Here is a 131,889-nt window from a genome sequence, read left to right on the forward strand (position 1 = left end):
TGAATTCCTGGCTATAGAGTACACCAGTATCTCCTCTAGAGATTTTAAATGGTATGATTCTAAGGAACTTTTTTATTATTCCATCCACTCTGAATTCCTTCATCCTCTTAGGGTAATAGGGACAAGAAAAGGAAATACATGCTATTAAATGTGGCTGCATTCAGTTTGTAAAAGGAGAATTGCCTAGCTTTGTTCACAGTGTATTTTTGATGGCTTTGAACTGTAAAATAACATTGGCACTACATACCATGAGCCTCTTTTGTCACAGCGTTTACTCATGGTAATCTGTAGGAACACTGCAGATTATATATATTTTTGCAGGTTATATTTTTAAATCAGAATAGAAACAAGACTGGTGTAGACAGCGTAGTTAAGACAATGTGCACCAGGGCTAGAAGTGAGCTGCTCTTGTTTACTCTCCTGTGTTCTCCATCATAGAATATGGCCCAGTACAGCTGAAAGCTCAAGTATTGAGTGATAATACATTTGCAGTTGTACTCCCTGATAAGGACCCTGAGTTGTTTGTTGGGCTGGAGTTAAAATGCCTCTCCATTCTGTTGCTGGTCCTTTCACTGTAAGGTGTAAAGTTGAGATTCTTAATCAAACATGATGTACAAACAATGGTTCTCTGAATTCTTTCTGTTGAGACTAATGGTTTTCAAATGTTAGCTGTATCAGTATCACCTGGAGGCTTCATTTAAACTGCTGTGCCCTGTGCCTAGAATTTCTAATTTGCTAGGTGTAGGATTGGTGTTAATAATTTGCGTTTTCGGAAAGTTACTGATGATGTCAAGGATAGAGGCCAGACTTTGAGAATGATTGGTTTACCTAAAGCTTAAGTGTTTTTGTTAGGCAGTTGTAGTCAGATACCTGGTTTAGATACTCTTGCTTGAAGTACTAGTTTTGCTACTGTTTAAAACCTAAATCCATAGAGGGGAGGGTATAGCTCACCTCGTAGAGCGCACATGCTTAGCATGCATGAGGTCCTGGGTTCAGTTCCCAGTGCCTCCACTGGATAAACAGGCCTAATAACCTTCCCCCCACAAAAAAATAAAAAATAAATCTAAGGGAAATGGAAAATAATTACTCTTTGGGGGCCCACACAAAGCATTTTTTAAAGTTATTAATGAGAGACACCCATTTGAGAGCCCTAGATGTTGCTTTCCCAAGTCAATCCTTTATCTTTTGTTCAGAACAATGAAGTCTCGAGAACAGCTAATTTATGGGTTTCAAGTGAATGGGAAAATAGAAGTGGACAAGTCTGCGGGTATCTTTAACTTGTTGATTGATAAACTTTATAGTTGATACAAGCTAGAGCTCAGTTAAAGTACTAGTTAGATAAAAATGTGAAGCTATAAAAAGATCTTTGAAAAAATTCTGAGAGGACTGTCAGAAGTTGATACATGATGATTCTTAAAAAGCTATATATTAACATACTTATTGAATGCTTTGTCTTAAAGATTTTTAGCTCTGGCCTCTCCCTTGAAATTATAGTTCTGCTGTTAGAAAGGCTTATATAAATTTCCACACAGTTTAAGAATTCTCTAAACCCAAATGTGCAATAGGGAATATGAAAATTAAGTGAAAAAGACAGTGCAGTCTATCACATGTAGTAGCCAAAAACCAATATACATGCCCATCCCAATAGCACACAAACTTGGGGTGAAAATTACTGGCATTAGATACAGATGTAATGATCTTAGAACCATCTTGTTACTGTGCTTCATACATAGAAGATTGATAAGGTATTGGTTGTAAGGACCTGATCCAAGTGGAATATACCAAAAGCAGCAGAAACGTCCTACCTTTGACAGAACGAAGTTTCAGTCATTGTATCTGCCTGTCGAAACAGGGCCAATTCCGGTTTTTAACCTTGCCAGGGTTGTTAAATAACAGCAACTTTCCTGGCAATACCAAGTATATTCTTGGTATGTGGACCCCCCCCTTTTTTTCTCCAGTTATCGAGAACTTATCTAAACCCCAGTTTGTACTCTGATTTGTGTTATCAGGAAAGCCTGTGGAAAAGGATTGCAATTAAATGTTGGTGTAATGGGTGGTGAAACTTCAGTGATGATCACCTAATTCATTCCTGATTAAGGCTACTTCTCACAAGCACCAAGTGTGTCTCTGATCCATCTCGTAAGTAGCTGAGCTGCACAAAACCAGCAGGAAGGGCTTGGCACAGACTGGAGAAGAGGAATTTACTCTGCCTTTTGGGTAATCTGCACATCTGTAGGGCCATACTACCCTTGTGTGAAAATTTTAACCTGTTGTTATATCTACAGCTTATTTTCTACAAATTTGATCCTCAAGTTAGGCCAGTTTTTAATACACAAAACTTACCATCTTAACTTTTTAAATGTTTTATTCCATTATACCATAGTCCATTTTACCAGAACCCTATTGATAGGCTTTTAGGTTTCTTGATTGTTTATAACAGCTATAAATATCGCTATGTGTCTTTACATTTACCCAGTTTCTTTGGGCAAATTCTTACACGTGGAGTGTTTGAGTGAGAAGACCTATCAAAAGATTATTTTCCAACACTTCAGTACAATCAAGTGCCTTGTGTTGCTAAGTAACAAGTTCAGCTTCTAAGAGTGTCAGGGTCAACTGCAATTTAGGTAAACTACCAATTTTTATTTTTCTCCTGCTAATGCCTCTTCCAGTCTCACATTAATAGTTTTTGTTCCAGGTTCCTTGAATCATACTCCACAGACTACTTACTGGTTACCATCTCAGAGCAGCACCATCTTCCCAGAGTAGTTTGGTCAGGCCAAACTCTTCCCAGTTTAGGATACAGATCTGTAAATAGGCCAAAGTGGCTGGAAGGCAGGATAGTTGCCAAACTTTTTTCTTAGGCGCTCTGGACTGGTACCCAAAGCCAACTTGAAATGAATGAAATGGCCCTAAAGAGAAGCCCTCTCTGATTCAAAATTTACCATGGAGGAAACTTCTGTCGTTTCAGCAAGTGTTAAAATATGAGGTTTTTTTTTTAGAGATTCAAGGTTTACAAGATTAAAAAGGTAAATCTCAGACCCTCATTTTACTTCCCCAGGGAGAAGAAATAACTAGTTTGTCCCCTTTCAAATATAATGTATACATATTCAGAAATTTTTTTTACACAACTATACGTTGTACCTTTACTAGCATCATTTAAGAATATGTGTCGGGACTGGACAGTGATGAAGCAAGGAAGAATAGATTATAGTAAGGTTTGGGGGACAACGCATCCAGGATCATGGACGAGGAAATTCTTGGACCCTGAAGTCTCATCCTTCTGTCTTACTCAGGACAGGGTATTTCTTCTCTTAGCCTGGGAACCACATGGTCATAATCTACTATGTGTAAATGTCTAGCTTCAAAAGTGTGTGTGTGCCCGGACGTGTATGAGTGCAGGTGCTTGTAGGTCAGTTAAGTCTCTGAATTTGTCTTATTGTTTCTGTGTCAGGATCTCTGGATACGACTTGGTGCATGTCACTTGTAGTGTGACGCTGTGTATCACGTTTGGTGTGTGTGTCTGGGTGTGTGAGTGCTGTCGGCAGTGTGTCTGAGGTAACCGTTGAGGTCTAAAAAGAGTCCGCGTCTGCATCTTGTCAGAGTCTCCTTCAGTTCCCAGCTCCCGCACTCACTGCACCGCATCATTCTTGAAGGATGGGCGGGTGTGGGGACACTGGTCCAGTCCCACTCCGGTTTTCCTGAGGGAACACGGCAGGACTCCCAGTGTTCCCCGCGGCCATCAGGGTGAGCAGGAAAGGCCGCTGCGCACGCACACATGTGCATCCTGGGAGACCAACTTTGGGGTCGCCTGTTCTCTCGCGCGCTCTCTGGTGGCCTCGGAGGGCAGCGCTGACAGAACGAGAGGCGGGGCCTGCGGCGACGGCGGCGGAAGTGAAGTCACTTCCGGGCTGGGGTGTTTGTTTGGACTGGAGAAGGGAGGCGGCGGGCGAAGCGCGCGTCGAGCGGGGTAGCGGCGCTGCCTGTGGAGATCCGCGGAGGCCGACCGGATTCGTTGGCTGCCGTCCCCGCTGCCGTGCACTGGGTGAGGGGTTCCCTCGGGCGGAGCGGCGAGAAGGGTGCGGCGGCCCGGAGATCGAGGGACAGCACCTCGGCGACGGCTGAGGGGCCTGGAGGGTCCCCCGGGTTGTTAGCCACCAAGCCCTTAAGGCACCCTTTGTTGCTAGCCTGTTACAGCCGAGTCTGAAGGATGAGCTTGGACCGACTTAGTCTCTTTTCTCTGAGAAATGGCCGTCGCTTTTTTTCTTATTGTCATTATTATTTATGATTTGGATCTCGCAGCTCTCTATCCGGGTCCTCGGTGGCGCGCGAGGGTTGCCGGGATAGCACTTTCTCGCTCTCCGCCCCCCCCCCCCCCCCCGCCCAGTCTCTTCACCCCTCTCCGGTACCCTTTTCCCCTGCCCCCCACTGCCGCCTCGGCAACAAAGCTCATTGTTTCTCCCCACTTTACGCCTGCGCGTCGCCACGCGCAGCCCCTACATGCCGCGCGTGCGCGCTCCCGAAGGTTGGGTTGGGGAAGAGAAAGGGGCGGAGGGACTGGCGGGCTGACGAGCGTCTTTGAGGAGCGTTCTGTAACCGTCCTCGGTCTTGTATCTTTCTGATGATCCCCTTTCTCTACTTTCTTCACCTTCCCCTACCCCATATTTTTAGTTACATTGTATTCCATGCTCCAGATAGGAGGGCCTTTGGAGTACTGGGAATTAGTCCAGGACAGTTTTCAGCCAGATGAACTTTAAGGGCCCATCCAATTCACTTTAATTCTGGCTGTTTTACTTTTAATTATTCTCTACTACTCTGCTTACTCTTCTTAATCATCATCAAAAATACATGGCCTGTGGTGAAGTTTTTTGTTGTTGTTCAAAACATTTGTTGAAGCAGCCCGAAGTGGTATTATTTAGTAACTCCAAAAAGGGCTCTTTCTGCTTCCTTTTGTCGTGTTTTCCCTGATTTTGCAGCCCCATCACCTCACGGAAACCACAAACTGAAAAGAACTTGGCTTCCAATATTTCGTCGGAGAAGGTCTAACAGCTGACAGCTTTTGACACTTAGTTCAGTGGAAGACATTCCCATTTTGCATGTGCTGGCTAGTCTTTTAACCTCATGGTATGATTTTATCACAGATTGCATTTGAGCAGTTGAGCGGGTGTTGGTTTGCGTTTTCATTAAATGGCCTTTGAGATTTCATCAGCGGCAGGTTATGTTTGCAAATAAGGATCTCTGTAAGGAGTTTTAATGAGATTCCCAGCGTTTGCTGTTTTGTGCTTGTTTCCAGTTTGTGAGAGGATATTTGGGGCAAAGTAGCGTGTTATTATGCTCTTGATAACTGGGAACTTGAGCAGAACTTTTTCTCACAAATAAGTGTCTATCACAAGAAGATGGGTAATGTTCCAAAAAATAATCTTTCAGGGACGGGAGATAGGCAGTGGAGACTCACTGTAATGGTTAAAGGCTAGGGAGCTTGGGCTTTTTTTGTCTTGTTCTCCAGTTTTATTGAGGTATTGGAATTTTTATTATAGTATCTTGGATATTGCTTCTTAGGGGCTCTGAGGTAGGTAATCTACTCGCTTTCGAACAGAGTAAGTTTATAGTTGGCTTTTCCTTCAATAAGCATTCTGCACATTATTGAGATTTACCCCTTTATGACTCTAGTGAGTGATAACTTCAGTTTTAGTGAAGATAGAAACATTTATAAAATGTCTACTGTTAGCACAGCAAATTCGTGGACATTGTGGGAGATTAAAGAAGGTGGAAAGTCCTGTCACCTTCCTTTTATGCTTTTAAATATTTGTGTAATTCACAAACTGTTTTCATACTTACAACAACCTGTGAAATAGGCAGAGCGAGTTTTATCTTGCCCATTTTGAAATTGGGAAAATAGAAGCTTGAGAGATTATTTTATTAGACACATACTTCTATAGCACTTAGTAATGCCAGGCATTATTGTAAGTGCTTTTACAAGTATTTAATCTTCACCGTCTCTAAGCGGTAAGTACTACTGTAAAGATTATAAAAGAGATGTGAAGTAACTTGCCCAGTGTTACACAGCTAATAGCTGGAATTCAAATCTGAGTACTCCTCTTAACTACTGTAGGGTGCTGCTTGTGATTTAGTGGCATATCCAGAGTCCTGTAGGTGATTAGTGACATATCTGGGATTTGAACCCAGTCCAAGATTATAAAGTTGCTGTCTTTGTGATCTGGATCACCCTGTTACACAGGTACATTAGTGGTTGGTATATGATACAACCTAAAGTTCAGTTCCAGTAGCTCAACCTTTTTCTTGTATTTCTTGTTGTTTAGAGCAGTGCTATCCAAAATAAGATAGCTATTAAAGCATGTGTCTATTAGCAAGTGCAACTGAAGAACTGAAACTTTAATTGTATTGAATTAAAATTAATTTAAATTTAAATAGCCACCTGTGGCTGATGGCTACCAGCTATTGGATGGTGTGGGTTTATTTGAATTGCTTTTAATTCTTTCTTTTTGTATCAGTTTTTATAAATAAGGGTGGCATTTCTGATGTGCTTTGAGCTCTTATCAGCAGTGATAATAGGCAGCGCCAAGCCATCCTTACTCTCCCTGATCACCCTGGTTACACTACAGTTGAGATTAGGATTACAGTCTTTGGGAATTTTCTGTGACATTGTTTCACTCCCAAGTGTTTGAACCTGTTATTTTTACCTTATACCTTGCTGTAACAGCCTTTAATTATTGTTTAATAAGCACCAAGATAGATAATACTATTATGTGCCAGATTCTCTGCCTAGGTACTATTATTATTATCCATTTTACAGATGGAGTACCTGAGACACAGAGAGGTTAAGTAACTTGCCCATGGTCACACAGCTAGAAAGGCAGCCTGGTTCCAGAGCCCATGCTTTTAATCATTACTTTATACTGCTGGACATTAAAACAAAAACTTCAATGCTGCTCACAAACTTCTGAATTGAAAACAAAAGCGGATGCAGAAATTTCTTTATCTTCTCTCACTAACTACTGGAGGGACAACTAGTATACTAAATGTGTGTGTGTGTATACATATATATACACACACTATATGTATACTATATGTGTACAAATAAGGTTAAGGAGTCTACAGTAGTTCAAAGTAGAGTGCAATGGAATAAGAAAAGGTAGTGTATCTATGGAGTCAGTTTAATGAAAGGCATAAGAGAATTCTGTTCAAATTTTAATGAGATGTCTTTTTTTTAAGAGTTAATGTATTTAATTTTTTCTTCCAGTTTTATTGAGATATAATTGACATACAGCACTATAAGTTTAAAGTATACAGCATAATTTGATTTAAATACATCATGAAGTGATTAATAAGAATTCTTAAGAGATGAACAAAGAGAGAGACTTTCTAAAACTAAAAAGATTTTCATATTTTAAAATTTTGTAGAGACCACAAAAGTTTGGACACTGCTGGAAACTATTATGTGTAAGAGGCATTTTAGAAGGGGAAAGAAACAGCTAAAGATGACTTTGTAGATTGAAAGTGCCAGGAAGCATTAATAGGAAAAAAAACTGCTCTCACCTTTTCAGAACCTGGTGAAAGTTCTGAATTTAGGTATTAGGCTCTCAGCTAAACAGCATATTTACAAAGGAAAGAAAATTGATTTTCTACAATAGTGCAAGCTGGAATATTTGTAGGTGATTGACAGAAAGGACAGAAGTCTAAATTGTCCTGCTTGATATGAAAGGAAAAGACATTTTAAGACATTCAGTAACTTAGAAATTTATATCCCACCGTAACCTTTTGAAGAAGTATTAAGCCAAAACAAAGATGTCAAGGGAAGATGATTATTTAAAACTAAACACACTGTAAGGGAAAACCTAATAGTATAGATCTAACAGTGCTAAAGTGTTTCCACAAACTCAGGAGATGGGGTGGGGAGAGAAAGTGGATAAGTAAACTCATTCTAAAGGTCTTGCTTTGGGAGCAGGCATTGTTTTCAGTTTACTGAAGAAGGAAAAGCATTCTAAATGTCTTGAATTGATTGCGGGTGTATGGAGTCTTTTGGGGGTTTTTTTTGGTTTTTTTTTTTTTTTTAAGTATAAACTTTAATTTCACAATAGATGTAAGTTAAATCATTACGCTGTTTATCTTAAACTTACACAGTACTGTATGTCAATTATATCTAAACTGGGGGAAAAAACCAAACAGATTCCACAGTAGTTTGTAAGTTACAGAAAAAGTAAATCAAGTATTTCTTTAAAATCTGCTTAAAATAGGAAAATAAACATTACAGGAATCAAACGTAAAAAGAAACTAAGAAAAGTAAACATGAAATTATGATGAAAGACAAAACTTCAAGCATCACTTACCAAAATTGTTATTTCTCTATGAGACAGATTCTCAGACTGGGTCAAGAAATCTAGCTATTATACTAGAGAACTTGAATACATCACTTTCAAAATTTAACAGATGAAGTAAAAAAAAAAAATCAGATCAAATATACATACATCATTTATGTATGTTAGAAATAGAAATCACATATTTTTCTCTTTAGGCCCAAGGAACATTTTGCAAAAATTAGTAGTTGTCTTCAAACAAAACTGTAATAAATTCTCAAATGAAAAGGTTTTCTGGCTGCATTTTATAACATAATAAAGTAAAACTAGAAATCAGGCATCAATAAGTAACCAAAAGAGCCTTAACCACTTGGAGATTAAAAGAATATTCTTTCAAATAATCTCTGGCTCACTATGAATGAAATAATTTATAATTACCTAAAATTAATAACTATTGTATATTAAAAGTTCTGAGTAAATTTATAGATATGAAATTTTAAGTGAAAGTTAAACACGTTTGTCAACTTGAAAAACAACAACTTGAAATTATGTAGAAAGGAAAGGGAAATAACGTGAGAAGACTAAAATTAATACAATAAAAATAAGTAGAAAAGATCAATAAAACCAAAAGTAGGAGTCTGTTTATGAAAAATGAAGTTGTAAATAAGTAATGCATTCAAAACTCAAAAGACACAAAAAAATCTCTGGCCACCCAGTTCTTTTCCCTGTAGACAACCAGAGTTCTCAGGTTTTTGTTTGTTTTTAGCAGCTCTTACTGAGCTATAATTCATAAACCATGCAGTTTACCCATTTAAATATACATTAGTTTTTAGTATGTTTAAAGTTGTGTATCCATTACCAGAATCAATTTTAGAACATTTTCATTGCCCCAGAAAGAAACCTCCTATCCCTTATCTGCCATGCAGTATGTGTTCCTTTGCGACTGGCTTCTTTCACTTAGCATAGTGTTTTCAGTATTCATTTATCAGCTGGTGGATCTTCGGGTTGTGTCCACTTTTGGGCTATTAAGAATACTGCTATGAATGTTTGTATAAGTTTTTGTGTAGACATATTTTCATTTCTCTTGGGTGTATGTGTTGGAGTGAAATTGCTGGTTATGAGGCAATTCCATGTTTAATCTTTAGAGGAACTGCGAGGCTGTTTTACAAAGCAACTGCACCATTTTAACATTCCCACTTGTAGCAAATGAGGGTTCCAGTTTCTCCACATTTTCACCAATACTTGTTATTATCTTTTTTTATTAGAGCTATTCTAATACAAAGTAGTATCATTGTGGTTTTGATTTGCACTTCCCTGATGGTTAGTGATGTTGAGCATCTTTTCATGTTTATTGGCCTTTAGAGAACTGTCTTTTCAGGTCCTTTGTTCATTTTTAAGTTGGTTATTTGTCCTCTTATTGTTGAGTTGTAATAGTTCTTTATATATTCTAGGTACAAGTCCCTTATCAAATATGATTTGCTTCACAGTTTCTTTTATATCTTTCCAGATAGTCTATGCATTTGCAATATGAACACACAAACACACACACACAGATCTGCCTCTTTTTCATATGTGAAGAGTTTATTACACTCACTGGTCTGCAAATTGCAAAGCTAAAATTTTTTTTTCTACAATAAACATCAGAGTCCTGCTGTGTAGCACAGGGAACTGTATTCAGTACCTTGTAATAGCCTATAATGAAAAAGAATATGAAAAGGAGTATGTGTTTGTGTCTATATGTATTAAAAACTGAGTCACTATGCTGTACACCAGAAACAAATACAGCATTGTAAATCAAGTATACTTCAGTTTAAAAATGGGGGAAAAAAGAAATTAAATTTCCTAAGGACTTTTATCAGTTACATATAAGTAAAATATGTAAAGCACTTAATATCTAAAAGAGGCGAGGGAAGGGCTGTATTTAGAAAAATGTTAGAAGGTTCTGGAGACAGCAGGGCTAAAGATTGTGCAAAAGGGTTTGTAGGTGTATTTGTTACCTGTGGTGGCAGTGAGAAAAAAACAGCAGAGAGGAACTTTACATTCCTGAACAGTAAAACAAATTTGATCAGAGAACTGAGAGTGGAAGGGAGAATGGAACTGAGGAGGAAAATAAACAGCATTTTGAAAGTGAAGAAAAATCGGACTGTTAATATTTTGCAGGGGAACAGCACGACTAGTTCCTAACAACACCAAAGCCTTAAAGAGTTAGTGTCAGTTGACTTCCTGATGCCAGGCTTCTGTCTGGGCTGTACAGTGAGATCTGAATCCAAGGATATCTAGATGTGTTATATACCCCATTCCTTCAAACTCTGGTCCTTTTAGATACAGAGGTCCTGGACAATGAGGATCATGGAAAAATCATCTTTGAGCTTGCCTTTTAATTTGCCATCTTAATTCAACTTTTGTGACACATTCCTGCAAAATGTAAACCCAAATTATGGATAATGAAGTTAAATTATCTTGCTTTAAATATTTTAAAAAGTCTAAAAAATATGACAATAGAAAAAAGGGAAAGAGATATATATGTATATATGCTGTACACTAGAAATGAATGCAACATTATAAATCGACTGTACTTCAATTTTAGAAAAGTACTATCCAGCACTTTTAGTTTTCAATGGAAAGCCTTGTCCACATAATCTAGCCCATGTGTATTGGTTAAAAGAAGTCCTGACTCATTTATGTTTTAAGGAATTAAAACAATTCTAAATAGATGTACCATCTTCCTGGCCAAAAGACTTAATATAAAAACATTGATCCTGATTAAATTGCAAATTTTAATAAAATTCCAGACAGACTATTATGAACAAAATGATTCTAAAGTTCATATAAAGAGTAGAAGTGCAAGATTTCCCCTCCCAAAGAAAGATGGGGAAGTATAAAAGGGCATGATGTCTGCAGCTTATCAGATGGTTAAGCAAAAAAAATTGTATAGTGCAAATAATTGTGGCAAAATATTTTTAACTTTATTTTTTAAACCTTTTTTTTTTTTAAGGGGGGAGTAATTACGTTTATTTATTTTTGATGGAGCAAATGGGAATTGAACCCAGGACCTTGTGCGTGCTGAGCATGCACTCTACCACCCAGCTATACCATCCCCCTGTGGCAAAATGTTAACAGTTGAATCGAGATGAAAGGTACAAGTGTTCATTGTACTATTACAACTTTTCTGTCAGTTTAAAATTCTTCAAAATGAAAAGTTGGGGTAAAACAATATGCAGTACACAATTACTGGACAAAGAATCTAGAAACAGTGTAAGTGGGAATTTGATTATGATAAATACAGGAACAGGCTTTCATTAAATAATGATGAATGATGTATTCATATGGAAAAATATAGATCCTTCACATTATACTCAAAGAAGTACTCAAATGAATTAAAGATTTAGATGTGTGGGATTGCTACCCACATTCTCCACCAAAAAAAAAAAAAAAAAAAAGTAAAAAAAGAAGCTGTTGGGGAGGAGTGTAGCTCAGTGGTAGCGTGCATGCTTAGCATGCACAAGGTCCTGGGTTCAATCTCCAGAATCTCCATCACAATAAATAAATGTAATTACCTCCTCCCCCAAAGACAGAAAAAAAATTAAAAATAAATTATGAAAATATTGAGAGAAGGTATTCCTACCGCAAGGTAGGAAAAGAATTCCTGAGCAAGGTAAGCATATCCCAGGAGTGTAGAGGAAAACAGATTCTTTTTAAGCCTATCTGATTGCATCAGTAAGATACTGTGTTGGTTATATCGAGAACTGTTGAGGACGCAGAGAAATGGGGGCACTCAGTGTACTATAGGAATGTCCATTACCACAATATTTTTGGCAAATAATCTGTCTTAAATTACACATGTATATGGCCTTTGAGCTGGTTATTCCCACTTAATGAGAATGTATCCTACAGAAAGCACAAATAGAAAAGGATGTGTATACAAGGGTGATCAAAGCAGGATTGTTTATAATGAAAAAACTGGAAATGTAAATGTGCATCAGAGGGGGAGTGGTGAGTCATTGGTGCTATATATCCATTAAAAAGTGAAGTATACTTGTACATGTTGAATAGTAAGGATATTTCATTTAATATATTTAGCATGGTCCTGTTAAAATATATAAATACTTTATGAGTGTTTCTGTAAGCAAAGAAATATGAAAGGACACACACTAAGTTGTTAAAATTGATTACCTCTTGGTAGGATTAGAAGTGAAAGGAGAAAACTTGCATATAGTTAAAATCTGTTTTGTATGTCCATTTTGTATTAGCTTTTTTTTTTTTAAAGTAGGGTGTACTTTTTTCATAAATCTCTTTCACTTTAATGCTTTCTTTTCCAATAAAATTTCCCAACTACAAAGACCCACTATCCAAAATTTTTCAAGTGATTATTGAAAACACTGTAAGATGATACATAGGCATTTTACTATTTTGTGGGTTTTGTTCAGGGAAATCTTATTACATGTATTCTGACAACCACTAGATATATTAAATTGCTTGTTCTGAGTTAGTATTACTATATTATTTTTTAAATCCTTTGAGATTAAGGCTGAAAATTTTTTTAATTTGAATTATATTTTCAATAAATTTAGGATTTTCAAGCATAATAAGCATGCTTTGAAGCAAATATGAACATTAAAAGTGTGTAGACTAACATAAATAAATTTCATTAAGTTGGAGGAGTTTGGGGCCATTATTTCTTGAAATATTCTTTCTAACCATTTCTTTCCTCCTTCCGGGACTCCATTATGCATGTGTTGGTACTTGCACAGTGTTCTACTGGTCTCTGAGGTTCTGTTTGTTTTTCTTCATTATTTTCTTTATACCCTTCAGAATGAATAATATCAATTGACTTAACAAGTTTGCTGATTCTTTCCCTGCTCAACTCTCCTGCAAACTCTCAAGTAAATTTTTCAATTATTGTACTTTTCAGCTCTAAAATTTCTATTTAGTTTGATTTCTTTTGCTATTTGATAAGATATGACTTTTATGGTTTCCTTTAGGTTGTGGTACATGGTTTCCTTTGGCTCATTGGACATTTAAAATGCCTGATTTAAAGTCTTTGTCTAGTGTCTGGGATTGTTCAGGGACAGTTTCCATTAATTTCCTTTTTTTCTATTTATTGGCCATACTTTCTTATTTCTTTGCATGCCTCATTATTTTTGCTGAAAACTGGACATTGTGAATGTTACATAGCAGCTCTGCAAATCAGATTCTCCTCTCTCCCCAGGGTTGTTACTCTGCTTGTTGTCGTTTGTTTAGTGACCTTTCTGAACTAATTTTATAAAAGTTGGTATTCTTTTTTGTGTGTGGCCATTGAAGTGTCTGTTCATTAGCTTAGTTGTCAGTTAATTATTTACAAGAAATTTCCTTAAATAATCATAAGCAAAAAACAAAACTCTCCCAGTCTTTGCAGATGGACTTTTGTGTATGCTAAGGCACAGCTTCAGCACTCAGGTAGTTTACAACTCTTTCTTAATATTTGCCTTATGTGCAGAGCCTGCAAGTGAGTGTGTAGGGCCTTCTTGGGTTTGCTCTGAGTGTGCTACCAGCACTGGACACACCCATGGCCTTTTAGGTTTCCAAGAATACGCAGGAGCTTTTCAAAGCCTTTATTCCCAAAGCATCTCCTTCACCAGACTTACCTCTCAGGCTTTTTGCTTTGTCTGTTGTTTGCGCCAACTATTATTCTTTGCTGGCTTTGGCTACTACATTTGCCTTTAACCATTTCTGACAAATGCCAGTCAAACACCTTAAATTGTAAATTTTATGGTATTTGAACAATATACTCAATTTTTTAAAATAGCAAAACATACAAGGACATACTATAAAGAGTGGTCCAAGAAGGATCCAGAACAGGTTATAGAAGAAAGTTAAAAATCTGATACAATACCTTACCTTAGAACATGTTGCACTCAGTAATTATAGATCTTTCAGTGTTTTGAAAGTAAATGATCCTTAACCCCTCTGGCTGTCCACCTGGCTGGCTAACAGAAATCTGATTAGCATTTGTTCCCTCAGCTATGTAAGGTGTAAGATTAGTGCCCAGGCTCCATTTGATTCTTACTGGTTTCAGTTATGATTTGTTTCCCAAATACTGCTTGACAACGAAATTGCATTTACTATATCCTTCATAGACTTTCACTCAGATCTATACCAAAGCCACAGGTTGTTTGATGAGGTGACAATGGGCAAAAAGCTGACTAGAGCCATGTCAGATGCAGGGATTGGGCCTTTTTTGCTAAGCACTGTTTATATTTTATTTATTACTGGTTAGCATCAAGCAAGGAGGGAGGGAGTCCTTTGGGATTCCCAGACTGTAGAATTTGTTGATGCAGATTTTTCGTTTTCTTCATAAGCTTATGCTCGTGAAATGTGTGGGAAGCACTTTTTTCTTTTTAAACAAATGGCATTTATATATAGATAATACTTGAATTACCTCAACCATATTCGCAGACAAGTTAGAAGTATAGAATAGTTATTCTACTACATGTCTCATACGTATGGTTGCTACTTTACTATTCAGTTCTGTTTGAATATTGAATATCCTATACTCTGTACTAAACATGATTTTTATTTGCTGTATTGTGGTCTTTTGAAAGGTAGGATTTAATGAGTTGGTATAGCATACGTAGTGGGGAAATAATAATGAAAGGCTGTTATAAATTAGAGTGTCTTTGAACATAGTTTAATGATACGTTCATATGCAGAGGAAACAAAGTTCCATCCAGTTGCAAAGCAGGATTGACCCCCTGCTTTTCATAATATTTGAGGTTAAGCTAAAATGTAATTTATTTAAAGATGAACATATAAATATTTGGTAGCCAGACATATAAGAATGAGTAATTTTCTTTAGAGGAACTGATTCCTCTTTTAGTCAAAACTTGTTATCAAAATAAGAGAGTTTATTTAATCCAAGATTAATGATAAACAAAAATATCAAAGATATCCATCAAATGTTTTCTCTTTTGTCTGCTTTCAGTGTTTCACTTTCCTAACCAAAATCATGTTTTCTTTCTACCCACATACACCCTAACACATAAGTCTCAGTCTGCCTGAGACAACAATGCTTAAGGCAGAAGTTCTCAGTAATTTTTAATTCAGGGCCTCCTAATAATTAACAGTGTTACCACCATAATGCTGTTGTCATTAGTATTCAGTATTGGGGAAAATGCATAGGACCTCCCTACCCCAGCTTAGAGACTAAGTTTATATTAAACGTAACAGCTATAAATTTTTATTATACCTCTGTCCTATGAATTTAAAGGACTAGGCAACACATATAGGGCAAGTCTCTCCCTGAACCAGAGGAAAAAACCTTTTAGTAGGAGGTTTTAGTTTTAGTGTTTTACTTGATTAGGAAAATTTTGGAGTGAGAAGGCCTGAAATTTTTTTAACTCTATCCTCATATTAGGTATGCTGTTTCCTTCCTTTGGCACAAGTCACACTAATGTTTGAATTTATGTACAGGTTGACACATGGTTTATGTAAACCCTTGTTTAGCAGTTTGAGAGTTAATAAGTTGGTAGACTATTGTATTACATTTTTTAAAATATTTTTTTGAGTGGGACGGTAATTAGGTTTGTTAATGTTTGTTTATTAGAGGAGGTACTGGGGATTGAACCCAGAACCTTATGCGTGTTAAGCATGCAGTCTAACACTTGAGCTATACCTCCCCCTCACCCCCGCCACGGTAGACTATAGTAGCATCTCAAACTTTACACTTCAGACTTTTAGCCTGAAATGTATCAATTAGATATGTTATCACCTATTGAGTAGAGTGTAAAAAAACAGACCTGCTGTATTACATGTTACTGCTACTCACATAAAAAGAGATTAAATGCCTGAAACCCACTGTATAGTGTGGAAATCCAGACATGGAGGAACTGAACATGGACCCAGAGATAAAGCAAATAGATAATGGGCTATGAAATCGAGAGAGCCAGAGCTGTACCTTGCAACAGAGGAGCTAATAGGTGGAACTAAAAGTTTTCACTTTCAGTCTCTGGGCTTTTTAATATCAGGGTTTGGGGGGGGGGTAATTAGATTTGTTTGTTTATTTCTTTTAATGGAGGTACTGGAGATTGAACCCAGGACCTCGTAAATGCTAAGCACACACTCTACTACTGAGCTGTACCCTCCTCGACTTAATATCAGTTTTTAAAAGTATAATTTACTTTTCATAGAGTCACTTGATGACTCAAGTCTTCCAGACAATGCTTGTTTCATAAAGCATGGGATACCTAATTTTAAAAAAAATTGGATGGTTTGGGGATTCCATTTAAGCAATTGCTTGCCCTTGCTTACTGTTACGAGAAAACATTAGATGAATCTAAGCTATTCTTAGCTATTTCTTAAACATTAAAATAATTTAGGAGAAAAATGAAGCTTTCCAGTTGCTCAGTTTATTCATGTGCGTTAGTATGTCATGTGCATCTAATGCCTAACCATGATGTTTGATAATAATGGATGCTCATTAAGAACTGAAAGAATGACTGACTAAATTAACTGTGTTGTTCTTTTAAGGTTAAAAACTACATCTAACGCCAACCATGAAAGATCCAAGTCGCAGCAGTACTAGCCCAAGCATCATCAATGAAGATGTGATTATTAATGGTCATTCTCATGAAGATGACAATCCATTTGCAGAGTACATGTGGATGGAAAATGAAGAGGAATTCAACAGACAAGTTAGTTTTGTATATAAACATCATCTTGTTTTGCAGCCAGTGACATCATGCCCTCCAAATAATATAATAGTACTTGTTCCTGAAATGTGTTTTTTACCTTGTCTGTTACGAAAGATTTATGTGCCACCACTCCTATTTCGTTTTGATGCTGATTACTACCAGGTTTAACTGTTCATTGAAATAACTTCAGGAGGCTATTTTCAGGATCCCACCTCAGAGATTCTAATTCAGGAGGATTAGGGTGGAACCTTGGAAACTTGTTTTTTAAAAGCTCCCAGATGGTTCCAGTGAGCAGGTAGGTTTGGAAACCACTACCTTAACACTAGTTTGTTCTATTACAGTGAAAGTCAAGAGGAATCAGGAGCAGATTGCATTGTTTTTCACCATAGGTTCTCATTTTGATCAGCTTCAACATCTGACACCACTGTTCTCTTTAGAGAACTCTCATACATTGTTAGATGTCTTTTATTCCCATATTTCTGGCACCTGTTCCCATCTTTTATCTAGTTTCTCTCTGATCCTGGCTTTGGTAATCAGTAGACAGTTTCATTTCACCATATCCAGTGACGGATATTCAAGAGTAAAGCAGTTTAGTCTTATTTCAGTGAGAATAAGTTTGGTTGCTTTGCTTTTTTTTTTTTTTCACCCATACCCTGACTACCCTCTAAAGATTTTTTTTTTTTTTGGTAGTCATTTTTAGGTGGGTTTAGGGTTTATATAATTGTAGAAGTATTGTAGGTAATTCTGATATGCATCCTTCCATAAGAACACTTCTTTGTTACTTCTTCCCCACCACCCTCAGTGGAAAAAAAGAATATTCTACTAAGACAAGTAAAGACATAGCAAAACCCAAACAGATCTTCCCAGGTCTTATAGAAAAGTTTGTGGGGTTTTTTAATTTTGTTTTTGTTTTTTTACTTAGCACAGAAGCAGAGGAGGAAGTACAACATTCTGTTTTTAAATGGTTCAGTTCAGGGTTGGGAGGCTATAGCTCAGTGGAAGAATGCATGCTTAGCATTTACAATGTTCAATCCCCATACCTCCATTTAAATGAATGAATGAATAAATAAACAAATCCTAATTGCCTCCTGCCACCACCAAAAATAAAAAAAGGTTTAGTTCAAAGTATTTTAAGCCTTTCCCAGTGATGTTTTACCAGGTATGCTGTAAATTATCCTTTATTTATTATAAATCCAGATAGAAGAGGAGTTATGGGAAGAAGAATTTATTGAACGCTGTTTCCAAGAAATGCTGGAAGAAGAAGAAGAACATGAGTGGTTTATTCCAGCTCGAGATCTCCCACAAACTATGGACCAAATCCAAGACCAATTTAATGACCTTGTTATCAGTGATGGCTCTTCCCTGGAAGATCTTGTGGTAAAGAGTTATTTTTCATCTTTTTAAAACCTAGCTCATCTTTTTCATAAGCGGAAAAGCCAGCAGCTACCTGTTTAAGAAGAGTTCTACATCTCTTCCCCTTTAAAAATTATACTACTTCTTACCATGGAAGCAGGAGGCTCCTGGTCTCAGTTATGACACATAGTGACTTCTGGCAACACTCTTTAACTAGTCTGAGACTATTAATAGACTTCTTGCCACTGCTTTTAGTTTTGATAACTATGTTGCCCTAGGATAGGTAAATGTCTTAAAGCATTAATTCAAAAGGGAGTACACAGTAGGTCCATGTAAATTGTTTATACAAAAGTAGCTCGATGGAAAGGTTTTGCTCTTTAATTTTGTCTTAAGTATTTGGTGAAATTGCAAGTTTTTTTCAGAAAGGTAAAATTTTGGAGGCTTTTTTTCCTGATCCATGATTTTCATTGAGTTATTCTAACTCCATTTGGAACTGTGATTTAATAAGGACTTATACAAGCTCTTGGCAGAAAAGGAACACAAACCTATTTGCATTTTTAGTTATTCTTAGTGTCTCATTGTTGCTGGTATATTTGTAGTAAAAAGTTTTTTCAGGAACTGTGATAACTAAGCATCAGTACTAGAGTAAAACCTGATGAGTCCTTCACTAAAATTAAGGTAAAATAAAGTCAGAATGTTAACCTTTTGTCCACAGTGACCATCTCTAGTTGTTTCTATAAGATGGTTCTGTGGAATTTACCCCTAGACTCAAGTAATTTTTGTAGTTGTCTTCTATTCACTGTGCAGTGATTTCCTAACCTAGCTGTACATCATAACTACCTATGAAGCATTAAAAACAAGTTTCTCAGCAACATCCCAAGCCTTCAGTATCAATCACCTAGGCATGTTAATTTTTAAAAAAGCACTCCTAGAGGATACCACCAGCCTTGCCCTATCAGGCATTTGTAAACCATTTTTCTCAAGGCTGCATAAAGAATGCTGAAATTTACATTGTGCTATATATAGCCTTTGTTGCAGTAAATGACAGTAACCCAGCTAAGTAGGTATGTGATCTGAGTAGTCTGTTGGGATATGCTTGTTTATGTCTACATTAGTCACTCCACAAATAATCCTGGTTGCTCTGATGAGTGAAACCCTTTTCTGGGCATAATGTAGAACTTCAGCTGGACCCAGTATAATTCCATTGTCTAGAAACTGGTTTGTTTCACTTAGTCTGTTTTTAGATTACTTTCATTCCTTCTATTCTTTCATAGCTGCCTAAAGATTGTACATTCAAGAACACTGCTTTTTTAGTTTAAACCTCAGACTTTTAAAAAAATTAGATTTATTTCCCTTTTTTTAAATTTTTTAAAATGTATTTCCGTTGAGAGAAGGGAGAATATGTCCTGTCCAAGGAAGTGATTGTATATAAATTATGAAAGTAAAATTATTGTTCCAACATGTTTTAATATGCTTTGGTCTTGAAGTAAGTGACATAGAGGGTTCAGATTCAATCTAAAAGCCTGCCAGCATGCCTACATTTCAGGCCCTGTAATCCATCCTGGTTTCTTTTTGTCTTTATTAGCTTGCATTCAAAGATGTTGTACAGGAAAATTTCCAGCTATTCCCTTTATGGTGACAAGTCTGCTTAGGAAAGTAAAGATTTGGAAGTATAGAGTAATGGTGGTACAAGTCTCTAAAAGCTCTTAGAGGCTCTGACCCATTCTTTCCTTAACTGATACAAAAACAGAGTACCAGAGAGAGTGACTTATCCAGGCCTACATGGGAAGTTAGTCAGCAGAGCTGGGATGCCAACTTAGGTCTTCTGACTCCCCGTGTAGTTTTCTTTTCCTGTTGTATACCATGCTTCCTGTGGGAATTAGAATACAAAAGCTGTAGGAAGACAATTCTGTATTTTCAAGGAGTATCATAAAGTAAAATTAATCCATAAACAGTTCCCCAACTATTTTAATCATCATTTCAAAAGTTGTTTAATATTTATGCATAGTATGAAAGTGTTTAAAGACAGTCAAGTATCTAGCAAGTTGATAAAATTTGATGTAATATATACATAGCTTATATCTGGTTCCTCCTTTATGTGCTATAGATTTTTTTGATTTAAGTTTGACTTTAACAATCTGAATTCTTGCTTTTGTCTGTACTTTTTGGAAGGTGTTTTTTGCATGTGGATCTGGGTTGAATGCTTCTGAGTATCTGAAGCCATCTCTTAATGAACTTGTTTTTTTATGTACTTATTTTCCAGGTCAAGAGCAATCTGAATCCAAATGCAAAGGAGTTTGTTCCTGGGGTGAAGTACTAAAATATTTGAGTAGATGGGGCCCTCTTTTGGTGGATGTAGCACAATTTCCACACTGTGAAGGCAGTATTAGAAGACTTAATTGTAAAAGCTCTCTCTTGTCACTGTGTTACACTTATGCATTGCCAAAGTTTTGTTAGTCTTGCATGCTTAATAAAAGTGCTGAGACTGTTATTAAGTAAAAAGCTGTCAAACATTTACTGAAAATAGAATTGGCCCCATGGCTTGTTGTGAAGACAGCAAGGAAAGAAGCACCAGTCAAGTCGTGACAAAGCACCAGTTTAATGACTGCTGAATCTTAGTGAATTGTCCTTTTTGAGACTAAACTGGTTCCCTTAGGGTTAACTAATACTTGTTAATGTCTAAACTTTTTTTTTTTAATGAGTAAATTTAAATTAAGTTCTAGTTAAGGGAATTTCTCAGTCAGACTTAAATTTGCATTTGTTCCCTTCAAAAAGAAATGTCCTTTTTCTGAAGAAAGCTTGTTAGTTAATTTGAAATAATTCATTATAGACAAGTATGTCTTTGGTTACTGAGGTTACAAGGTAGTGAACCTAAGTCCTGGCTTTTATGGTGTGTTATCATGTAAGAAATAGTGAATTCTCCTAATGTTACATCTGAGAAACTGTGATCTGAGAATTGCATCCACTTCTAAGGAGTCACTACATCATAACTGTACCTGTGTTAAGTCTAACATTTGACCAACCCATAATCCAGTTGAACAAAGAAATTGTAACATGATTTGAGTGGTGCTTTTCCTTGCTTTGTTAATTAATCATCACTACAATAGTCTGCAGCACAACTTTTCTTTTAACAAAGCTAGAACAGTTTTGGCTTCTTAAACTTCATATTTGGGTAGGTTAAGCTGCCATACGTGTTCAGTGTGAATAGTGTTTAAGTTGAAAATATTGTAAAAAAATTATATTTTTTCAAAAATATTTAAAAAAATAAATAATAGTAGAACTGAGCTGATGGTTGTGTTCCTTGGTGCTGGAATAGAGGCTGTCCAGTGGCGATACTCACTTTAGTATGGGCTCAGTCCCTCAGGACCACCCTGCTGGCAAGATTTGCTGAGAGAGCAGGCTTTATATTTGATTCCATTAGTGTCGAGTAATTTGTTATGCAAGGATCTGCCCAAAATGCAGCAGAAAAATAACCTCATATCCCTTTTTGGAACCCACCTTGATCGCTTCAGGCCACAGTGTCAGGACAGTTGTATATATATACATGTTCAGAAAATTTTCAGCTGGCCAGTATAATGGTAACCTTACTCTGGTATAACCTTTGTTGGCTTCTGCCCTTCACAAGCCATTGCTGGTCTGATTGGACTGGTTTGCTATTTTGATTCACCTGTACCTTCCCCTTTTTCCCCCTCACAAGCTGATTTACATATGTTTGTGGCTAGTCTTTATTTGGGACAGTCTGTCAGCCAACTTACAATTTCCTGGTTACACATACAGTTCTGCCTCACAGCCCTACTCAGTCACTAATAATATCCTCTGCTTTTGTTACGTTTGGTGGGCTCAAGATTATGAAGGCCATGTAGTCAGTTCTGGTTCACATTCTCCCTAACGGGTAGGTTTTTTTTAAGACTCTGAACCAGAGACGATCCTGCTTAGCTCTTGTTCTTTTCAAAGCCATAATACAACCAGTCACCTCTGTTCTCTATAACAGCTCAGTACCACAAGTGGCACAGCAGGCTGCCAAGTGTATGAGGCTTACAGATCTTTCTCTGAGCCTAGACAGGGGCAGATGACTTCATTTCCACATACTGCCAAATTATCATAGTGCAATATAATTGGAGATTATAAACTTGAATTAGAGAGTCATTTACTGTAACCTAATGATTAAGAGCAAAGGCTGACCAGACTTCCTAGGTGTGAATCCAGTGATTGTAGGCAAGTCACTTAACCTTTGTGCCTTAGTTTCCACCTCATTAAAATGGTACTGATAACTATCTCAGGATTGTGTGATTAGTTAATATACATCAAGTACTTAAGACAATTCGTCGCACATAGAAAGTTCTATTTAAGTGACTGTTACTATTATTATTGAGTCATCTAGGCTAAGCTCTCACTTTGTTGAAACTTGTCTGTCTGAGGGAACATGCACATTAAAACCACTTTGATTTTTTTAAGCCCTTCACACACACGATCACCCCATCAGGGCCAATATGGTATAGTTCTAGGGTAAGTATTAAGGCAACTTAATATCCTTAATCCTTAAAGAGAATTTTTCCTATTCTTGTGCTATGTCAGTTATTTCTCAACCTTTTCCATGTCATAAAGTGTAACTGATCATCTGGAGTACAAGGATGAGGCTGCAAGTGGCTGGAGTTTAGGTTCATGGGCTCTAGTTGACCCAGTGTCAGCCCAGATACCCAGAGGCTGAAGGGGTCAATATTTTGGCATACTGGGAACCTCTTACAAGGTTAATGGCCCATACCTGTTGGAAAGTTCTACTCTCACTATAAAATGGCTAAGGAGTTCCATCCCAAATACATATATTAACTTTTTACCCAGCCTGTCTTCCCATTGAAAACATTTAAATAGATCACAAAAAGGAAACGAGTTTTTCTTTAGCTCAAGTGTAAGAATGTTGTGATCTTTCAACCCTCCCACAAAAGCCATAGACTAAACATCCTACCTTTCCTGGGAGTAATTTTTCAGACCTTGGTGCACACAGACCCAGTTTCTGTATTTTCTGGGGAACCTTCTGGAACTGGAAGCTGGTCTTCTGACCTTGAAGAAAATCCTTTGAAGACTGGGCAGATAGGAATGTATTTCAGAAAGGCAGTTCTTTTTACTTTGTTCATCCCAATGGGAAAGTCATAGCTCTTGAGGCTGGTAGAAACCTCACTGTTGGCATGGGCCCCAGCTTTCCACTGTATCAGACCTCGTTCTTCTGGGCTCCCTGGAAGAGGACAGTAGGGTCACTTACCAAGGCCAGCAGTCCCCTGCTACCTCCCCTTCCCATAACCTAGTCTTGAAGTCTGGACTGGCATTGAGTGTCTTATTTTTCTGAGTCTCAAAGTTGAATCCATGATCTCTCAGCTCCTAACTGGGCCAGGCCTCTAAGGAACCTTTTTAAAGGATACTGGTTATACATAAACAGTATTTGTTGTGTGTTTACAGTATGCCAGTCCATGCTAAGTGCTTTAACTTCATTATCTAATATCTTTGAAACACACCTGTGGGAGGTGTATAAGCACTAGTATACAAAATTATATAATGAAGGCAGGCAAAAAGGTTAAGTAATTGTTAACCTACATCTTGAATATGGGATTGTGTGTCCCAAAATATCAGAAGGGAGAGCTGAGGTCCTTGGGGAAGACTATCTGGAGGAGGTACGTTTGAGCTGGGCCTGGCTGCACAGAGAGCATGGGTGGGAATAGTGGAGGGGGAAGATCTGTAGCTTTGGCATGGAACTGAGGTGTCCGATCCCCTTCCCCTTCCCCTACCGGGCACAACAGCCAGTCTAGAGCTCCCTCCCCTATCCTTCACATCCCTACCTGCAGTGCCTTCTCTGCTTCTTCAAGTCCCACTCTCTTAGACCCCATCCAGAATCATCCAGGAAGCCCTCCAGATGACTCCAGCCTAGGCTCATTCACCTTATTGCTCTAAACTGCTTTAAACACAGTTCTACTTCCATTCTTGTTGACTTAGGCTTTTTTTTTTTTTTAACTCAGTATAACTTGGGGCCATGCTGGTAGCCTTCAGTAGTAATTGCTGAACTAAACTGACTGCCCCTCAGGTTGGTCTGTGGGTTGGGAAAAAAGGAAGAGTAAATGCAAAGTGGTCCATCAGCCCAAGTGTGTCCATGCTACACAAGAAAGCTGTGTGATTCCAGGGTTGAGGACTGCATTCTGAGCTGGATTTGAATTCAGGATGTGTGACCTTAGGCAAGTGATTTAACCACTCTTGAGCTTAAAATTCCTTATCAATGCACACTGAAGGACTGTAGAAGATTATGTAGCATAATACATAACAATGATTCTTGGCAGGCATGGTTGCTGATGGGCCGTTAGGTTGAAGGATAGGGATATGAGGAACTCAGGCACTCTGATGATGTTAACAACTCGGTAGCTAAATCCACCTGCCCAAATCACAAACCCCTCTACAGCTGCCCACCCAGATGCCCTCCATCTCCCTGGAGTCCCTAGGCATTGAAGTTGCCACTTCCCTGTCTCCTGTCTACAAGATGGACTGCTCCAGGCCCCACCCCAGCTTCCTCTAGATGGTGAAGGGGGAAGTAACATGATCAGGATACCACCCATCCAAGGGATAGCTGCTAACAAGAACTCCCTCATCTGACGCTAAGATCTTGAAAGTGCCAGGGAGCCCTGTCCCTTCCCTGCCCAAACTTTAACCCACCAGCTGTGCACAGCCAGCCTCTGATTCCTATGCTCTAAATAGACACTTGTGCCTTCAGAGAGAGGGAAGCCAGCGGGGCCTGCAACTATGTTCAAGCTGATAGGTGGCAGAGAACAGAGAGCTACTCCCATCTCATCTTTCTGGATTGATGCCATCTAACCCGTCTCCACAGAGCTCTCCCTGTTACAGTTACCCTGAAACTGTAGCAGAGGCAGTATAGTGGAGGGGATGCAACACAGGCCTTGGAGTAACTGCATCAGATGGACTTTGTTAAAATCCCACGCTTGCAATGTTTTAAATCAGAAAATGATGTGACATTCAGTGAGTCTGTTTCCTTGTATAAAATGGTGGTGTCTCTGCCTCACAAGATAGTTTTTGAAGATGAAATGAGACCTTAGCTTCATGCCTGACCCATAGATGTTTGGTAGATGTTAACTATTCTTGTCACTAGTTAGAGCATCTGGTGACATTTAGTTTTCATACATTTACTGGGCACATATATATGGGCCATGAAGATTCTCAGGGACCCCACAAAGTATCCTTCATGATCCCTGCAAAAAGCCCTGATACCAAAGAGAAATGTTAGGGGTTCTACTAGCCAGCATGACAGGTCACTGGCAAATATGAAGTGGGTTTTGCCAACATTCTGATGCTATATTTGTATCTGTCCTACTTTAACAAAGAAAGGTACCCCTCAAACCAATGGCTGTCAAGAAGTGAAAAGGAAACAGTTCATGGGGCCCTGGCATGACTTTCCTAGCCACACCCTGTTCAAGACCAAGAGGCAAGTATGTGCCTCTGTTTAGCTGGTAGTCTCTCCCTCCAGCCAGCGAGCACTCTACCGCAGAGCCTATGTTGCATCTGACCTGGCCACGGCTCCAGCTTAAGAGACATCTGCTGGAATGCATATGGGTCCAACCTAGTTCTATGCTCCCCTCCCATAGCTGATCCATACCTGGCACTGTGTTGTCCAGTATGAAAGCAAGGCACCCACCCACGAACATCTCCGTGGTTAGCAGCACAGTCAGAATCTGGTCCACTTCAGGAATGCCTGTGGAATAGGCCAAGGACCAATGGATGTCACAGCCCCATCTGGAGAACAGAGCTCAGAGACTTTCTCCCCACTTGTGCAGCCTGCAGACTTCCTTGAGCAGGCATGGAGATGGGACATTACAAAACCTTGACTTTCAGGATTATACACCTCTGCTTCTCCCATCCTTGAGTTCAAATCCCAGTTTTGTTGGGTGCTATTTATTGTCTTGTGACATACCATTTAACATGTCTGAGCCTCGTTTTCCTCATCTGGAATATGGAGATGATTATAGTATATCTCACACAACCACTGTGAAAATTAAATGAGCACGTGTAAAGCTCATTACCTGTCCACAGAAAGTGTCTGAGTAAAGGACAGCTGTTAATTTAGCCTCTCAGATGCTGATTAACATCCAGACTTGGGCAGGATTTGTGGCTCATGCTGTGTAGAGCCTTTGAGGGAGGAGACTATGCTCAGAGTCGAGCCAACCACACCTCCCCCACTGTGAAACATGGAGGCACCTGTGTTGATGGCATCCGGGTTGGACTCCAGGTAATTGGGCAGCATGAGCCCGAAGAACATGGAAAATCCAAGCACGAAGAGGTTGCGGGAGGAATTCATGTCCACGAACTGTAAGTTGGACAGCCCCACAGCCGTAATCATGCCTGAGGGCACAGGAGAACCGCTGGAGGCCACGCGCAGGCCTGTGGGCTCCACCACACCACGACAGCACCACCTCCCCAGGCCCACACACTTCACTCACCGAAGAGGGTGCAGAACATGCCCCCCAGGATGGGGTCAGGGAGAGAGGCGAAGAGGGCCGTGAACTTGCCAATGGTGCCCAGGACCAGCATGATGCCTGCACCATACTGCACCACACGCCGGCTGCCCACCTGCCAGTGAGCCAGGAGGCGGGGCTAGGCTCAGGGGGCGAGGCTGGACAACGTTAGTCGTGGGAGGGGAGGGCCATGGGGTGCGCGGGCGGGGCCTGTTATAAGAGCCGGGCTGGATGCAGCACCGGGCCTTTCAAAGACAGGCTAGGACTAAGCCAAAGCAGGGACAGCTTTGGGGTGGGGCCTGTGGCACAAGGAACGAGGGCGGAGCTTTGTGCTGCTCTGGCTTGCTTCGGTACCTTGGTAATCCCCAGGACACCGATATTGGGGCTGGATGAGGTAGACCCGTTGCCCGTGCCCAACAGCCCTGCGATAATGCAGCAGATGCCTTCGGTAAAGATACCCCTGTAAGGAAAGGGAGAGCGGAAGGGCCTTGGTCCAAGCTCCGTCCTGGCTTGTGTCCTCCCATTGCCCTGTCCAGACTTCTCACCTTCTGTGAGCTATCTGAGCTGGAACTATCTGTCCATAGTACTCCCTACTCCAGGCCAGAGTTGAGTCTGGGAGCCAGAAGCTCAGGTCTGAACACTAGTCCCACTGCCCTAGCACCTAATCCTTAGGAGATTCTGGGCTTCAGTTTCCTTATCTAGAAGATGAGGATATGAGGAGCATCTGTCTTACAGAGTCATTAGTGGATTGCATAAGAGAATGCGCATCAAGGGCTAGGCACATGGAAAGTTGTCAACGACTGTAGTTTCCCTCAGACTTCCTTATCTCCTCAGCTACTCGCAACACAAACTGAGTGATGAGAGCATATCTGCGTTTCATAAGTAAGGAGAATGAGGTCTGAAGTGTCAGTGACGTGCCCAACTCCACACCTCTGGGACTCAACACTGTTCCTACATTTGCTTCCTGAGTGGCCCTTGAGGGTATCAGATATTGGGGACGGCAGTGGGCATACCTGTTGATAGCATGAACTGGAGGGGGTGGTGCACCAGCCAGGCGAGCACAAGCGTAGTAATCTCCGATGGACTCAATGATGCCTGCTAATGTGGCACTAAACATTCCCAGAACAGCAGCTGCAGTCACTGTGGGAAGCCCCCACTGACCTGAGCCAACAGGGAGATAGGAACACTCACTGCATCCACTCTTTTAGGTAGTTCAGGGAGGGGTCTAGGCAGTACTGGGTGGGGGCGGGGAAGAAGTAAAAGGATCTCGGGCTGGAGGAGGAGCCGTACAGTTGTGGGAGCTTATTTGGGATCACTCAGAGTCATGAAGCTGGAATGAGGCTTTATCTGAGTACACCACCACTGCCTGGCACACCATAAATGTGCAGCCAATACGCATTATGTAATCAGCTGGACTGGGGTCACCAGGGGCCTCACAGATGGCCTCAGCTGGAGGCAGAGGGGCCCAGCTGGGGTTGCTCACAGGGGTACGGGATGCGAATCCAGGGTGCGATAGCCATGATGTCCCCTCGGGCATCTGTTCGTGCCTGGAAGCCATAGGCTGTGGGGTCTGAGGGCAGCACGTCCGTCAGAGTCAGGACATAGCAGAGCAGCCACACAGTCATGATGGCCATCACGATCTGAAGCAGGGTGGGATGAGGGGTGCACTGAGGGCCCAGGACATCTTGGTCCAAGCTAACCAGCTCTTACCTCAGCCCTAGCCCCAGCCCCAACTCAGTACCTGGCCCCCATCCCTATCTGGGACCTCATCTCTGCTCTGCCTCGCTCCCCTCCTGCCCTGGCCCTTTCCTCCCACCTTGGCCCTGGACATGGGTTCAGCCTTTGCCCCAGTCCCAGCCCAAGCTGCCTGTCAGCTCCTCACGGGAAACATCTTGAAGATCTGGATGCGGAAGAGAGTGAGGCCCTTGCCCCAGCGGTAGACAGGCAGCAGGAAGGTGAGGTTTCGCAGATATTGGGAGAAGAGGACAATCAGGAGAATGGAGCTGGGGGCAGAAGCACAAAGAGGCAATGGCTGGTAGGCCAGGCTGAGGCAGGGTCCAGGGCTACTGGGGCAGGACAAAAAGGGGTTCTGGGGCTGGGCAAGGATCAGGCCTCAAGCCCACTCACCAAGCTGAAATACCCCAGTGTGAGCCAGCTCGGTCACCAGCAGCTTGGAAAACAGAGAGACCAATAAGGGAGACAGTGGGGGTGACTGTAAGAGGCCCAATGTAACTGAGCAGAGCCCCAGGCAGCCCCATCAGCCCAATCACCACCTCCACCATACTGGACACCATGATTGCACCCTGGACCTGGAAGAGCAAAGATCAACTATAAGTCATTATATAAAGGCCATGACCTCTACATTAGAAAAAGTTTCTGGATCACATCCTCACATCCCCCATTTCAACTGTGGCCCTCCCTCCCATCTAGCCCCATCCTCAGGTCCAGGTCTCTGCTATCCCACATACAAACCCACCTCTCTTATCCGTGGATGCCAGATATGAGAGGTATTCAGGGGCAGACTCCAGTTACCATAGATCTCCTCTGGTGGCAGAGACAGGAACACACACACACACAGAGCCAGGGAAGAGAGAGAGAGAGAGGAAATAAAGATGTAGCTCTGATCTGGATCTGGACCCTGGTGTCTTGACTCGGGACAGTTGCCCAGAACTCCAGGATCCTGGGCCTCCCCTCTCCAGTACAGACCCCAGATATGTTCCCACCTTCCTGGGGACATTTCCATTTCTCCAGGGCCAGAATGGCTTTGGCTGGGACAAGAAATGCAAAGGCACTGGCCTGGAACAGCGGCAACCTGGAAGGAAAGACACAGAGCAGCAGGGGTAGGGCAGGACGTAGGTGGGCAGAGACACAGAGATAGGGAGATGGGGAGAGACAGGCACAGAGAGAGGAAGAGGGAGAATCACACATAAGGACAGAGACACAGAGGAACAAGGGCAAGGGTGAGTGACTGAGGGAGCAGAGGGAAGCCACTGAGGCCCCAGGCAGGACTCTATAACATTTTAGGGACTTAGGAAGAAAACATATGGAGCCTCTGGCCCACAATCTGCCCTCTTTCCTTCTCAATACCAGCTTCTGCACCGTGAAGGGCCACATGCATGAAAGTGGACAGCTTAGTTACTTCATCCAAGCTCCACTCACAGCCTTCCTCTATCTTCCCAGCACACAACTATCCTAGGCCACCCAGGCTTAGGGCTATGTACACAGGGGCAGGGGGCTGCCAGGAGGCCAGACCATTGAAGAGGCTCACACAGGCCCTGGAAGCAGGAGAGCAGGTGGTCCTGATTACCCAGAGTAAGGCTTACTGGGGGAGAGCCTAGCTAGGGCACAGTCCCTTAAACCACAAACTCCTCATCCTTGAGGAGCGCCAGGGGTCCAGGGTAGGAGCCCAGCTGCCTGGCTCTAAGGCTGGCCTGGGAGTAGGGGCAGCAGGTGGGTGCAGACAACAGCCTTTTTTGCCCCACAAAGGTGTGCTGAGACTGCTCCTGCTCTGTGGATCACTGTGTGTGTGTCTGAGTCGGGGTGAGGCTGCTCACCGGATGCCCACTGTAGTCTGGATGAGGGTGGTGATGCCCACACAGGTGAAGATGGTGCCAATGAGCTGACTGACCATGTGCTGGTCACGGCCCACACACAGCGCCTCAGCCAGGAGGAAGGGCACAGCGATGGTGCCACTGAAGCAGGTCAGGTAATGCTGGGGTTTGGGGAGAGTGCGTGAGGCAGGGCCCACTGGCTCACAGGGAAACAAAGAAACCCTCACAGTCCTCATGCCTGCCTCCGTGGGCCTGAGCCCATGCCACCCTGGGCAGTGTGCCCACCCAGGACCAAAGCTCCCATAAGGGATTCCCACAGAGCTCACCTCTCTGGGGGTTACTAATCTGCCCCCATTATTCCTGTGGCTCCTGTGGAATGGGCCCTCATCCCTGTCACCGGCACTCCGCTTGACAGGTCATGCGTCATCCCAGGAGCTTAATCCTCTTTCAGGCCCCATTGAGCCTCTCCCCCACCCCCAGCATGGTGACAGTCATTACTGTCAACATTAGGTTTCTCTTCCTGTTACCCAAGATGACTTTGTTGGCTAAAGAAGGATTTGGGATCCTGGGGACTGTGCAGTGCGGGGTAGGAGGGCCCTGGGGAGACGCTCACCTGGAAGCCCAGCAGGAGGCACAGGTACCAGGGCGGCACATCTTCAATTTTGTACAACATGTCAAACTTGGGCTCTGTGGGCAGAGACGCTGTGGGGTCCCTTGTGGAGGTCCCTGCTGAGCCCACAGACTCACGCTGGGGGCGGCACAGAGCAATAACTCAGGGTGGGGAGTGATGGAGACTGGAAAATTCCCTTCCGCTTCAGAATCAATTAGGTAGCCTGACTGGCTGGTCAGCTCCACAGAATGGAGTCCAAGCCTGGGGTCCCCACCCTCCCTCAAGTCTGATCCACCCAGCTACCCCTTAACCGGCGGTGCCTGGCTCCCACCTCATGTTGCTTTGTGCAGGGATGAGTCCACTGTACTGACTCCTGGAGCCCTCAGGATCTGGGCATTCTAGCCAAGGGAATGGGCCCGAAAGTCAGAAGGCCTGGGACACCAGGAGAGGAGGCCAAGAGGGCTGAAGACTGTGGACAGACAGTCTGCCCCTTAGAGGTCGTTGGGGTATCACTAGAGGGGTGGTGGGCTAGGCCCCTGCTGGCCCCCAACCTGGAGTCAACCAATCCCAAAGTGGAAGGCTGCTTCACCCCCACTGCCACCCCACCCCCTCCCCCAATTGCCATGTTCCGCCTGGGACAGTCACTCTTCAAGTTCATCAGAATCTTTGTCTCTGTCCTCCCAGGGAGCAGGCCTGCTCAGGCTCCCCACCCTGCCCCGCCCCCACCCCGCTCCCACCCCGCTCCCACTCATCCCCCAGCACCTGTGTCCGGGCCTTCATCTTTGGGGCACAGGTGTGAGCAGTTCCTGAGGAGAAGAGGGGATGGCTTTACGAGGGCCAAGGAGGACTTTACTCCACATATCAGACATTGTTCAAAGTAAATCTGTAACCAGATCTCTAGCTCTGATTGCGAAAGGAGGACCCAGGTTGAGGTAACGTATTAACTCTGGCCATAGTGGAAAAGGCCACTCAGGCCTCTGCTACATTTACCTCCTGAGCACTCCCTTACTTGCCCGCACCTGAGCCTGGGCACTGGCCCTGTTCTTGTTTTCTAAGAGAAGGCCAGAGGTGAGTAGTGGACAGTCTTGGAAGTTTACCAAGCCCTGGGTGAGGTGAGAGGAAAGGCAGTGAAAATGGGCATCTGCTATGTCACACCATGAATGAGGCTTTTCCCCACTTATTAATAAAAAGTTAATCATTATCATCATCATAACCTGTCTCATTATTGAGGGACGACTGTGTGCCAAGCAACATGTGTGTCACTGTCACGTTTAATCCCAGGCACGGGGTGTAATTAACCTCCTTTACAGCTGAGGAAACAGATTTAGAAGATATGATCTGACCAAGGCCATATGGGTAGCAAGATTTTAGAAGACAATTCCGAATATTCAGGTTGGCCTGAACTCCTGAACCCAGGCTGTTACTTGTACATTAAATGTCAAAAAGGCGGCTCTCCCCACCACCACTCACCCATCAGGGTCCCCAACACACATAACAGATGGGCCTCTGGAGAAGGAGCTGCCAAGGCTGGCCAGGCCTTGCCTGTCCCCTGTGTCAGGACAAGGATTCCCTTCCCCTCGCAGCCAGGACCGGCTACATAATCTGTGGGACCCAGTGCAAAATGAAAATCTGGGCTCTCGGTTCCAAAAGTATTATAAATTTAAAAACAGCAACAGCAGAGGATCAAAACAAGTTTTGGGGCCTTTGTAAACACTAAGCCAGCCCTGGGCCCGGCCTGTCTTCCCTTCCAGGCAGGCCCATCCAAGACTGATCATAGGGCCTGGAGCTGGCTGAAGGGGACTGGGGAGGGCCCGAGGGCTAAGGCTCCTGGGCTGGTGGGGGCTGGGCCTGAATTCCCTGGTTCTGCTCCCTCTGTGCCTCCCTTAGGGCCCACCTACCACTGGGTCGCTGTGCCCACGGCCAGGCCCTGCCTGGAGGACCCACAGGCATCACCGCTGTCCATCTGGGTAGCAACTTCATGTCACAGCCCTGAATCCAACGGCCTGTCCGGCCTCCAGCCCGTTCTTCTGTTTGCCTGTCTTCTCTTCTCCTTTCTTGGCTCCTGCTCCCAGGTTCTCAAAGTCATCTGACTAGTTCAAAGCCTTGGCTCCTTAGCACTTTCTTCCCGACCTGCTCCTCCCCAGTACTCCCCAGGGGGGGAACTGGGAAAACAGTCCCACCCCTTTCATACACTGTCTGTTGGACGCAAGTCAACCCAAACCAAACATCACATACATAGAGACAACACTGGGAATTTGCACATGGTCTCAGCTACACAGTTGCGATATTGGACCCACAGCACCCATACTCTGATGCAAAGTCTTTCTAGATCACTCCACATAAACACAGGGCCACACAGGTCCACATCTCAGGCTCCCAGCTGACACTACTGACTGCTTGGCTCAGCTGATTCCCTGGGCCCTGGCTCTTCTTCTGATGCTTAAGGGTTCTCTCCTGGGGTGAGGGTCAGGGAGGAGGGGCCTTAGGCAGATGGGGAACAGGTGACGGAATGTAGGAGGCTGGGCTACAGAGTAGCACAGGGAAATCAAGTGGTCAGAGCCTGCCTGGGATATACCCACTCCTCCAGCACTGACCTTCCCCCTCCCCCAAATTTGAATCCCCTCCCAGCCCTGCCACTATTCAGCCTGGGCCTGGCCTGAGCCTCTTTTGTTGTCTGAGCCTGGGTTTCTGCATCTGTCAACTGAGGATTAGGGTCTCCGTTCTGTCCACCTCCCAGGGCTTCAGCGGATCAGAAACGCTCACAAAGGAAATTGTAAGCTGTAACACCACCTAAACCTAGGCCCCCAGCCCCAAGTGTGGAGCTTTTTTTCTCCATTGACAAGGAAAGGTCTCCAGGTGAGAAGAATAGATATCTGGGGAGAGCAGGACATACAGCCAAGATGCTGAAACCAGCCTGTTCCAGGAACCCTGCTCTGCCCTGTCCCTAGCAGGCACCTAGGGCCCAGTCATGCCAGCTGGGGTCAGAAGCAGAATCTAGAAAGTGAGTGGCCTCTGGGTGTGGACCCAGGGAGACCAGTGTTCTGGGAGGGGCACAGGTAGCAGCGCGCAGTGGCTGCAGTAGGCGTATCCACAGGTGGCCTGCATATGGAGTTTTCCTCGGCTTTTCTTTTCTCTCATGTTGGATCTGGGGTTTCAACCAGTCAGATAAGTGGTTCCTTACACCTTTGACAGCTCACTCACATTTCCAACCATAACAGACCTCACTTAACTCTGTGAAGTTGTAAGGATGTGTACCTGGTCCTCTCTAGGAGGGACATCAGTAGAAACACCAACATCTATCCTCCCAGCCCCCCAAACACATTTTGCAGAGAGAAGGAATTGAGGTCAGTGGGTTTTATTTGAGTCCAGAGGGTAAGGCCTTGGCCCCCGCCCAGGCCTCAGGGCCCCGAAGCTGGAGGAGGAAGGGAGCCTGCAGCACAGAAGAGTGAGGCCTCCCTACCCTCCAGCAGCCTGCAGAAAGGAGTGGGGCAGATCCACAGGATACTCAACTCTCTTCAGGGGCTGATCAGGAAGAAGAAGGAGGAGTTGGATTAGAGCTCGGTCCTTGTGACTTGCTCATCCTCTGAGCAGGCCCCCCGGGGGCCTCCACACAGCAATGTCTCCAGAGCCCCTCGACCTTGTTGGTGGGCTTCATAGATCTGGTCTTCTCCAAACTCCCCCAGGTAGTGCAAACATGTCGTGAAGAGCCTAGGGGAGCCCAGTAGGAGCCTCTTACTCTGCCCGGCCCACAGTGGGGCAGACCAAGGCTGCAAGGGCTCCATCCCACCCCAACCTCCTAGTCATCACCTGGTGGGCCAGGGCCCCCCCGTGATCATCACGCTGATGCTTGGCTCTGGCACCTTGTTAAGTCCTGGGCCTGTAAGCCGTTTCACCTGGTTCTCTTCTCGAACCCCATAGCTGGACGCAGTGGGAAGAGAGGGATACAGCATTAGTGGGAGCCCAGCCAGCAAGGGACCTGTCTCCACATGAAGCTGAGCACACTGGACATTTGCTGAGATCAGTGCCCAGATTCTGATCCTCCCAGATGGAAAACTGAGGACCAGAAAGGGGAAGCCCCTGGCCCAAAAATCACACAGCAATCTTGTCCCCTGGCCCCCTACCCTTCCGCTTGCTCCCAGCTCCAGAGCTCAGACTCTGTCCCAGCCAGTCCCCACCTTGGACCAGAGCCCTAGTGGAGTGTGTGTGGTGTGCGAATGGGAGAGTGCGAACCTCCACCCATCAGCCCTGCTCCTGGAGGTGGGAGGTAGGGGCCAGATTTTCAACTCACTCCTGCCAGGTCTGGGAGCAACTCTGGTCCAAGACGTCTGTGTATACCGACTCACTCAGCTCTTGATGTTCCCCGGAGTCCAGAGTGTGAAGCTTGGCCTCTGCCTTTGTCAAATGTTGTGACATCTGGAACAAGGAGGGGCTGAGAACCAGGGCTTCAGAACTGCTCAGTGTGGGGAAGGGAGAACAGGGGCCTGGGTCTCTTAGGAAGAACAAGGCAATGAAGCCTTTGAGCAGGAAGCACCTGTGAGGCAGGCTCCACTGCCCTAGGATGGGGCGGGTGGGTGGGTGGGAAATGCTTGGGTGGAAAGTTAGGACTAGGAACTGGGGCCCCTCCCCCAGGGTGCACCTGCCCATCACCACATGTTATTTTAAACCACAAGAACCAGGAAGGAAAAAACCTGCCTAGTCTTCAGTGACACGTGTACTCATAGCCCGCATGCGCGCATACAGAAGTACTCAGGCACGCTTGACAGGTTTGTGTGTGAATTCAAGCATAAGGGGGAGGGTATAGATCAAGTGGTAGAGCACATCCCTAGCATGCATGAGGTCCTGGGTTCAATCCCCAGTACCTCCTCTAAGAATAAATAAATAAACCAAATTACCTCCCCCACCATAAAAAAAGACACACATATACTCATGTCTTCATGTACTTAACACACATGCACATGTGCACATGTGCACACATACACCAATGCTCCCTGGCTATGTTTTGGAAAGCAGTCCGGACTTAAGGAGGGGCCTGGAAAGGGAGGAGTCAGAGAGGACAAGCTGGTGACTCCCTCGGGTCTCAAGATACTGTGGAGTATCCCAGATTGTTCTCTGTTGGGCAGATAGGTAAACTGAGGCACAGAAGTTCTGGTGAGGTGATGATGGCAATATCATGGAGGCTGAATCTAGGTTGAGGCCTAGGGTAGGGGTTTGGGGAATCAAAGGCCAGTGGTGGAATCTGAGGTACACAGACGGTCTGGGTTGAGAGGGTCCTGGGCTGGGGCCAGAAAACTATTAGGCTGGGGTGGGTCGTGAGGGGTGAGGAGTGGAGGGGAACTCACCTGGTAGGCCACTGCCCTGCAGGCATCACAGCGCAGGTGAGCAGGCATATGAGCTGAGTACTTCTCCTCATCATCCAGCTGTGGGGCAGTGGCCATGAGCGGGGCCCTGTCCCCGAGGCCCCCTGGGATGGCCCAGGCCCCCAGCAGCAGCAGTAGCAGGGCCAGCCTCATGGTCAGTGGAAGCGGTTCAGCAAGCAAGGGCTGTGGTTGGGGTGCAGGTGTTCATGTGTGTGCGTGTGTGCAGTGGGGGCTGCCCTAGAATGCCTGACTCAGACCAATGAGGAACTGACACCTCACCTCTCCCATTCTCTCCCTTCCCCCACGGCTCTGGAGACACCATGTGTGCCCCGCCTCTAGTGGGACCCCAGCTGCAGCCAATTCAGCTCCATTTCACAGAGAGGGAACAATGAGGCAAGGAGAGGGGCTGGGCCTGGGCATGGGGGGGCTGATAACTCATGTCCTGGGATCTAGCCACATGGCAAGCCCTGTGCTTGGGGAGGAGGTAGTTGGTTACTATCATCATTTATTTATCCCCAAGGACACAAAGGTTCAGAGGAAAGTGACAAATCCAAGGCCACACAACTAGAGGGGCCTTGCTGAGACTGGAACCCAAGCTTGACTGACTCCAAGACCCACTGGCCACTCAGCCACCAGGAGAAATGAGGCCACAGGCATGGTTGCCAGCCTATGGCTCCCTTCCTGAGAAGCAAGCTTGCTGAGGCAAGGATGCCACAGTGCATGAAAGACACACATGGTCCCCTCCCCCAGGCCATACAGAGGCATGAAAGGGCACTGTAGAGGGTGCACAGCAGCAGGAAATCAGACGCTTTACACCAGTTGTTCCAGCCATCATGGCCTTGGGTCAGCGATTTATTGCACACCAGGATGAGGTGAGGGGCCCAGGAGGGGCCCAGTGCCCTCTGTGCCATCAGAACCAGCATCTCTGGCAACAGGAAGATGTCCAGGTTATTCTGACTCATAGTTCTCCCAGTCAGCTTGCAGTCCAAGGCAGGGGGGCAGCAACTCCAAGGAATTTGGGCCCCCTAGAGGGCTTAATTTAAGGAAGGCATTGATCTCCATCCCTGACACTCCTTCTAATGGTAACTGTTCTTCCCCAAATTCATCACACCACATACCAGTCCAGCAAGGCCCAGCCACTTCAAGGTCAGAACTACACACAGACCCGCATGCAGAGCACCTCCCATCCCATGCATCTCCTCCCTCTGCCCTCCTCAGAAGCTCCTGGAATCTCGGGGCAATTGGAACACAGGCTCTGGGTCCTGTCCCTACCCATGCTGTGACCATCCGGTAGAGCCAGCCCCTCTCTAGGCATGGTTGCCACATCTATTACTGAGGGAGTGGAACCAGCTGAGAGCTCCATACAGGGGCATCTTTTCTATTGTCAGCCCTAACTGCCCCCTGCACTCCATCCACAAGAGTCAAGAGCTCAACCTTCCACCCTGCTTTTAAGTCCTTCCTGATGACTCACTCTTCTGCCCCCCCACCCTGGGTGAGAATGCCTGGAGCCCCTACTCTTGACCCCAGGATGAGCCAGCTTAGCTCTGAAGGCTTAGACAAGCCAAGTCAGAGGCTAGGGTTGAGGGGAGAATGAGAGGTGGCACTCCTAGCCGAAATCTACAGCCATCCCCTCTTCCTACCAGTACCCCCACCCCAAGTCCCAGGCTGACCCTCCATAGCCCCTTCCATATTACATCCCTGCTCCACCTCCACCTATTGTCCCCACAGCTACCTTTCTCAGATGAGCCTGGCATAGGGCCTGCACTAGCCACTTTCACTCACAGCCTCCCAGGCCAAGGCTCAGATCCTCTTCCAAAGATTAACAAATTTGACAGCCAGCATCCTTCTCTCTCCGTCCCACCAGTTCTCATCAGGTTGTTCCACCTCAGCTGGGCCCACCTTTAGCAAGAAACAGAAAACTCACTACCACTGGGGACAGCCCTGTCCCCTGCAGCTCCCATTTCCTCCAGCCCCTGGGAACCCCACACTCCCTCAAAGTTGGCTCCTGAGGCCACATCCTGGGACTTCTCACTTTTACACTGCCAACTAAAAACTGCCATCTGCCTCTATAAGAATGAAGTCACTAGCCACTCCAGCAGCTGACCTTCAACATACTCTGAAATGAGTTCAGGGCAGAGACCAGGAAGGTGGCACTCTGTGCTCTGGGAAAAACTGACAGAAAAGGCCTTTAGATAGTTATTTTCAGGAGGTTTTTATGAGCTTAATTTCTTACATTTTTCTCATATCTAGAAAAGTACCAAAATCATTGACAGATACATCTGCTCCTCCTGACTAGCAGCAACCTTCTGCCAAAATCTGTGCTTGATTGCACATATTCCCCTTCAAAATCACAGACATACTGAACTCCCCGTCTCCCTACTGCTTCACAGCATTTCCTCAGAGCTGAGAGGCTGCCTCCTGGGCTGTAGTCCTCATTTTGCCCCCAATAAAACTTAACTCACAACTCTCACATTGTGTTTTTTTTTTTTTTTTCAGTCGACAACACATACACACACACAACCCCCCCCCCACACACACTGGGAATGCTTGGGGAAGGGGTATAGGATTTTGTTGGGGGAGGAAGTAGGCAGGCATTTCCTAAGCTCCAGCTCCATCAGCCCCGGGTGTCTCAGATACTACTCTGAAGGTAACTTCCGGTCTGAAGACTGCGGGAGATGTGTAAAAGAAACAGGTGACAGAAGGAAAAGAGGGTAGGGGACTGGATGCCAGAACCTCCAAGGCCATCAATAGGCCCCAATACCATGGGGACGAGGCACTGGGGCCTCACACCGTAAACAGGGAGCCCTTGCTGGGCTGGGCGGGACCCAAGTTGGAGGGCGGAGCACAGAGGAGCAGAGGAGGTGCGGGGCTGGGTGTCCCACTCACTGGCAGGTAGTACATTCCGTCCACGGGCCCCGCCTGAGAGGCCCAGGGTAGCTGGGGGCCGCTGAAGACCGGCGGGCCTGGGGATGGTGGCAGAGACAGGCCAGCGACAGGCCCATAGGCGGGCGGGTAGAGACCGGGACCAAGAGCCAGCGGGGTATAGACGCGGCGGGGTGGCACCGAGGGCGAGGGTGGCAGCAGAACCTCCACGTACTGCCCGCTCTCGGGATCGAAGAGCAGCCGCAGCCGAGGCTGCCTGGGCGCCTCGAAAAAGTAGTAGCGGCCGCTCTCGGGGTCCACCAGGACCTTCCCCGGGTGCACGGCCCCAAGCGGCCTGCGCGCCCCACGATAGGGGCCTTCCGGGGACCGGTCCGTGGGAGGTGCCGAGGCCGCGCGGGGCCGGGGCGGGGCCGTTCTGCCAGCCAATGCCTGGGGCTCTCGCGGGAGGGGCGACTGGACCGCTTCCGCGGACTCATGGGCCTTAGTGGTCGTCTCCAGTTTGGGTGTTATTCCAGGGCTCGAGCTAGGGTGCGCCGGCGGGGAGCTGGGGCGAGGAGGTTGGGCCCCTGCAGGCCCTATGGGCGACCTCTGGGGTGAGGTGTGAGCGCCGCCTAGAGGGCTGGTCTGACCCTTGTCGTCGGGGACTAGGCGCTGGGCCTCAGCATCCCGGTTCTTTCCGCCAGGACCGCGCACCAGGACTTCCCGGGTTCCCTCCGGCCGGCGGCCTAAGGCTAGGGCGCCAGGCAGGCGGATCTCAGTGCGCGCGAAGGGTTTCGCCGTACTGTTCTCTGCCCTCCGCCTCAGGGCCCCGTTGGGCTGCGTAACCTCCGGAGGGACTGTGTCTGGCGTCAGCTCTGGAGGGTCATAGGGGTGTGACACGACCGGCAGAAAGTCCTTGAGAAAAACGGAAGTGTAGTGAGCCGGGGCTGAGGACCCAAGCGCCTGAAGCTCCTGTGTCTTGGATGCGCCGCCCTCCTCCAAGCGGGGGTCCGCAGGAGTCGCAGGCAGACCTGCCCCTGGGGTGCCTGCCGGGAAGCTTGGTGCGTATGTAGTCTTCACCATCTTGCGCACGTCGCGAGGCCGAGGAATGGCCACGCGCGGACGTCCTGAGGCCGCTTCTCCAGGGCCCAGGGCTTCTGGGTGCGCATCGGCATCCAGGGTGCCCACGAGGCGACTGAGAGGCAGCTGGGGTGCAGCCACCTCTGGCGACAGCTGACTGCCTCGGAAGGCAGAACCTGGCATTTCCCGCGTGGACGGACTCTGCGCCTCTGTTAGCTCTGGAGTCCTGGGTGCAGATGGCGTGGGAAGCACCAGTTTCTCCTGGGCTACTCCATTCATAGCTTCTCGCTTAGATACTACCGATGAGCTCTGCACTGTGGGGTCCCACGTCTCTTGGGGCGATGGGCTCCACGTCCCAGCAGGACGATATGGAGCCTCCCATGAGGACAAGGCTGGTGGGGACGGACTCCTACTCCCCTCAGCTGTATCCCCGACTGTTGGATGCGGAACTTTCCACGAGGAAGGAGCTTCGGAGGATGGGCTTTGTGCCCTGGTGACACCCTGATTCCACTGGGAAAGTGTCGGAGGAGAAGTACTCTTTGTGCTGACAGTTTCTGTGACAGCAGGATCCTGACTTTCCCATGCGGAGGATGCCTCGGGGAGCGGCGGGTTACACACACTCCGAACAGCTCGATTCCACGGGGACGGGTTCTGGGGGGAGGGGCATTGAGGACCCCGCAGGGTCCCATTTGGGGCTTGCCACAGCGGGGATGGGCTCCTCGGCCTCGCAGTCTTACTCGAAACCTCCCAGGGGGTCCTAGACTCTAAAGGCGAACTCTGTGCCTTCAGGACGGTTCGATCCGGAGTCTCTCGCGGGAACCGAGTTTTGGGTTCCTGGTTGTGCGCCTCCTGGTTCTTCTCCTTGGACTGCAGGAAGATGCTGGAACTAACCGGACCTAGCGGCTCAGTCCCCGGCGTGGGCTTGTCGCGCCGAATTGCGCGCTCGCGGAGGCTAGGCCACGGTCGCGGAGCCCTGGCGGGGGCTGAACTGTAATGCACACGGGGTGGTCGAGATTTGGCCTCCTCCAGGACCACTCGAGTACCGCGGGGCTTCTCCGGGGTCGCAGGCTCTGGCGGCCCCGTGAGTCCGAAAGTGGCGTTGCTTGAAGCAGAGGTCACGGGGCTTAGTTTTCTGGCCAGCGCCGTCTGCACGAGGCCCGCGGCAGCCTGCAGGCGGCCCAGAGACTCATCCAGGGAGCCGGTGCGCAGGAGGAGTCGGGGGCGCGGCGCGGTGGCCAACCGCGGGGGACTCCGGGGCCGGGGACGCAGCTCGATCTGACGCTTGGGCACCGTCCGGGGCTTGACAGGCGCAGCACGTTCCTCCAGCGCCACCTCCACACACTCGAACTGCGCTGGGGTGGCAGGACTCGGCCCACTGGGCCGTAGTTCCAGGTAGGTGGCCCAGCGGGAGCCACCGTCTGGGGCCAAGGGCTGCGGTTCCGCAGGGATGGAAGAGGCGGGCGGAGAGAGGTTGCTGTAGGCCCGCGCCGTGAGCTGCTGCACCTCGCTATCCTCTGCGTCGGAGCGGCTGAACAGGGGCCCGGTGCCGAAGATGACTTCCATCTCCCCCGACGGCAGCATGCGCAGCTGGGGCAGGGGTGGCCGCGGGCCCGAGCTCGGGCCTCGCGGGAAACCCGAGCCAGGCCAGAGCTGCTGGCGGCTATTCTGGGCGCTGACAGACAGGCGAGGCTGCGCGCCCGCCCCCAGCGCAGGGGCCACCCGGGGCCAATTCGTCCGGCCCTCCGCGTCCGGCCCAAAGTCCCAGGGCTCTGGAGAACCCGGAGCCGTGTGGTAGGAGCCTGACGAACCGGAGGAGTCCTGCCGCCGCGCGGGAGCCGTGGGCAGCCGCCCCGGGTGCCCGGGCAGGGCTGGCGGGGCAAGCGCGGTCAGCATGGTGGGGCCGGACGCCGCGCACTACCTCCCTCGCATTCGCCTCCGCTGGTGCCGTGGACGCCCGCACTGTCCCCGCCCCGCCCGCGGGTGCCGTGGGGGGTCACCGTGCCTTAAAGCGGCCGCGTCCGCTTCAGAGCTAGCGGACTCAGCAGACGGAGAGACCTGGGCCCTGGGTCCTACCCTCCCATACCTGTGGGGTGACATTCCAGGCTTTGGTTGCCGGGAAGGTGAGGGGAAGGCAGACAGGCGTCCAGCGTGGACCCAGGAGCTAGGCCCAAGGCCACTCATCCATTACAGGTGAGAAAACTGAGGCTAAGCAGGGATGTCCCTGAGGTCAAGCACTATGGTGTGCGGACCAGTGTATGCCAGACCACCAGACCTTCAGGCCAGGAAATTAAGGTCATGTTAGCAATTTCATCTTCCTGTCAGAACCCAGCGTCTTCCCATCACTGCCCTGCCCCCCTCCCCCTAGCCCTCCCATCGCCTTTCCCAGCCAGAGCCCATAAGGGTGCAATCACCACCTTCCTTGACCCATCACCCCCCTAACCTTTGAGAGAAGAGCATGGCTTGAAAGTCTCCGCCCACTCCAGAAATTACACTGGGGCCTCAGGAAAGTGCTGTCCCTGGCTGGACCCATTGCCTTTACTGGGAACCTACTGAAAGATGCTGGAGGGGACAGCTCTAGCTTTTACAGGCTGCTTTGGCAACCAGATTAAGTCCCGGATGCTGATGTGGGACTCTTAGGGACCTTTGGGGTAGCTGTGGTCCCTTCTCTAAAGCCCCTCTGAGGCAAAAATAACTCTATGCTCTCCCAGGCACTCACAAGGCCCTCATTCCAGCCCCCCGCCACCTCAGGACTTGCCTTGGGGCAAGTGCTGATGGAGAAGCAGCCACCACCTGTCACTGTCCTGGGACAATGATAATGGGCACCACTTGTTCTTAAACTCCTGGCTTCAAGGTCCTGCTGTGACTCAGGGCCCAGCTGGTCCTGGAGCAACAGCATCGGCCCCTCCTGTGTACTCACCCTCACAATGACCCAGGAAAGGCTAGACTTGACAAATCTGACTCAGCCTTCCCTGAGTGGGTCCCCTGCCTGGGTGTGTCCCCGTGACGCCCTAGGGCACATTAGTGATAGCTTCTGAGAGGATCAAGCCTCTCCATCACATCCAGCAACGGGAGCAAGTCATAGCCCCTTCACAGACTTGTTTCCCCGCCTTAAAAATAGACACAGCATTGGCCTTTCCCTCTCCTCCATTTGTGAACACTGATAAGTTTCTGTGTGGGACAAGTGTAAGAAGGTACAAATGTGACTCACAGGTATAATGTTCTTGTTATGTGATGGAAACCGATTTCCCAAATTCACTGTGGTCCTGGAATCCACTGTCTTTGAACTCTCTGGTCAGCCCTTCTCACAGATGCATACACAACACACACACACACAAAGCCCTTCAAGTTGGGAGTTAAATCTACCAGGGTGCTGGAAGTGTTACTGGGATAACCAGGGCTGTTTACATATGGAGGGATTTAATACCAAGAGTACAAAAGGCCAATGCCTACTAGACAACCAAGTAATCCTTCCCTATTCTACAGCCGTGTACCTCCATGGACCGCCACTGCTTCCTGAGGGAAGTAGCAGGTGCTGGAGACTTGAGCAGCATCCTCAGACTTCTGAGCCCAGGAGTGGCCTGGCAGGTGGTGATCCAAGGCCTGTTCCCCACCCAGTCCCTGGTAACTTGATTCTCACTTGGGTCACCCAAGTCCAAAAGGCAGGCAGGGAGAAGGAAGAAGAGTGTCTTTTGCCTCTTACCCTGCCTCTTCCCTGGGGCTTGGGCCACTGGTGAGGCCTGAGGGAGGTTACCCACAGGAATAGGAAGGGTCAGGATGGGGATTCCACAGCAGAGAAGGCAGAGGTCGGGCATTACAGCCAGAGAACAGAAAGGCGACGGCCATTTTATTTTTCCCTGGCACGCTGGTGGCTCCGGGCCTGACGTGTCCCTGAGGCTTTCTTATGCTTCTGGTCCAGCACCTGGGCCATATAGTTCTCCTGCTGCTTCTGGATCCGGAAGTCAGACATGTGATTCCTGCAACGGAGCCAGCTGGGCGTGGGCTGGGGACAGCCCAGGGTAGGGGCCAGAGGTCTGGCTCCCCACTTCCTTCAACAACCCCCAGCCTGACCCGAACCCCTCACCTGAAGATCTCTTTCTGCTGGCTGATAACATGCTGCAACTCTTTAATCTCATTCTCTTTGCCATTAAGTATATCTTCTTGCTTTATAATGTGAGACTCAATTTCTGTGGGGGAGAGAGGCAGGGAGGAGTGGTTCCCATCCCATGGGCTCTTTCCTGAGATAAGGAATTCCCTCATGGGTCTTTTCAGAACTTGGCTCCCTCCACCCAGGGGTTCTCCATGAATGGTTGCTAATACCTTAGTAAGAATGAGTCTTTTATGGAGTCCTGATGGGGTGGGGCTGGGGAGTCACAACATTTTGATGAATGTATCTGTGACTTCACAATTCTATTCTGGACCAGGTGACTCACATGAGGGCGTGCAAAGGCCCTTGGAGAGAGATGGGCAAAGGCAAGAGGATGAACAGCTCCTGCCCTCAACTCCTGCAGCTCTTTAGAGCTATCACCTCCTTGGAGAGACCCTTCCTATTCTAAAATTACATCCCTTCCCAATACATTCTATCCCTTTTTCCTGCTGTATTTTTCTTCTTAGCACTTATCTCACAAACCATGGATTTTACTCACTTGTCTTTTCCCCTACTAGGATGTAAGGTCCACAAAGACAAGGATTTTTGTTTTATTCACTGCCTTAACCCTAATGCCTAAAACAGTATCTGGCACATAGTAGATGCACAATACATTTATTTGTGGAATGAATAAACAGGATGTCCCCTGGGGGGCTATGTCTCAGAAACATCACCTAATTCAGTCATCTCAATCCAACCAGACCTCCTGAAGGTCAGCTGGATGCCCAGTTCTGTGCCAGGGCTTCAGGAAAGAACACAGAGGAGTGAGGAGGAGCCAGAGAGACAGAATGACAAAACTTATCCCCAAATTAAGTGCTCATTAGATGCAAGGATGATTTTTGTGTCTTGGGTTAAAATCCAATGAGGCTGTAGGGATCTGGGGTTGCTTCATTTACACAACTATCCCTCGGGGAGCACTCGAAAATTCTGATCCTTGAAGGAAGAAAATCCTGCTGCCTTTAAAGGTTGGACAAAGATTAACTAGAACATAAACTCTAAAAATGCAGAAATGTTGAAGCATTTAAGGTTTCAGAAGAGAAGATATGGTAAAAAGTTAAGGCACAGCGTGGAAAAGAGGAGAAACACTGGTGAAGGAAAAGAATGAAAACATTAGCTCACTGGGTCACAGGACCAGGACTGAAACTCCTTCCCCAGGTCACCCAGCCAATCCAAACCGATTGCTTGTGAAGTTCTTATGGGGAGAAAGAAATCAGAAATTTGTGTGAATCCTTTAAAATAAATGAGGGATAAATTTGAAATAAATGGCACCCCAAAAAACCAAACTGAAACCAAAGTTGGCAGGAGGAGGACACAGGCCAGGGGGTGGCTCAGGTCACCAGATTTGCTCAGGTGACGGCTTGTACCCTACTGGAGGGGTTCAGAACATTCCTGGGGGAATGCAGCCAGGCTTCGTCTCTGTGACTCACAGAAACTTACCATAAGCAGACAGAGACCCGAGGCCTTGGCTGATCTCTAGGAAATGCCCCAGAGGAAGGGCCTCCAGGACCATCAGGGAAGAACCCTAGATTCCTTTCAGGGAAGTAGGGGCAATGCCCAGGGAAGTGGGAAGGACTATGGGACTAGCATCCTTGGGTTTTGAGGCAGTGTCTGCCTTTTGGGCCCCAGGAGGCCCTAACAGGAACCCCTGATCAAACAACCATGACGCCTGTTAGTCCACTTAGCCAGATCAAGATGGCAGCCTGCTGGCATCTTACCAGTGAGGGTACTCACCAGGGGAGAGAGAAGGCAGCATTGGTGGGTAGCGGGTGCCCAATGCTCCAGGTGGGGGCCCTTCAGAAGAAATCCTGAACCTCTTTTGGGTTTGAACTTTGGCCTACTCAAAATGCTTCAGTGAATGAAGATGTTGCATATGGAATTCAAATCTACTTCTTAAACTAGGTACAGGGAGCTTAGCATTCTGGGAAAAGTAAAGGGGTTCCTGAGGTCCGGAGATACTGGGTAGCTGACTGAAAGTGCCCCACAATTCACAGCACCAACTGAGCCAACAAGAGTCCAAAGGCATCTGCACAGAGCAGACATATGGCCTACGGACATATTTTCCTTGGCCCATACAATACTTAAAAAGTTTCTAAATCAGTTGCCAAGACTAAAAAGTCAGAAAAGCTTCCATTAAAATCTGGTTTCCAGTTTCTTTTTGAAAGATCTGATAGTACTGGGCCCCTATTCCCACAGTAGAGGCACTAAGCCCTTGAGGTGGAGTACAGCTATCCACATTTTCAGTTCCTACTCCTCCCTGTTGGGTCCCCAACCCTGACACTAGGGGTCAGCTTCCAAATAGGACTGTGCCCCCCCTGTTGTTCCTCTGGTAACAGAGTTATGAGTAAAATACACTATTTCTAATATTCACTAAAAGTGGGAAAACAAAAAGGTGGACTAAGAAGGTTGTATGTTTCAAGAAAAATGGGAGCGAGCCCGTTTCTTTATGGCCACGAAGAATATTGTACACCAATCGCTTCCCTCATTTCCGTGGCCTGCCTGGTCCCTGAAGGCCTTTGCGAAGGTGTGGCCCGCCTGGGCTTGCCTGTATCCTCAGCCGGGGACAGAAGTTGGGGTGAAACCCTGCCCTGGACACAGGCACTGGGCAGTTAGGGAAGAGCCCATGTATGTAAGCGTGGGAGGGAGCTCGGGCCTCCCGCCTACCATTGCACTTGGTGATGAGCTGGTCCTTCTTGCTGGACTCCTGCAGGGCTCTGCTCTTGACACTGGAGAGCCTGAGTGGAGAAGATGAGAAAGGGTGGGAAGGCTGATGGGCAGATGGGAACCCCAACCCTTCCCCCACTACCAAGGCCCACTCACGCCTTTTCAAAGGCCAGCTTCTCTTTCTCCAGCTGTTTAGACAGCACCTCTACCTCTCCAAGGGCAAACTGCAACTTCTCCTCTTCCTTGGCCAGGAGGACCTTGGTCTTGGCATGGGCAGCTTTCTCTTCCTGCAGGGGCAGCAGCAGTGACCTCATTACCCCAAGCTACATTGGGTCTCCTAGGCTCCCTTAACCAACCCTCTTTCTCAGAGGGGCACAAAGAAGCCAGGGTGCAGGGATATTCACTACTGGGGCTGGAAGCTCTCAGAGGCCAATACTCAATGACTCTGCCCAACCACAGTGATCCTGGGAAATGAGGGAAAATTAGGAGCCAGCAGAGGCCATTACTTACCACCAGCTTTTTCTCCACTGCCTGGAACTCTTCCTTACTGACAAAATTTTCATCCTGGAGAACCATCTGCAACAGAGCCTGGCTCAGGGAGGGCCTGGGGCTGGGCTGGGAGGGGTGTTCTCTAGGGACCAGGAGCAAGGATGATAATGGGATGATGCCCAGGACACCCAGGATGATACTGGGGCCCAGGGAAGGGAGAGTTCACTTTCATGAGATTGACTGAGGCTCAGCTCTAGGTCCTGCCCTCAGGGAGCAACCAATCTCATGGAGGATATAGCCCATGGCCACCATTTCTAACAGTATGTGTGCTATGATGGAGGAACGCAAAGGGCTGTGGTGCCCAGAGGCCCCTGACCCAGCCTGGGGAAGGGTCAGAACTGCTTCAAGGGAAGAGGGTGTCAGACCTGAGATTTGACTATTAAATAGGGTTGGCCAGAAAGATAAAAGAGAAAAGTGTTCCAGACAAAGGGAACATGCATGCAAAGGCCAGCTGCCAACACAGAGACCTGGGTACCTAAAGGCTCCACAAGATTCAGTGCCCAGAGCTGCATACAACCATTAGAGTCAGAAACAGATGTGTAGTCAGTTTTATATATCCAGGGGAGGGGGTATCTCAGTGGTAGAGTGCATGCCTAGCATGCACAAGGTCCTGGGTTCAATCCCCAGTACCACCATTAAAAATAAGTAAATAAATAAACCTAATTACCTACCCCACGCCCCCCCCCCAAAGTTTTATATTTCCCAACCTTCTTATCAAGATGAAAAACAAAACCAGAAAAACCATAAACTCTTAGTTGGCCAGGATTCTACCATGCCTGTCCAGGTAATCTACGGCTCCAATGCTTTGCACCCATGAACTGGGGTTTGATTGGCAAGTCAAAAATAAAGGGACATAAAGGAGTTGGAAGCCCTTAAGTTAACGTGTGAAGAGCCAATTCTGTGCTTACTGCACTCAGCATGGGGAGGAGATTCCAAAATAGGAATGATGTTACAGTTTTTCGGTACGCAAGAGCCTTGGGAAGTCAGTGAAGACATCTCCAGTTAGAAATGGGGAAACTGAAGCTTAGTGAATAAACTGGGGGCATATCTACTAGGCCCTGTATAATCAGGCAAATAGAGTAGAGAATAACTTGATTTTGTCTAAAATTCCCCGGTAAATATTCATAAGACCCTGCACCTTTTTGGCTCCATCCCTATCAGCCAGAACACATCCGTGCCCCGCCTCCTCCTGATGACGCCACTGGCATTGTGCTCTCGGCAGGCCCCTGGCATAGGGACAGGGTCTGGCACCGCCCCCACTATTTAGGCGTCCATTCCGGCCTCTCCCCCAGCTCTTCTGGCTGCGTACCACGTTCCTCAGCTGGTGGATCAGTTCCTCCTGAGACTCAATCACGTCCCGCAGTTGATCGAAGGCGAGACACACCGATCCTGACCCCCCCTGCGACCACCCGACGGGTGTCGCCATCTTTCACCCCCGCCAGCTCGTTGGAAATGGCTGCCGGGGGCTGCCTCACCACCGTCGCCCACCAATGAGAATGCGACGCCACGCAGCACCTTGGCAACCGCGGGCGGGGACTTCCTTTGTTAGCAAGGCTGGGGCCCGCCTCTTAAAGGAACCGCCCTCTTAAAGGAGCTGCCTGGGGCAGAGCTTCTCCAACATCATTAGGAATTTAAATGTATAGGGAATGTGCACATCTATTATATCGTGTGTTTCTCACGCAGCTCTGAGGAGACAGATCCTGGCTTATACTCACTCTAATGTCTAATCATCGGCTGATGAGCAGGCAACACTCAGACACAAGCCCCCAACCTTCACCCATTAAGCTGAAACACCATCAAACAAGAGTCAGCCCCTGCATCTGTAGCTTCACATGTTTCTTTATCTCACTATAATCTCTAAATTTTCCCCATGAGTTTGAGACTCTGGCCTCCTGTGATCTCTCTTTCTCCTAGGAACACACTTAGTACTTAGGGGGTCTGAGCCTAAGCAATGAAGGGAAGCTCAGGAATAGAAAAGGAGAGTGGAGTGGCTTCATCAGAGATAAAAGTACTCATACTCTGGTACCAGGCTCTGGGTAGCCACGCTGGAGCCAGGTACCGCCAGATCAAAGTGCTGGGGGGCCCTGAAGAACCTGAAGAGATTAGAGCTGAAGTCAGCCATGAAGGAGACTTGTAAAATGGAGGCAGGAAAGGATAAGATGTTCACACATCTCCACCAATCCCTGTTGAGGGCTTTTTTTTGAAATCCAAATAAGATTAAGCTTGGAGAAAACCAGAACTAATATTTATCAATTACTCACTATTTCGTGACACGTTTATGTCTTGTTAGTATTATTTCACATGATCCTTATAATAACCTTGGGAACTAGATTCCAGATATCCCCATTTTACAGATGAGGAAATATAGGTTCTATGAGAATGAATAACCCAGTAAGCCAGGGTCACCCAAGCTAGTAAACCTTAGAACTGGTCTGTGAGGGGGGCAGTTTGATTACAGAGTCCATGTACTATGATGCTGTGCTGCATTTTGGTTGAACATAATGGATTCTAAAGTTAATGAATTTGAAATCCACAAGCAGGAAATGACTGTATTAAAAACGAGTTTGGAAAAAATGTTGTCAATGGCCACAAAGGGAGGTTGACATTTTAGGTAAGCCACTCAGGCTGCTCTCCTCAGCTCTCTAGGTGCCTCTTTTTGGTTGGATGTTGTGACCTGACAAACATGATCATTCCTGTGGATCTCCCAGTGGAAGCCCTTGTTTTATCTTTCCTCTTTTCTTGTGTCTGTTCTCATATCCTTGAGGGCAAGGCCATCTCTGTTGATGAATCTTTTTTTTTTTTTTAACATTTTTTATTGATTTATAATCAAGTTGATGAATCTTTAAGGGCCTAGAGCCATAGAGTCCAACAGAACTTCCGTGATGGAAATGTTCTGCACTGTCCAATACCATCAGCCCCTAGCCACAGAGGACTCCGCAGCACTTGAAATGTGGCTCATGTGACTGAGGAATGGCTTTCTAAATTTTAAAACATTCTAATAAGATAACAAAAAACAAAACCCAAAAACTTGTCCAGTGGACAAGGCAGTAGTATCCAAGAGACACATCATCCATGTAACTAACCCTAGAAACTGAAGTGTTCACTCAGAAGGAAAAAATTAAATTTAAATAGCCATATGTGGCTAGTGGCTACTGTATTGGATAGTGTAGGCCTAGAGTGTGCTGTGTAGTTTATATGCCTCAGCACAGAACCCTCTGGGAATTTTGTCTTTCAAATGGGAATATTCACCCGAATCACTCTTGAAAAGGCTGCACAGTGCTCTCGGGCAGCGAGCCCTGAATCTCATGAACCGTGCCCCCTCTCTAGGGTCTTTCATGAGGTGCTACTGGATGTCCCTTGCCACTCAACATTCATCTCCGCCAGCTGAAATAGGTTGCCCTTCACATTTAGGGCAAAACCCTGGAGTGCAGTAGGCTCCAGCAGCCAGTTCCCAGGAGATGGGAAGTTGTGAGCAAGAACAGAACCCTAGATCCAGGTCCACACCCTCCACGGACATGAGGGATGGTAATCCTGGTTGGAAACTGCCACAGACTCCCATTCTATATGTCAACAAACACTACAGGCTCCTGCCAATCTGGGCCCAGTAAGGCTCAGGATAACATGACATCACAGATAGCTCTGTGATCCTGCTCTGGGAAGGGCTTCACAGGGTTGTCATCCTGGTTGATGTTCTCATTATCTATGGCTGCATTAACAAACCACCCAAAATTTACAGCTTAAAAACAAAATCACTTTGCTCAGGAATCTTCAGTCTGGGCAGGGTTCAATAGTGAAAGCTCATCTCTTCTCCATGTAGTATCAGCTAAGATGGGGGGAGGGGATAGAAGTTCCACTTCCAAGATGGCTCACTCACCAAACTAGCAAGTTGGTGCTGTCAGCTGGGAGCTCATCTGAGGCTGAGAACCAAGATTCTTGGTTCCTCTCCATGGGCTGCTTGGGCTTCCTCATAACATGGTGATTAGGTTCAAAAGAAAGCATCCAAAGTGATGAAATGGAAAATGCCAGTTTCTTAAGGCCTTGGTCAAGGAACTACAGAGTCCAGATTCAGGCAGAGAGGACACATCCTACCTTTTGATGGGAATAATTTCAAAGAATTTGAGCTTCCAGAAGGAAGTCCTGACAGGTGGCATGTCATTTCCTTCAAGCTTCAGCTCAGATAAAACCAGACTGGAACTCAATCTAATGGGGAAGACATAATAAATAAACACCTGAATAAATCCCAATTTAAATCATTATTCAAATAAATAGCATTAGAGCTATGACAGGTGTAAGAAAGAGAGAAATTAGAGTAATTTAAAAGGATATTTAGCCCACTCTGGGGTGTCAGGGAAGGCTGTAAGGAAGTGATGTTGGAGCTGAAACCTATTAAAATAACCAGGAGACACTTAGCAAAGGGGGTAGGGGCTGGTGAGTGGCAAAGGGTCCCAGAAAGAGGAAACAGTATGTACAAAGTCTCTCAGAAAAAAGAAAAAAAGTCCCTCAGTCAAAAGGGTTGGCTGAGTGTAGTAACTAAAAAGCTAGCATGGCAGAAAAGAAAAAGATGTACAGGGCAGGCAGGGGTAGAGGCCAGAAACTTGGTAAAGCCTTGTGAAGCATTAGGCCATGCTAAAGACTTTGCTGACTTTTATTCTGGAGGCAAAAGAAAGGTACTGAAATATTTTAAGCAATAGGGTGACATTCTATAATTTATGCTTTGAAAAGATCTCTCTGGTTGCAACAAGGTGTACAGATCAGAGGGGGCCTTGAGTAGATACATGGAGACAAGTTAGGCAAGCTGCAGTGGCTTTTGTCAGAGAAAGTGGATGGTAGTTTGGGAGTCAGATGGTGTCAGAGGAGATGAAGAAAGAAGATGGATTTAGGATATTCTGGAGGTAAAACTGATAGAATTTAACATTGGAGAAGATATTGGGAAAAGGGAGCCGAGGTGTTTTAGTTGTCTGTTGCTACAAACTACCACAAAATGCAATGGCTTAAAACAGCAACCATTGTATTATTTGCTCATGATTCTGCCGCTTGAACCAGGCATGGCGAGGCAGCTCATTTCTGCTGTGATCATCAGCCGGGGTGGAATAATCAGTTTGGCTCAGATTATGTGTCTGGGTTCAGTTCTTGCTGCCAGCTCAGTTGTTTGGTTCTCCTCTGCATGGCTTCTCCACGTGGTTAGCTTAGTGGTCTCGGGTGGTGGGATTTACATGGCAGCTGGCTTCCCCTAAGTGTAAAAATGGAAGCTGCTAGTTTTGCCACATTCTCTTGGTTAAAGATCAAAAGCCAGTCCAGATCAGAAAGGGGACTACACAAGGCCATGAATATTAGGTGTGGTCCATTGGGGGCACCAAACTAAGTCTACCATACAAAGTCTCCTGGGTTTCTGACTTTCAGACGTGGCTGAATGATGGTGCTATTTATGGAAATGGGAGCATTCTAACAGAGTTGCTTCCATCTCCACTGGAAAAAAAAATCACTGCACTCTGTATGGATGATTATATTTCAAGTCTCTCCTCCTCAGAACTGCTTTCACTGATCCTTTATCCTGAATTAAATCCCTTTGTTACAGATTCTCAAGGTTCTCTTGGTCTCCCCTTTGATAATCATTCCACTGGGAAGCATTGCCTAAAGTTGCCTTCTCCATTAGATGTGAATTCCAGAAGCCTGGGTGCTGAATCTCAGTTGTTTCCTGAACTCCCCACCCCCAAAATTCAGCCCACCATCATAAGTTCTCCATCTTTGCTGAATTGAATTTCATCTCAATCTCTCTTCAAAATGGAGAGCCAACTGAACAAAGTACTGTATTTCTAAACCAAGACTGCTAAATGTGGGCCATTAAGAAAGCTAGCAAGGAACTGGGATAATACCTGATTACCTGATTTGCAGATGCTAAATAGATGTTATGTGTACATTGGCTGTAATATGCTGCACCTGCTGTTATCTGATGGAAAACAAATATAGAACAGGTGATGCCACCAATGCTATCTATTGTTCTAAACACCAATAATTCCACTGATGAATGAGGAAACACTGAAGCAGAGGTCATCAGCTTTTCTAGTCCTAAGTGGCTCAAGGGAGCCAGGCAAAATGCAGTACTCAAGGGTGCCATGGGCAAAAGTAAAAGAACAAAGGAAAAATATAAAGCCATTCTTTTTATATAAAATCATTTAATTTCTTTCTCTGGTAAAATACACTCAATCCAGATGCAGTGGATCAGGTGACCAGATTTTTTCAGGAGTCTTACTCCACCAGGAGCTGATTCCATCTGTGTCAAACCTGGCTCTGGTCACAGAACATTCACATCTTTAATTCCAAATACTGAATGTGATGTAAATGATGTAATCAATATCTAACACATGAGTATATAGTTACTTGGTGGTCACTGCACGAGGTATCAATAATGCAGGCTCAAAAAATTAGATGTATAGTAACTTGGCCCTTTCCTGAAAATAAACATATTAGGACACTAAGCTTACACCTTAAATAAATCCAAAATAAATACTAAGTAAGTGCTAGCTCCTGTGAGGAACATTGCATGCAGACAATGAACTCACATGTGTGGCCATTCGTAATACAAAGCCCTGGAATCCCAACAGTGCCTCCTCACAAAGCCAGTCCTGATGTGTAAGGATGTACATGAGAATAACACACAGCTTGGCCTGGCTGCTGGATTCCACGTTCCAGTGGGATTTGGAGTTCAAGCGTAATTTCTAATAGTTTCCAACAGAAAGCAGAGCAGTGGCATTTTCTTACTGGTCACTTCTCCCAAGCTGTGAAGCCTGGATCTGATCAAGGAAGTTCAGAAGTCTTCTGGTTTGAGTAGATGAACCCCAGGGCTGTTAACCTGGGGACACGGATTCCTTCAAGCTGCAGCGTCCTTTGTGATGGGAAGGGTTTCCTTCCTCCCCTCCTCACTGCTGATCACACAGTGCACAGAGCACCTTCATTCCATGAATGAGAGCTTCACTTTCTGCTTGAGCCTCAAGCCCTGTTTCTGAGCCCCACTCCCATCACATCTCCAGTCTGCCTTCGTGCTCACAGAAATAGTCTAGAGCTGCACGCCAGGTTCTGATCCAAGAATAAGACATACCTAAAGAGTTTATAAATGATAAAGAACCTTCCAAATGATGTAGGCAAGAGGAAAATGCTTATTTTACCACCATGCACACAACCCATCTAAAATGCAACCCAGGAAATTATAGTTTAACAATATTCTGGACAGTACCAAATAGATTAAACTATCCTTCAACCTAAAGCAAATACCATTCCCTTGAGGAAAACCAGATGTGAGTGTTGTAGTCTATTAGGTAATAAATAAAACAGTACCATCAGTGCTATAAAAACAGACAACAGACCTGACATTTAATGGAGTGAGTTAGCATTGCCTCTATTTAGTATTATCACAGATAACTCATCTCTGCCAGGAAATCCATAAAATGTGTGACTTTGCTATTCATGGCCATCTAGAACAGGGTCTTTTTACCTGTCAAATCAGTTTAATTATGGCCCATTTTCTAGCAGAGGTTGGGGTTGGGGAGAGGAGAGCTTTGATTTCCCTGTGTATGGGAAAACAACTTTCACAGCCTATTTGGCTCACAGGTACACTTTACAGTGTAAATCCCCTTGGTTACTCAGAGGGGATCAAGGAAGCTCCCCCACCCCAAACTAGGATAGACCCAGCTGGGTGATGAAATCTGGCCATCTCTGGAACTGCTCTCCCTCCCTACAGCTGAGCAGGTATCCCCTACCAGCCACCAAAGCCCCACTCTTCACCTCTGAACCCATCTCCTGACCCTGTAGGATGCCCACACGTTGAGTCATGCTAGACATGTCTGCCTAAATCATGGCTATGCATCTGAAAGAAAAATCTCTACTTTGGAAATTAGTTTTAGTGTAGACTCTCCTTCCAACAGGAACTTTTCTTCTATCCTGAAGAAAACACAGAATGTAGACTAGAGTCACATACTGACCCTTCCAGGTTCAGATTCATGATAAAATCTGGGCAGCTCAATCCTGGTAGCTCAACTCCACAGCAAGGCCCAGAACCACATAGTCCAGGTAACAACTTACCTCTTCCTTGTCACCAGTGGGAAGAGCTGCCTGCTTTTGTTCTGTGTACAGAATTGGTGTAGAGAGGTGTCCCGAGTGGATGCAGGACTGCCACAGAAAGGATGCTGGGTCCGGTGGTGGGGAGGGGCATCCTTGGGAGATTGTGCTTTACCAACATGGCTAGAATTACCTGAGAAATGGGAATGACCACACACTTCCTACTTGATAATCAGCCTACCATCTAGCTTTGCCACAACCAATTGTATGACTCAAGTCAACCATGCATTCTCTCTGGACCAATGTTCTCATTCCATAGCAGGCACTCAACAAATGTTGACTACATGAAAAAGCATCTCATATCACAAACTACAGGGAACTGGTTAAACAAAGTGACTGCTGGGGCCAAGGCCAGACCCCCAGAACCACAGAAAGTCTTTCCCCTCTACCTTGAGGCTTGAGCAAACAGCCCAGCTAGCTGGCAATGCCTCCTCTTAGGTCTGACCACCGTACCTCCGTGGGGTGAAGGGACTCAGCCCGTGTGTGATGCTGCAAAGGGAAATGACAAAAAGAACATTCTCTGGGTTCTATGATGGACTAGGGAAACTGCACTGATCAGATGAGAGTCAGCCTTGCATTTTACCTTTAACCCTGGCCCCTGCTTCCATGTGTCCATTGAACTGTTTCACTCAATAGCTCTTAATTTCTGTACCCTTTACAAGAGGGAGTATTAAGGAAGTAAAAGAAACTCAAATCAGGCTGTTTGCTAATGCTAGTAATGCTGAACAGAGATTAGGCAAATAGAAAACTGTGGACTACAACAGTTTACATTTCTCCACATTCCCCTCAGAAAATAGAAAGCCGAGTTGGGAGCATGTTCCAATGGCTGAATCCTGGGGGGAGATGATGACTCTGATGAAGTGAGAGGTATAATTCTTGGTGCACATGTTAAACCACCAATATGAAGCTGCTTTGGCTAAGCCTAGGAATGACTGGTTATTGAGACTTCACTGAAGAAGGAAGAAAACATGAATCTGCTCTGGGGTGCCCTGAACTATGTTCCCAGAGTCAGGGTAGGAGTGGAGCAGGGGGCTGAATCTAACGCTCTGCCGTTCAATCAGCTTAGATGGACTGTTCCTGGCCCCTGGAGCCAATCCCCAGGAAGGATTCTGTGATGATAAGTCTGGCTCCATGCTGAAGCGCCTCCAACTCTGCCCACCAAACAAAGCTAGCAAATTGTAAAATGTTCATCATTTCCTAATTTTGTGTTATAAAATGGAATTAGGAACATAAACAGTAACAAGTAGCAAAACCCCGAGCCTGCGTAGGACAAGCATCCTCTCAGCCACCTCTGCGTAGGCCAATAAGTTTGGAAAGTTTTTCACAGTTTTCAAGTTTCAGCGACTCTGCTTTCTGTTTCAATCGTTCATCTCTGTATAATCCTGCCAAATTGGTCAACTCCGACTCTGAAAGATAAAAGAGGTAACCAATTCATCAAGAGAGGTGAGCTCCTTTGTTTCATCTCAGTACTTCTGGAATCAAAGCTTCTTTTACTTTAATGTTTTTTCTTTCAATTAAATTTAAGAAACACTCATTTACTCAAGAAACACATATCGGGCAGCTACACCACACCAGGTGCTGAGGATTAAGGGACACTTGTGATCCTGGAGTCCCACAGTAACGGGCTCTATTACAAAAGCACCAGACTTAGTTCTTATCAATAGAACATTTGGCACCAGATTTAGGAAACCTGCACGTGTGCAGTAACAGGAGACTCTGTTTCAGGGCATTTCTGTGAATGGTATTCAGATGGCAGTTGGGAGTGAATGGAGTCCAATGGCCTGTTCCTGTCATCTGAAACAAAGATAGCTGCTTCACTCTTCCCCTGCCTCGCCGGACTGTAACTCATACACGCTGACTGACACACAGCCTACCTCTGCTGGGCATGCCCTCTCCAGAAGGCCAGGTTGCTGGTGGCTTTCTTCATCCCTTCACCACATGCAAGGTCCCTAATTCAAAGGCCAAAGGCAGCTGAGCTCTTTTAAAAGTGAAATCATCTGGATCCAGTGACCTCTGTCTCCTTGACGAAATGTATTTCATTTTCTCTTCGTGGTAGAGAAGGTCATTCTATTTTTAACCAGAATATAATCTCTGCTGTCTTCCCCAACTCAACAGTGGTTTGGCTGCCTCTATTTTTTACTCTTTTGTATGATTTCAGAGACATACTTAGGAAGTAACGCCTGAAAAGCACCTCCAGAGACGTGCTGTGTATTAACAGGATGGCGGGCTTGGAGGGGCTACGTGGCTTCTGAAAGCCTCTGACAGCAGGGAGCTACTCAATGTTTAAAGGGTCATACTTGTGAAAATGCTATTTTAATCATTCTGAAATATGTCTATCCATTCTTAATCATTTTACTGACAGATTTTGTTTTTCTTGGTGGAACGAGTGGCACCTGTCTGATTAATCAGCAAACTGCCTGGAAACAGGAATTAATACTTAGCCAGGAGGAATATTGGGCATTGGTTTCTGAATAAGTTTCCATCAACACAAAAACACTGGCATTTCTGCTCACAATGATTCTCTTTACACCAAGTAATGCCCAAAGTACAGATTAAGTGTATGACTCCAAGGTGAGGGGTGGGAATGCATGAAAACCCACCCTCTACAATGGAGGCTCAGAGCCTGGGCACTGGCCCAGCAGTCGCTTGGCAAGCAGCAGGTCTCCCAGGCTCCAGAACAATGTGCCCTCACTCCGTGGCGTGGGGCCTGCGGTGCCTGCCAGCCAGAGCTTGCCTTGGCACAGGCATCCTCGCAGGTGATGCAGCTTCATGGAGGATCATGTGCCTCACCCAAATGAAAGCCCTCTGCTCCTTCCTTCAGCCCAGAGTGCGGCTCTATTTCTCTGGCTTCTCTGGCATGTGGGAAACCTCTTCAGTAGGGCTCTGTGAAATCAGTCTATGCCTTTTGTCCTCTGGGGTCACAGTGACACCAGTATATACAGCACATTTTGTGGCTCTGCTTTTCCTTGAAATGATTTCCTTAGGTTTTGTTTACTGATCTTATCCAAATGTCTCATTGCCTGAAATCTCATTCCAGAAAACATTAAGGCTAGTGATTCTTACTATCTTCTACACTAACAATCACTGTAATAAGCTTATAAAAGAGAACTGCACATCCATGAATGCTTCTCACAACATCACTTGCTTTTCATAAAGTTCACTGAAACCAGGTTTCAATGCTCCAGAGGCTGAGACCCCCTGCTCCAGAGCAATGACCTTGTACAACGACAGTGTTGCAAGGAACCATGTCCCCATGACCACGCTTGGAGAAACCTCTCTCCAAACTGCCAGTGAATCATTTTGTACTTCAATGAACAAAAGGTCAAATCAATGAATATGTTACTTTTCACAAGTTCTGTTAATGTTCAATAACTTCTAAGAAAAAAGATCTTTGGCAGGAACAGGATCAAGAGAACAACATCTCTGCAAAATGTTTCCCTTGCCCTGAATGCCGGTATAATGGATGGACAGAGCACTGAGCCTTCAGGGTAAACTGACTCAGGCAAATTACCAACAGAGGCAAGTCTCAGAGCCTCTCCTAAAAACACTCTGCACAAGAACTCAGATTGGAGTCCTGACAGCTGGAAGACCCCAACAGATCCCAACCACTCTCAGGATCCAGGCCCATGAGACAGTGCAGCATCCAGTCTAGTCAGGCCAAGCAAGGAAGGACTGGACTCCACCAGGAGTCAGCCACTTACTACATGCCAGACACCATACTAAGTGTTACACTCATACCATCTTCTATAATCCATACAACTTTTCTGGGAGGAAGTACATTTTATCCCCATTTCAAAGCCTAAGCTCCTACCCACTCTACTACCCTGCTCCAGGGTGTGGAAAGAAGTTCTCCTCTGCCAGGCAGGGCTGGGATCTCAGTTCAGCTCACCCAGGTCAGGAGGCAGTTCCTGCCTGCTACTTTGGTCCATCCCAGCCCAGTGGCATGGCCACTTCCCCTGGCACCAGGCTTATTATCTAGATGCGTCTGTGAAGGAGTAAACAGGGCAATTAGTGTTCATAGTAAGGGATTACTCAGAAATTCACTCCAATGAACCATTCTAAGAGCAGAGAAAAGAAATTAACAAAGGATTTAAAAAGACAATGGTTAACTCTGCTAAAAACAGTTTCCATTCGGTATTTTGCCAAGAGTGAACTTTGTTCTCAAGTGGATTTATTTTTACAACCTCCAAGTGCTAAATTTAACCTTGTTGGCTGCACTTGCTGCTGGATCCGGAGGGCAGATGCTGCTTGTTCTCAAATGGCACTTGGGTTGTGGGGAGGCTTCAGACAGCCACCAACCTTAAATGCCAGAAATAGATTTTTAAGGGGTGTGTGCTGATAACCCGCAGTTTGGAACTTGCCGGTACATGCATCACGCTCACCCACTGGATCTGTTTATACCCGGAGAGTGCCAAAGCCCTGAAACTAGGCTTCATAAGGATGAGGACAAAAGCCTAGAAGTCACCTTACGTGTAATCCTTACCATGAGCTCTTTGCATAGTTCCAGCAGGTGTGTGTAAGTGTGTTTGAAGAATGTGAAATGCATATTTTAATTGATTTCTTGCAGAAAGCAACAAATTAAAAACCTCAGGGCCTAAAACGATGCTGACTTTTATGACTGTGCCCTTCACCTGATTTGGATCAAGGCCTTCACCTGATTATAATGCCTTTTAGTCCAAGGCCTTAATCTGGCTCCAAAACTCTTTCCTGATTTTTGAAACTTGTAAAACCTAGTTCAATAATGGGGGTAGGCTCTCTTTTGGCAGAGAGGAGGATATAGCTAAGTGGTTAGAGTACATGCTTAGTGCATGAGATCCTGGGTTCAATCCCCAGCACCGCCATTAAAGTAACTAAGTAAATAAACCTAATTACCCATCCCCCCAAAAAACAAAAACAAACAACCCCATAAACAATGCGGTAGGAACTCTGTTTTTTTTTTCCCCAATAAAAAATCAACTTCCTCCTCCTGCTGAATTCCCCCTTAGATCCCAGAGTCATTGCCCACAAAGCTCCTAATGCACCTGAGAGGTCAGCTGGGCTCTGCCCTACAGAAGCAGAGGGCAGAGACAAGGTCCCTCAGGGCCAGGGTTAGGACACTGGCCCTGCTCTCTGATTCTTAATGCTCAGCATTTTCAGTTTTCCAGTCCTTAGAATCTTCTTTTCAAAAGACATTTGTTGAGCACCTGTTCTGAAGCAAGGACAGTGCCAAGGGCCTGGGCCACAACATTAGTAAGACATGGTTCTTGTCCTCAGAGAGCCCAGAATCCAGCAGGGAGACTGTCATGTGGCTACAGAACACTAACACTGTGAGGGTGGTACTGTGTTAACAGGATGAGCAAAGTGCTTTAAAAACACAGAGGAAGGAGAGATTAACTAGGGGGTGGGGTTGATGGGTCAGTGAGGGCTTAGCAGCTCTATGACTGAAGATCTAAATTTATCAGACACTGTTAGATGTTTATAATACCCAGTAATAAGCTATGAGTTAAAAATGAGTTTGCTTTTTAAAAATTACCCAAGCCAAGTTTTATACGATAATTAACAGACGTATGTGTGTGATGTGTGTGGAATTCAAGTGGGATGAAAAGTAAGCCTGTTGGCTGAGAGACAGGGTTGCCCTTGCTACCAGCACTCCCCACTAACACTCACTGGAGTTGTAAGCCAAGTGGCAACACTGTCACCCCCACTGTCTCCAGAGAGAGAAACAGAGTGGAAGGCCTACTTCAGGGAGGGTCATTTTTGTTCTGTGTGGCCACAGCTACCTGGAGAGGAAGAGAAGGGGCACATTAACTCAATACCAACAACATATTAAACTGTTTAGGCTGGATCAGTTAGATTTCCCTCCAGGGAATGTGGAATTAAGAAACTTTGGACTAAACCAGCTAACTGTTTAAAGAGGGAGCTTGGGATGTACAAACGGGCCAATAACTGGTGGGGCTGGGGATGTTGGGAGAGTGACTAGGAGGGTAGCAACCAAAATAAACCATAGCAAATCAAGGTGGTGAAGGAAGAGAGCTTGAAGAAGCAAAGGAAAGCAGATGGCAGAGAGAGGAAAGAGGGCAGATAGGCAGAGAGAGGTAGAGACTAAGAGACAGACAGGCAGATAGGCAACTAGTGCTGCCTTGTTCCTAAGATTTCCAAGTTCTGGCCAAGTGTATACTGTCAATAATTTTTTTTTTTTGTAGTATCCTGAAAGGGCCTCTGTCCTCTCCCTGTTCATGTAAACAAGTGCAACTCAAACAAGGAGAGAGGAAGGATCAGGAAGCTGGGGATGCCTCAGGTTGGAAGCATGGCCATCAGCTAAAGCTCCTTTCAGAGCATCTTACTTTGTTGTTTTTCCTTCCAACAAGTGGTCTGGATGTAATCAATGTAATCCTTCTCTATCGTCTTCTCCAGGTCACGCAGAGATGCTCCTCTGTAGGCCTTGTCAAAGTTTTTATCCACAAAGTAAGGCACCTGTAGGTTCTGGGTTTCTCTAGAAATGGTGTAGCCCAAGGTCCTGAAACAAGGAGAGGGGTGCTCAGGTAAGCTTGTTACATTTGGCAGTATCACTCTCAGCACTGTCCTCACAGACATCATCACAATCACCCCTTCATAAGGCAGATGCAGATACCATTTTCTAATACATCTAACATTTATTATTTCCCAAGCAAAGCAGTAAGTGTAAGGTAATGATTGTCGATATTACATGAGCATGTTCAAACTAGATCCAGCCTCAACATATTTTACTTTATTCCCTTAAAGGATTTACCTCTCTCTCTATTTTTTTTTTTAATTTAAGGCAACCATTATGATGGTTTATTTTACATATACTGTGAAATTATTACTACAATAGGTTCTGCTAACATCCATCTTGTATGGATACCATAAAAAGAAAACAGAAAAGAATAAAGGAAAAATAATTTCTCCTTGTGATGAGAATTCTAAGAATTCACCCTCTGAACAACTTTCCTATCATTTCCTAGCATACAGCAGTGTTAACTATAGTTATCATGTTGTATATCCCTTGTACTTATTCATCTTATAACTGTTAGTTTTTAACTTTGACCACCTTCCTCTGATTCTCCCTCCCTCTCCCCTCCACCTTTGGTAACCACAAGTCTGATCTTCTCATCTCTTTTTCTATGAGTTTGGGGTTTTTTTGTTTTTTTGTTTTTTGTTTCCCAGATTATACATATAAGTGAGATCTTACAATATTTGTCTTTCTCTGTCTGACTTATTTCACTTAGGATAATGCCATCAATGTTGTCACAAATGGTAGGATTGCTTCATTTTTTATGGCTGGATAATATTCCCTTGAGTATACATACCACAACTTCTTCATCCATTCATCCACTGATGGACACTGAGGTTGTTTCCATGTCTTGGCTATCGTAAGTAATGCTGGTAGAACATGAGGGCGCAGATACCTGGATTCACCTCTCTTACATTGCTTTCTATGCTAAAAGTAGAATGCTGAATGCTTAAAAAAATAATTATATATTGTGTAGGACCTAGCATGGCACTTGGAATAGAGTAGGCTATTGGTAAATGCTAGTTGAATGAAATGATTGTTACAGTAAACTATTTACAAATAACCAGATAGCTCACAGCAACTTAGTTCCAATTTTTAGGACATGATAAAAAGTACTTCACACATAGCTGCTAGGTGAGAACTGCAAAAAAAAACTCAGATAAAAAGATTTCAGTGATACTTCCAGGCTAACTCTCTGTGGGTCTGAGATATCCAATGGTATCCGGTGCTCAGAAACAAACAAGTCTGGGTTAACTAAAGTCTAACCATAAGGAAGCATAGAAGGGAGCTCAAATTCAAGTTAAAGCAGAGTGAGAGTAATGTGCAAAATCCAAGCTGATTTTGTTCAGACTAGAAAAATTCCATCCTAAATGAGTTATATTTGACCTTCTCCCAGCCTTCTTTGATCTCTCGGCTTAGGGATCTTGCTGAATGTCTAAGAACATAGGCCATGACTGCTCTCATCTGCCTCTGGGAAGCTGTTAGCAGGGCAGGTTCCTGCCTGTCCCACTGGTTGACAAGAAAGGAGGTAGCAGTAGCCTATGGAGAAACATGGAAGTCAAGAAATAGAGGGAATCACAAGATATCTTTCCATTTCTTTGTATCATCTTCAATTTCCTTCATCAGTGTTTTACAGTTTTCAGAGTACAGGTAACTTCCTTCATTAAGTTTATTTCTAGGTATTTTGTTGTTTCTGATGCAATGTAAATGTTTATGCTAGTTATAAAATTCTGGTTTTTGAAGTGAAAAAAAAAAGTGAATGAAGGGCCGCAAAAGGCAAAATATCCTTCTTTTTTATGGTTGAGTTGTATTCTATTACATATATATGCTACATCTTCTGTATCCATTCACCTATTGATGTGCACTTAGGATGCTTCCATATCTTGGCAATTATAAATAATGTTGCTGTTAATAGCGGGGTGTATATATCTTTTTGAATTAATGTTTTTGTTTTTCTCGAATATATGCCCAAGAGTGGAATTCCTGGGCCATATGGTGGTTCTATTTTTTGGTTTTTGAGAAACCTCCATACTGCTTTCCACAGTGGCTGCACCAATTTACATTCCCACTAACAGTGTACAAGTCTCCACATCCTTGCCAACATTTGTTATTTGTGTTCTTTTTGATGATGGCCATTCTGACAGGTGTGAGATGATATCTCATTGTGATTTTGATTTCATTTCTCTGATATGAGTGATGCTGAGCAACTTTTCATGTTCCTGTTGGCCATCTGCATTTCCTCTTTTGTCTGTTCAGTTTTTCTGTGCATATTTTAAATGGCTTGGTTGGTTGGTTGGTTGCTTTTTAATTGAACTACAGTTGACTTAAAACATTGTATTAGTTTCTGGTGTACAGCATGGATGGACTTGGAGGGCATTATGCTAACTGAAATAAATCTGACAGAGAAAGACAAATATTGTAAGACATCACTTACATGTAGAGTCTAAAAAAATACAACAAACTAGTGAATATAACAGAAAAGAAACAGATCACAGATGTAGAGAAGGAACTAGTGGCTACCAGTGGGGAGAGGGAAAGGGAAGGGGCTGATGGAGGTGGAGGATTAAGGGGTACAAACTATCAGGTATAAAATAAGCTACAAGGATGTATTGTACAACATCGGGAATATAGGCAATATTTTCTAATAACTATAAATGGAGTATAACCTTTAAAAAATTGTGAATCACTATATTGTACACCTATAACATATAATATTGTATATCAACTATATTCCAATTTAAAAAATATGATATTGTAAAATAAATATATAAATAAATCTTAAAAAAAAAAAGAAATAGAGGTAATCAAGCCAGCATGACCTGATAGCAAACTCTCTCTGAGTTTCAGCTTTCCTCTGTACAAAATGAAGATACTGATCTAGAATGACAGTCTTCAGTCTATAGTGATCACCAACAAGAGCTCTTCCTGCCCCATGGACTCCACACGTGGAAACGTTTTTGTTTACTAAACTATAATAGTAACTAATGACTTATTTCTCATTGTTAAATTAAAAAAATAATCCAGGGATTCTCAAACCTTAGTATGGACCAGAATTATCTGGAGGGCTTGTTAACAACTCATATTGCTGGAATCAGAGTTTCTGATTCAATAGATATGGAGAGAAGACTAAGAGTCTGCATTTCTAATATGTTGCCAGTTAATGCTGATGATGTTGGTCTAGGGACCAAACTTTGAGAACTGAATTAAGTGAAGTAATTAATTGAAGAAATCTAAAAATTCCTATCAGACCTCATATTTTCCATGCAATACAAACTTTATAATGAATTTCTATATTTTCAGCAAAAGCAAAGAAATGAGATACTATGGCTTGACTATGTAGCCTTACTGTGAATAAATGTCCCATTCTTGCAATTTTTAAATTGGAAATATCACTGGATCCTAGTTACTCTGTTCTCAGATTCACAGGGGTCCAGCAATACTATCACAAGCTCAGTAAGGTCCTTTCTGACTCTAACATGGTGTGATAAGGATTTACTCTGAACCTAGAGTTATTCTATTACTCCTTCAGAAACCAGCTGTTGCTGTTCTGCAGCTGACCGAATGATGTCGCTGCAGAACAAAACAATCCATGGCCTGAGTGTACAGGAAACTGCCTACAGTATTTCTGAGTTTGTATTATTACTATCCAGCTGCTCCTTGAAACACAAAATCAGTGTTTTCTACAACAAAAGGTGAAATGAAATGTTAATAATGTACTAGCAAAACATTCAAGTCTTTCACCAGATTATTAAGAAGATTTATAAATATTTGACTTACGATTTATAGAATAGACTATATGGGGGATTAGCAGCTAGCAGCTGAGTAATGACAGATATAATCACAATCACCAGAACTGGAAGTAACTGAATAAATGCAGAATATGTAGTCTGAAAAAGAAAAAGTATTTGGTGTTAAGTGTTCATCAATATACAGTTTACTGAAAATAGGATTGTTTTTCCAAAGAAAATACACATTACCAATGCATTGCACATAGCCTGAGGCTTTTCTGGGAAGGCGTACTTTCTGCTGAGAAGTACCAGACAACTCTGTTCCATCTACTGAGAAGGCAGAAGGAGGCCCGCCCACAACCTGGATTGACACCCAGTAATCCTTCTGCAGCCTTCTTTTCTAAGAACAATGAAGCAGACACCCGTGGGTGAGTCTGCCCAGACTGTGACTCTCACAAGATCATGTCATATTATGTAACTCTGTCACCCTGGCCATACCTGAAAGGACTGTGGGGGCATCTAGGGAACATCTAATGGTAGCAGGGATAATCACATTCTCCCTCCTAAGAATCTGGGATGGAGATTCATCACCATTCACTGCTAGGCAGTCACTTGAAGAAAGGACACATACTCGGAGGCACTGTGGACTGGCCATTTGCAAGGGGAAGTAGAACAAGCCAGGCTGCTTAGAGAAGACAAAGCAGATGCAGAGAGGCAGGAAAACTGCAGACAGTCTGGCCCCAAGAGTCGTGGAGAGCACAGCTGTGGGGGTGCCTCACAGCACTGCAGTTCCTGGTTCCTGTCTGTCATGAGGCCCAACGTGCTTCCTGCCTTTGAGCTTCATGAGACTCCCTTGATCCCTTCCCTTAAACCCCCTTTAGTTTTGAATATTTTGAAAGGGCTTCCTATTCTCTGCAGTTAAGAAAACCTTGGTTAAGACAGCCCCACAGGGGAACAGATATTCTGGGACAGTTATCAAAGAATGGGAAGAGGGGTACCATTCTGGTCTATTTGGACCAATTACCCACCTCTTCTTACCATGCCTCTGCTTTCCTAAAGCACCTGTTAGCAACGTATCTCACAGTAAACTTCTAAAACCTGATAATACTCCATGACCAGCTCAGTACAAATGTTTATGGACAGCAGTTGTCCTGTCCCTTCCAGGTACCTGAGGTTTATCTTCTTCCTCTTCCTTCCGTGTCTGTGTCCTCTCATGTCGGTGCCGCCGGCGGTAATAGTGGGTGTCATCTGTCACGTTTGAAAACATATGAATATTTCCTGAAGAAAGAAGAACACTTAGTATGCGACAGGGCGAACACCCCTTCCTTGCTTTTTCCAAAGTCCTTGCTCCCAGTTAGGTTCTATATAGGTCAAGTATTCTCCCATTATACCCAATAGGAAAATAAGACAGTAGGTACGCCAAGTGAACCAGCAGGAAGTAGAATGTACTTAGCTCTCTTGCCTTGATTTAAATAGTCTTTTGTAACTAGTGAGTGAGAGAATCTCAAAAGAGCATTTGGGTCATGAATCCTGTCTGACATGCTCATGTCTGCCTCCTTGACCAGTATTAGATTATGTCACTAATATCTTTAATGGCAACTCATAAAATTCAGTTTACTTCCTAGGCATTTAATTTTCCCAACTTCCAACTTTCTGGGAGTACTTTTCTAACCTTTATCTTTATATGGTTGCTATTTTGATGATACAGGCATTTTGCTTCTAATTTATAAAGCACTTAAAAATATCTAATCCTCACAGCAGCCCTCTGAGGTTGGTATTATCAACCCCATTTTTCAGGTAAGGAAGTAGGATCAGAGGGACTAAGTGATTTGATCAAAATCATGCATAGCTGGAGACTGAAGACTTGCCTTAAATCTCAGCTCATCTGATTCCGAAGTCTTGCTGTTTCCACCATACCACAGTGCCTTTATTCAGATCCTCAAATAGATCCTCAAAGTATATACAACTTTTTAAATGATAATTTTGGAATACTAACCAGTAGGAAAATGTCCTCCAAAGAAGACATTGAATAGCTCTTCTGGAGTGATGTCAGCCTCGAAGTCCCTATAATAATTATAAGGTCTGGCTCGAGGAGCAGTGAAAGTCACCTGTTCATCTCCATATTCATCATAGCGGAGTCTCTTATCAGGATTGCTCAGAACTGCAAAGGCATTTCCTATCGCTGCAACAAAAACAAAAAGCAAGTGAGTACATAGTCTGCTGTAGCTGAGGGTGATCACAGTAGTAGCATGAAGAGCCCAAAGTTGACTGGTGCTAGACAAGTTCATAGTGGCCCAAGAAGAGGTGCTTTGGCCTAGAAAGTGCTTGGCCTTGAAATTTACCATGGTCTAGTCTGATAAGCCAGAAACAACTCTGGATTCAAGATGAACTAAGAACTACTGTTTTCAGTCATCAAAAATGTATTTTTATTTCACTTGAGAGCAACAATTTATGGCTGGAAACAGGTCATACATAAGTAGTGGTATTCTAACACGCAGTCACAATCTCCTGAACAAAACAGTCAGTAAAAATCCTCCTGATTGGCTAAAAGCAAAGTCCTTACTCATCAGTCTTATTTCAGCTTGCCTTAGAAAATGGTTTTTAGAAATTAAGAGATGTATCTCTAATGTCTCAAGGAGGGGTCAAAGACTGAATAGATTACATATGCTTACCATCACTTCTCCTCCCTATGCATAAATGTGCAAACTTTGTCCAATGTTATTTAAGCATACAATCAGTACAACCAATTGAAGAAATGTTGAAAAAAATCTTTTAAGACACCGGTGCCCCACTACCTTTAATTCAGTCAATGCTATCAGAAGCAGTCAGAAAGATCATTTTTTTATGATTGTCTAGCTAGGTATCTGGATTAAATGTTTGTAGCAATAAAACAGTTAAGCAGAAAAAAATAAAGAGAAAAACCTAAACAGAGCTGCTTAAATATTCACATCCCTTGAAATCTGGCAGATTCTCAGAGAAATGCCATTAGTCTGTGAAATATGATACATGAAGGTCTGAAGAGAATGTGGGTTATCTATTTGTTTCCTTGTAGAAAGTGTGGGGGGAACTGGATTCACAGTGGCACATTAACAAAGGTAGAGTGTCCTCTGAGGTAAATGCTGACTTTAAAAAATTTCTCAGATCTATCATTTTTTACTTTTTCCTTTGAAAAATTTTAAATCTACAGAAAAGTTGAAAAAATAGTACAATAAACACTTTTACCTATATTCATAGGGAATTGTTAGCATTTTATTTTCCTCAACTCTCTACACATACATACCTATGTATATGTTATTCTTTTTTTTTTTTGCTGAACCATTTGAAAGTAGGCTGCAGACATGACATTTTACCCCTAAATATTTCAGCATATATCTCCTAAGAAGAAAGTCATTCTAAGTCACAATACTATTACCACAGCTAAGAAAATTAACATCAATTTATAATCACCTAGTGAATCTGTGCAAGGTTCATGCATTGCATTTGGTTTCATATCCCTTTAATTTAATTTAGAATAGACTCCCCACCTTTTTTGCTTTTTATTATTTTGAAATTTTTTGAAGAGCAGGTCAGTGTTCTTTGTAGAATGTCCCATATTTTGATTGTTTCCTTTTTATTAGTTTCAGGTCAAACATTTTGGCAAGAATACTACATGGATGCTATACCACATAATGTTAGGTTGTTCTAATATTGGTGATACTAAGTTGGATCACTTAGTTAAAGTGGTGACAGCTAGTTATCTTTATTATAAAGGAATTTTCCCCCTTTGTAATCAGTAAGTATTCTGTGGGGTGATACTTTGACATTATGCGAATATTCTACTCAACAAACTATCACTCAAAGGTTATAGCATACACTGATAATCCCTGCTTGAATCAGTGACTTCCCTGGGGGTGAAGCTCTTAAGTAAGATTTTTATGTGTTAAATCCAAAATATTTTTTAAGAATATATTTCTTAACATATGGAAATCAATGGAAAAAATATTTGATCTATAACTAAGGTTTTGCTCTTTAATAAATGCTTTATAAAACTCTTTCTTTTGAACATATTAATAACAGAAGTTTCATGAACAAAGAGTTCCATGGTCAAAGAAGTTTGGAAATGCAATATAGGCTCTACTTGCAAGCGGCCACCAGCCTCTAAGTTCCACAAGAGGAATCATATCTGTTTTATTCACTGTGGCACCTGGCGCATAGATCATCAGTAAATATTTGCTGTTATCAATGAATGAATGGTTCCAGAAGGTATTATAAAGAAACCAAATATGTTTTCCAAAACAAATTAAGGTAAGTGAATGAAAACAGAAGAGAACTATACTGATAATCACTGTTTAAGAGGTGTAGCAGGAAAACAAAACAAAACACCCTGCTTGTGGCCTTATAAAACAATTTTAGGGGAGGCTGAAAACAACCTGCTGTGAACAAACACCACAAGAAGGGCAGAATTAAGCATCAGTTTAGGATCAGACCTTTGAAAGCATCTGTTGCTCCAGGAGCACAGTTCTTGTCAGGATGAAATTTCAGGGCAAGTTTTCGGTAAGCTTTCTTAAGTTCTTCATCACTGGCATTTCGTGAAACTCCCAGAATTTCATAGTAATTTCTGCATTTCTTGATTCTAAAAACACAAATCAGAAACACTTTTTGTATGTCTACAAAGGCCCCTTTTGTGCAATTAACTGCAGAAGAGTACGTCGATCCTCTCTCTAATCTCCCAAAACAAACCTAAAAGAAAACTGGTGAACACATTAATGAAACATTCAATTCATTAACAATGTCCTCCTCCCACTGAGTGAATAATTCCTTTCAAAATATTTTTTTACATCTGATATTTTATTCTTTCTATATTCTTGTAAGTGGATAGAATAAGTATCCTAATTCTTCTACTAAGGCCCAGGCTAAGGTCCTCAGAGTTGAACCACAGGATAGTAACGCCAAAAGAAATACCCTAACCACCCCCCCCTCTTTTTTTTTCCTTTTCCTCCCTCTCTATCCTTTTTTCTTTATGGTCATCTTTTGAAACTTTGTTTTAAAAAGTTAATATATTCGCATGGTGGAAGAAAAATATCCAGTAGTACTAAACTATATACAGTGAAAAATCTTCCTGCTTCCCCATTCCCTGTCCCCCAATTTCCTACTCCAAGGATAACCACTGTTAGAAATTTTCTGTGAATCCTATGTACAAAGAGAACACATGTATAGAGACCTCACCATTTTTTTCTTACCTAAATGGAAGCATATTACAATCATCCTTCTACATCTTGCTTTTTTTTAACTAACAATTTATCCTGGTGATTGATTCATGACTTATATGAGAAGCTTGTATATGAGAAGTATAGGGATAATAGTTTAGACCACCAGAGTGGCAGTTCTGAACTTTTTGATCTAAGTCTTTAATACTCTTTTTTTTAATTGCAGCATAGTTGATTTACAGTGTTGTGTTTGTTTCAGGTATACAGCAAAATGATTCAGTTACACACACACACACACACACACACACACACACAAATATACTTTTTCAGATTCTTTTCCATTATAGGTATTACAAGATATTGAATATAGTTCTCTGTGCTATACAGTAGGTCCTTGTTATTTTGTTGTTTATCTATTTTTTTATCTAGTACTGTGCATCTGTTAATCCTAAACTCCTAATTTATCCCCCCTCCTCTTTCCTCTTTGGTAACTATAAGTTTGTTTTCTATGCCTGTGAGTCTGTTTAAGAAGGCTTTTATACTCTTAAATATTACTGAAGACCCCAGAAAGGCTTTTGTTTATGTGAGTTATAGCTATCAATATTTACTATACTAGAAATGAAAACAAAAAATTTTAAACACAGGGTGATATAATTGCATGTCATATAGCCTTTCAAAAATTCCACTGTATAACCCTGAAGGAATGAGAGTGAAAAAGGCAAATAATGTATTTATATTATTATGAAAAGTTTTAAACTTGCACACCACCCCTGCTCTCCCAAAAGGATCTTTGGGATTTCCAAACTATACTTTGAGAATGGCTGGACTAGAGCATGAACTCTGGAGTCAAGATGCTTCGGATGGGATCTCATCTTGCTGTGCACTTACTTCTGTGCCTTAGTGTTATCTTCTGAAATAGGCTAATAAAGCACACCTGTATTTCACAGAACTGTTATGACTAAGTGAAGTATTCATTAAAATGCTTGATAGCATCTGACATGATGTAAATATTGGCTATTATTAAAAATCTACCACATTCTTTTTAAAAAGCTGAATATTATTGAATTTTATGGATGTATGTACATTCCCTACTGATGGGCATTTAAAGTATCTGCAGCTTTTTGCTACCACACAATTGAGTTAGGCAGGGAGAGGCCCAGAGCCTGCTGAGGAGTTCACAGCAAGTCAGTAATACCGGCTGGACTATAACGTCAGTCAGGGCCATTCCCTAAGAGCTGCCAGTGGGGATCATATGGCTCCCCACCCTAGCTTCCGATCCCTGCTTCCATGGTAGATACTCTCCTGCCTCTCTTTTTCATACATTTATATTTGTTTACTAACAGCTTCACTGAGATAAAATTCACATATCACAAAGTTCACTTTTTTAAAATTTTAAGATGAATAAAATTGTCATTAAGGCATTTTAGCAAAACTGTCATGCAGACAAATTCTGCACTCAGAATACCTGAATTAGAATTCCAGCTCTTTCACTAACTTTAACAAAGTTCACTTTTTTCCAAATTGAGGAATAGTTGATAGTTGACTCTTTTAAAATGTGTGATTCAGTGTTATGTTTTTTTTTTGTTGTTGTATATTCACAGAGTTGTGCACCCATCACTACTAATTCCAGAACATTTTCATCACCCCAAAAAGAAACCCCATACTCATTAGCAATCACTCCTCATCCCTCTGCTCCCCAAACCCTGGCAGTCACTAATTTTTCTGTCTCTATATATTTGCCTATTCTGGACATTTCATATAAAAAGAATTATATAATATCAGGCCTTTTGTGTTTGGTTTCTTGTACTAACACTATATTTTCAAGATTCATTCATGTTGCAGCATATATCAGTACTTCATTACTTTTTATTACCAAAAAATGTTCATTGTACAGATATTCCCCATTTTGTTTATCCAATTATCAGTTAATGGACATCTGGGTTGTTTCTATTTGGGGGCTCTTATGAAAAATGCTATATATGAACATTCATGTACAAGTTTTTGTCTGGAAGTATGTTTTTATTTCTCTTGGTATATATCTAGGAGTGGATGGCTATGTCATATGCTATGTCTAACCTTCTGAGGAACTCCCATACTGTTTTCCAAACTGGCTGCAGCATTTTTCATCCCTACCAGCAATATAGAAGGGCAATTTCTCCATGTCCTCACCAACACTTGTTATTGTCCATCTTTTTGATTATAGACATCTTAGTGAGTACGAGGTAGTATGGTATCTCATTCTGGTTTTGATTTGCATTCCTCTAATGACTAATGATATTGAGCAAACTCTTCGTATGCTTATTGGCCATTTGTATATCTTTGAAGGAATGCCAGTTCAGATTCTTTGTCCATTTTTCAATTGGTTTACTGTCATTTTATTGTTGAGTTGTAAGAGAATTTTGTATGTTTTAGATACAAATCCCTTATCAGATACATAATTTGAAAATATTTTCTCCCATTTTGTGGATTGATTTTTCACCTTCTTTATGGTATCTTTTGAAGTGCAAAAGTTTCTAATTTTGATGAAGTCCAATTTACCTATTTTTTCTTTTGTCATTTGTGCTTTGGGTGTCAACAAAAAATCATTACCTAATCCAACATCATGAAGAGTTACATTTATGTTTTCTTCTAAGAGTGTTACAGTTTTAGCTCTTGCATTTAGGTCTTACGTTAGGTCTTTGAATTAATTTTTGTGTTTGTGTGAGGAAGGGAACCAAGTTCATTCTTTTGCATGGGGATATCCTGTTGTTCCAACATTTGTTAAAGACTATCCTTCCCCCATTAAATTGTCTTGGCACACTTGTCAAAAATCAATTAACCATAAACATAAGGGTTTGTTTCTGGACTCTCAATTGTATACTATTGATCTACCTGTCTATTCTATGCTAGTGCACACTATCTTTATTACTGCAGCTTTGTATTAAGTTTTGAAATCGGAATGTGTGAGTCTTCAAACTTTGTCCTTCTTTTTCAAGACCGTTTTGATAACTAAAATCAGGAGTGAAATAGGGCATAGTTATTTTAGTATTCTCCTGATTTTATTTATTTTAGTATTCTCCTTTTCTTTGCTTGGTCGGTCTAGTTAAATGTTTGTCAATTTTGTTGATATTTTCAAAAATCAGTGGGAGAGGATATAGCTCAAGTGCTAAAGCACATGCTTAGGTCCTCGGTTCAATCCCTGGTACCCCCTCTAAAAATGAATAAATAAATATACACCCCCTCCACCTCCAAAAAACCTGATTTTTGGTTTTGTTGATTTTGTCTATTGTTTTTCTATCCTCTATTTCATTTATTTCCATGCCATATTATTTCCTTCATTCTGCTTCTTTGAATTTAGTTTGTTCTTCTTTTTCTATAGAATTAGGTTATTGATTTGAGATTTTTTTAAAAAATATAAACATTTACAGCATTTAAAGCTATAAATTTCCTTTTAAGCATTGCTTTAGCTGCATCTTATATGTTTTGGTATGTTGTGTTTTCATTTTAATCCATCTCAAAGTATTTTCTAATTTTCCTTGTGATGTCTTCTTTGACCTATTTGTTATTTAGGAATAATATGTTGCTTAATTGTCACATATTTGTGAATTTCCCAAATTTCTTTCTTTAAAAAAAAAATTTATTAATTTCATTGAGGGGGGAGGTAATTTGATTGATTGATTGATTGACTGAAATGGAGGTACTGGGGATTGAACCCAGGACCTCCTGCATCCTAAGCATGCACTCTAACCACTGAGCTATACCCTCCCCCTCTCCAAATTTCCTTCTGTTGTTAATTGCTAAGAACATACAATGTTTGATTATTTTATTTTATTTTATTTTATTTATTTTTTAGTTGAAGTATAGTCAGTTTACAATGTTGTGTCAATTTCTGGTGTACAACATAATGTTTCAGTCATACATATACATACATATATTCCTTTTCATATTCTTTTTCATTATAGGTTACTATAAGATATTGAATATAGTTCCCTGTGCTATACAGTACAAACTTGCTGTTTATCTATTTTATATATAATAGTCAGCATCTGCAAATATCAAACTCCCAATTTATCCGTTCCCACCCCCTTTCCCCCCGGTAACATTAAATTTGTTTTCTGTGTCTGTTAGTCTGTCTCTGTTCTGTAAATAAGTTCATTTGTATCTTTGCTTTCAGATTTCACATATAAGTGATATCATATGGTATTTTTCTTTCTCTTTCTGGCTTACTTCACTAAGAATGACAATCTTCAGGTCCATCCATGTTGCTGCAAATGGCAATATTTTATTCTTTTTTTGTGGTTGAGTAGTATTTCACTGTATAAATATACCACAACTTCTTTACCCAGTCATCTGTCAGTGGACATTTAGGCTGTTTCCATGTCTTGGTTATTGTAAATAGCGCTGCTATGAACACTGGGGTACATGTATGTTTTTGAATTAGAGTTCCCTCTGGATATATGCCCAGGAGTGGGATTGCTGGATCATATGGTAAATCTATTTTTAGTTTTTTAAAATATACTCTTTGTTTGTTTGTTTGGTTGGTTTTTTTGTGGGGGAGAAATTAGGTTTATTTATTTATTTTTTTAATATAGGTACTGGGGATTGAACCCGGACCTTGTGCATGTTAGGCATGCACTCTACCACTAAGCTATACCTTCCCCTCTATTTTTAGTTTTTTAAGGAATCTCTATACTATTTTCCATAATGGCTGCACCAAACTACATTCCCAACAACAGTGTAGAAGGGTTTCCTTTTCTCTACACCCTCTCCAGCATTTATCGTTCGTGGACTTTTGAATGATAGCCATTATAACTGGTGTGAGGTGATACCTCACTGCAGTTTTGACTGCATTTCTCTGATAATTAGTGATATTGAGCACTTTTTCATGTGCCTATTGGCCATTTGTATGTCTTCACTAGAGAATTGCTTGTTTAGGTCTACTGCCCATTTTTGGATTGGGCTGTTTGTTTTTTCGTTATTAAGCTGTATGAGTTATCTGTATATTCTGGAAATTAAGCCCTTGTTAGTTGCATCGTTTGCAAATATTTTCTCCCATTCCGTAGGTTGTTTTTTGTTTTGTTTATTGTTTCCTTTGCTGTGCAAAACTTATACATTAGGTCCCATTTGTTTGTTTTTGCTTTTATTTCTATTGCCTGGGTAGCCTGCTCTGGGAGGACATTGCTAAGATTTATGTCAGAGAATGTTTTGCCTATGTTCTTTTCCAGGAGATTTAAGATGTCCTGTGTTATGTTTAAGTCTTTAAGCCATTTTGAGCTTATTTTTGTGTATGGTGTGAGGAAGTGTTCTAACTTCGTTGATTGACATGCTATTGTCCAGCCTTCCCAACACCACTTGCTGCAGAGACTATCTTTTTTCCATGTATACTGCTGCCTCCTTTGTCGAAGATTAATAGTGCTTGATTTTAATCCTTTCAAATTTATTGAGTCATGTTTTATGGCCTAACATATGGTTTATCTTGGAGAGAATTCCATGCATACTTGAGAAGAATGTGTGTTCTGCTGTTTTGGGTAGAATGTTGTACAGATGTCTATTATGTCAAAATGGTTTTCCCTGTCTTTCTTACAACAGAAGCAGGGCAGTGACCTCAGATTATGCCCTAATATTCCACTTCCACCTAGCCTTGCCTCTGAGGCCAAGAAGCTATTGTGCTTCAGTAATAATAATAAAAAATAGTAATAGCGGTCAATCCTTACATAGCATATTGTCTGTGCCAGGCACTCTACATAAATTCTCTTATTTAATCCCACCACAGGCTCACCTTTGTACCCCAAGCAGCTGCTCTTCAGTATAAGTGGTGTTCCCTTCACCCTGCCAGGTCTGATTCCACTCATTCTCAGACTTCTTTTCCTTTTGTGCCTTCATGCAGTTACAGCAACCACAGGGGTCATGGCTTTCAGGAGGTCTGTCTTCTGGGTATTTGTTTCTTCTAACTGCATCGATGTAAGCTGCAAAGCAACAGCACAATGAGGCCTCGTGTTGACCTGCAAATCAACTTTACTACTGGCCTTAGCCAACTGGGAGGCTGCTTGTAGGCATGAGCAAGTGAGTGTGAGGGCCAGGCTACTGACGTCATCTGACTTTTAAGCATCCATACAAAGCTGAACAAACATCTTCCTTGAGAAAACAATACAGAAAATACACAGGCAACCATGAAGAACTTATAACGCCAGAAACATGAAGCATAATAATGTCCACCATACCTACAGTGGTCAGTGAGCAAGTGATCACGACAGAGCCAGTAAAGGGTTCAAGAGGTACCTGGCCAATACCTTGCCTTTACGGCAGCACAGGGGAAGCCTATTTCTTTGTGGTCCATGTTCAGAAGTGAATTGATTATAACACATTTTTTGTTGCAGTGTCTCCCACTACTAAGATTTACAGCAGAGTTGATGTCAACTTTTTAAACTCACAGTTATAGAATTAATACCTACAAGACATCTGGCTGGACAGATCAAGCAGATTTATGGGTAAGACTTACTCCTGACCACAAAGACGTTATAGTTTAAAGGGAGAGGTTTTAACTAATCACAATGCATGCAGAATGCAGAGGGTCACAGCAATCTAGTTAAGGAAGGCACAGTACTCCTGTCCTGTCTGGAGGATCTGGGAAGAACTTTAAAAACATCTTTCTCCTGCGTAACATCTCTTAGGGACTACCCACTGCTTCCTGTTCAGATTTCTTATCATGGGCCCAGCCTGCGGCTCCAGCCTCATCTCTCACCACAAGCTCCTTTGCAGTCTATGCTCTAGATCACACCAACTCCTTTCAGATCAGCAAAGCTTTCTCTTTTCTCTGTGTCTTTGCATATACTGTTCTTTCTGCCTGCAAAACCTCCTCTAAGTAGGCCTGGCTAACTCCAACGCATCCTTCATGTCACCATATGTAACACTTTCTCCACGAGGCACCCTCTGACACCCAGACTGTGTTGAGTGCCTTGTCAGTATGTTTCCCAAACATATGACCTTGCTGTGTAGCACAGGACTTATTGGCCGTTCTGTAATTGACTGCTTAGCTGCCAAACTCCTTCGGTAGACTGAGAGTTCTGTGGGATCAGAGACCCGTGTCTTCAAATCTCTGCTGCATGATCAGCATAATAAAGGGTACCCAATAGGTATTGGATCAGTACTCTTTGCCTGACTGTAGGATGGAAAAGGCCGGCCTATGCGTCCTGATGTTGGCTGCAGGGACAAGACCAAACTGAGGCCGAGGTTGAGGCGGCCCAGTTTGGAGGCGATGATAAGGACGCGGTAAACAAACTGCAGGAGACCGCACCACCATGCTAACCCTGGGGCGGGCGGGGCCTGCCCGCTGAGGGCCCTGGGCGGGGCACGGGCCGGGGCGGGGCTGGGGGCCGGAGGCAACAAGTCGTCACGGGTGACTCTGAGTACCGGGCAGGGTCCTCAGCTTGCGCCAGTACTCCTGGTTTCCGGATCCCGACCGCCTGCCCTGGGCTGTCCCCCACCTCTCCAGGAACCCTACTCAGGCCCAGCATCTTCTCATAGGCCTCCATCCTTCATCTTAGGCCCAGGATCTCAGCCCTTTCAGGAGCCGCCAGGAGCCGCATCCCAGATTTCTCTCTGACCCTGCCCTGTCCCACCCTCCGGTCAGGATCTGGTACCTTCCGTCCAACGCTCCCCGCTGCCCAGAGTCGCTGCCATATCGGTTCCCAGTCAGCAGATCTGGCGAGCCTCCCCCGCGTCCGAGGCTGAGAGAGAGAAGGGGCCAAAAAAAAAAAAAAAAAAAAAGAAAACAAAAAAAACCGCGGAGCATGCTGGTCATTGTAGTCCAAGCTATAGTATATGCGGGCCATTGGACTACAATTCCCGACAGGCGCCGCGCGAGGGGTCGCACAAGCGGTGGTGTAAAGGGGCGCGACCCTTGGAAAGAAGGCCTGTGGAAGTGTGTTGCTGACAGTTAACTGCTGCGCGACCAGCGGCTCACAGCCTGAAACTGGCAACAGGGGGCTGCGCTTTTCCTCATCTGTAGAGTGGAGATCGTAACTTCGGCCTCGCCTAACACTTGGGATGTTCAAGGAGGTGCTATCAGATCCTGCCTAGGAAAGATTTTGCAAACTACGGGCTAGAGGGTGAGAGTGTGACTATTTTTCTCCTCACGGGTGTCCTAATTAAATATATGCTGTTGCCTGTTCTGTGCAAACTGTATGCTTGGTCCTCGATGGGTTTTGGTGATGCCGAACCCTACCTTGGGAACTTAAGAGCCAAGAAAGTAGAAAAGTGAGATTTATGTGGTTAGAGGGCAACTCCTCTGTCATAGCTTCATTAGAGGGACCCATAGGAGTCAGAGGCAGAGAAAAAAGAAAGGTGCAAGTATTGGAGATGGCATTAGATCACCATGTATTTGATGTGCCTTATCCTTCATCTATCCTATTTTACTCCAAGGCCCATCCGAGACTTTCCCCCTCCCTTCCACCCCAATTATTTCCTTGGTCTTTCTCCTTTTCTAAAGGACCCAGCCCTAGGAAATTAGTAAAAAGGCAATGAAGAAATATTCCTACTTTTCCCCACTCAGATTTGCATGGAGCCTAGCAAAGAATAAAGGCAGTTCTTCATAGGTGGATGGGTAGTGTCCTTACTGACTCATCCCTGCTGGTGAGTTGAGATGGCCAAAAATCAGGTCCACAAAAGTGAAAAATGATCATGTACATCCCCAAACAAAAGTTACTTGGAATTCATTGAGACCTTACTCAGGAAAACCAAATCAATTATGTCAACTTTGATATTAATCGAAAGCTCCTTAGGTAGTTGGAGTGGGGTGGGAAGATGTACAGCTCTAGACACAAACTAAAATGGTAAAAGCCTTCAATGGTGTGCAGTTCCATCTGTCTCTGCAGTCATGACTCTGGGATATATGAGCATCATTGTGTTCACAGAAGACTGGGTCTTGAAGAAGCCACTTGTGCTCTGCAGACCAAAGGACCTGATAAGGGACATCCTTTAGGTGGTTGAGTATTAGGAGGAAGTTTATTTGGTTTTGAGAGGCTAGACAGACTGCTCTAGGTGGACAGGGGAAGGTGGGATATGTCTTGAAGTCTAGGGGCACAGAGCTACAGTCTGGGGGTACTCAGAGATGTCAGAGTACCATGAAGTTTGAGGTATCATCTGGTTGAGAGTAGGGGTGGTAGAGCACTATAGGGGATAATTGGATTGAGAAGGGGTACAGTGAATTATGGGGCTACTTAAGAGTAGAGACCAAGTGCAATAATGCTGGACAAGATTTGGGAAGCCAGGGCCTCTTGGAAATGTCTGGTACCTCAACAACCTTTCCCAACACCTCTAAAACCTCACTTCCTCCTTTTCTAGACAGCTCATTTACTACTAGATCAGTAAAAAGTGGTTTAGCATTGCACCCTTCTCAGATATTGCCATGCAAACTCATCCTCCAGCTCATTTACACCTCAATTAACACTTCTGGATGAATTTTTCTATGATTATCACCAGGACTATCTTAGAACTCCAAACCTCAACAGTTAGAACACTTCTGTGCCAGTTTTTGATTCAGCATGCCAACCACTCGACAAAAATAATTCCCACTGTCAAATTCAGTCTCTGTTTGGTAAAAGAGGGAACTGTTGGCCCAGAGAGTTCAGGATGGAGGTGCCAGGGGAAAGCAATCAGCAGGAAGAGCGAGAGCACCTGAGAAGGAAATAAGGGAAGAGAAATTGGCACTTCTCAAAGAGGAGGTAGGTGAAGAAAGAAGTTCAAAGAGGTGAGAAAGGACACCCACAAATCCAGGGGGAGACTGCTGAGCAGAACCACACAGTTCTTCCAGCAGATTCAAATAGAACTAAGTAGTGCTAGCCTGGCTTTGGGAAACTGTATGCAAGAATTAGGCCGGGGGGGGCCTGCAGTGGTTCTTCATCTGCTAAACCATTTTACCTAGAGCCAACCTCAGATTTCTATCAGTTTTCTCTACTTACTTTCAGGAAAACTTGTTGAACTGTAGTGAATTTTTGCTGGTGATACTGAGGTTTGCCGTGTATCCTATATGATTGATGTGCTGCCCCATCCAGTCCTGGAAGAAAGATACTGAGTAAATGATCCCTCTGTCCAACTGGGTCTGTGTGCCTGAGATGGTTTGTTGGTTGGCCTCCCATAGGATGGGAGAAGAAGTAAGAGAAGGACAAGCTACAGCAGCCACCCTACCCGAGCCACCTGTTCCTGCTTTGGGCATGTAGTCCTGTGTTAGAATAGGGAGGAAGTCATCTTGTAAATGGCCACCATCCTGTTGTCTAGACATCAGGGAAGAGATATGGTCTCAGGGAAGCTGCAGGGAGAAGCTATACTTGGATTTCCTGTCAGAGGTGGGTCTTGTATTTACATAAATAGTAGGATCTTCCAGCGGAGCCCCCTCTAATACAGTTTTCTGGAGAGAAGAGTTCAGCATTAACTGAATTCAACCTCAACCCCTTCCCAGAGTGTAGTTACTTGGCAACAGGAAAATCAACATGGTTAATGTGGTATTGCAATGTCAGTTTCAGGGTAAATACCTTTCAATCTCATATTAGTACCAGTTCGTCCCATCTCCCACGTATAAATACCTTAAGACTAACAGCTCATATTTGCAGGACATTGCCCAGAGTCAAGGGAAAGTTTGTGGCTTTATAATGGAGACTTCAACTGAGTTACCTAGAATGAAACCCATGTCTTTGACTTAATTAGTCCAGTATGATAAGCAGCTGAACTGAGTATCCATGGTAGTCCATAACAATAACAATTCAAACAGAATCCAGTACTTCTAGACATTGTTATGTCACCTGGAGTGTTCTATCCCAATGATGCATTTTTGTACTCAAACTGACTAGTAAGTCATGTGCTTTTTACAGTGTGCCTTAAATAAAATATATCTGACTTATTATTTTTTTAATGCTGTAGTATTGCTGTCATAGGTTGTACTCCAGGAAATAGACTTGGAGACTCTGAGATTTGCATGCTGAAGGTTTACTGGTGCTTCCGGGAGCAACAGCTGCAAAGAATAAAGGAAGCAAGATTAAGCAGAGGGAGAAATGAAAGCAAAGGTCCAGGTCTTCCTCTCCACCTCCACCCCCAACAATTAGTCATCAGCCAGCTCTGGGCCCTCAGCAGCCACAATCCCAGCAGCTGGGGGAACAAGGGTCTTGATCCTAAAGTGAGACTTGGGTGGTGGTACTCCACATTGTCTGCTATAATTGCCAACTAGTACTTCTAATTGCCAAGTGTCTCCACATTTACTATTCCATTTTACCTACCAAGTAGCTGTGAGGTAGACAGGGCCAGGGAGGGATCATTCTTCCCTTAATACACACTAACACACAGGAAAATTTAAGTCCAGAGAATGTAAAAGACTTGCCCCAAGATGCCCAAGACTTGTCTCTGGCTTCTACCCAGAGTGATCTCTACTCATAAGATTGTGTTCATTTTTTCTTATACCTGGAGTTTATCAAACTGTAGAATATAAGAACCAAAAAAAGATAAAGAAGGCCAAGTAGTCCAGTCACCTCACTCTAAAAATAAGAAAATAGACTCAGAGATGGGGATGATTTCACTAAAGTTAAGCTGTAAGTCTGTGGCAGAGCCTAGCCTTTTGACTGGATTTCCTGCACTCAAGAGCCAGTTTTCATGACCCCTGATGTGCTGAGCACAGTGTATCACATAGGAGCTACAGATGTGAGCAGTTTACAGACACTGCCCTAGAGGATTCTAGAATCCAGTAGGTTTCTTCAGGCCACGTGAATAGTTTCAGTGAGACATAGAGAGTAGAAATTTTTGTTCTACACTTTCTCTCACATATCACCTTGCAGAGTCTAAATTCGGGGGAAAAAATAGTATATTGTTGCTTCAGAATTCTGTGTTCTTCCTGTGTTCTAAACTGCCAACTGCCAGATGCTTCTTGAGCCTCATACAGATATACCCAGATGACTCTTCCACTGACCCTCCCCAACCAAGATTCATTTCCAAACCAGTGTCATGGTAGAGATTAGTAAGAAGACAGATAACTGCTTTCTTTTTCTTTCTAAATGACTTTACAGTATTTGTGACCCTTCATTCTGTTTCTCAGATATGAACTTCATAACTGTGTGTAGTAAATGGGATGGGTTTTGATTTACAAAGTTACAGATCAATCCTTGCTCCAAACCTTTTCAGTGCTATTCCCACAGCTAGGATGAAAGCGAGGCACGTCTGCCCGAGGGCAGGCAGAGGACATTAGTTCTCACAGTATCCAGCTCTCACCACCAGAGTTTCCTAGTCAGAATGTGTTGTGCCTCCTGTTCTCACTCTACAGATTTAACACTTCTTTACTGTGACAGTTGGTCACTGTTTACAACTTTTCTCTCCCCCTGTCGGAGTGGTTAATCAGTCACCTCATCCCTACTGAGCAAACCAGGTGAACTAAGGCAGACCTGACAAAAAGTTCTCTCCACCTCCCAGATTTCTCAGAGAGCTCCCCACAGGTGTAGAAACTTGTACACATGCCTTACCTCCAAAAGAAGCCCCCAGAGCTGCCAGAACATTCTGTTAAGAAATACCCAGGGGAAAGTAGACCTTAAAAGAAATTAGACTGCAGGCCAGAAAATAATTTTAATGCAAAGTAGAAGGGACCAATTCACTTTGTCATTTTCCTTGCTCTGGCTCTAAAGACTCCTTCCTGTGACTCTGAGAAGGTGGTAGGGGCAGGCTGTGCTTCTAGGGTGATTGTCCGTATGGGAAAGAGTCTCTCATACTGGCTGCTTGCTCCCAGATCTGGAGGAATGCTAGTGTCCTTTAGATCTGGGGGTAGATGTGAAACAATAAAATAATTTCTATTTGGTTCATGGCCTCTACCGATCCCATCGCTTTCCTCCTTAAGGTCACAGGGCAGCTGCATCATCCTCAGATTCATGGGGACCCATGATTGCTTTTAAAGAACCTGCAAAATAAATACATAATGAGGAAGGATGAAGTTATTGGGAGTGGTGGGGTAGGGAAGAGGAGAGAAGAGCCTGAGTCTGAAAGTATCTCCTTTTTGGTTAAGGAACTTGAGCCTGAAGGGAGGAGGAAGAGGAGGGGAACGAGAGGAAGGCATCAGGAAAAATACACCTTCTCTGCTGAGGCACATCCTTTGCTGTTATTCATGTTGATATTCTTCATGGAGATGAGGGTGATGCTGTCTTTCTCTCCGTTGGCTGTGGAGCAGCTGGCGTAGAAAGGGAACATGAGTTATAGAGAGGAGAAGTGGTAGGGCAATGGGGGTCAAGAGACTATTGAGGGTGTTGAAACTTCGATCTTTGTTTCTATAAACCTCTATTTTGGTGGTGGACTAAATGAAATGAGAATGTGCTTTGGATGAGGGTATAGCTCAAGTGGTAGAGTGCATGCTTAGCATGCATGAGGTCCTGGGTTCAATCGCTAGTACCTCCTCTATAATTAAACAAATAAACCTTAGACTTGTGTTCAAATCTTAGTTTTCCTACCTACTACCGTGTGATCTTGACCAAGATCTCTTGAGTCTTACTCTTTTTTTTTTATGTGTAAAATACAGTAATACCTGCCTTGAAGAATTGCTCTAAGCATCTGAGATATTATTACAAAATATCTACCATAGTGCTCGGCACATACAAGGTGTTCAATAAGTGATTCCTTAAATGAGTATCTTCTTATTTAAGGAGTAGATTAGAATCTGACTTCCTACATTCTTCACAAAAGGGTTATAGAGACTTGGCCTTGGGGAAAGTGTTCCAGTCCCTCTCCCATCACCCAGCCATTTCTTTTTAGGTCTGCCCTGTCCTCCCGTCCTGCCTACCTCTAGTCCTGGCCTCGGTGAGGCTGTCAGGATTCTGTATGGGTGTGGGTGTGTGTGTGGAGAAGGCAGGAAGTGTGGGTCCTACTCTTGGAGTGGGGAATTAAGAGATCAGATGGGTGATTCTTCCCTTACACTTCTGACACTCTTACCTTTCAGAGAGCCCTGAACTTCCAGGTTTCTGGGGATCTGTAAAAATGCAAAGGCACAGATTGGAGGTCACAGGCTGTAACTCAGAGTCCCAATGTGCCCCTCAAAGCCCACACAAGTGGACCCTCCCTCTTCATCTAGTGGTGCTTATGTGCCATTCCTTCCCTCAACTCCGGGCTGGGTATCAGTCTCAGAATCTAGCCCTGCATCCTCCAGCAAAGAGAGGCAAAGGGGGGCCATGAGGATCAGGGCATGTACCTTCAGACTCCTTGTTCTTCTGACACTTAAACCTTAGACTGACCACACTGACCAGGACGATCACCACAACCACCAGGATGACAATGAAGCTGATGACACCTGAACAGGGAAAAGAATGGGGTGAAGGAGAGGCAGAGGAAGGGCAAAATGGGGAAACAGGAGTCCAATTCTCTTTTCCCAGCTAAGTGCTGTGTAGACAGGCTCTGGGAGCAAAGTGAATTGCCGTTTTCTGCTGAATGATTGAGCTTTCATCCAGCATTCCCTGGCCAGAGTGGGCTCCTGAGCCCTGAGCCATCCTCCCTTAAGAACACAAGACCTAGTAGAGCTCAGAAGAGCTGAATGGAGGCCCAGTGGAGATTTCTTTCTACCAGCATCTTCATCAACCAAACCCTCCTGGAACAAATGGATGAGATTTGAACTTGTGTTTCCGGACCCAGAGTCCAAGTCAGTTCAAGGGTGGGGTCCCCTGCCACGCCCACCTCCTCCTCCTCCTCACCAAATGCAGCCACAGTGAGCACTGTCTCTGACGTGGGGCTGGGCAGGATGGTCGAGTCGCCTGTCCTCAAACTCATGGTAGATGATTTGGGAGTAACATTGTGAAAAGTGTCTAAAGTAGAGTAGGGATGGTTGAGTCAGTGAAAGACCTGACACAGCCCACATGTCCCCTCCCACTTCTCCCAGGTAAAGGACTGCAGTGAGAACTGATGTCCTACAAAGACTTCCTCCAACCAGATCCCATGTGGATGGAGGTCAGGACTGGTTGATGTAGAATCACGTGACTAGCATTGTTGGTTGCTCATGTTCCCAGTTCCAGAGAACTCTAGAAAGTTCAGGATGCTTCCCTCATTATGCATTTCCCACCACGCCTGTGGGGCCCAGAGGAAAGGAATTTACACTGCAGAGATAGGGAGCCAGACCAGGCAAGGGAGAGCCATGTGTGTTTTGCCAAAGGTTGATGTGGGAGGAAAGAAGGGCACCGGATGTTTGTGCCCAGGCACTGATCTAACAAGCCAGCTGCCAGTTAATGGGCACAAGTTTCTGACCCTCATAAAACTGAGGTGTGATCGCCCATCTCATTGTAGTGTGGGCCTGATTGCTATTCCAATTCCTTATCCTCACCTCATCCCAAATAAGTCTGGAATTGTGAAAAAAAAAAAATCCCAGAGCCAAGGGTAGGATGAGAGAAAGGGTCAGGGGACTCTTCATTGTGAGCAAAGACGGGACATACCTCCGCTTGTGCTGCCTCTGCTGCTGTCGCCGCTTAGAACACCCGTGCCTGCACCATGCAACAGCAGGGCTCAGATGGAGGGTGTCCACCCCCTCCCAGATTTCTCCCATGCTGCTGGGTGAAGGCCAACCTGCCCTGAGAATCGTGTAGCCCTTTCTTAACCTTTTTTTGCCTCCCTTTCCATCATTTTGGTTCTACCCAACCTTACCCCTCCAAACTTTTATCAGTCCTGAGTCCAGGCTTCTTTTACCTTCATCGTGACCAGTTCCTGTCTCTACCCACCCACCCAAAACCACTTTCATTCTCTCCCAAACCAGGGTGCCACTGGTGTGGATTCTGACGCTCATGTGGGGCAGGACCTGGGCCTCTTGAAGGAGGAAAGATGGAACCCAGGCAGCTATGACCCAGTGTTTTCACCCCCAGCTCCAGGTACTCACCAAGTCCTGATGTGTGCTTCTGTGGCTGGGACCAAGTCAGGCCCAGCAAGGATGGGTAGTGACCAGCCATGGTGCTGGAACTCAGAGTCACGGGTTTACCGGCTAACACAGTCGTGGGGACCTGTGAGGACTTCTCTGGAGGAAGTACGCATGGCCTGCTTAGGGCCTCAGCCAGCATGTGCACAGGGAGGGCTCTTTAGTCCCAAATCTGCCTTCGGTTTCTCTGGCCTTTACTTTGGCAGTGCCCTCTACCTAGAATGTACCGTAACACCCTCCACCCCACAGTCTTCATCTGGTTGACTTATTTTTTGAGCCTCAGCTTCAGGGACCGCTCACTCTGGGGTGTCTGGCCCCTAAGTCTGAGGTAGCTGACATTACCTGGGCTCCCACAGCACCTTCTGCTTATGTTCATCATGGTCCCTCTCACCCTGCTCTGTAACTGTCAATGTGACATCCTATTTACTTGTCTGGTCCCCCACGAGTCTATTCTCTTTTAGTGCAGAAACTGTGTCTGCCTCCTCATTGGCCCCTCCCTGGATGGCATTTGCAGTCTGAGCGACAGAGTACCTGGGGTGCTGGCGCTGGGCAGAGGGCTTGAACTGTTGGGCTTTGTGGAAGGACTGTCTCCTGCAAGTAGAGGTGGAGGGGAGCTGAAGGTGGGGAAGGTTTGGTGACACCACTCTCCCTCAGCCACTGGAGAACCCTTGGGCTCCAAGCAGATCTAAAGGGCTGGGGAGGGAACTGGGCAAGGGACAGGGCTTGGCTCCTCAGCAACCACACACACTCACCTGCCTTAGGGGAAGTTGGCTCTAGGGTTAGATTTTGACTGTTGAGGTTTCCTGAAACAGATCATCTGAGACTGAGGGTCCGCTGCTCCTATTGCTCCGTCTCCCTGTCTTCTCTATAGCTGGTGTTTTCTAGTCTTTCTCCCTACCCCACCCCAACCCCCAACCATCCATCTCTCTCCCTATTCAAGGCATGTTAGAGACTAGTACAAAACTGACCTAGAGCTCTTTCCACTCTTCCTAAAGGCTAGAGTAGGTCCTGTGTGTTTTTGGTCTTACCCTGAGGGCTAGTTGTCGTGGGCAGGGAGTTGTGGCCTGAAAGAGAAAGCAAAATGTGTAGATTAGCTTGGTGAGCTTTCTGCCCAGCACATCCCCCAGAGAAGAACCCAGGCCTTTTGGCTTTCCCAGCCTCCCATGCTGGAAGGTGGACACACTTGGTAGAGGACTAAAGGATGTGACTCCAGCTCACAGTGCTGGCTTCCTTTGAGACTGTGACTCAATGGCACAATCACTACCACGTCATGGCTCAGTGTCACAGAGTCCTTTCCTGTCTCTTCAGTCCCATGTGGCTTTTATAACAACCTGACACAAGGTAGGGGGAAGGTTATTTCAAAGTAGTGATATTTCCAAGGACAGAGGGCCAGTGACCTGCCACGTTTCGACAAGGACCCAGGACTCCAGGTCTACAGGCTAGCGTTCTTGCTGCACTACCATCGAGCCATCTCTTTTCCCCTGTGAATACTGTTATCCTGCTCCTGCCCTAAGGGGAAGGGATGGAAAGATGTGGTGAATAAAATGGGGTTCAGGATTGGGGTTGGTATCTGGGCTATCTGCCCTCCTCCAGCTGAAAGGAATGGCCCACACAGGAAGCAAGTTCTGAGGCAGGAAATCTCTAGAATAAGCAACCAATTTACTCTAATAGATGAGGCTACTTCAGAAGTGGTCTTTGTTAACACAACATTGTAAACTGACTATACCTCAATAATAAAAATAAAAATATAAATAAATGATAAATTAATTAATTTTAAAAAAAGAAAAAGAAAAAGAAAAATGGTCATTGTTAGCCAAACCAGGGGAGCAGTCAATTACCAGGAGGCCTCAGTTGCAAACCTCATTAGCTTTCGAGTCTGCACTTGCGTATGCCTATAGGCCCCTAGGCAGATCCCTAGGCAGATGTGCGTGTGTGCTTGTGTCCCCTACATGTGTGGGACCTGAAAGGTCAGGTTGTGTTTGCTCATTTTCCACAATGAAATCATTCTTGAAACCTGTGAACAATGTGAAAGGAAAACAACGTGGGGAAGTGGAGCCGCCCCGCTGGGTTCCCGTCCTCTGCTCAGGCTGGGACTGCAGGCTCTGGCCTGGCCCTCCTGCTCCCAGCGCCTCATCATCAGGGAAGCACCAAGCCTGGGAGCCCAGCGCCTGGGTGAACAGAGGCAGCTGAGGGCCAGGGGCCCACCCAGCCTGGGGCAGCCTGCTGGTCTGTTTGTTTTCTTTAGCCACTGCCTTCCACCATAGGGCTATCGTTTGGATAGTGTGCAATTAATTGTTTCCAAGCCCAAGCTTGCTCAGAACCTGAGTCGCGTTTTTCCAGGTCACCATCACTCATAGCCCCATTCCGTCCTTGGGTGGGAGCGTTAAGAGGGGAGTTAAAACTTTTAGGTGCCCTAGCCTAGAGAGAACTCTTCTCAGCTGAAGATGAACACTCTCAATCTGAGGCATTTCCTAAAAAAGGTCTGTCAGTTATTGATCAAGCATATCTAAGGTACTATCTAAGCTCTATAATGTTATGACTTTAGATTTTAGTGGGAGGGCACAATTCACTGTCTTCCTGCATTTTTCTAGAAGCAAAACTAGTATCTCTGAAGGAGTTCCAAAGTCACAAGCTCCATGTCAGTAGCCTACTCTCTCTTTGTCTCCTGTCTCCCCTCCCACTACTGGAACGTTTTGTCAAGAGTAGATTCCTCTGTGAGTAGAGGAGAGACTTAGGGAGCACCTGTTTCTACAGGCCAGGGTGCCTCTGACCACTGAGCATGCATACAGTGGAAGAACACTGGCCACAGTGATTTCTTACTTTCCTGTCTCTCCTCCTTAATCCCTACCTCTTTATTCCCTTCCAGCCTCTCTCTTCCCCCTCTTCACCACCACCATACTGTTTTCCTCATCTGCTTAGTTTAGTCGTTAAAATCATGGATTTTGGAGTCTGACAGTCTTGAGCTCAGGTCCTGACTCTGTCACTTACTATCTGACCTGGGCCTCAGTTTTCTCTTCTTTAAAATGCAAGTGATTTTAGTACCTCATAAGTGTCTATGAAGATGAGAAAATGCATATAAAGCACAGTGCCTGACCGTTCATGCTTAAGAAATCCTGGACATTTTTATTTCTGCCCCCTTCTCTCAAATTCTCAGTTTCAAGTCTGCCCTGACTCCATGTCTCCACAGTCAAGTCCCTCTGTGGGCCTGGATGTCCTCAAAAGGATTCCTCAGTCCACCAAAATGAAAGTGAATGCTCTGAGATCTTGAGATGAGAGGTTAGGCACTCAAGGGTGACTATGGCTCAGGTAGAGTCACTCAGGGCATTCTTAGCCCTGGCGCTTGCCCTGAGACAGGACAGCGGGTAGGGAGGCTGGGAGAAGCCTAGGTTTGTAAAAATGCCCCCTCATGAGTCTCAGCTTCTAAATCTCTGCCATTTCTGTAGTTTCTACAACAGCCTAGTCCCCCAGTCCCAGATCACATGTGTGACTCTATCCTGAGGAGGTGGGGGGTGGTTTAGCAATAGGGATCAGAGTTTTACCCCCAGTACTTGGGCTTTTAGAGAGATGTCTGACCTCTCCAGGAGACAGAGCGTTCAGGTACTCAGGCCCTCTCACCCACTACCAAGAAAAGGCCATCTTCTCTCCCCATCCAAGCACTCTTAAACTCTCTTCTGCTGCTTTGAGCACATGCTCATAATCCTCCACAGAAGACCTGTGGAGGGTGAGGTGGGGGTGGGGATGGATGACCTAAGGGAAGTTACTGCCCTGTGAGTCACAGTCTCCTGGATTTCTCATGGCTCCCAGCAACTTCTCCCTAATTAGAGGACTCCTATGAGCTACTTCACAACTCGTCAGCTAGTAGAGCCCTATCTGAGAGGTGTTGTTCCCAAGTCTTCTACTCTGGGGGGTCATTTCATCTAGCCCCCTAGATAAAATGTGTACATCTTCTTTGGCAAATGGCTCTTTGTATTTAACCTGAGTCCCCCTTGCTGTGATTTGAGCTTAAAGTCAATATTTGGAAATCCCAGGTTTTTACTCCTCATACAAGAGAAGACAAAGATGACATGGAAAGCCCAAGGTACAGACAGTTTTGTGCTAGGACATCCTAGAAGGAGCTTTCTAGCCTCAATATACCAAGACAGTCACTTCCCACATTTCAGGAGATCTGCCTCTGTGGGGGCTCTAGTTCACCCCGAAGTTTTCCCACAAAAGTGTTTAACCATATCTGTATTTTACTCCTGCCTGGGAAGGACTGATTCTCAAGCCAACTGATCCCCTTCAAGAGAAGGCTCTGGAATTTCCCTCTGGGCAGCACAGCCCTGGATGGAAAGCCTGTGCGGTGGATGTCCTGACGGAGGGACAGGTGCCCAGGACTGCCAGCTGCGGGAGAGGAACTGCTGAAGGGTGGTGGCCGGTGGCTCTTACCTTGGAGCAGGAGGAAGCCCAGGATGGCCCAGCACAGCTGCGTTTCTCCGACACTCCCCATGTCAGCTGGGTCTGTGGCAGGCAGGCAGCCGCTGTGTGGAGGCTCTGTCCATAGTGGAGAAGAGAAAGGGAGTGCTGGGGCGGGGTGGGGGGTGGGGGCTGGCTCTCCAGGAGCTTCCTGTCAAAGAATGGAAGGAAACAGATTGGGACTGGCTCCAGGGGACGTACTCAGCCCAGCAGCCCAGTTGAAGATGTAAAAACAGCAGTGACTGTGCCCAGGCTCCTCATGGCCTGCGCTAGGGCCACTGTGGTCTCCTCCAGGGCTGTGTACAAAGGCCAGTGATGGCGACCTGGACCCATGCCCCCTCTCTTCCTGTCTGTGGGGTCCATTGGTTCCTCCACAGGCCAACTGGAGGCTTTCGAGGAGTGTAACTGCAATCCCTCCCCCTTCTTGTAGGTCCTGTTTCAGCGCATGATTAAGCCCTAAAGCTCAGCCCACAGCCGCCCATGCCCATGCTCTGTAGACTGAATTCTCCACATGCCTCGCCCTTCTCAGAGCTCCCAATGTAGATGGGACTTCCCAATATCTTTCAGGGAGGCCTTACAAATATTATTGTTCTTCTGAATAGAAAAACAAGAGGACCACATTCTTCTCCCCTCCAGGGGGGAGGTAATTAGGTTTATTATTATTATATTATTATTATTTTATTTTATTTTGTTTTATTTTATTTTATTTTTATAGAGGAGGTACTGGGGATTGACCTTATGCAAGCTAAGCATGAACTCTACCACTTGAGCTATACCCTCCCCTCAACAGGACCACATTCTAAGCATCCCTCCCTCAGCCCTCCCCTTACCACTGGGTCAGGGGTTCCCTGTGCTGCAGCAGCACCCTGACCTTAGCATTCTGCCAGCACTATCCCACGATACTCTCTCCCGCAGACACAGGTCAACATTATCACCTTTCTTCATTATCCCTACACCTGGCACAATGCCTGACATGTAACAGGTCCTCAGCACCTATCTGTTGAACTAAACTCAAAAGATTTAAGAGCAGAGAAATGTTATACACAGTCTTTTTAATATAATTGTTGTCATTGTTGTGGATTTCCTTCCAATCTATGCCTTCCAGTGACAATATGCATATTTATATGCAATCATTTATATGATTGGTGTCCTTTTCTCCCTTACTTTTTATTTTTAAAATAAAGATTTTATTTTGAAGCAATCACAAATCTACAGAAAATTTACAAGTACATAGAACTTTTTTCCCTGAGCCGTTTGAGAGTAAATTGCCAACAGAATGCCCCATCACCCCCAAATATTTTAGTGTATTTCCTACAAACAAGGACAGTCTCCTACATAATCACAATGTAGTCATAAACATTAGGAAATTGATACTGTTATATTAATACCATATAATTCTCAGATCCCACCCAAATTTTGACAGTTGCCCCAATGATGTACATTACAGCAAAAGGGTCAAGTCCAGAATTACTCATTGTGTCTCTTTAGTCTCCTTCAATCTGGAATAGTCTCTTAGTCTTCCCTATACTTTCTTGACCTTAACACTTTTAAAGGTTACTGTCCAGTTATTTTGTACAGTGTCCCTCATTTGTATTTGTCTGATGTTTCCTTGTGATTAGATTTAGCTCATGCATCTTTGGTGGGAATGTCACAGAAGCAGTGTTGTGTCCCTCTCTTTGCATCCAATCAACTGGTACACAATTTTTTTTCCATTAAACATTTTTTAAATTAATTTATTTTTTATTGAAATACAGTCACTTTACAATGTTGTGTCAACTTCTGGTGTACAGCATAATGTTTCAGTTATGCATATACATACATATATTCCTTTTCATATTCTTTTCCAATATAGGTTACTGCAAGATATTGAATATAGTTCCCTGTGCGATACAGTAGAAACTTGTTGTTTATCTATTTTATATTTGTTAGTTAGTATCTGTAAATCTCCAACTTCCAATTTATCCCTTCCCATCCTCTTCCCCCGCTGGTAACCAGAAGTTTGTCTTCTACGTCTATGAGTCTGTTTCTGTTTTGTAAGTAAGTTCATTTGTGTCAATTTTTTTAGATTCTACATATAAGTGATAATATATGGAATTTTTTTTCTCTTTCTGGCTTACTTCACTTGGAATGATGATCTCCAGGTCCATCCATGTTGCTGCAAATGGCATTATTTTATTCTTTTTATGACTGTGTAGTATTCCATTGTATAAATATACCACAACTTCTTTATCCAGTCATCTGTCAATGGACATTTAGGTTATTTTCATGTCTTGGCTATTGTAAATAGTGCTGCTATGAACATTGGGGTGCATGTGCCTTTTTGAATTAGAGTCCCCTCCAGATACATAGTGTATAATTTTGATTTGTTCTATTACCGAGGTATTCACTTGATCACTTCCTTAAAGTGTTGCCTACCAGTATATTAGTTTCCTGTGGCTGCATAACAAATTACTGTTGATAGTGACTTAAAACAACAGCAATTCATTCTCTCACAGTTCTGGAGACCAGAAGTCAAAGTCAAGGTTTAGCAAAGCCATACTCCCTCTAGGATAGAAACCATTCCTTGCCTCCTCCATCTTCTGGTGGTTGTTGGGCATTCCTTAGCATTCTTTGATTTGTAGCTGCATCACTTCAAATCTGTCTCTGCCTTCAAATTGCCTTCTCCTCTGTGTGTCTCTTCCAAGGACACTTGTCATTGAATCTAGTGCCCATTGGGATAATCCAGGATGACATCCTCATCCTAAGATCCTTAGTTTAGTTATACCTGCAAAGACCTTTTTTTCCAAGTAAGCTAACATTCACAGGTTCTGGGGATTAAAATATGGACATATCTTTTTGGAGGCCACCATTCATGATTATAGCCAGCTTTCTCCATTTTAGAGCTAGTCTTTTCCCCTTTGTAATTAATAAGTATTTTGTGGGGAGATACTTTGAAACTGTGTGAATATTACACATTAAAATCATCATTTATTATTTTGATGCTCAAATTGTCCCTTTTTTGGTCACCAGGAGCCCTTTCAAGCTGACTTCTGTATCCTTTCAACATGTCTCTATCATTCTTTGAGCACTTCCTTACTTTCTGGGATGATGAGGTGTTCCAAGTTCATCTTGTGTTTTATCTGCCCTGGCCCTGGAAGCTATTTTTCCAAGGAGCTCTAGTTCCTTTTAGTGGTAAATGGTATTTAGAAACAAGATCCAGGTAGTGCATGTGCTCATTGCTACTAGGAGGTAGCTTCTCCAAGGCCCTTCTCTGAAATCTGGCTTCCATTATCCCTACTGGATCACTCTTTTTGTAGTCAAGCTCCTGTGTCTGCCACCACCTTCACTTCACTTATGTCTTCCACCCCACACTCAGGCTCAGACCTTCCACGATGGGCCCTTCCCCCACCATATTGATGCCTTCCTCACCCCTTGTGGGCCCTGACATCCTGCTCTGGGCCACTGTGCCCCTACTCCATAGGCACATTGCCAACCTTCTTCTGCCTCACCTTTAGGACTGAATTATGCCAGAAGTAAGGGAAAGGAAGAGGAGAATTTCCCCTTATTTTCAAATCATAAGCATTTTCTGCTGGGTCTCAGTCTTCACAGTGATCGTTTTTTAACAGCAATGTATTTACTGTCTGTGATCAATTTAATCATCTCCCTGTTTTTGAACATTTAGGCTACTCTCGTGTTTCCTTTTATAACTGATACTGTCATGAGCAGCTACAGACCTATCACAGTGATGTTGTTATTGTTGTTTGCGCCATTCTAACAGGTGTGTACTTTTTCATTGTTTTTTTAACAGTTTTATTGAGATATAATTCACATATTGCTCTAGGCTAAAGGTTTGTGTTCCCTCAAAATTCATGTATTGAAGACTACAAACAGAAAACAAACTGTGGTTACTGAAGGGGAAGGGGGTAGGGGAAGGATAATTAGGAGTTTGGGATTAGCAGATACACACTACTATCTATAAAACAGATGAACAACAAGGGCCTACTGTATAGCACAGGGAACTATATTTAGTATCCTGTAATAAACCATAATGGAAAAGAGTATGAAAAAGAATATATATATGTATAGCTGAATCACTATGCTGTACACTATAAACTAACATGACATTGTAAGTCAACTATACTTCAAAAAAAATAATAGTATGTTGAAATCCTAACTCCCAAGTTAATGATACTAGGAGATAGGGCCTTTGGGAGAGAATTGGGTCACAAGGATAGAGCCTTCATGATTGGGTTAGTGCCGTTTTATAAAAGAGACCCCAGAGACCCCCCCAGCTTGCCCCTTTCACCATGTGAGGATAGTGAGAAAGCACCATCTGTGAACAAGAAGTAGGCTCTTGCCAGACACCACATCTGCTTGTCTTGGACTTCCCAATCTCCAGAACTGTGAAAAATAAATCTCTGTTGTTTATAAACCACTCAGTTTATGGTATTTTGGTATAGCTCAAATACACTAAAACACATACTATACAATTTGCCTATGTAAAGTGTACAATTCAGTGACTTTTAGTATATTCAGACTTGTGTAACCATCACCATAATCAACTTTAGAACATTCTCAGTACCCAACAAAGAAATACTTCACCCCTTACAAACCTACAGCTTTTCATAAGAAGACTGGAAGCAGGGTCTGGTTGAGATGGGTAGCCCTTGCTCTTGGCTTACCTCCAGTGAGCCAGAGCTTAAGATGAGCCCCAAAAGTCACCAGCTATCAGACCTTCCCTAATGTGGCAACCTCCCACTAGCCTGTGCAGAATGTCCACACAAACTCTCTCCTTCAGCTCCCTCTGCAGGCTCCTAACTTTAGCTTCCTTCAGTGGGGACAGAACATCCGAAGAAGGGCACTCCTTGCCTTCTTTAGACCAACAGGGCCACTTCCACCTCTCCTGGACAGCTGGAAAAGAGAAGTAACCCCAGAGTAGAGAACTGAGTTGGGGCCTTCAGCCTGGAGGCGTAATGGTAGGGAGGACCCCAGATTCTTTTCATGTTTGGTTCCCGTATAAAAACCTCAAAAGCCAGGGGTTTTCTTCTCTGTGAAATAAGAGAAGATATTTGCTGATTTTAGTCCCTTGAACCCATCTAAGAGGCTCCATGACAACAAAAAGCCAAAAAAGACAGAAGGAGTCAGTGAACACTCATCATGGTTCAGAAATGCCCTCACCACAGGTGAAGGATACTTGCTTACAAGTTTGCAGATCTAAGGACAGAACTGGGGTGGGAGATTCTTAGGTTCCAGTTCTATTCAGCCAATGTTTGTCCCCACCTGCTGCATAGTACCAGGCACTGTGATACTCTGGAACACAAAAATGTATTCCTTGATGGGGTTCATAGGCTAGGAAGAAAAATGAGCCCCCACACTTGTAACATTAGACAAAGCATGACAAACGTCAGGAGTGTGGTAAACACTACTGCTATAGGCTTTAAGGAAAAGAAAGCAAGCTACTTCAGTACAGTGGGCTGAGGAATATATTCCTGGAGGAGGTGATGCTTGAACTAAGCTGTTAAAAGATGGCTAAGGGTCAGATGGTGGGAATGGGGGAAGGGCACCTCGTGACAGTGAAGGTGAAGATGGAAAAATGGGAAAAGGCTGGGACAACAGTCTGGTCCCAGAAGTTTCCACCCCTTATCCTTTCAGAAGTCCTTTAGGACATAGATGCAGGATTCATGAGGGAAGAAAAGGGAAGAATTAGCAATCAGAAGGATCAGAAATTGGGCTTTTGGACCCAGGGACTGGAACCCCAGTGGTGGTGCCTGTGACAGCAATAGGACACATGTCTTGTGGAGGCAGGAGGCAAGCAGCAGTGACTGAAGCTCTGACTGTGGCAGAATCCAGACTCCCTCTGGCTGAGGTCTCAGTGGACCAAGGTGGGAGGTAGAGAATGACCAGAGCCTTTGATTACATTGGGAGAAGGACAGCCTCCTAGCTGGCTTCAAGGCCAGCCAGCCACTGGTCTCACTCACCCTGCAGGTCAGATCAGCCACCCAGTGACCAGGGGCTTAAGGAAGCTTGGAAGTCTGAGTGGGGTCCCTAAATGTCAGAGTGAGTAGCAGCTTGGCTGAGAGACAAGGAATCAGGGGTCTATATCTTGCCTCCTTGGATCAAATCACTGGGTAAGGGGAGTTCCTGGGAGGGGTCTCCTGGCCTACAGACTGGAATAGAGGGTGGTGCATGCACAGCAAGGGACAGAATCAGGGGTGGCTGGTCCCATGGAGTTAGTTGGGACCAAAAATTAGCCATTATAATCTGTCTCTAGAGAGAGGAGGGACTGGTGGGCACTTTTTGTGACTTGTATACATTAAAGCACACATTCTCAAATGAAGTTGCACACAAATACAGAGACATAACAGAATTATATTTGTAAAAAACCAAAGGAGGAAAAACCCAGAGAGAAAAGAATGCCTTGCATAGGAATGATAAACATAAAATTCAACACGATGGTTATCCCTAAGGTGAGAAGGAAAGGAGAGGTCACAGAGTGGGGGTTTTGTTTTATTTGTAATGTTTCAGTTCTGTTTTTGAAGTAAATGTGACAAATTATTGAGATGAACAGAGCTGGTGGTTGGGCCAGAGGGATTTAGTATATTATAGTCTACACTTTTCAGTGTGTTTGAGAAACTGCATTTAAAAAAATTGAAGCATAACTTCAGGAAATCAGTTGGGATGGAGAGCCGGCAAGTTCTGGTAGGGGGAGGGTTGGGGGAGGGCCCTGGCCACGTGTCTGGGATCTGGTGGAGGAGGGACAGGCTGGCAGGGCGTGTGAAAGGAGGCGCCGAGGAGTCAGATTAAAGCACTATCAGAGTTAAGGGCTGGGCCCAGGGTAGTCCAGATGTTCACGGAAGTGAAAGCACAGGGGAGAGCAGTGAGGGTGTGTGTGCAGAGGGTGTGTGCCCTGTAAACCCCATAGACGTGGCAGCTCCGGGTAGGGACCGAGCTGGGGTGGTAGGCTCTCCTTTGCCTGCTGGCCGCCAGTCCCCAGGGACCCTGCTGCCAGGCTGGACAATGCACCAGGTAGACTCTCGGCTCACCCTCTCCTGCCAGGCTGGTGTGACACCCCACAGAGGCCCCAAGCCTTTCACCAGCCTATGCTTCCCTTTTCCCCTATACATCCGGAGCTGCTTCCCCACCCCCTGCCCTGGGAGCTCTGTGGCCTGGGCCCCAGGGAGCCTCAGACTTTCAAGCAGGGGTGGGGAGATGGATATTAGGCTTTCCACGTGCCAAGGGACAGGTGTTGGGGATGAGATGGGGTGGACAGTGTGACTCGGGAATTAAAGGGAGTGAGTTTGACCTGGCCAGCCTTTCCTGGACCCCAGTTGCCTACCCATGGGATAGCCAGGCTGAGGGCTCGGGGGTAGGGGAGGGGCTCCACCCCAAAGTTATGCTCCTCAAGGCCAGCTGGGAAAGGGAAGACTAAGGAGATAGTTTCTTAAGCCTGTGACAATCTCGCCAGCTCTGGGGCTTATAGTTTGGAGGTTTGCTGCCTTAATGGCCATCCCCCCAGCCCCTACTTGATACTTAGCAGGGTAGAGATGGACAGAAGCAGGGATCATGACCCTCAGCTTTTGACAGAAGAACGCTGGGACCCTGAAAGTGGTAGAGGCTGGCATCTCTCCTCAGTCCTTCCTGGATGGAGCCAGGAATCCACACTGGCACTCCCTCCCCTCCAGGACCCTGAACCTTATCCTGAGGGAGAGGTTATGGGGTGAAGCATAGCTCTTGCCTTACCCCCAAGCCTCTGGGGTTCATGCCTCCTCTTCCTCTCTTCCTCCCCTCAGAGTACCACCACTCCTCCTACCATGTGTGTAAAGAGTAGTGGGAACCTAAGATGCAGAACACAGACTCCCTTTTCCAGGACTTTAAGGAACAACTACTCACTGCACCCTGGCCAGGATGTGGGACAGCACCCATAGTGTGCTAACATTCTTAACTCAGGGCGTAGGATCTATTTAAGAATTTTGCTGGAGACCTGGGAAGAGAGAGCAGTGGGAGGGGACTTGTGGGAAGGGCAAACTTTATATGCCAGACTGTAATGAAGCCCCTCTTTGTCCTTTTCTGAATGACTTTGTCTCCCTTTCTGTTTGTTTCCTCTGTCTTTGTCCCTCTATATCTGTCTTCTCTTCTGTCTGTTTTTCTCTCCCTTTCTCTTTGTATCTTTCTCTTTCTCTCTGTACCCCTCTGTCTTTTTCTTTTATTCTCTCTATTGGTATGTGTGTTTACCTCTGTATTTCTCTGTCTCTCTATTCTCTCTGTGTGTATCTTTACTCTCTCTCTACTTCTTGGTCTTTGTTCCTCTTTCTCTCTCTCCCTGAGGCTCTCTGTCTCTCTCTTGGTTCCCTTTGCGTGTCTGTCTGTCTCTATTTTGGTCTTTGTGTGCACATGCCCATGTCACCCTCTCCCTCTGTCGCTTCTCTCCCAGGCTGGCCACCATCCCTGGCTTTCTCCGGCTGTGAACAGCTCAGTGGGGCAGGAGCCCCATAGGCAGCTTCCGGCGGTGCTGGAGGGGGCTTGGGAACCACCGCAGGGAGTCGGGCTGCCCCTGCTCACCGTCATTGTCGCCGTCTTTGTCCTGTTGGCAGTCTGCATCATCGTGGCAGTCCACTTTGGACCAATGCTACACAAGGGCCATGCCACTCTCCCCACGGAGCCCCCATCCCCAAAGCCAGAAGGCGGCATCTACCTCACCCACTGGCGAGTGCTGGGCTCCCAGGACAGTCACGAAGGCACCCAAGAGGGACCTCCTGTCTCCGGCTCCTGCCCTGTGCCAGATGGGCCTAGATTCAGCATCGATGAAGTCACGTTTCTTTAGGAGGGAGACTTTGGAAAGTTGGCCTGACCTGGCTCAGAATGAGAAACTGGACAGAGAATTAGGGCAAGAGCAAATTGGGACCTAGGCATCGGAGCTTCAGAAGGGCGCACACAGACCCAGCTGGAGCTTCGCTTTCAACAGAATATTTATAGAGAAAGCCCTGATGTGGACAGGAGAAATAAAAGAGGCTTGAGGCCCTGACCAGAAACATGCTGTTCTGGGCATTCCCAGCGCCCAAGGCTACCCTTACAAAGCTAATTCCTCCTCTTTAGGAATCACCAGACCCCCGAACCTCTTTCTCTGAGTTCCTACTCCCTCCTCCACCCCTAACCTCCTCCCGTTTTTGGTGTAAAAGTGAGTCCAGCTTGGAAGATTCCACTACCCACCCTGCCCCTATGTAGGGATGTTAGAGGCTCCCAGTAGAGCACCATGGAGAGCCAAGGCAAAGAACCCAGGGGTCTGCCTTCTCTGGGACTCAGGAAAGGAAGGAAAATCTGTTGCCCTTCATCAACTGGGGGACATCCCATTGGCTTCCAGGGCTCAGGCTTTGCCAATTATTTCCAAAGCTCTTAAAAGCCTCAAGCACTAATTATATCTCTCCAAATTGTTTTTGAATGGTCCCCACTATCTTGGGGCAAGACTCTGTATTGCCTTCCCAGGATGGGATGGGGGTAATTGAGGGGCTCTCATTACCTCCCATTTTCCATGTGCATCAGTCTGCTGAAACCAGCCTAGAATTTACCCCAGGGCACTTCCCAGATCCAGAACCTTCTAGCTGGTGGGAAAACAGAAAAGGAAAAGGAGCTCCATGGGGCCTGTCTTGAGAAAGGAAGGATTGGAGAGAGGACCTGCAAAGGGAGGGGCATGAAGGTTGGGAAGGTGCAGGAGGCCAGGAAGGCAGAGCCGAGCCTCCCAGTGACTCTCTGGAAAAGTACCCATTTCCCTGACATCTTTGAACCTCACTTATGTGAAGCCAAGAACATACAGACAGACATTTATGGGGGGACTTCTGGGTGCTTTACACTGGGGAACACCTGAGGGCAACAAGTCAACCGTGGGGATTGCCCTCGGTGAGACCTCGGCACAGTCAAGGAGGCTGGGAAATAACAGAAGATGGAGAGGAACAGAGATGAGGATTGTAATGTGTGCAGAGGACTGGCTTGCCTCCTTTGGGACTGGTAAGAGGAAGCTATAATGCTAATAGCTGCTCCTTCTTATGGGCCTGCTATATGCTGGGCTCCAGGCTCATCCTGGACAAACAGATACTATACCATTCACTCCTCATAACAATCTTGGGAGGAGGAGCCACTGCTATCTCTATTTTATGATCGGGGATATCAAGACACCCAGGAGGACACAGGTACTAAATGGTGTAGTCAGAATTTGAACCTGGGGCTGTCAGACCTCACAGTCTGGGTACCAATTTGGGTGCTGGAAGGATGGGGAATGGTCATGTTGGGGAGACCCTTGATTCTGGGCTGGTTTCTGGGTGTGATGTTGGAGGATCCTCAGGCCTTAGGGGCAGAATTGCTGGCATAGTGGGGGAGAGGACCCCATGTCTCTGTCATCCTTGGGGGCAGTGGGTTCCTTCTGGCAAATGTGTGTCCGGGTGTGGAGTCTTTCTCCACAGTAATGCACTCAGAAATTCATACTGAGCATTTGTGACAAAAACAAAAGTTGGAGGGAGGAAATAAGCCCTGGGTGGAATTAATGGAACTGGCAGAAATGGGCCGTCTGGCCTCCCAGATGGGGGCAATTTTGCCACCACAGTGTTGTTGCAGTGGCCCAGTTCTGACAGTGATGGCATAAGGTATATGGCAGGTGGCTGGCTGTGTTATCCAAGGTCCCCAGGGTGTATCCCATCACCTCACACAAACTCTCATCCTCTGCTTATCCAGGGACTCTCATCCGGGATCATTTATTTAGTGGCCTGCTTCTTTGAGCAGCCCCTTGTCCAGGACATAACTGTGTACCCCTCATGGCATTTGTGTGCTGGCTCAGCCCGCCCCCCCAGTCTCCCAAGCCTCCCACTGGAGACAAGGTCACTAAAAGGGCAGTGGAGTGAGGGTTGCTGCCCAACTCTATGCCCTGTCCACTGGTTGACTCCATCTATAATGAATTGCTAGCCCCACCCCACCACCCTGTACTAGGATGAGGAGGGGTATAAGGAAGTGTGTCTGTGCAAGCAGATTTGGACATTGCAGATAATAAAGGCCAATTGCTTGTTTCAGTCAGAGTCTGACCAGAAAAAGATGGCATACTTCTGTAAGTAATCTGAGGAGTGTTTAAAAAGGGACCACTTAGAAAGGGCAGGTGTAAGGAAACCACTAGGGAGAGCAAGTGCTCCAGGATGAGTATCAGACAGGGGCCAGTACCACTGCCGGGCCTGAAGAGGCATGGGGAGGAGGCACTTAATGAGACCTGGAGATAAACAGGGCTACTGAAATGGTTCTCGAGCTGTAACTTTAGGTCTAGAGATGCAGAGCTCACAGTGACCTTGATACCAGCAGGGAGGGAGCTGGGGGCATAAATACCCTTACCCTCCTCTTCTCCTTCCCTCCCCCCACTAGGGCTCCCCACTGATTGAACATGATCAGAAGCCAGAGGACCAGGGAGCCTGTTGATGCCATAGGGAGGCAGGGAGAAGTGGAGAGTAGGTCTGAGGGTCAAATGGAAGACACCTGGAACATCCCTTTTGTTTACTGGGCATTTAGAGCCTACAGAAAACTTCCAGATAGCTGTAGCCCTCACAACACCCCTGTGAGGTAGGTGAGGCATTTCATAGATGAGGACATTGAGGCCCAGAGAGGTTAAACAATTTGCCCAAGGTCACAGGATTCTTCTTGAGATGCCAAGTCCAGGGACCTTCTCTGAGAGGCCCCCTGTGGGAGGAAATGGCTCTGCTGGGCCTCCAGCTGCTGAAGAAATCCCCTAAACCAGAGTCTTGGGAATGGCTGGGGGCTCAGGCAAGGTAACCCTGGGCTTCAGAAGACATCTGTGCGGAGCGGGAGAGGCTGTTCCATGCCACTGATAAGGAGCTCAGGCTCTTGGGACAGCCTGGAAAAATTGGGCACCACTGAGGTCCCAGCGCTTCCCACAGTAACCTCCCTTTCCTCCTGACGAAGGTGCTGGATAATCTCCTGTGACAGGGAGAAGCTGCTTCCCTCTGCCGGTTCTGGAATAAGCATGGGGGAGGTAAGCGAGGGGGGTGAGAACCTTACACATTCTCCCTCTGACACACCCAGACAACTTGCTAGGCATCCTCCAGCCCTCCCTCTCCTCCACCTCCCTGCACCTTCTCCCCACCCCCAGCCATTAGGGCTAGAGTTTCATGAAAACCTAGAGCCTAGAAGTGATTTTAGAGATAAGAGAATTCCACCCTCTTGCTTTTAGAGGTGATGCTCAGACAGGGGCAGGGACCTGCCTGAGGTCACACAGCAAGGAAGTTGGCTCCTGGCCTGTGGCTCTTCTGCTTCTTCTGGGATCCCTAGATAAAGTGAGGGCCCCTAGAGCCCACCTCTTCACCCTCCACCCTCCACCCAGGACACATAGCCAAAGATCTTAGAAAGCAATCAAGTATCCCCTCTCCCAGAGGGAGAAGAGGCAGGGCTTGAATGCCTGGACCACTTGGGAAGGCCCAGGGCATGGTTCTGCCATATCTCTTTCTGACCCCCTGGGAGACCCCTGCGACCCCTGACTCTTCTCCAGCCTATCAACCCCTCACCCTGGTAGACAATGAGGCGGCAGTTGTTCTGAGACGCGGGGGCATCTGCCAGGATGTCTTCCAGCGTCCGGCAGAAAAGTTTGGCCTGCTCAAGACGATCCTCCCGGCTAAAGCCAGCTTGGCCATGCTGTGACATGGCAAACAGGGTCTGCAAGGGGGTGGCATACTCCAGGATACAGATGCCTGCCTGGAGGAGGTAAGAGGAAGACCAGACTCAACCAGGGACCAGGCAGATAGGCTCTGTACCCCAGTGCCACTGCTCAGTCTGTAGAGATGGAGTCCTGGGAGGTGGCCACCTGATGGAGGTCTGTGCTTTCTAGTTGGCCTTTGTCTCTGACACCCAACTCCTGAAATTAGGGCCAGGGCTGTGTTCAATTTACCCTTCCAAGATCCTCCTAAGATTCCCAGGGCAAGGCCCACTGAGCTAGGCTGTCAACTCCACCAGCTGGAAGTCAAGTCTGGGGACTGGACTCTGGAGTTCAACCCTGGCTGAGTTCCCCCCAACCCATGTGAAATCCTTCAGACATCCACATGGATGTCAGAATCCTCATAGCCTTCATCTAGGGCAGCTTTACTGTCAAGAACATGGTATACTCAGGTTGAAATAGTCCACTTTCTTGCTGGTTCTCTGAGTTTCAGTTTTCTCTTCTGTAAAGTCGGGATCATAACAGTCCCTACCCAGCAGGGTGGTACTGAGGATTCAATGAGGGGGTCAGATGAAGCACCGAGAACACAGTAAGTACTCAATAAGCGTTAATTATCATTATCATCAGAGCTCAATCTTGCCCAGCCCTGGGACCAACTGGAGAAACTGAGGCTCAGAGAAGGGCAGTGAATTTTTACCAGTGCTTGGCCAGGGCCCAGAATTCTGGTCTCTGGGCCTGATTCCTCCCAGCAGTACCCACTTGCCTGCATGCTCACCTGCTGCCCGTTCTCCAGAAGCTCATAGATGCTGTTGGTGTAAACCCGACCCTTGATGCCGGCACGGTCAGCACTTTGCTGAGGCAGCTCGTTCAGGAAGCGAATGTTGGGGTCAGCCACACTTAGGTCATCAGGCACCCCACAGTCCAACGGGAGGAGGATGTGCAGCCGGTGGCTCCCTGGGCCCCGGATCACGTTGTTGTGGAACCGGTTGTAAGTCTGGATCCGGGCCTGGAGCCCTGGGGTGGAAAGGCCCAAGAAGTCATTCCCACTAACCCTGTCTTCCACCCAGTCCAGGACAGAGGCCCAGGTCATCGGTTCCCTCAATGTGTGGGTGCAAGACAACCAAGGGGCCAATTCACTCGCGTTGCCAGGAGGCCAGGAGGGGCAGAATGTCTGGTAACCCTCCCACCTCTCCACCTACCCCCCTCACTTCCTCCCATCACTTGTCCTTTGTCCAGACTTCTGTCAGCCCCACGCCTTCCTACCACAGCCTTCAGGGCTCTGAGAGGAGGCAAAGCCCTAGGAGGTGACATTCCCAGCAACCCCAGGTACACTGATCTAGGCCTCTAGTGGAAGCCCTGGGATCAATGGGAGGCGGCAATAAGATATGGGAGAAACAGCCTTGGCTGGCAAGTCAGGGGAATGAGACATGACCCATGGGCTCCCAGTGGGGTAGTCAAGGGTCCACGCTCTAGACAGACCTGAGTTCAAATCCTGTCTCCTCTCATTAAACTGTGTGACTTTGGACAAGTCACTTTATCTCTCAGAACAGTGATTTTCTTATCTCTAAAACAGGCTTGATGATTATCCCTTCCTCACAGTGTGTGAATTAAAAGAGAAAATGCACATGAAGGGTACAAAGCATGAATATTTAAAAGAATTCATGGGTGACTTTGGACAAGTTACTTAATGGATCTAAGCCCAAAATTTCTTTCTATAAACCAGGTATCATAATAACCTTCACGCCTACAGGATTGCTTTGGGAATCAACTGATTTGTTAGACATGAAAATGCTTTCAAAAATACAGCGAGTTTTGGAAAGAGGTTGTATGTTTTACTGTCTGTCTTGCAGATCTGGAAATGGGGGCAGAGAGGATGGCCCACCTGGCAGGATCAGTCGCAGGTATCCAATATAGTATGACCAGGCCAGCCCATGGGCCACGTTGAAGTTCCTTGTTTCACAGAGCGCAGAGACCTCAGCCGGGGCCAGGCCCTGAAGATAGCGGGGTGGGGCTGGGGGCCTCCAGGAAGGACAACCAGAGCCCGCCTCCTCTAAGATTTCCCAACTTGCTGCCAGCTGGCTTCCTTTTCTGCCACTGCTGACCCCAGAACATCATAGGCCCCACCTCTAAACTAGTCCCACTTCCAGTACTGAGCTAAGACCAGATCACACTAGCCACGCCCTCCCCTTGAGGACCCTCCACCTCCCACTGTGTCATACCTGGAGGCCCAGAAGGATGTTTAGTGCCTGTGAGATGCCCAGGAGGGCAAACATCCAAGTGAAGGGCAGGCCAGTTGTGTTTGGGAGGGAGAAGTAGAAATAGCAGGACAGCAGCAGCAGGGCCCCGCAGCGGATGGGGCAGCCCAGGCAGGCCCGCACAGCCTTCCACGAACTGCCCTGGTACCTGCAGTTGACAGCCAAGGCCAGGATCCCAGCCCTCCTTAGCCACAGAGATTCAAGGAGGGGCAAGGCTGAGGGTTGAGGGAGTGAGACATGTTGGGTGCCTAATCGCCATGGGTAATGCTGGGAGTCACCTGGAGTGGACGTGGTATAGCTCCTCGGCCAGACTGCAGACCCCCTTGAACAACAGTCCCATCTGCTGGGAGGCCAGGTGGAACACCAGCCACTGGAGAGTGTAGTCTGGCAGCTCCCCCAGTCCCCATAGTACCACCAGGCAGGCACCTAGCAGGACTAAGGCTGCCTTCTGGGCTCTGTGACCCCTGGGCTGTGGGATGGATGGATGCAGGCTGGAGTGGAGCATCTGTGGGTACCAAGAAATCCACTGTTGTGCTCTCCTCACTCTCATACCGTTCCAGGACTGAGGTACTTCCCCTAGCTCTGTGTTTCCCTAGTGCCCAGCCATACCCAGAGCCTGGACTTGGAGACACCTCTAGTGGACAGACTGGGCATACATCATCCCAGAACTCACACCCAGCAGAGAATTGTTGAAAACAGAACTGATGGAGAAAGAAATGAAGGTGCCCCACATACACACCTCACCCAACCCCAGTGAGACAGCAAATGTGGTGAAGAAAGAAGACGAAGACTATCCCAGACCCAGACCTGAAAGTGTTCTGTGAGGTACTACCCACCAGGGGACCCTTGGGGCCCGGGGCTTCCATCTCCCCACAATCCACCCCAAGAAGGACCTTAGTCAGCAAAGCTGAAAACCACAGTGCAGAGGGTGGGGGCAGGGCACCTACCTCTCTGTCCGCAGGGACCTCAGCCTTGGAGCTCTGGCTGGGCAGCTCCTGATCTTACCTTCTGTATCCCAGACCACAGGTTGTTTCTAGAAGACGACAGGGAGAGAAGGCCCAGCACAATGGCCTCTCAGGGTGCAGCCTAAAAATGAAAGTTTAAAAACAATTGACGCTTTCTCCACAACCCTCTAGCCCTGGAATCTCACCAGACCACAGTTCAGAGTGCTAGCTGGGGAGGAGGTTATTTCCTGCCCCTCAGGGAGGGAGGAAGAACCCTCCTACCAAGGCCCTGGTGAGCCCCGCCCATGTCTGGGGGTGAGGGAGACAGCTTGAGAAGGCCCCCTTTCTGTTGCCCACTGCTACCCTCCAAACCAAGGGTTTCAGAAACTCCCTCACACCCCCTGCAGCCACAACCCTGAACATCAGCTTCTCCTCACGCCCCCACAACCAAACACACTCTAACACCCACGTGGGATTTCACGCACCCAGCTAAGCACGCACACTGCACCGTGCTGCCCCGCCTGATTGGTTTATTCTGATTTCCAGATGCAGATCTCCTTTTTCTGAAGACTGCAATATCAGGCCGGAGGCGGGGAAAATGAACAGTTATTTCCTGTAACAACAGCCTTTGAGTAAAAAGCTTTGTGCGAGCAGAAGGCCTGCAGAAGAGCGGGGTTTCTAGTTCTCCACAGGAAGTGGCAACGCTTGTTACTTCTCTGAGAGAATGTGGTGCTTCCAGCAAAAAAGGCAGTTGTGTGGATAATGATGATAATAATAATGTGCTTACCATGCTCCAGACGTTATGCCAAGTATTACATATATTGTTTCACTTAATCTAGGTAGGTCCAATACTATCCTCATTGTACAGATGGATAATCTGAGGCTCAGTGAGGTGAATTAACTTACCCCAGTCCCATGGCTAGTGAATGAAGGCATGGGGACATGAAGCCAGGTGGGTTGCTCCAAAGCCCAGCTAGTTCTGTGGCTTGATTTCCTGGAAAGGGGTGGGCTGCGGTGCCAGGATCAAGTTTCATGCCTGCATTTTTCCCTGGGGTGGGGTAGGGAGTGTCTCTGGCCGCTCCCTGGCAGACTGGTAAGATGATTGGATACGAGGAGAGGGCAGGCCTGGGAGTGGGACTGGGGTGGCAGCCACAGAGCAGCATGCATCCATTTGTGTCTGGGCCAGAGAGTCCTTGTCTAAACCCTTCCCCATGTCACAACCAGACACAAGGAGACACACCACGTTCGTGGATGCCACTGGCCTCTCAGAAGCAAGGAGGCTTCCTGAAAACGCTCTCATTTTTAAAAATAATTCACTAAAAATAAAGGGAATTCCCTGTACTTTCTCTCCCCTAATACTGGCGCACCAAGGGGCCCCCTCTGGTGGCAAGGGCTCAGCTGCCTCAAAACCAAAGAAAGTCAAGGTTGCCAAAGAAAAGGGCTGAGTAGAGTCCTCCTGGAGTGGGCAGCCCCACACCTGCCCCAAGGTCCCGCTGTGCCAAGCAGCCTCCAGCCTCCAGTGTCCTGCCCAGTGTCCAGCACCACCACCCCTGCCAGTTCCGCTGCTCCACACTGGTCATCATTTCCCCTGAACCTGGTCTTCATCTCTGCCCCCTTCTCCTGGAGGAGGACTATTTTATAGGTCAGGTTGGCATTATGCATCAGAAGCCTTAAAAAACACATAATCATAGACCTAGCAATCCACTTCTGGGACTCCTTCAGCAAGAAATAATCAGACAAGGCAACAAAGATGCCCATTTTTCAGATGTTTGTGACAGTGTTGTTTACACCAGAGAAAAACTGAAAACTAAATGTCTGACAATAGGAGACTGGTTACCTAAAATCGTGGTTCATCTTACCATAGAATTTTGGATAGCCACTAAAAATGATGATGTAATTTTGTATTTATTGACTTTTAAATATGCTTAATATATGTTTCTTATTGGAAAAAAGCAGAGTACAAAACAGTATAATTGTATTTTAAGGATTATACATTGCATGAAGAAAGATGTGGAAGGCTATATGATATAAGACAAAATGCTAACAATGATTACTCTGTATAGTGGAAATATGGGTGATTTTTAGGATATTTCCCCTCTTTGCTCATTATGTTTCCTACAGTTTCTTTTTGAGTTAACTGACCATGGATTTGTTGTTTGATACTTAGGGTATGCTGTGAAGAGAAAAAATCCTCACGTTGCCTCTGCTTTGGGGTCTCCTTGCCGTCTGCTGCCTGCTGCTGCTCTGGGCTCTTTTCCCTGAGTTTGAACCTGCTCTGAAGGAGACCTTGCAGGAGGCATGAGGGTCAGGTCATTCAGGAAGAGTAAAATGTGGTCTGATTGAGAGGAATGAGAGAGGCCAGGGAGGCAGGGAGGCCATCAGGAGGCTGGAGGGTTCGGGGCCAAGTCTGACTGCAGAGAAGTCCACTGAGGTAGCAGAGGCCTTACCGTCTAGGCCTTCAAATGCCAGGCCAGGATTTATGGCACACCTTTTGCACACGCAGTCCACACAGGTGTGTATTGACTTCCTGCTGTGTGTCAGGGACAGTGCTGGTGAAGGTGTCATGCCAGGCCCTGTGGTCATGACACCTACAGCTGGGCAGGGGCAATGGACACCGCATCACTGTACAAGTAATTAATTAACTGCAGAGATGCTGAGGGCTTCGAAGAATGCATTCCTATTGCTGTTCTGAGGGGAACCTAGGAAACCCAAGTCCAGATTTCCCTAAAGGAGTGACATTTAAGCTGAATTTGGCAGGACCAAGAGAGAGAAGTTGGGGAGGAATGTGATCTAGAACATTCGGCACACAAAAAGATCCTGGGGTGGGAAGGAGCTTGGCCTGTAGGGAGGAAACAGAAATGGCTGGTGTGGCTGGAGCATGTAAGCATGTTGGGGGCCTGCATTAGATTCCTAGGACGGCTGTGACAAAGGACCACACATTCGGTGGCTTAAAACGATAGACATTTATTCTCACAGTTTGGGGGGCCAGAAGTCTGAAATCAAGGTGTTCGTAGGCCCATGCATCCTCCGAAGCCTCTAGAGAAGGATCTTTCCTCACCTCTTCCACTTTCTGGCAGCCCCAGGCATTCCCTGGTTTGCTGTTGTACCGCTTCTGCCTCCATCATCACAGTGTGATCTTCTCTCTGCCTGTCTCTGTCTTCACATGGCATTTTCTCTTCTTGTAAGGATACCAGTCACATTGGATTAGGGCCCACCCTAATGACCTCATTTTAACTCAGTTGCTTCTGCAAAGAGACTGTCTCCAAACAAGGTCACATTTGCAGATACTAGGGGTTGGGACTTAAGCATATCTTTTGGAGGGACACAGTTCAAACCGTAACAGGGTCAGTGGTATAAGAAAGGGTACTCGAGAGTGGGTTTGAGGCTTGTGGGCTGTGGCCAGGTCCTCAGGGAATGGGGAGTGTCACAACAGCTGCACGGATGGAATTGTCTTCACCAGCTGTGCTATTGGGCAAGGTCTTTGAGGCTTTTCAGACTAATCATCCAGCATCCAAGGAGGAAGTTGAAGACCACAGAGGGAAGCTGGGCCCGAGTTTCAGATGACCCAGCTCATAGACTGCTGCTCTCAGGCCAATGTTGCTGAGTGCCAACACTCTGTTTCACAGCTAGCTGGCTTCAGGGGCATCCCCCTCACTTCCTGGTAACTGCTTCTTCCCTCCAGATAGCCCGGAAGTGCTGGTCTGGGATGGCTCTTGTTTCTATTTCCATCTCCATTTAGGCTTCCACGGGTCTTCCTGAAACTTATCATAGTGTTTCTGGGAGGAAAATAAACCCTAAGCACTTGTTCAGTGGACGTGGGCCTGGGACAGATCATGGATGGGATAGGAAAGCTTCCGGTATCTAAAGAGCCATGCTTTTGCCTCCACGATGTCTTTCATAGTTAAAGGTCCCTGATTTCCATGTATAAAGGTCCCTGAATCCTGCTAAGGCAGGGACATTTGGGGGATTTTAATATCAGCTTATCATGGTGCACCTGGGATCCAGTCTGGCCTCTGCCTTGCCTCGCTGTGTGACCTTAGCCCAGTTATTTAACTTCTTTGATAGTTTCCTAAAATAGGGATGGCAATACCTTTTATATCATAAAATTGCCAAGAGACTGAAAAAAATAATGTGCTTATAGAACTGACTTGTTTAAGTTCTCAGTAACTGTTAACTGTAATCACCACCACCATCATCATCATAACTTTCACAATCACACTCGTAGGGTTGCCAGCCTCTGTCATCTTGGCCTCTTCCACAAGTTCAAGTCACCTCTCCAGCAGACACAGAGACTGGATGTCCCATCCATGGGTGGTTCTGAATCTAACCCCAGCCACTTCCTTGTTTTCATTTTATTGCCCCCTCACAGAGATGACTAGTGTGGCATGGTCTTTCCTGGACAATAACCTAGTAGATGTGACAGGGAAAAAGGGGCTGGATGATGCATGATTAGGGATAGGGAAGTGCAACTGGTGGACCTACTGTATCTTTAAGGAGTAAATAATGGAACTACATTCTCCTAGAAGAGGGTATTCATCAGGATAGAGAGATCTACAGGTTTTTTTTAGTTTTTGATAACAGCCTTATTGAGATATAATTCACATACCATACGACTCACTTATTTAGTGCACAATTCAATAGTTTTTAGTAGATTCACATAGTTGTGCAACCATTACCACAATCAAATTTAGAACATTTTCATAACCTCAAAAAGAAATCCTATAGCCATCAGCCCCACCACACCCACAGGCAACCACTAATCTACTTTTTGTCTGTACAGATTTGCCTGTTCTGGACATTTCATGTAAATGGAATCATACAATATGTGATTATGTCTGTCTTGTGCTTTAGAGGTTCATCCATATTGTAGCAAGTATCAACATTTCATTCCTTTTTATTGCTGAATAATATTCCATTATGTAGATGTACCACATTTATATATCTATTAATTAATTGAAGACATTTAAGTTATTTCCACTTTTTGGCTATTGTGAAGAATGCTGCTGTGAACATTCATGTACAAGAGTTTATATGGACATATATTTGCATTTCTCTTGAGTATACATACCTAGGGGTGGGGTTGCTGTGTCACATGGTAACTCGATGTTTAAACTTTTGAAGAACCACCAGACTGTTTTCCAAAGTGCCTGCATGATGCTACATTACCACCAGCAATGTATGAGAGTTCTAATTATTTAGGCCGTAGCCAATGTTTGTTTATTTTCTGTCCTTTTGATTATAGCTGTCCTGGTGGGTGTGAAGTGGTATTTTATTGTGGTTCTTTTTTTTTTTTTTTCCTGGGTTGGGAGGTAATTAGGTTTATTTATTTTTAATGGAGGTACTGAGGATTGAATTTAGGGCCTCCTGCATGCTGAGCATGCTCTCTACCACTTGAGCTATACTCTCCCCTCTTACTGTGGTTCTGATTTGCATTTCCCTGATGACTAATGATGTTGAGTGATCCAAGAGAGAACCTCCTCTCAGAAAATAAATAGTAGGGAGGGTATAGCTCAAGTGGTAGCGTGCATGTTTAGCATACACAAGGTCCTGGGTTCAATCCCCAGTACCTCCTCCAAAAGTAAATAAATAAATAGACCTAGTTACCACCCCCCCAAAAAACAACAGCAAAAAAATTTAAATCAAGCATTACATAAAATAGTAATTAGCCATCATCTATACAAAGTAATTTTAGATTCTCATTTTGTTTATCATATTTGTAAATTTTTATTACAATGAATACATATTGCTTGTGTAATCAAAACTGAGAAAAAAAAGTTAATAAGAGAACAATGGAACTATCGCTCAATCTGAGGTTCATTCACTCAGCTGTGGGATCCCTAGGTGGGGCTACTCTGGCTTCTTAGCAGTTTGAATGAAGAATCCTTGAGGGCTTCAGAGGACCGTGAAGACGCTGAGTCCCCATCAAAAGCCTGCTGCCTTCCTGGGCTGTGTTCACAGGAATGGAGTACATTTCTGCATCAAGGAAGGTGACCTCATATTTCCCCCAAATGCCACATCACACCTAGGCATTGGACACTGGTGTCCAGAAGCCACTGAAGGGCCCAAAGTTGTCTTCTATTTGGGTCTCTTGTCTCACAGCCCTTTCCTCAGTTGTGCACTCCAACAAGACTGGGCCTTGTCAGCCCCCAGATACTCCATGCTCTCTTTCACGGCCTGTATAGCTCTTCCTGTCCCCTCTTCTGTCCCTCAAACACCCCATCCCTCCCCATGATGCTGCATTTTCCAATGAGTAGACTAAGGTCAGGGTACCAGCAAAGTCTCCCAGTTTTTGATAAAAATGTTGACATTTGAATGGCATCAAAGTTGCTCACCCTTTGCTTGACCACAAGGAGATCTCAGGAAGTCCTTCCAGGCCCCACGCTGGGTGAGGGCCTTGCCTCCTGCTCTATGGCTGCCCAGATCTCTCCTATTTGGCCTGTGCGAGCTTTATCATTACTGCTGGTTTGGTTGTTGGTTTCTTGCACAGACTACAAGCTATAGGAGGACAGGTTTCAACCTTGCTTGCTCTCCGCTGTGGCCCCAAGATCTGACACACAGTAAACACTCTGTACATAGACATGAATGATGAATAAACAAATAAACTCGGAAGACCTCAGTAATCTTTTCAAATATCTGAAGTGCTATATGGGGCAAAAGAACCTTCCTCTTTTTCCTTATGGAAGACAGAATGAGAACAAATCAAAGTGAATGTCAAATTTTGGTTCTAAATCAGGAAGGATCTGCTAATAATATAGGCTGCCTGTGGGATAGTGAGCTATGGTCACCAAAGGGTTTTACATGAAGCCTGGTGGGTTCTCCGTGAGGGATGGGCTATAAATAGAAATTCCAGACTGAACAAAGATTATGAGTTCCCAAGATCCCAAGCAAGCTGGGCTGATGAGGAAATCATGAAGGTGTCTTTCTGATGGGAGAGGGTCAAGGAGGTGGATTATTTTTTTCTGCTTGGGGAACTTGCTTCTGATTCAGGCTGAGTAAGCAGAGCTGGTTGGATTCACTTGTTCACACTTCCTCATCCTAGCCCATCTCTTTTTTTCCCTCAGCTCTGAGAGAGGCCCTGTGGCTGGCACTGGTGACATCTGGTGGCCAGTTAGATTAGGACAGAGGCAACCTCACCATCTAACTGTCCCGTCCATCTGGTTCATAGCTGTATTCCAGGGCCTAGTACAACGCTTGGCATAGAGGAGGCCCTCGCCTTTGAGGAATAAATGAATGGATGGATGGATGGATGAATAGACTGTAAAGAAGAGGAGGAAGAATAGATGCTGTCTCTCCAGGACTGGAGATTTAATCAACCTGAACTGTAGGAAAGGGCCAAGACAATTCATCTACTTAAAGATGAACAGGCAGAAGGGTCTCTGTTCTCTCTTTTGCCTCTCTTGTGCTTGTCCTGCGTCTTCGGAGCACTCGTGAGGTGGGAGAAGGGGCAATTTTGCTAAAAGGCTAAAGTTAATTAAAGCTGCTCCTGCACCTGAGCTAAAGTGTGCTCTGGAGCTATAAATAAAGACCCATAGGAAGTTCCTGAATTAGGCTTCTTTCAGGGAGAAGACACTGAGGCCCAGAGAGGGCAGGACTCTGCTTAAGGTCCCACAGCCAGACTGTAACAGGGCCAAGACTTCCAGCTCCAGTTCCTTAGTCAGATCAGAGTATTTGATCATCTAAGACAGAAACACAGAGGAAAGGAGGAGTTGATTTGGAGTCTAGAGGAACAATTGCAAGCACCTTAGCCTGCCAAGCTGTGCTTACCCGTCACCTTGTGACACCCCCCAGTACATGCCTTTCCTTCCAACTGAAGAAATGGGGCACCATCTGCCCCAAACTGAGTATTCATCACCTCCCAACTCCCCCAGTGCCCTCTTCTCAACTACTCTATAAAATCCATCCCTTCAACTGTATGCACGGGCTTAACCTCCCTGAGCCTTACTTTCCTGATCTGCAAAGGAATTGTTTGAGGTGTAAGGGAGGCTGCACATTAAGTGCTTAGAATAGTGTTTGACACATGGTAAGCATTCAAGAAGAATCATAGCTGCTATTATGGTTGCTATTTCATGATTAAAACCCAATTCAAATCCTTCCCACAACCTCCAACTAGATGGAGACATCCTTGAGGGCAGAGGGCAGAATACCTTGATTCTGTATCTAGAGAAGACCCAGGGCACAGTGGTGGTCTGTATTGACTCTAGAGGGCATCTGTTGTCTGGTTTCTTTTAGCACCTTCCCTATGGGCTGGGCAGGGGTTGGCCCTGCTGTCTGAGCCTGGCTTTCCAGCTTTCATTCCTTGAGGCTGTAATGAGTCACTTGTCTGGACTGGGCTTGGGATTTTTCTGATGGGTCAAAAAGCAGAGAGAGACAAAGTGCTGCTGGAGTACAAAGTTGCATCCCGGTTGCCCTGGATGGCACAGGGGGCACTCAGAACCCCCAGCAGAGGAGCAGGGATAGGTCTCAGAGAAGAAAGCTGGTATATAGGCACAGATTCTCCTTGGCATCCTTGGGACATGGATGTGCCCCTAAACCAGACTCCTGTGGGTAGTAGCTTGAGGGGAGCCAGAAGGACCCACTACCCCAGCCCCTAGTCACTCCCTCTCCTCCATCCTCAGGGCTGGCCAGGAGTGGATGTGGACTGAATTAAGAAAGAAGCAGTGGGGCCAAAGAAGTCGCCTGACTGGGGAGAGGAGGGGCAATGGGAGCATCCACAGGAACTGGTAGTGCGCTGGCTGTGAGACAAGGGAAAGGAGGCGGCCACAGGGCAAGGGAATGGATGGTGAAGAGCCAACACATGGTGAGAAAGTCAATGGAGTGTGAGGAACCCCTAAAACCAAGTTCCCCTGCTGAGGTTGTGATTAACCTCTATCCAAAACTTTATTCCCTTTCTTTATGTCCTGTCCCTGTTCCCATCTGGATTAAAGAGTATCAAAGAAAAGGGGTGACTGAAACTGAGCAGGACCTTGAGAGAGGCTTCCCAGGTACAAGCCCCTCTGTCCTCCACTTCTTGTTTGACCTTCCCTGACTTCCAAAGAGCAGGCTCAAGCAGTCAATGATTAGAACATTAAAGTCACAGTTCCTCCTGAAGGGATACAGATAACAATGTGAGTTGTTCTGCAGAAACCAAGACCCCACCGGGTGGAGGATGATGACTACATGCAGACCATAATACTCACTGACCATAAGCATGCAGACTCCAGACTGGTTGGAACCAGGAGGCTGATGACTGAGCTTCCCAAAACATCACCCTGCTACCTCACCACCAACCAATCAGGAAAATGTCCAGGAGCTGATGACACTCCCTGTGACCTCACCCCTAATATTGTCTTTAAAAAGCTCTTGCTTGAAAGCTACCTCAGGGAGTTCAGGTCTTTTGAGTACTAGCTGCCCAGTCCTCCTTGCTTGGTGCCCTGTAATTTTCTTCACTATAATCCTGTGTCAGTAGATTGGCTTTGCTATGCTCACAGCAAGCAGACCCTAATTCGATAACAAAGGGATCCAGTGTGGAATCCGAGGGAATCTGAGAGGTCAGACCATAGTGGGCATGCCTGTTGCCTGAGGACACAGGCGGGGCGGGGTTGGGGAGGTGGGGGGCGGAAGGTACTGCGTGTCAGACCCCAGAGTCAGGAGACAACCCCACACGCCGGTGCATGCTGAGTCCACAGTAAGACAGAGACCACCCGAAAGGCCCAGCCCTCAGTTGGGTCCATACCCTTCCTCCGTCCCTTTGGTGACCGGCCCCAGCGGCCGCCATTCCCAGCTTGCCTCTGGGCGGTCACCTCAAGGGGCTTGGTTGCTAAGTGCCCGACCTCCGCCAGATGGCACTGCTACGGGCATCTCCCTCGGCCCCGCCCGTCTCAGCGCCCCGAAGGGACCAGGAAGGCGCCCCGGGCCGTCGTCGGTTCCTGCTATAGCGCCGCTTGGGACTCACCTGCGTGCGCGGTCAGTTCTGGGGCCCCTGGCTGGCTGGCTCTGGCTCCCATCTCCGCGCTTTTACCCAAAGTCTGTGTTTTGCACGCTTCTCCCAAGAGCGCAGATCAGAGAACTGGGCATCATCCTTGAGAAGGCTTTCACCCTTACACTCACATCCAGGCGTTCATCGAATGTGGTGGTCCGTTCTGTCTCTGAACCATCTCCAGGACCCTTTCCTGACCCCTGCCCTCTCTCAGGCCCCATAGCATGACATTTAAAGGAATAGACTCCAGGAGCAACTCCTGGCTATGACTTCAGGAAACAATCTTCTCATGCTCTAGTTTCCCTTAAAATCAGAAGGGAATATTACCAGCTCATAAGATTGTTGGTAGGACTAAATGAAATAATCTATTTCATTACAAAGCCAGTGGCCAATAAATATCAGCTCTTTAACATTTTTCTTTGTGTTGCTGGAGTATGCTCACTGGCCCAAACTCTTCAGTGGCTTCTGTCTGCCCTCACGATCCAGTCCTAACTTTAGCTTGGCCTGCAAGGCCCTTTCAGTCTCATTTCCTATCACTTCGGATCTCTTCCTTCCCCATATCCTTTTTGGCTTTATCACAGACTCCTCTGTGCCTTGACCTGAATATCCTTTTCCCATTTTCCCTACCTGCTGAAACTCTCCTCACCATTTGAGACCCATCTCAAAAGCCTTCCTGTCACATCCCCAACAATGATTCCGAGGTTCTAAGATGCCAAAGCTGGCATTATTAGAAACAAAATGGAAAAGCTAAAGAATATGTCACAATTATAAATATGTTTGAACACTCTGATCTTAGTTTTAGGGACGAAAGTGGCCAGGGTGGTGATCGAACTGGGATATTAGAAGAGAAGAGGATGAGGGAGGAGAGAGGAAAAGAGCTTCCCCCATTCCTTACCCTACCAGGAGCCCAGACCCTGAGGAGGCTACCTCCCCATGAATCAGGTCAGGTCTTTGAACAGAATTGATTTACAGATTCTTGTAGGCAGGTACTGCACACTCATTTGAGCAGTTTTTCCAATTGTGGGAATAGGTACCACTTAATCACCTACCCATTGGCATCTGGTACCCTGAAAACCAGAGGCAAGCATGCATGAGGCCAGCCAGATCTGGAGCAATGTAGGCTGATGGAGGGTCTGAGCTGGAAACCTCTGTGGGGAATTGAGACCCTTATAAATAACCTGGTATGTCCATGCCTATGCCCCATGTCCTTCAGTCCCCCAACGAGGTCATCATATCCAAAGCCTCCACTCAACTGGGCCAACCCACGAAGGAGAGCACAGAATGTCAAACCCCTTCCCAACTATCTCAATCCTTCCCCAGTACATTACTAATACGTGTGCCAGACCTTGGGCTGGGCAGTGCTGGATAGATGAGGCAGATAGAACAATGTTATTCTTGCCCTCTTGGGACTCACAGTCTAGTGGGGGAGATGGATAAACCATGAGGACAAAATGTGACAAGTGCTGTGAGAGGATTAAGTGAATTAGGGGGCAGGCAATGCCGTGCAGTGGTTAGAGGTCTAGACTGGCATCTGATGATACTGTTAAAGTACTCAGTGCTACATATGACATGTAGGGAGTAATCAAAAAATATTTACCTGAAGCTATTTACCCAAGAGGCTATTGAAGTTGCAAAAGTCTAGTGTCCAGCTCATCCTGAAAGCTTTCTGTAGTCTCCCTCACAAATATGAACTACCCCTGTTATCTATCTCTGTAGCTGTCATTCACAGTGCCCCTGAGCCAAGAAGAGCTCCCTTCTCAGCTCACACATCACCTGGGTTCATCGCCTAAACAGAGAACAATGGAGGAGGGCAGGGGAAATGTCAGGAGGATAATGGGAGAGAGACAGGGGGAGGGGCTGAAACTGCTGGAGAAGGTAGTTCAGGCCCTTGGGGTGTCAAGAACACCAAGGAGCTCATTTGGTGGAGGAGGGCCCCTGGGAAACTTGTCTTGGGGTCTATTTGCATAAGAATAAAAGCATCAATTATCCATATCAAAGAATGAAAAGGGACTTCCAGCCCCGCCTTGGCGCTGCCAGGATTATGTCCTTTCCTCTCCAGATCATCCAAGACAAAACTGAGTATCAAAAAGGAGACCACAGAAGTGCTCGGGTCGTCTTTCTTGCTATTGCTTTTCTTTTGACTCAAATGTTGAGATCTGCTGAAGCTTCTTACTCTGGAATTTATTGGGCCATGGGGAGACAGGAATCCATCCGGAGGATAAATATAAAGCCAGTCAAAGGCATCAACTCCCCTCTCTACCCAAGTTTTGCCAGATATGGGCTTTTCTCCCTTCATTACAGGATTAATACATGCACATTAGCAAATAAATTAGAAAACACTGATAAACAAGAAGAAATATTTGATATAAGTTTTATCATTTTCCTAAAGAATATGAAAAGTTAAATAAAATATATTCTGAACATTTCTTCTGTCACTAAAACCTGCTGCACAATTTGTAATGGCTGTAGACTGTTGTGATGAAGAGGGGTGTGTGTGTGTGTGTCTGTGTGTGTGCGCGTGCGTGTGCGTGCATGCGAGCGCGTGACAAGTCTCCTATCATTTGATCATTAGGCTTGGAGATTGTTTCTGTTTATAAATAAGATTGAGAGGACCATCCTTATAACAAAGTCCTTGCTAGGCTCCTTGGTTATTTCAAGATACATTTCTAGACTTGGATTTGCTGGATCAAAGGGAGCATACTTTTGACTAAATTGCCAAAACATAGATGGGCCTATTTAGCATCAGATTTTAGAAGGCAAGTTATGAGATAAAGCTGCTGGGAATTGAAGAGAGGTGGGCAGGAGAAGTCAGCCTGGGTTTGCAGCTATTCCTAGGGAGCCCTGGGATGTAAAACAGCTAAGCAGCCATTGGGACAGTTAGGAACCCCACGCCAGCTTCCTTGCGTCCTGCTCCAGTTCCCCACCACCTAAGGCCTCCCCAAGGGATTCTTTAGTATGGGAAGGAAATTTATTTCTGGGGAGTAGGGGATTAGAGGACAAGATTGTCTCCATTTAAGGCTAGTGGTGCTAAACTGAAGATTTGAACCATTCTGCTCTTCCTCAGCATTTAATTTTAGGCATTGTGTTGAATGATCTATGTGCATTATCTAATTTGTTTCTCACCAAAGCCCAAGGAAGTAGGTGTCATCTTTATTCCCAATTTGTAGCCCTCTATTTATTTTTTTTTAATTTATTATTTACATATTTATTGGTAGGAGGGTAACTAGGATTATTTATTTATTTATTTATTTAGTGGAGGTACTGAGGATTGAACCCAGGGCCTCATGCATGCTAAGCATGTGCTCTATCATTGAGCTATATGCACCCCCTCTTTATTCCCAAATTGTGATAAGGAAATTGAGGCACAAAGAAGATAAGTGATTTGGCCAAGGCCATAGAGTTAGCATCCAGCAGAGCAAGAGCTCTGAAGATAGTATGCTTTTCTCCACCCTCAACCCTGATGGGTGGGCTGCTTGGGTTAGATCCAGACTTAATTACCCTGGAAGGCCTTGGCCATCTCCTAACCTTTTCTAGGAGCTGATCCTGAAATGAGGGAGACTTCCACAGAGCCCCTTCCAGGCCCTGGTGACCTTTGATCTTTAGGTGGGTTGACTTGCCCCAGAAAGGTTGAAGAGGTGGCTGGACAGGGAGGGACTAGGCAGTTAATCCATTTGTGATCCCAGGAGAGTTTAAATAATTGGAGGGAGACAATGATTGATGATGGGGGTATTGAAAATATCAGTGGATGGGCTGGACATGAGTGAGAGGCCTGGAAAAAATTCCTGGTAAGGGCAGGTCACAGGAAGTTGAAGCACCAGCAGGACGGAGAGGCTGAACAGGTAGAGGGAAGTGCAGCTGGCCTAGGGGTAGAGAGTACTGGTGTCAGAGTCTGGCAGGACTTTATGTGCCAGCCTGGCCCTTTTGTTGTCATCACTTTGAGCAGTTGAGGACCTTCCACCTTCTTTTCCTTGTCTGTAACAGTATCTTCTTCTCAGAATGGTTGTGAGGGATTTGGTACGTATTAAGCATTCAATTAATGCTAGCTATTATTATTATCAAGTGCTAAAGATATGGTCCTGTGTGTGTGTGTGTGTGTGTGTGTGTGTGTGTGTGTGTGTGTAAGTGCTCAGTAACATGAAACATTTGTTATATATTCCTAGGCCACCTCTGGAGGCCTGCGTATCCCCTCAGGGTGGGTTGAGGGATCAAAGGAGGCCAGAGAATCTGGAATGTGAAAGCCCCTCAGTAGGTTCCAAGTCTCGCTAACCAAGAAGGCCTTTATGATGATTATTAAGCCCTGGGCAGGGGCCCAAACTCGGCCCAATTGCCCACCGCCTCCTTCTCTGGAAGGGGTCAATAGTCCCCCTGGGGCCTTGGCAGGAGAAGTATAAAGATCCAGGCAGAACTAAGAGAAAACCACACACAGAAGCTGGGCCAGGTGAGAACGCTTCCCCCTCTCCCCAACCCACCAGAGAGCATCTAGGTCTTCAGATGTAGGTGTGGGCATAGAAAGAGTGGGTGGTGCCACCGTGAGCACACCCCCCTCACCCATCATGCCTCCTTCTCTCCCCTACAGAGTTTGACAGATTGTGCCTGGAACCAGGGGTAAAAAACAAGTTACAGAGAGTCTTAAAAATAACCTCCCCTCATTACAGAACTCAGGTGAATTAGCTGAACCAGCAGTAGAAGGAATTGAGATTAGACTGCAAGAAGGACTTTTTTTTACTTACTGACTGTAACGTCAAGTGAGCTACTTAGAGACAGGTTAGAAACCTTCCGTTGGAGAGCTATAAGAATAATAACAACTACCTGGTCAGGTGCCTGGTGTCTGGTACAGAAGCTCACCAAATTCTACAATCCTATTGGGTCAGTGCTATTAGTTTCCCCAGATGAAGAAACTGTGCTCAGAGCTGGGGAAGCCATTGATCCAATATTATTCAGTAAAGCAAACGGCCATGGGCAGAGCCTCCATCCAGTGGGCAGTTCTGCCTCTTGGACACCCACCTTCAAGGAGGGGCTGGATGAGCCTAATTTAGAGCCTCCCCCAATGCCGCTCAAGGATTCTTGTGTTTAATTTGTAGTGTCTGGTAACCATCATAAAGCCTGGCAGTATTTACAGTGGCCTGGTATTCATTCCCAAAGGGCAGTTTGGTTGCAGGGTCTGGTCTGCAAATGAGTGGCAAGATGAGGTCTGCAAGATGGGGGACAACAGGAAGAGCTGGCACAGAACAGACGCTTGCTCTGGGACTTTTGAACCATGAATGCTGGTGCAAAGGGAAGAGAGGCAACAATTGATTCCCCCAACTCACAGCGTTTGTGCCTGCTTTTCCTCTGCCTGGAAATGCAACCCCTCTTCACCCAGGCCTGGTTATGTCCTACCTATAACTCGGTTTTCAGTGAAAGACTGTCCCCTCCAAGACTCCTCCCCTGAACCGCACAGCCTAGATTAAGACCCCTCCTTTGTGCTACGCAGCTGCCTGTGCCTATCCCTACCAAAACCTCAGTTTTCGCATCTAGAAAACTGTTTTCTCATCTGCAAAATAAAAATAGTATCCACCCCATACAGTGGTTAGGAGAATTAAATGAGACAAAAGTTCCAAGTCAGGGATCAGTAAAAATGATGATTGTTTTGCTGTTGCTGTAGGGTTTATCCCATAGGATTATAATTTCTTATATATTTGTCTCAGAATTATAAATATGGTCCCACATCAAAACCAAAGTGAGATACTACTTCATATCTACTGGGATGGCTACCTAAAAAAAACAAAACTGATAATAAGCGTTGATGAAAATGTGGGGTAATTGGAATCCTCATACCTTGGGATGGAAATGTAAAATGGTGCAGCTCCTTTGGAAAACAGTTTGTCAGTCTCTCAAAATGCTAAACAGAATTTTCATATGACACAGCAATTCTACTCCTAGGTGTCTACCCAGGAGAAATGAAAACAAGTCCACACAAAGACTTGCATGTGAATGTTCATAGCAGCATTATTCACAACTGTCAAAAAGTGGAAAGAGCACTTGGGTTGTTTATCAGTCAACTGATGTTGATTATTAATTGCCAGGGGTTAGAGATATTGGGGTTATAGGAATCGGCACATGTAATAAAATGTTATTAAACTGTATACACATATTGTACCAACATCCTGGTTTTGATATTGGTACTATAATTATGTCATATGTAACTACTGGGAGAAACGGGATGAAGGACACCCTGGAACTTTATATACTATTTTGTTACTCCCTATGAATCTATAAATATTTCAAATAGCAAATAAATTTGAAATAGCATATTGATAGAACCTCAGATGTAGTATGTGTTCACTTATGTAAAAAATTTAAATATCTGCTATTATTTATTATTATCCTCATTTTATATTTGAGAAAACTGATGTCCAGGATAAAAGTTGATTGTCAAAGTCAGTCTGTATTCTTAACCTCTACGTCATACCATATGTATATTTATATATATAGTATTTACATTAAAAAGTTTGAACAGACGCGCAACATTTATTATGGTAGTTATTCCTGGGAAGGTAGAATTAAGGAAGGAGACTTTCATTTTCAGCTTTATAGGTTTCTGTGTTATTTAACAATCAACATGTTACTTTTATAATCAGACAAAAACAATAAAAGAAAATTTCATTTGAGAGGAGAAGGTAAAGCTAGTGAGGCACCTTCTCTTCCATTCTCTAATGATGGATCTGGGTTACCCCAGCCTATTATGATGTCCCCTTTCCCCCCTCCTATTTTGTATTCATCTCTTTCATCATTCTGCCTCCTTCCGGCTCACCCATCCCTCTAAATTTGTGCGGATCCTGAATTGTCCGTGGGGTTGGATGCAGAGGAAGGACACCATTCCTGTTGGTCTCCGGCCCCACCCCGCGAGAAAGCTGCAGCTGCCCCCGTGGCGACACCGGGGACAGGACGGAGCCGCAGGCTGTAGGGAGGGGCCAGCCTGTAGATGCTGCTTTCTCAGTCGCGGCTGACAATTTGCAAAACCAGCACCGCCTCTCAGGTCCCCCGTGCCTGTTTCCCATTGGCTAACTTTTACTGGAACAAGAACCTTTCCAAAGGAATGCTTCTAGGGCATCGGTAAAAATAGATGTTCAAAAAGTATGTTCACCGCCAAATCCCAATTCTTTTCCTGAGAGCAGTGTCAGTGTTAAAAGGTTATGAGACCATACATAGCGTTAAAGTTCGTCTGCTTTCTCCTTTAAACAAGGTCGTCTTCAAACAAAAGTTCAATTTCTCTCATGTAAACTAGAGAAAAATCAGCAATATCATGATCTGACCTGGGCACAATTTGACTGAAGCCTTTGGAATGCTCTTACCCACTGAAAGGGAGAGAAGGCAGCCAAAATGATCTTGAAATCAATGGAGTGATTTAAAGAGCCCCATAGAAGACAAACTTTTTTTATATTTGTTGTTGTTGTTTTTAATAACAAAAGCAAATCATGCTTATTATTTAAGAATGTAAACAGAGAGGAGTATTTAAAGAGAAAAGTGCAAGTACCTTCCCTCAGGGTTCCTCAGACAATTCCCCAAGGATAACTAAGTAACCATCAAGGTTAAAAATTTGGTGTTCATCTGTTTAGATCTTTTTCCATGCACATTCTAACACATATACACACAGACACATAGACACACAACTAGAGTTTCATGAAGATTAAAAAAACCCACACTTTTATTGGGGTATTACTTAGAATAGATTGTGCATATCTCAAGTGTAAATAGCTCCCTGAATTTTTACATATTGAGACTTTAATTTTAATCCATGAAAATGGAATTGTATCAGCCACATTTCAGGATTCTTTCTTTCCTTTCTTTCTTTCTTTCTTTCTTTCTTTCTTTCTTTCTTTCTTTCTTTCTTTCTTTCTTTCTTCTTTCTTTTCCTTTCTCTCTCTCTCTTTCTTTCTCTTTCTCTCTCTCTTTCTTTTGCCTCAACAATATTGTGATAGTTCTTCCACAGTGGGACATATGGATCTAACTCATTCTTTTCATGATGGCACAGTATTCTGTACTATGAATTACAGTACTCTAATTAACCTCTCCCAATTGAAGACTTGTTAGACTGTGTCCAATTTTTTGCTCTTACGCATTAATTAGATTTTAAAACTTTAAAACCTTTTTTTCTTTATATAAGAATAATACATGCTTAGTATAAAACAGTCAACATTTTAGAAATGTATGGCTTAGAAAGCAAAAGTCCTTCATAATCGTCTCTCAGAAACCAAATACAGATGTTACTCTCTGCCTATAGCACCCACATCACCTATATTGTGTAGTCTCTATACACTGTTGGGAAACTAATAGGGTTATACCGTATATCTCATTTGCCTCTGAAGCCACTGTCTTTGAATTCTGGATCCTTATCTCCTTCCTAGCAGTGAAGGGGCTGGGACCCTATAGATTGTGAGAACCACCAAATCCTCAGAAAGAGGGACTTTACTCAGCTGTCTCTGCTGCTCTGCCGCCCATTTGGCTTCAGGTCCTTGGACCCTCTGGTGCAATGGAGTGTAGGCTGATCCTGCAGGAAGCCATCCACCCTTTGCTGATGCACTCTCATCCTGGCCACAAGGTTCACAGAAAAAGCATTGGTTGAAGGCTCTGGGAACCCGAAACAGGGCACCAATCTCAGCTTGACAAGGAATGAACTTGTAGACTTCTCTCAAGGGAAAAAGTTTGCTTGGAACCAGTCTTTTATAATACTGCTTTTCTCAGAAAAATAATCATCATCGTAGCTAATATTTGATAAGCACTTCCTTCAGGCCAGGAACTTTATATATACCTTTTGCTATTCAATCTCACAATCCTGTGAAGATGCTAATATTATCCCCATTTTACAGATGAGAATAACCAAGTTTCCAGAGGTCAAGTAAGCTTGCATAAACTTCACACTAAAAGTAAATAGTAGAAGAGAGCTAGAACCCACTGACTGCAAAGCCCTGGTTCTAAACTACCGTGTCACTGGCCCACACTACCTCAGCACCCCTAATCTCAGTAGGGGAAGAAGCACAGATGCTCACAACCATCTCCTCCTTTTGGACTATTTCACCAGGAGGAAGAATGCATGTGCACAATGATATCTTCTCCAAGGGCAGAGTAGTGTTGGTATTTTCCCTTTCTACTAGATTTTGAACACCTCTACACTGGGTGTAAAATATAGTTCTGTGCATAAAATCTTGGAATGCCAGGGAGAGTTTTTGTTTGTTTTTAAGGGATCTGCTGTCTTACCCAACAAATTGTGAGTATAAAGAAGATTTTCTTTTTTTTAATATTTATTTATATAATTTTTAATACAATTTTTAGAAGTGACTTTTCATTTACAGTTACTACAAAATATTGGCTATCTTCCCCATGTTGTACAATACATCCTTGAGCCTATCTTAAACCCAGTAGTTTGTACCTTCCACTCTCCCACCTCTATACTGCCCCTCTGCACTCCCCACTGGTAACCACTAGTTTGTTCTCTGTTATCTGTGAGTCTGCTAAAGAAGGTTTTCTTGAGCTGCTCATTATTCAGTAAGTAATTTATTAATTCATTCAACAGCTGTCTTTGATATGCCAGGCACTGAGGATTAAAAGAGGAACAAAAGAGACAATATCTCTGCTCTCCAGAAGCTGACTGTCTATTGAGTGAGACAGTTGTTCAACAATTAAAATAAAGTGTGATCAATTTGTGATGGCAGGACTCTACTTTAAGGGCACCTGACCTAGGTTGGGGTGATTGGTCAGGAAAGCCCCCTGAAGGATGATTTTTAGGCAAAAACTAGGCTGCCAACAGATACAAAAAAGTGTTGTAGGAGTCAGGTGGCAAAATTAGTGTCATTTCTTTAGTTAGCAATTCTTATGAAGTAGGACATGAGCAATAGGGCCAGATTCCAACAATATAGTAAATGCTGGTAGGCAGGACACACTCTAAATCATATATAACAAGAGAGAGTGACTGTACAAAAGGAATGTAAAATTGAATACAGTTCTTTTGGTAAACCACTGGTCTGATTTTTGACCATGAAAAAAATAAGCTACTTCAAACTCACAAAGCCTAACTTTCCTAGGAAATAGTTTACCTCTAATAGCCTCTAATGGTGGTACTGTCTTAAAGAGTCTGGAATGTTTGGGGACATTCTTTTGTTTTAAATCTACAACTTAGAAACTATCACAAAAAGGGATCATACTGATGCAGCTAGAAAATCAATTCCTGTTTTACCTAATACTCCTCACTCAGTTCTTCTAATAAGACACAATGAACTCTCCAACGGGGTGGCTGAGATCCAAAAATAGGATTATTTGCACTGTACTCTACTCAGCCCACAGCAATCATCTGCCTATTTATATTAATGAGAGGGTCCTCCTTATTATTTAATCACTGCTATCAGTTCTGAAAACATCTTTGCCAAGGGGAAGCCTTTAAACACTATAAAGCTTGTAGCATTGGGTTAACCATCAAAAGGGGCGATCAAGCTTAAAGAATATGCAGTGTGCTCACAGTTTCAGTAGAACAATGGAAGATAAACTGAGGGCTCTAAGATCTATGTAGGGTGAGTGGGAAGAAAAATCACCCCAAGGAAAAATCTATTGTATAAGAAGATCTAAAAATTCTGCATACTTCTAAAATTTTTAATATTATTTTATTACATTTACATATAATAAAATGCTCAGTTCTTTAATGTTCAGTTCTGTGAGTTTTGACAATTTAATATATGTACCTGTCTACCCTCCACCCAAAAAAATATATAGACAAGGACCTACTGTATAGCACAGGGAACTATATTCAATTTCTTGTAATAACATATAATGGAAAAGAATCTGAAAAGAAAGTATACATATGCATGTATGTGTATAACTGACTCACTTTGCTATATACCTGAAATGAACATTGTAAATCAACTACACTTCAATAAAAAATTTAAAAAAGAAAACAATATATAGAACATTTCCATTATCCTAGAAAATTTCCTCAATCCCTTTCTTTTCTTCTTCTTCTTTTTTTTCTCTCTATTCCTTTCTTGTCAAATCACCTCCTCAACAGCACTTTTTTGACTTCAAACACCAAAAATTAGTTTGTCTGTTTCTGGACTTCATATAAGTGGAATTGTACTGTTCATATTCTTCTGTGTCTTTCTTCTTTTGCTTAACATAATCGTTTTGAGATTCATCCATGTGGTTGAATGTATCAGTAGTTCATCCTTTTTTTGTTATTGTGGAATTCCATTGTATGACTATGTCATAATTTATTATCCCAGTCTCCTATTGATGGACATTTGGGCTGTCTCCACTTTTGGGCTATATATGAATGAGGCTGTTATGAACATTTGTGTACAAGTCTTTTTGTGGACATGTATTTTCATTTTTCTTGAATAAGTACTTAAGAGTAGAATTGCTGGATCATACAGTAGATGTATGTTTAATTTTATAAGAAATTACCAAACAGTTCTCCAAACTGGTTGTACCATTTTACACTCTCCCTGCAATGTATGAGAGTTGCAGTTGCTGTACTTTGTTGTCACCACGTGTTGTTGTCACTGTTTTTGATTTTTGCCATTCCAGTGGGTGTGAAATGGTATCTCACTATGATTTTAATTTGCATTTCCCCGATGGCCTATAAATTCCAAAGTATTTGAAAATAACCCTTGGTCAAAGAATATATCACAAGAGGAATTAGAAACTACTTTAAACTGAATGAAAATGAAAACGAAACATAACAAAATTGTAAGATACAGCAAAAACAGTATGCTTTAAATACTTTATTAGAAAGTCCTTATATCAGAAAAAATGAAAAGTGTAAAATTGGTTATCTAAGCTCTTACTTTAAGAATCTAGAAAAAGAACAAATTATATCCAAAATAAAAAGAAGAAAATAATAAATACAAGAGTAGAAATCAATAAAATAGAAAGTGGACAAACAATAGAGGAAATATAAGGTCAAAAGCTGGTTCTTTGGAGAGATTAATAAAATTAATAAATCCCTAGCAAGACTAATTAAGAAAAAAATGGAGAAAACACATATAACCAACATCAGGCATACAAAAAGGGATACCATTATAGATGCTACAGATAGAGGAAAAATAAGATATTATGAGTAACTTTATTCTAATAAATTAGACAACATAAATGAAATAGACAAATTCCTTGAAAAATACAACTTATCACAATGGACACAAGAAGAAAAAATAAAAATCAAAACAGCCTCATACTTATGAAGGAAATTGAATATATTATCAAAATCTTTCTGCAAAGAAAACTCCAGGGCCAGATGGCTTCACTGGTGAATTCTATCAAATATTTATTTAAGGGAAAAAAAATCTACACAAACTCTTTCAGAACACAGAGGAGGGAACTCTTTCCAATTTATTTCATGAAGCCAGAATAACCTTGATATGAAAACTTGACAAAGATATTTCAAGAAAAGAAAATTATAAACCCCTATCCCTTGTGAACACAGATGCAAAAATTTGATTACTCTTTGATATAGCAATTTCATTTATAGGAATTTATTCAAAAAATCCTTCTTAGAGTTGTACAAATATTAACTACATGATATTCACTCTGGCAATATTTTTAATGGTAAAAATTGGAAACAACTTAAATGTCCCCTAAAATGTGAATAGTTAATTATGTAGGGTATATTTATATGATAGACTATGTAGCCATTAAAATATGGGAGAAATATGTATTGACACAGGCAGATTCACCATGTATTATTTTAAAAGTAAATTACCAAAAATTTTCAGGTGCTCTCACCACACACGAAAAAGTGAGAGATGGATATATTACTTTTCTTGACTGTAATAATCATATCACTGTGTTCACATATATCAAATCACCATGTTATACACCTTACATACATTTTTTTTTGAAAGATAGATTACCAAGTAGTATTATGGCATGATCCTACATTTTCAAAGAAAAATATATACTTATATGTAAGGGAAAAAGATGTAAGGATATGAACCAAATGTCAAAAATGGTTAAACATTGGATGATGAGAGTATGGTTGACTTTTTCTTTTGTGTATATATATATATATTTTTTTTTACTGAAATATAGTCAGTTTACAATGTGTCAATTTCTGGTGTAGAGTATAATGCTTCAGTCATATATGAGCATACATATACTCATTTTCATATTCTTTTTCACCATAGGTTACTATGAGATATTGAATATAGTTCCCTGTGCTATACAGTATGAACTTATTGTTTATCTATTTTATATATATTAGTTAGTATCTGCCAATCTTGAACTCCCAGTTTATCCCTTCCCATCCGCTTCCCCCCTTGGTAACCATAAGTTTGTTTTCTATGTCTGTGAGTCTGTTCCTGTTTTGTAAATAAGTTCACTTGTCTTTTTTTTAGATTCCACATGTAAGTGATAGCATATGGTATTTTTCTTTCTCTTTCTGGCTTACTTCACTTAGAATAACAATCTCCAGGTCCATCCATGTTGCTGCAAATGGCATTATTTTATTATTTGTTATGGCTGAGTAGTTTTCCATTATATAAATATACCACAGCTTCTTTATCCAGTCATTGTTGATGGACATTTAGGTTGTTTCCAATGTCTTGGCTATTGTAAATAGCACTGCTATGAACTTTAGGGTGCATGTATCTTTTTGAATTAAGGTTCCCTCTGGATATATGCCCAGAAAGTGGGATAGTTGGATCATATGGTGAGTCTATTTTTAGTCTTTTGAGGAATCTCCATATTGTTTTCTGGTTAAATTTTCTTTCCTTCCTTTTGCTTATCTGAATTTCTTGCAACAAATATATACTGCTTTGTAAGACAAAGAAATTAACGTTGAAGAAAAAAAAGTTTTAATCTGACCAATGGGCACTTTCATACTTCTCTCATCACAGTTCTTATGAAGTAAAGGTTTAGGGCTGTGGAATCTTATGTGTCACCTCCAACCTAAAACATACACACCCTGGCAACCGGATACAGCGTTTCCCTCCTTTGACTTTGACACACTGGTTGCGTGGTTGCCCAACCTATTGGTCCAACCTCTGCTCAGTAGGTGAGGCCGTACTAGTTTTGCGGCTGACCTATTGGGTGACTTTCGTCAAGATCCTTTCCTTAGGGGCTCCAGTTTCTCCTCTCTTAATTCAGGAGTTAGAATCGATGATCTTCAAGGCCCCTTCCATACAGAGGAAAAAACACAGATTTAGAATCAGAAAACCTTGGGGTGAACTTGATAATGTAGGTTATCACTTCCCAGGAAAATATTCCTTACTATTCTTCCATGTGTCTCCAGCCAGATAAAAAGCATCTCCCAGCCTTGGCCTTATAAAACCAATGAGCCTTTTATCTCACTGGTTCTGGTGCAGGGCTCGACACTGAGTAGTTGCTTAGTGAAATAGCTTTTTGCCTCTATCGTTTAAAAACAACCCCGGATTAGATTTTCTAGGCTTGCTTCTGATGGTGATCTGAACCACAAAGTTGGTTTTAATTACTAGAGTACACACCGTGCAAGTTTTTTTCTGAGGTAATTGGCACATTGCTTGTTTGTAACAATTCAACAAGCAGAGCACCTCTTCTATGACT

General features: G+C 44.7%; 9 protein-coding genes and 1 non-coding gene across 29 annotated transcripts; 2 read left to right on the forward strand and 8 right to left on the reverse strand.

Annotated features, from left to right (window-relative positions):
* The first annotated feature begins 3,894 nt into the window (after window positions 1–3,894).
* On the forward strand, window positions 3,895–21,618 carry PAIP2 (poly(A) binding protein interacting protein 2). Of its 2 annotated transcripts, none has more exons than XM_032476865.1 (4): window positions 3,895–4,042; window positions 16,818–16,981; window positions 18,179–18,358; window positions 20,598–21,618. In XM_032476865.1, the coding sequence occupies exons 2-4, from the start codon at window positions 16,844–16,846 to the stop codon at window positions 20,652–20,654; spliced, it is 375 nt and encodes a 124-aa protein (XP_032332756.1). In that variant the 5' UTR covers window positions 3,895–4,042; window positions 16,818–16,843; the 3' UTR covers window positions 20,655–21,618. The 2 variants fall into 2 exon arrangements, with proteins under 2 accessions (XP_032332756.1, XP_006180400.2); XM_006180338.3 differs by lacking the exon at window positions 3,895–4,042 and adding an exon at window positions 4,974–5,121.
* Window positions 19,782–33,098, reverse strand: SLC23A1 (solute carrier family 23 member 1). Of its 6 annotated transcripts, XM_032476856.1 has the most exons (17): window positions 32,895–33,093; window positions 31,759–31,802; window positions 31,328–31,394; window positions 31,000–31,134; window positions 30,390–30,547; window positions 29,559–29,647; window positions 29,312–29,379; window positions 28,963–29,144; window positions 28,718–28,838; window positions 28,319–28,475; window positions 27,849–27,996; window positions 27,190–27,295; window positions 26,821–26,950; window positions 26,579–26,722; window positions 25,980–26,075; window positions 23,298–23,564; window positions 19,782–20,204 (listed from the first exon to the last, which is right to left on the reverse strand). In XM_032476856.1, the coding sequence occupies exons 4-16, from the start codon at window positions 31,057–31,059 to the stop codon at window positions 23,317–23,319; spliced, it is 1,707 nt and encodes a 568-aa protein (XP_032332747.1). In that variant the 5' UTR covers window positions 31,060–31,134; window positions 31,328–31,394; window positions 31,759–31,802; window positions 32,895–33,093; the 3' UTR covers window positions 19,782–20,204; window positions 23,298–23,316. The 6 variants fall into 6 exon arrangements, 5 of the variants coding, with proteins under 5 accessions (XP_032332747.1, XP_032332746.1, XP_014411056.1 ...); XM_032476855.1 differs by lacking the exon at window positions 31,328–31,394 and having other exon boundaries at window positions 28,963–29,005; window positions 29,368–29,379; window positions 32,895–33,094; XM_014555570.2 differs by lacking the exon at window positions 31,328–31,394.
* Window positions 33,099–34,335: 1,237 nt separating this feature from the next.
* Window positions 34,336–37,025, reverse strand: MZB1 (marginal zone B and B1 cell specific protein). The gene is made up of 4 exons (XM_006180340.3): window positions 36,336–37,025; window positions 35,285–35,409; window positions 34,804–34,914; window positions 34,336–34,704 (listed from the first exon to the last, which is right to left on the reverse strand). The coding sequence occupies exons 1-4, from the start codon at window positions 36,504–36,506 to the stop codon at window positions 34,548–34,550; spliced, it is 564 nt and encodes a 187-aa protein (XP_006180402.1). The 5' UTR covers window positions 36,507–37,025; the 3' UTR covers window positions 34,336–34,547.
* Window positions 37,026–37,172: 147 nt separating this feature from the next.
* On the reverse strand, window positions 37,173–43,953 carry PROB1 (proline rich basic protein 1). The gene has a single exon (XM_032476854.1). The coding sequence runs from the start codon at window positions 42,186–42,188 to the stop codon at window positions 39,138–39,140; it is 3,051 nt and encodes a 1,016-aa protein (XP_032332745.1). The 5' UTR covers window positions 42,189–43,953; the 3' UTR covers window positions 37,173–39,137.
* A 153-nt stretch (window positions 43,954–44,106) lies between these two features.
* Window positions 44,107–49,207, reverse strand: SPATA24 (spermatogenesis associated 24). Of its 2 annotated transcripts, XM_006172911.3 has the most exons (6): window positions 48,959–49,207; window positions 47,611–47,676; window positions 47,257–47,387; window positions 47,101–47,171; window positions 44,377–44,479; window positions 44,107–44,269 (listed from the first exon to the last, which is right to left on the reverse strand). In XM_006172911.3, exons 1-6 carry the CDS (start codon window positions 49,073–49,075, stop codon window positions 44,140–44,142), a joined length of 618 nt encoding a protein of 205 aa, XP_006172973.2. In that variant the 5' UTR covers window positions 49,076–49,207; the 3' UTR covers window positions 44,107–44,139. The 2 variants fall into 2 exon arrangements, with proteins under 2 accessions (XP_006172973.2, XP_032332754.1); XM_032476863.1 differs by lacking the exon at window positions 47,611–47,676.
* A 909-nt stretch (window positions 49,208–50,116) lies between these two features.
* On the reverse strand, window positions 50,117–78,932 carry DNAJC18 (DnaJ heat shock protein family (Hsp40) member C18). 2 transcript variants are annotated; one of them, XM_032476861.1, is made up of 8 exons: window positions 78,806–78,932; window positions 76,945–77,131; window positions 70,467–70,612; window positions 67,997–68,182; window positions 67,169–67,278; window positions 66,050–66,159; window positions 62,085–62,257; window positions 50,117–51,849 (listed from the first exon to the last, which is right to left on the reverse strand). In XM_032476861.1, the coding sequence occupies exons 1-8, from the start codon at window positions 78,843–78,845 to the stop codon at window positions 51,845–51,847; spliced, it is 957 nt and encodes a 318-aa protein (XP_032332752.1). In that variant the 5' UTR covers window positions 78,846–78,932; the 3' UTR covers window positions 50,117–51,844. The 2 variants fall into 2 exon arrangements, with proteins under 2 accessions (XP_032332752.1, XP_006172972.1); XM_006172910.3 differs by lacking the exon at window positions 50,117–51,849 and adding an exon at window positions 53,803–57,167.
* On the reverse strand, window positions 74,858–74,930 carry TRNAP-AGG. Its single transcript has one exon. It is a non-coding gene; the product is annotated as a tRNA-Pro (tRNA).
* Window positions 78,933–83,743: 4,811 nt separating the features above from the next.
* Window positions 83,744–91,792, reverse strand: ECSCR (endothelial cell surface expressed chemotaxis and apoptosis regulator). 7 transcript variants are annotated; one of them, XM_014553122.2, is made up of 11 exons: window positions 91,495–91,758; window positions 88,098–88,133; window positions 87,822–87,872; window positions 87,601–87,660; window positions 87,034–87,168; window positions 86,597–86,644; window positions 85,865–85,975; window positions 85,369–85,467; window positions 85,113–85,149; window positions 84,261–84,357; window positions 83,744–84,090 (listed from the first exon to the last, which is right to left on the reverse strand). In XM_014553122.2, exons 1-11 carry the CDS (start codon window positions 91,553–91,555, stop codon window positions 84,082–84,084), a joined length of 744 nt encoding a protein of 247 aa, XP_014408608.2. In that variant the 5' UTR covers window positions 91,556–91,758; the 3' UTR covers window positions 83,744–84,081. The 7 variants fall into 7 exon arrangements, with proteins under 7 accessions (XP_014408608.2, XP_014408618.2, XP_014408624.1 ...); XM_014553132.2 differs by lacking the exon at window positions 87,822–87,872 and having other exon boundaries at window positions 91,495–91,790; XM_014553138.2 differs by lacking the exon at window positions 87,034–87,168 and having other exon boundaries at window positions 91,495–91,769.
* A 6,425-nt stretch (window positions 91,793–98,217) lies between these two features.
* Window positions 98,218–100,529, forward strand: SMIM33 (small integral membrane protein 33). The gene is made up of 2 exons (XM_032476864.1): window positions 98,218–98,526; window positions 99,932–100,529. The coding sequence occupies exons 1-2, from the start codon at window positions 98,518–98,520 to the stop codon at window positions 100,319–100,321; spliced, it is 399 nt and encodes a 132-aa protein (XP_032332755.1). The 5' UTR covers window positions 98,218–98,517; the 3' UTR covers window positions 100,322–100,529.
* A 2,470-nt stretch (window positions 100,530–102,999) lies between these two features.
* STING1 (stimulator of interferon response cGAMP interactor 1) lies at window positions 103,000–108,433 on the reverse strand. 6 transcript variants are annotated; one of them, XM_032476859.1, is made up of 8 exons: window positions 108,297–108,433; window positions 107,452–107,532; window positions 106,725–106,951; window positions 106,411–106,594; window positions 106,074–106,182; window positions 104,967–105,205; window positions 104,046–104,232; window positions 103,000–103,496 (listed from the first exon to the last, which is right to left on the reverse strand). In XM_032476859.1, the coding sequence occupies exons 3-8, from the start codon at window positions 106,949–106,951 to the stop codon at window positions 103,306–103,308; spliced, it is 1,137 nt and encodes a 378-aa protein (XP_032332750.1). In that variant the 5' UTR covers window positions 107,452–107,532; window positions 108,297–108,433; the 3' UTR covers window positions 103,000–103,305. The 6 variants fall into 6 exon arrangements, with proteins under 6 accessions (XP_032332750.1, XP_014408590.1, XP_014408595.1 ...); XM_014553104.2 differs by having other exon boundaries at window positions 107,394–107,532; XM_014553109.2 differs by lacking the exon at window positions 108,297–108,433 and adding an exon at window positions 107,876–107,926 and having other exon boundaries at window positions 107,394–107,532.
* Window positions 108,434–131,889: the final 23,456 nt, after the last annotated feature.

The sequence above is a fragment of the Camelus ferus genome, chromosome 3 (genome assembly GCF_009834535.1).
Source record: "Camelus ferus isolate YT-003-E chromosome 3, BCGSAC_Cfer_1.0, whole genome shotgun sequence".
NCBI lineage: Eukaryota > Metazoa > Chordata > Mammalia > Artiodactyla > Camelidae > Camelus > Camelus ferus.

Coding starts and splice junctions, on each gene's coding strand:
- PAIP2 (XM_032476865.1), top strand. CDS start 16,844: ATGAAAGATCCAAGTCGCAGCAGTACTAGCCCAAGCATCATCAATGAA. Junction 16,982..18,178: donor AAGAGGAATTCAACAGACAA/GTTAGTTTTGTA, acceptor TTATAAATCCAG/ATAGAAGAGGAGTTATGGGA. Junction 18,359..20,597: donor CTTCCCTGGAAGATCTTGTG/GTAAAGAGTTAT, acceptor CTTATTTTCCAG/GTCAAGAGCAATCTGAATCC.
- SLC23A1 (XM_014555570.2), bottom strand. CDS start 32,976: ATGAAGTTGCTACCCAGATGGACAGCGGTGATGCCTGTGGGTCCTCCA. Junction 27,997..28,318: donor GATTCGCATCCCGTACCCCT/GTGAGCAACCCC, acceptor CTGTTGGCTCAG/GTCAGTGGGGGCTTCCCACA. Junction 26,723..26,820: donor CATGTTCTGCACCCTCTTCG/GTGAGTGAAGTG, acceptor CTGTGCCCTCAG/GCATGATTACGGCTGTGGGG.
- MZB1 (XM_006180340.3), bottom strand. CDS start 36,506: ATGAGGCTGGCCCTGCTACTGCTGCTGCTGGGGGCCTGGGCCATCCCA. Junction 35,410..36,335: donor GCAGGGCAGTGGCCTACCAG/GTGAGTTCCCCT, acceptor TCCTTGTTCCAG/ATGTCACAACATTTGACAAA. Junction 34,705..34,803: donor GGGGGGCCCTGGCCCACCAG/GTGATGACTAGG, acceptor GGGCTCCCCTAG/GCTCTTCACGACATGTTTGC.
- PROB1 (XM_032476854.1), bottom strand. CDS start 42,188: ATGCTGACCGCGCTTGCCCCGCCAGCCCTGCCCGGGCACCCGGGGCGG.
- SPATA24 (XM_006172911.3), bottom strand. CDS start 49,075: ATGGCGACACCCGTCGGGTGGTCGCAGGGGGGGTCAGGATCGGTGTGT. Junction 47,677..48,958: donor TCCACCAGCTGAGGAACGTG/GTACGCAGCCAG, acceptor GCTCTGTTGCAG/ATGGTTCTCCAGGATGAAAA. Junction 47,172..47,256: donor AAGCTGGCCTTTGAAAAGGC/GTGAGTGGGCCT, acceptor TTCTCCACTCAG/GCTCTCCAGTGTCAAGAGCA.
- DNAJC18 (XM_006172910.3), bottom strand. CDS start 78,845: ATGGCAGCGACTCTGGGCAGCGGGGAGCGTTGGACGGAAG. Junction 77,132..78,805: donor CGGGGAGCGTTGGACGGAAG/GTACCAGATCCT, acceptor GTTGCTTTGCAG/CTTACATCGATGCAGTTAGA. Junction 68,183..70,466: donor AGCAACAGATGCTTTCAAAG/GTCTGATCCTAA, acceptor TTTTTGTTGCAG/CGATAGGAAATGCCTTTGCA.
- ECSCR (XM_014553122.2), bottom strand. CDS start 91,555: ATGGGGAGTGTCGGAGAAACGCAGCTGTGCTGGGCCATCCTGGGCTTC. Junction 87,169..87,600: donor GCCCAGCGCCAGCACCCCAG/GTACTCTGTCGC, acceptor TACTTCCTCCAG/AGAAGTCCTCACAGGTCCCC. Junction 85,976..86,596: donor CAGAGGCAGCACAAGCGGAG/GTATGTCCCGTC, acceptor ACTCTACTTTAG/ACACTTTTCACAATGTTACT.
- STING1 (XM_032476858.1), bottom strand. CDS start 106,996: ATGAGAGTGAGGAGAGCACAACAGTGGATTTCTTGGTACCCACAGATG. Junction 106,183..106,410: donor ACATCCTTCTGGGCCTCCAG/GTATGACACAGT, acceptor CGCTATCTTCAG/GGCCTGGCCCCGGCTGAGGT. Junction 105,206..106,073: donor CCTGCGACTGATCCTGCCAG/GTGGGCCATCCT, acceptor TTTCCACCCCAG/GGCTCCAGGCCCGGATCCAG.